General features: G+C 41.7%; 2 protein-coding genes across 3 annotated transcripts; one reads left to right on the top strand and one right to left on the bottom strand.

Annotated features, from left to right (window-relative positions):
- Window positions 1-29,872: 29,872 nt before the first annotated feature.
- Window positions 29,873-53,010, top strand: GUCA1B (guanylate cyclase activator 1B). Of its 2 annotated transcripts, XM_063444336.1 has the most exons (5): window positions 29,873-30,543; window positions 40,502-40,651; window positions 47,859-47,973; window positions 49,966-50,039; window positions 52,652-53,010. In XM_063444336.1, exons 1-5 carry the CDS (start codon window positions 30,343-30,345, stop codon window positions 52,724-52,726), a joined length of 615 nt encoding a protein of 204 aa, XP_063300406.1. In that variant the 5' UTR covers window positions 29,873-30,342; the 3' UTR covers window positions 52,727-53,010. The 2 variants fall into 2 exon arrangements, with proteins under 2 accessions (XP_063300406.1, XP_063300407.1); XM_063444337.1 differs by lacking the exon at window positions 52,652-53,010 and having other exon boundaries at window positions 49,966-50,559.
- A 17,601-nt stretch (window positions 53,011-70,611) lies between these two features.
- GUCA1A (guanylate cyclase activator 1A) lies at window positions 70,612-85,430 on the bottom strand. Its single transcript, XM_063450855.1, has 4 exons — window positions 84,845-85,430; window positions 80,277-80,426; window positions 79,419-79,509; window positions 70,612-72,873 (listed from the first exon to the last, which is right to left on the bottom strand). Exons 1-4 carry the CDS (start codon window positions 85,040-85,042, stop codon window positions 72,695-72,697), a joined length of 618 nt encoding a protein of 205 aa, XP_063306925.1. The 5' UTR covers window positions 85,043-85,430; the 3' UTR covers window positions 70,612-72,694.
- Between the last annotated feature and the right edge of the window lie 58,749 nt (window positions 85,431-144,179).

Raw genomic sequence — 144,179 nt, 5'->3', positions numbered from 1 at the left:
TGAGGAAGGGGGACAGGGGCTGATGCTCGTATGCAGGGGCTGAGTAAGAGCACTGGGCTGAGTAAGGTGGACAGGGGCTGAGGAGGGGGACAGGGACTGAGGGAGACAGGGACTGAGGAGGGAGACAGGGACTGAGGAGGGAGACAGGGACTGAGGAGGGAGACAGGGACTGAGGAGGGAGACAGGGACTGAGGAGGGAGACAGGGACTGAGGAGGGATACAGGGACTGAGGAGGGAGACAGGGACTGAGGAGGGGGACAGGGACTGAGGAGGGGGACAGGGACTGAGGAGGGGGACAGGGACTGAGGAAAGGGACAGGGACTGAGGAAAGGGACAGGGACTGAGGAAGGGGGACAGGGACTGAGGAAGGGGGACAGGGACTGAGGAAGGGGGACAGGGCCTGAGGAAGGGGGACAGGGACTGAGGAGGGGGACAGGGACTGAGGAGGGGGCAGGAACTGAGGAAAGGGAACAAGGCCTTAAATAGGGGGACAGGGACTCAGGAAAGGGACAGGCCTGAGGATGGGGGCAGGGACTGAGGAGGGGGACAGGGACTGAGTAAGGGGATAGGGCTTGAGGAGGGGGGCAGGGACTGGGGAAAGGGACTAAGGAGGGAGACAGGGACTGAGGAGGGAGACAGGGGCTGGGGAAAGGGACTAAGGAGGGGGGCAGGAACTGAGGAGGGGGACAGGGCCTTAAATAGGGGGACAGGGACTGAGGAGGGGGACAGGGACTGAGTAAGGGGATAGGGCTTGAGGAGGGGGGGCAGGGACTGGGGAAAGGGACTAAGGAGGGAGACAGGGACTGAGGAGGGGGGACAGGGCCTTAAATAGGGGGACAGGGACTGAGGAGGGGGGCAGAAACTGAGGAGGGGGGACAGGGACTGAGGAGGGGGACAGGGACAGGCCTGAGGAAGGGGGACAGGGCCTTAAATAGGGGGACAGGGACTCAGGAAAGGGACAGGCCTGAGGAGGGGGACAGGGACTGAGGAGGGATAGGGCTTGAGGAGGGGGACAGGGACTGGGGAAAGGGACTAAGGAGGGGGGCAGGAACTGAGGAGGGGGGACAGGGCCTTAAATAGGGGGACAGGGCCTTAAATAGGGGGGCAGGGCCTGAGGAAAGGGATAAAAAACAAACAAAAAAAAATCTAAAGTGCCTTCCCCCCTCCCTGAGGCTTACCTTGGGCCAGGAGGGGTGGGACAGGATCTGGAACCTGCAGCCTGCAGTCAGTGGAGTCGTCCGGCCTCTCCTGATGATGTCAGGAGGAGGGGGTGTGGCTTCCTCTGCTCCCCAGCGGTCCTGTGAGAAGAGCAGAGGAAGCCACGCCCCCTCCTACTGACATCATCAGGAGAGGCCGGACGACTCCACTGACTGCAGGGGGAGAGGTGAGTTTAAAAATCCGAGTCCCCAGTCAGAGGCAGGGGATTCGGATTTGTGCTCCCCCTGCTCTGGCAGCCGCTTGTGCCAGCCCTGGGTCCTGCAGGATTAGTAATGGGAACGGCGTTCCTGCTGTGGAAAAAGTGCAGGAACGCCGTTCCCACGCGTTCCTGCAGGACTCGAGCCCTGGTGTCCTTGCTATATCTTGCTATATTCCACACAGGGTCTGAAATTGAAGTATAAAGCAAAAATTGAAATTTTCTCCCATACAGTAGGTTTAGAAGGACAAAAATGGATACCTAAAATATGGTCATGTAGCCTGCTTGAAGGTATTTGTAAGGACTCTGAAGAATAGAAGTACAGCTTACTGAAAATGCATACTTCCCAACTGTTCCACTTTCAGCAAGATTTTAGGGTCCTGTCTCAATTTAGTTCTCTGATGTCCCACATCCAGGGCACCAGGGAACTGCTATTGGGCAGCACAGAGCGAACGATTCATTCAATCATTCGTATCATGCTCCTATTAATGGGGTAGCTAGCTGGCCCACTCCAGACAGGCCCACTCAGTATGGACATCACCAGTGACATTGTCAACGCATCCATGAAGGGCCTCCTATCTGTTCTGATTTAATACTTCCTGCGTTGGTAGGTGTGAAAATGGCAACAGAATGCAAAAAGAATGTCTATCTTTATCCATAATGCTCACATACAGTAAATACATGGCTTCAGGCAGAGAAATTAAAGTGAGACACTTTACCTGATCGAAAGGAATCATTGCACTCAATCTTCATGGTTTCTTTTTAATACAAACACACAAAACTTGACAAGACAAACAAGATAGAGTAAATCAGAAATAAAATAAAAAAGAACTAGAAAAAAAAGGTTAATCAGGATATAAGTAAGTGAATAAAACTCCTTTTAAGCTATCTGAGATCTCCAGTAACTCACTATGAAAAAACTCAACCTATGTATTGGTTTACTCACCTTTGACAGGTTGATTCCTGGTAACTACAGTAAAATGTGAAAGAATCAAGAAATTGGGTTAAGTTGGTTGGTTGGATACCTGGATGGACCCCCAACCCACTAGGGACAGGATCCACTCCAGCCCTCCTAGAAAAAGCTAAAGATGAATAAATATGTGTGTATGTGATTCTGATTATGTGTAGGAAATGCTAAATAAGATGACCATTGGAAATCTAGTAAGAATCTGCATCTCTATTTTGTCGCTATCACAATTCCGCAAGTCAGTGAAGTAACTACCAATCAATTTAGGTCAAAATAGATAAGCTTTACTAACTTGACTATTTTGCTTTGAGATTTGAAATTGAGATATTTTTTTTTTATTTAATTTTTTTTATTTGAGATGTATTTTTTTTTTTTTTTTAGCAAAAAAACTACAATCTTGTTTTCTATCTATTAAAGTCCCTTGAAAAGGGTAAAGAAATTTCTTCTTTAAGAAGGTAAGAAAGACATATAAAAAAAAAACAAAAAAAAACATATCCTGCAGGATATAAAATCCTGTAGGACACAATACAATACTGTAGGATATATTTTCTCTAACTCCCCCACATCCCTTCCTTAAAGGGGAAGTCTGATAATCGTAACTTAGTTAAAGTTTTCATTTAGGTGAGGCCTTTATTTCCATTATGCACTTACATGTCTAACAAACACTCCCCTGCCCCAGGTCACTAGTGATCATTGGAAAAACCTGTCCTTCCAGTCTGGGGCTTTTATATTGTGAAATAATAGCCAAAGGGAAATAACTTGCCCACTAATGGTCAAATGATTTACTGTCCTGCACAGATGCCATCAATTGATCCTTCACACTTATTACATGGATACAGACTTGACACTTGCAAATGGAGATTCTGCCAGCAATAGCAATTCCCACCCCTACATCTGTTATAGGCTCCTTTGATGTCACAGCATTTAACATAGCCTTTTACTTAGAGACGATAATAATAATGTTAGCCCAACGCTACCATGTCTGACATTTTTCAGTTTATTTTCTCTCAAACCTTTTATTTCTGCGTGCTTATAATGATATATAAATATAATGGATATGTACATACCTCACAACTCTTGCCCATGTCAAATCGCGCAGAGGTAGAGCTTGGCAGGACAGCGGTATTGCAAATCAAAATCGTCTTGTCCCGCACAAAGCGGGACTGTTGGGTTGCATGTAAGTGGTATTTCCTGGGTGGAGGTGAAAGGTAGGGGAGGGAGTTGGGGGAGAGGGGCCATGGATCAGTTTTCGCACCAGGTCCCCATGGATCGTATGTACACCACTGGAAAAAGGTCAATCAGATATTGAGCTATATGTAAATCAAAGCATGGTAACAGTAGTCGGGGCCAAGAAAGTTACATAGAGCCTCGGGTTGTGGCTGAAGCATATGCGTCTGAGAAGGCCCTCTGAGAAATGAATGGTGTGACCCTTGCCGGATCCAAGTTATGTGAGACTGCGGAGACACCTGTGGACTAGGCCTTGCCAATGAATCTTGCAGGAGGCCCAGCATATCCAAAAGGGTGACCACTTTGGTTAAATCACAAACTGAGTGAGTGGAACCCCCCGTATGACCTGGGCATCCGCAGACATCGCCATCTGTAGCAAATGTTGTAGGTTCTAAGTAGTGCGGTAAATGGACTTCCTCCATTGTAGGCTTTCACTTGAGAGATTGGCATAAAATGTGAGCACCATATTTTCAAACGAGTATGGTGATGTCCCCTTTAGCACGGCCTGCACTGCTGCCTACCTGCTGCTGTTAAGATTCCTGGATGCTGATTCCAGTGCACTCTGGGGCTTCAGGACTCTAAATATACCATCAAATGCAATGCATATAATCTGTCTAGGCCCCAGCAAGGTCTCTTTCAGTCTACGCAGTAGGTGCGGGAGCATTGCCATTGGAATCTCCACTAATACACCATGTATCTTGAGTTTCTTGCAGTGACAAATGTCTTCCAGTAGTGCAAAACGTTGCTTAAAAATTATCTGCTGCTTCTTGAGACTTTGCACTTAATTTTTAAGTGAGGTGATATTTTGAGTGTGGCCTCCTGAAGCTGCTCCCACCATACCTAAGCGACCTACAAGACTGGCTGTAAGGTCAGTGTGGAGTGATGCCACATCCGCCTGTATGGTTTTCTGGAGGTTGTTAAGTTGCTCCTTCATAGTGGCTGTAATCACAGGTATTGAGTCTGTGCTCCATGAAGAGTTGTTAAGACTGCAATTTTGCAACCCAAGACTGATACAATTAACCACTTCATATCAGCAATCGTGTATACATATTTGCTTATTATACATTATCCCCCCATAGCCACTAACCTGTGTTTATTATACATTATCCTCCCATAGCCAGTAACCTGTGTTTATTATACATTATCCCTCCCATAGCCAGTAACCTGTGTTTATTATACATTATCCTCCCATAGCCAGTAACCTGTGCTTATTATACATTATCCCTCCCATAGCCAGTAACCTGTGTTTATTATACATTATCCTCCCATAGCCAGTAACCTGTGCTTATTATACATTATCCCCCCATAGCCACTAACCTGTGTTTATTATACATTATCCTCCCATAGCCAGTAACCTGTGTTTATTATACATTATCCCTCCCATAGCCAGTAACCTGTGTTTATTATACATTATCCCCCCCATAGCCAGTAACTTGTGTTTATTATACATTATCCCCCATAGTCATTTATCGTTGGACCTAGGCAGCATGATGTCTTAGGCCGGCCCAGAGAGTGAATAATATAATATATATGTTCAGAAACATATTATTAATATATTTAAATCGGGTTCATGCAAAGAGGGTGAAAAGGTATTAAAGAAAAACACACTTATTTCATCAAATTTACAAAGCCAAACTTTTAAAAGCTTTCCTCATTTCTTTCTCGGGATGAGGAATATATCGGTTGTAGACTGAGGATTTCCATCTGCCCAATCTTTTAATAATATGCACTGGGGTGTCAGTGTTGAAGGAGACCGTAGCTGCCCCTATTCTGAATGAAAGACCCGAGACATGGATACAACCCAATCTTAGGAGTAGTGTTCTGATGTAGAATATGAATTTAGCCGTAGTCAGAGGGATTCAGTGAGAGTAGTGGTGAAATGTGTGTGGCATGACTGAGTGTGGGTAAGTAAGAGTCAAGTATTTTAACTGGGCACTAGTTCTAGGTGGGATGAAGTGGTATAGCGGATGGATGAGTAGTTTGGTTCGTTTTAGAGGTTTGTAGAGAAAGTATATAGTGATCATGATATTTAGCGATATCCAATTTTTTTAAGGTGGTCTCAAACAAACATAAAATGCTATATAAAATTTGTGGGAATATCGAATAGTCGTGTACAGTAAATCAGAGAGGGCTCAGAATATCGAACCATCGATCGGTAACCTGGATGAAGTAGGGGGTCTGTTTTATTAAATACGCGGTAATATGCTTTTAATGGGATAGGACGTTAGGAAAGGTGTGTGATTGGGATAAGTGGTTGTGGCTGTATTTACCTTATCCTGGGACCGACCTGGCTCCTAAGCTTGAGCCGCGCGTGGCTGGTTCACTCCTGCCTCCACACGAGCCGCATGCGACTTGATCTCCTCTTCTGACTTAGCCGCGCGCACTGACTGCAGTGATTGGTCAGGTGGCCCGCCTGGCACTAGGAGCACGGCTCGAGTCACGAGCTCGCTCTTAAAGGGGCAGTGGGAGCCAAAAGTTGATGCAGGCTCCCATTGGCCCACGTCATTCCAGCACCCCCACACACGAACGTTTTGGGGGCGTAGGCATGACGTGGGCCAATCACTGGTGTAACAGTAGTGTACATTAAAAAAAAAAACTAGAAATTTGACTGTGAAATAATAGCAGTCAGTTTCCTTCACACGTGTGCGTTTCAGGGCCTGCCAGGGCACAGTGTCACACCAGTGCAACTCATATATGGTGTAACAGTAGTGTACATTTAAAAAAAAAATACAGGGGGCTTGTTGTCACCTTTCGGGGACCCTTGGTGTTGTACGTGGCTGGGTGGAGGAAGAGACGTTCAATGACATCAGTGAGGACAAGGAACGGGACATGGCTAGCTTGGTATCCAACCTTGTGCAAATGGGGAGTTTGCGGTTGTGCAAATGGACTGTTTGCGGTTGTTTGCGGTGCGTTAAACGGGGAGTTTGGTCTGTCACTGTGAAGCGGGCGTAACCCTTACACTACCTTATCGATACAACATCATACCTGATGTTTTAAAGCACGTTATTCCAAACAATTTAGGAATGTTAGGTGATTTATGCCCTTTATGGATTAAAACCAGACTCTGCATCAACTATGTAATTTTCCATGGGAGTTTTGCCATGGATCCCCCTCCGGCATGCCACAGTCTAGGTGTTAGTCCCCTTGAAACAACTTTTCCATCACTATTGTGGCCAGAAAGAGTCCCTGTGGGTTTTAAAATTCGCCTGCCTATTGAAGTCTATGGCGGTTCGCCCGTTCGCGAACCCGTCCGCGAACAGAAAATTTTATGTTCGCGACATCACTAACCACAAGTTAATGATTAGTAAATTAAACCCTGAATATTAGTTTTATAATGTATTTAAAAATGGGTTATAAATGTGCCCAGTAGTCTGTCGCTCCTCTTTCTTTGCTAGTAGACTTTGCATAAGATAATTTCTAAATTTGGCCAATATACAATATTAAATAAAAATATTCTATCAAATATTTTGATGTTATATCCACATTAATCAAAGTATGTCCCACTGCTTATTATGTTCACCCCCCCATCACTTTCGCTGTATTATATACCTTGAATAAGAGCAAGTCATCTCACATTGTGCTGCACATTCTATGATCCATCACGTCCTTTTAAAACTACACCAATCCTCTTATAAGTTTAATCCTACCTAAGCATCTTGGACCATTTATATAAGCAGGTCATTATTTTGCCATATGTCTCAAGAAATATGTGGTACTATTATCCCTAAGAATATTGAGTCTTTTACATAATTTCTTACATAACATTTTTAAAGCCAATGCTAATACAGTAGAAACAGATGTCCTTTATATTTATTGGAGAATTTCATCATGGTAGGAATATATAATTCATTATGAACATTGCTATACTATACTATCACTGTACTATAACTATTAAAAGAAATTGGAGTGTCAAATAATATTGATAAGATTGTCATTACATAGATCTTGGTTAAAGGTATAAGGACTTGAAAATCGGTACTTTTTATTTCCATTTACCCATGCTATCAAACTAATATTGGTTCATGTAGTTTAATTGTCAAAGTTAAACATTTATAAGTGTAATATCCATAGTTTCTATTACTTTAGTTAAATTTGCCATAACTTCAAACAATATATTTGTTTTTGTGTGTTTTTGGCCAACTACTGTGCTGCCTGGTGATACCCCTTGTTCATGCACATCTTTGATCTTTTTGCTCTCTAAAGATAACTTAATCAGGAGTTCATATGTTCATAGATGCTAAACCAAGTTAGGAACACTCCGAACTACATACACACGCATTCAGTTGATGGTAGCATTGCCATGGTCTTCCAAAGGGCCCTGTCAGAAGTAATAAGCAGTAGCCAGTAATTACATTAATTACCTGACCGGTGTATAGTCGCCATATGGGCTGGCGGAACCTTGGACAAAAAAACCCCACATACCTAACCCAATAACACACTGACACCTGGTATATGGGAAAATTTGTCCACAGCTTTATTAAATAATTTATAATATATAACGATAATATTGCTTTAAATAAGTTAACATATAAACATGGGTCATTGCCCCCACCTTCCGCCCCTCTCATCCGTATCCTTCTTTTTAATAGAGGGCAATGACCCCCAACATAACAAATACAAATATGTAACGACATTTTCCAACCTCGCCAACTTGAACCGAACAAGTGCCAACCATAAGTAACCATGGCAGGGGTATACCCGGATACCCCTGCCCCACCAGGTTCTGAGCCACCTCCAGGACTCGAAACCACCATTGACCATAATTCCAATTTTTTCCATGTTCCTCACGTTCCTCATAGGGAGCCTATGTCCTCTCTCTCAGCTCCCTATCCCGCCACAAGCTCAGACCTTGACCCCTTAAGCTGTCTGAGCTCCGCCACCCCGAAGAAGGAACGCCCTCTGCATCCCTTCCTGCAGACCCAAGTTCAGCAGGTCGTAACCCACTGCCGAAAGGTGTACACCGTCCGAGCGGTAATACCCATCCAACCCCTCCTCCAGTTCCTGGTGCCTTACCACCACTCCCCCCAGTTTCCTGACAAAACTCGCCATCAGGCTGTTCACCTTACCCCTGCATCTATCAATGGCTACCGGGTCCCGGGCGTAACGCCACCGCCGCCTCGGAACAATCTCAGACCATACCAGCATCACCCCGGGAAGCAGATCAACCAACCGGTTAAGATCCTGCTTCATCCATTTTACCAGCCTCCGCTGCGGGGTGAGGCCCAGGTCATTACCGCCTGCATGTAAAACTAGCATATCCGGCCGCGCCCCGCCTGCGACCATACCAAATATTGCCCTGCAGACGTCCCCCCAGCAGAAGCCCCGATATCCCCACCAGCGCACTACAAGCTGGTCCTCCGGAAAGCCCAGCTGCTGGCCTTGAGCTCGAGCTGCAGCCCTCCGTCCAGCCCAGAAAATGAAGGAATGACCCACGATCCAAGCGACCCGGCCTGGGGAAGAAAGAAAACACAGGATAAAAACCACCCGTACCCCCCAGGCCGCCCCAATGCCCCTTAGTGTTCCAACAAACCCAAGCGTACATATGAGCGGAACCTAACAGATTCCCATCTCCCAATCCGCTTGACTACCTCATCCCCCAAACCTAGACGTGTGGCCTCCGTGGCCGCCCCAATACGAAAGGAGTGGGTACCGTATGAGCCGGCATCCAATCCCATCCGACCCAGACCCAGACTGAAAACTTTCTGAAATTGGAAGCGAGAGAGCGACGAGCCATCCGCGTGGACCAACAGGGACCCGCCAACCGCGGGCCTCTGATCCAAATACTCCGACACCGCAGCTACTGGGCACAGTGCCGAGCCCGGCAGGGCCCCCAGCGTAACGTCCCGGCCCTTACCTTCCACATCCGTCTTGGACCTAGCCAAGTGCACTACCAGCTTCCCATCCAGTATACGTACCCCGGACACCTGTAGGCCCCCCGTGGCCGCCCGGGTGTTGCTCACCAACTCCCCGACGCGGAACGCCCCAAAGAAAGCCAAAAGAAATGCCACACGGAATAGCGACACCTCAAATGCATTGAAACAAATGGTGGGCAGCGCCTGAACAAGCCCTTCCAGCACATGCACCGACACCGGGCGCCTAGCGTCGGGGGCCCTCCGAGCCCTCCGATACCCTTTGAGTGCTTGCCGGACAATAAACGCCTTGGTAAGGTCCGCTCCCCCATGGAGCTTGAACCAGAACGCCATTGCAGCCATGTTCCTGTCAATCACCGCCGGGGAGGCGCCCCCCGCCAGTAATTGAAAGGTAAACCACAAGAAGGCATCCAGAGGCGGCTCCCCTCGTACCCCTCGGCCCAGCCCGCCCCAGGAACGTTCCCATGAACTCCAGACCTTACTGTATGCGGCCCATGTGGCCGGTGCCAGCGAAGCCTTCACGAGTCCGCCAAGCAGGACGCTCCTAGCTGCCACATCTCGATCGGGCACGGCTGACCCCTGTCCTGGGCCTCCGGGGCCATCGTTCGAAACCGGGACCACTGAAAACGAGACAGAGCGTCAGCCACCTCGTTCAAGTACCCAGGCACGTGGCGCGCGCGAAAGACCACATTCAGGGACATGCACAACAAAACAAAGCGACGCAGCAGAGTCACCACCGGCCTCGATGCTGCAGACTGATTATTAACCGCGTGCACCACGGACATGTTGTCCGAGAAGAAAACTACCTTCCTGTCCCTCAACCGGTCCCCCCACAGCGCCAACGCCACCACCAGTGGGAACAGCTCCAGAAACGCCAGGTTACGCATGAGGGGGCTCTGCCCCCATGCCTCCGGCCACTTTTCTGCACACCAGCTCCCGCTGAAGTAGGCCCCAAAACCCACGCTACCCGACGCGTCGGTGTACAGCTCCAGCTCAGCTGACGACACGCCCCCTTGCCGAAAGAACACCGTCCCGTTAAAGTCCCTGAGGAAGGTATCCCACACCCCCAAGTCCGCCCGCATGGACGAAGATACCCGGATGAAATGGTGAGGGGACCTAATCCCCGCGGTAGCCGCCGATAAGCTGCGGCTAAACACCCTACCCATGGGTATCACCCTACAGGCGAAATTGAGCATACCGACCAGTGACTGCAGTCGGCGCAGGGTCACTTTCCGTGCCCGATGCACCTCTGCCACCACTCCGCGCAAACCTTCCAGCTTTGCCAGCGGCAGCCGACATTCCCCCCGCACTGAATCTATCTCCAGACCCAGGAAACTAAGGCACTCAGTCGGGCCCTCAGTTTTTTCCGCCGCCAGCGGCACCCCAAAGCAGCCCGCCACCCATTGAATAGTACCTAACAAGTGCTGGCACGCGGGAGATCCGGCCGGCCCCACACACAGGAAATCATCCAGATAGTGCACCACCGCTTTATCTCCCGCTTCCGTCCGCACCACCCACTCGAGAAATGAACTAAACTTCTCAAAGTAAGAGCACGAAATGGAACACCCCATGGGAAGGCACAAATCCACAAAGTAGCCCCCCTCAAAGAAGCACCCTAATAGGTGGTGACACGCCGGGTGCACCGGAAGCAACCTAAAAGCAGCCTCGATATCCACCTTGGCCATCAACGCACCACGCCCGGCTCTCTTCACCAGCTCGACCGCCTGGTCAAATGATGCGTAAGAGACCGAGCATAGGTCCCTGTCAATGTCGTCGTTCACCGACTCCCCTTTAGGATAGGAAAGATGGTGAATGAGCCGAAACTTCCCTGTTTCTTTCTTGGGGACCACTCCGAGGGGAGAGACCCGAAGGCCCTCCAGTGGCGGGGCCACAAAAGGCCCCGCCATCCTACCCAACCGCACCTCCTTGTCCAGCTTCTCCCGAACCACCTCTGGAAACTCCACCACGGACTTGAGATTATGAGGGCACGCAGTGCCACCCCTCTCCCGAAAAGGAATGACAAACCCTTGCCCAAACCCCGCTCTAAGCAGCTCCGCGTCTGCCCTGTTACCGTAGCGGTTTAGCCAGGGCTCCATCGCGTCTAGTTTCACTGGGGTTAGCCCCCGAGGTAGTGGGAGACCCTCCGCCGCCAACCGCGGCAGAGGCTCCCGTCCCCCCGGACTTTCCTTTCTTGAAACAACGTTGGAGCCCATGAGCCCCACCGCAGCCCGAGCACTCGTGCTTGAAGCGGCAGGCTGCGCCCCACTTGCACTGGCCCTCATTAAAGAGCCAGCATAAGCCCTTCTGCGAGGCGGCCGACGAGGAGGACTGACCCTTAGCGCCAGCCGCGTGCTGAAAGGGCTGCGCCTTCTGCGCCATCATGAGCTTCATCCAGAGAGGCAGGTCCATCTGGTCCCACCGCATGCCCGGATTCGCCGCCAGCCGCTGCCGGAACTGCTCATCATACCGCCACCATGCCAATCCGCCATAGGTGCGGTATGCCTCCCATATGCCGTCCAAGTAGCAAAACAGGGACGAGCAGGAGCCCGGCGATTTTTCCCCGATTACGCTGGCCAGGATACAGAATGCCCTTAGCCAGTTACCAAAAGACTTCGGTATCTTGCGATACCTCCGCCGTTTCTCCTCCTCCTCTTTCTTTTCGTCCTTCTTGTCCTCCTCCTTGAGGTCAAGAAAGTCCTCCAAGGGAAGAAGCGAGAAGATCTCGCAAAATTCCCCCTTCCAGATTTTATCTTTCACCTCCTGCTTGAGGTGCACCCCCAGCGGGCCCGCGAAGGACACATACGCATGTTGCCTCGCTGCTTCCGTCACCCCACCCGTCAACTCCGCCCGTTCGCTTCCCGCCTCACCCATGCTGGAAGCCGACACAGCTTCCCCGCCCGCAACTGCCGCCGGGGTCCCTAGACCGGGCCCGCCTCACCTCCCCCTTGCGTCCACACCTGCCCTACGCTACTTTGTGTGCCACCCCCCGCCCCCAGTGAGTGGAGTAGTGACTGCAGTGTTTGTACTAGTGCACTGGACTGTAGCGATTCAGTAGACTCACCGGCCAAGCCCCTGGAGCCGATGACACCCGGGGCTGCGCAGTCCGTCACTGCTCGTCCAGGATGAACGCCATCCGCCGATGTCCCGCCAACCAGGGATCCCACCCGGTGCCTGGAAAACTCAGATGAGGAGCGACTCCGGGACCTGGAAAGAGGAGAAGAAGTCCTGGGCAAGGCGTACTGTTCCCCCACCACCTTCCCGTCCCGAACCGGGGAGCGCCTGCTAACCGCCAAAGCCTCCCGCCGGGTATCATCCCGCCGTCGCGCCCCAAAGGCCCTGAGAGCCCTGCCACGTGGACTACGACTCCTACCGTCGCCTTTGGATGCCAACCCCCGTTGATGCAACCTGGGGGACCCGGACCCTGCCGAACTCCCTGACATTGCGCGCCTGCGCCGGGGCCTCCGTCTGCGTGTCCTGGGGGCCCTAACCGGCGAGGGGCTAGCACTACCCGACTCCGAACTAGACCCACCCTCCCCGCTTCCCGCCCCGCGCCCCAACCCCGCTGCAGCCCGACCTACCCCTGCACCTACGGAACCCGGACCAGGGACACCTCCCCCGGGGCCCTCCACGGACGCGGACGGTGACACCCCGCTCCCCGAGACAATTATCCCCGACCGACCGGACCTCGGAGCCTTACCTTTCCCCTTACCCTCTACCACCCTCCTAACATCCATCGAACCCGCAGGCACTACCTTCCGCCCCGCAAGCGAACTACCGAGGGACCCCCCACCCTCCCCCACGGAAGCCCGCCCAGTCTGCACTCCGCGAGACCCCTTCGCAGCATCCCGCACCCCCCCCAGGGGCCCTCCGCCCGACCCCTGCTCCCCTTGGGCCGCTCGCCTACCCGCCCCCCCGTCCGCCCGCTCCCTGGAATCGGGCCTCATTCCCCGCCTGCCCACCACGCCAAGGGGACCCCCGGAAGGGGCACCTGCACTTGCCTGCTGGACCGTCCCAGTCCGCGTGCTGCAGTCCACCGCCAAGACCGATGGGGGTGCCCTCCTGGGCCGCGACCCCGCCCCGCCAGGCCCCGCACCAGGCCGTCCGGCCGCCATTTTGGATCCTGCTCCGCGCACGGCCCCATCCGTGTTAGGGGGTGGTGCAGCGATGTCCAGGGCAGCCGCCCGTCTCGACTCACCACGCCGAAGCCCCGGCCGCACACTGGGAGGCAGAGCCTCAACCAGGCAGCTCCTGGGCCTGCTACGACTTCCACTGGCTGTCTCCTGCACTCCCGTGCCACCGACCTCCGGTTCTCCTCCCGGGCTCAAACGCCTCGGGGGCCTCCTGGCCCTCGCCGGGCGTGAGTCTCCAGCCTCCTGTCCTGCCGCCGCAGCAAGGACCGGGCCCAGCTGGGCCTGCACCCAATCCGCTCCTTGTTGCCGCGCCGCTGTCCTGATCCCCTCCAGAAGCTTCTCCACGATATCCATGGCCCTGCAGAGGTGACAAAAGAGAAACCCTACCCAGAAAGTATAGAGAGCACCGGGATGCACACAAACTAAACCGGGTAGGAAATTAGAAGTGAACCTCACAAAATGGCTCCTCCCTTAAGTAGCCAATCCCACATATCCCATAACCCACCTGTCCTGTCTGTTCCTCCTGGGCCCGCCTCCTAACCCCTGTCAAGGCCCTGTTCCGCTTAAGCTGTGCTTTGGCTACATGGGGCTACATTCTAGGGATATTCTCCAAAGTCATTGAATGAGTACAATAGACTTGGAATCATCAGAGTATTAATTCATTTCTTCTCACATCTCCCTTTGCCTAGTTTAATTAAATTAGTCAGAACCTGCTGAGTTTAAAGAGACACTCAAAACACCATAACTGCTACAGAGGTCTGTAATGGCTATGATGGTAAAAGTCCCAAGGCATCACCCAGGGTTAATTTATCATACCATTTATGAACTGGCCTTGCTGTGTTAGGTGTCCCAGTTCTTCAGGTCTGAGCTCGTATTAAAGGGACACTATAGTCACCAGAACAACTACAGCGTATTGAATTTGGTCTGGTGAGTAGAATCATTACCTTCAGGCTTTTTGCTATAAACACTGTCTTTTCAGAGAAAATGCAGTGTTTACATGACAGCCTAGTGATAACTTCGCTGGCCACTCCTCAGATAGCTGTTAGAGATCCTTCCTGGGTCATGGCTGCCTAAAATGCATCCAAACATTCAGTATCTCCTCCCTCTGCATGCAGACACTGAACTTTCCTCATAGAGATTTTTTGATTAATTTCATCTCTATGAGGAGATGCTGATTGGCCAGGGCTGTGTTTGAATTGTGCTGGCTCTGCCCCTGATCTGCCTCTTTGTCAGTCTCAGCCAATCCTATGGGGAAGCACTGTGATTGGATCAGGCCACCACTTCTAATGATGTCAGCAGACTGCTTGTTTTTCCGAGTCTAACAGCTTGCAGAGTTACAGCTTCAGGCCTGAATACAGTAAGATTTTTACTATATTTATGGAGGCCAGAGGGGCTAGATGGTGGTGTTAACACTATAGGGTCAGGAATACATGTTTGTGTTCCTGACCTTATAGTGATCCTTTAATGATTTTTCAGATCAAATGTGCTCAGAAGCAGTGTGTTTACTAAAGAGCAAGGAAAGTTTCAAGCTGTTCATAAATAAGTATTAAACTATTTGTTAACTATTTGATAGATTTCTGGCAGGTGGCACCTGGCAACCCCTGCAGCATAATTACAACACTATAAGCACTATATCATCATGTTTAGAGTGTCCCTTCCTTGGTAATAGGTATGTTTTGATGCTATCAAGTTGGAAAAATGAAACTAATTATGAATTACTCTATCTAGGATTGGTTTGAGGAATGGAACTTAGCTAGTAATAATGTTTACTCCATTACACTGCAAGAAACATACTATAAACTACTCCATAGATTGGTACTTAGTTCCCTCATGTATACCTTAGTACGACAGAAATGATCTAAACCAATGTTGGAGATGTAACCTAGAGATATGGACTTTTCTTCACATCTGGTGGGACTGCAGTGGATTGCAAGAGAGTAAAAGCGCCGTGGATGTGCTGTTAAAATCTATTTTTAAAACAGATATCTCCTTAAACCCGGGTATTTGGCTCTTTCATTTGGGTCTTCCGAAAAATAAAGTACCCATATCTTGGCAATTATTTTTACATTTTAACCTATTAAATTAAATATTGCAAGAGAATTGCAAGAGAATGGCGAAAACCTAAATTTTCATCTTGGGCAGAGCTTATTGAACAAATTTCATATTACTTCCTCGCACTCTTCTTGAAGCACATTTGCAGAAAAATGGTTCTCTTCTTCATCCATTGTCCTCTCCTACAAGGCAGTTCTGAGGATTTTGATGGGATGTTGATGAAAATATGGTAGCATGGTGTCCCTAATCTGTGAACTCTGCCTATGAGTACCTGTAGGCTGCCACAGAGTGCTTTGTACCAGCATAGCGTGGCACGGGACAGGTTCCTGATGTGCCATGAAGTTAGGCATTGCTATTAAGATTTATAAAAACCTTTTCATGTAAGATTTACCTTGGATTTTCTGGCCCCTTTTGAGTCAGCAAATTATCTCAATAATTGCAGCTAATGTGGCATAGCACACCAGTTATGCCACCAGCCAGGGGAGGGCTGGCAGCCTTAGGCCTGGGGGGCAAAACCAGTCAAGTGGCCCATTGCGCCACCAAATCAGTTCACCATCCATGCCCACCTTTTCCTGGTTTTATAACGGATATTGATGTTATGCTAATCAGTAGCTCTTTGCCATACCCACTCCTTCACGGCTCTGACTTTCAATGTTGTCAGAGCACAGGCTGAGGATCTCTGAGCCTGTGCTCTGACTCACTAACTGAGCGCTGGAACCACGAAGGAGAGGATATGATCTGACTGCACCTACTGCTGGTGCGCACCAGTGGACCAACAGCGAATCGTTTAAACTAAATATGCTGGTGTACCCAACTTGTGAGCTGTGTTGGCCGCCGGGTGCCTCTGTTGTCATGGCACCCTGCGTGACCGCACAGCTTGCCCACCCCAACGGCTGGCCCTGCTGACACACACTGACGTTACTACTTAGACATCCCTCAATATTAATACAGACATCAGAGTAAACACCAATAAACTGTGGAAACAGAGCTGATCCCCCCAAATTTATAAAGGTTTGCTTAGAGGATTTATTGTAAGATTAAATCATGCCTCCTCCTCTCTCTCTCCCCCATGCGCTGCTCTGTAGGCTGGGAGGAAGTGAAGAGTAATCACAGTCTCCCAGCGCAGCGCCACCTGTGGCTGCATGGGGAACAGCTGTTTAATGTAATGCTTGCAGGTCGGCCAGCTGCCGCAGAACCTCTTTGTTTCCGTCTCTGCAAAGGGCTCCAGGCACTGCTTGTTGTGAGTGTGAGCCACTGTAAATTAGGGGCAGAGGGCAGAGGGCACTTGCACTGCGGTCAAGACGGGTCTGGGCAGGAAGAGAGTGCAGTGCAATCAGTGAACTCCCCTCCTGTGGGTCACCAGTAGACTGGTGCACCTGCCCAGGATCAGAGCCGGTTCAAGGATTTTTGCTGCCCTAGACAAAATATAAATTTGCCGCCCCCCCATGTGACATCACAATGCCCCACCCATATGATCTGCCATATGAACTAACGCCAGTGCTGCACACAGTGTGTGTTTACATTAAAAAGCCTGCAGGGACCAGCTATAGACACCACAACCACTTCATTAAGCTATAGTGTCCCTTTAATGTGAGGTAAATTATAGATAAGTGTCACTAATAATATACTAGATTGCCTAATTACAATTAGAAGAGGATGATGATGAGCTGCAGTTTGGCTACACTGGTCTGGTGTAGAACAGGATCTCTGGAGGATCTCTTCTTACTCTCCACTCTCCCCTCTTCTTACTCCCCCCTCTTCTTATTCCCCCCTCCCCTCTTCTTATTCCCCCACCTCCCCTCTTCCTCCCCCTCCCCTCTTCTTCCTCCCCCTCCCCTCTTCTTACTCCCCACCTCCCTCTCCACCTCCCCTCTAACTCCCCCCCTCCCCTCTTACTCTCCCCCTCCGCTCTTCTTACTCCCCACCCCTTCTTCTTACTCCCCACTCCTTCTCCTCTTCTTACTCCCCCTCCCGCTCCCCCTCTTCTTACTCTCCCCCTCCCCTCCTCTTACTCCCCCCTCCCCTCTTACTCCCCCCTCACTCTCCCCTCTTCTTACTCTCCCCCCTCCCCTCTTCTTACTCCCCCTCTTCTTATTCCCCCCCTACCCTCTTCTTATTCCCCCACCTCCCCTCTTACTCCCCCCTCCCCTCTTCTTATTCCCCCCTCTCCTCTTCTTATTCCCCCCTCCCTCTTCTTATCCCCCCTCTTCTTATCCCCCCTCTTCTTATTCCCCCCACTTCCCCTCTTCTTATTCCCCCCTCCCCTCTTCTTATCTCCCCCCCTCCCCTCTTCTTATTCCCCCCCTCCCCTCTTCTTATTCCCCCCTCCCCTCTTCTTATTCCCCCCTCTCCCCTCTTCTTATTCCCCCCCTCTTCCCTCTTCTTATTCCCCCCTCTCCCCTCTTCTTATTCCCCCCCCTCTCCCCTCTTCTTATTCCCCCCCTCCCTTCTTCTTACCCCCCTCCCTTCTTTTTACCACCTCCCCTGTAGCGTGGCCGAGCTGCTTTCCGGTCCGCGGTGCCCGGCCGGAGTGATAGGCAGGTGTTTCTGTTTCCTGTAACCGGCCGGACTGACAGGAAGTGCACACTCAGTGTGCACCTTCCCATCACTCCGGCCGGGACCGCGGACCGGAGACCAGCTCGGCCACGCTACAGGGGAGGGAGGGAAAAGCTGCTGCAGCCGTCTGAGCGCTCTTTACAGAGCGCTCAGGCGGCTGCAGCATTTAAAGGGCCGGCCCGCCGCGGCCGGTCCTAAAAGAATTTCGGGCGGCCTGGGGGGCAATTGCCTCCCTGCCCCCCGGCCCAGCCCGCCCCTGCCACCAGCTATCTAACTATGTGAAATCTCTCCTTAAGTAGTTTGTCATTCAATAACTAAAGGATACATTCATTCATAGTTAGTTTGTAGAATTTAGTTCTAACTTCCTATAGGTGAGCAACCTGATTCTAAAATGGATTTGATTACATAGATTTGTGGTTTATACTATTTCATGCAACAAGAATTGAGAGACAGAGAAGATACTGGACTAAAGCATGACTGGATGTGAGCTGTGACCAGGAACCTTTGAGTGATGAAAATACATTTAACCAGAAACTAGACTGGTTGGAAACAATTCTTGACTGACAGTGTTAGATGTGATGGGTAACCAATCAAAGATGTATTGGTACTGTGCATGCGGATCCTATTAGATAAACATGGATAGGGCAGTAGCATGCTGTCGCCTGTCTCTCGCTGTATCTGATAGTTCTAGCATGTGAATAAGTTGCAGTATGCATTGTAAAGCTGTTTGTAAAATCCATTTTGTAGTCCACTACTACAGATGAAGAAATAAAAAAAAGGAAATACTTTTAGCTATACAATTGTACACAATTTTGGATATTATTATAATAATGTAGTATAAGATTTTTGAAATTTGATTATATTTAATTTATATCAACCACGCATCCAACATTATAGAAACTGATATTTTTAAACGATGCTGAGGATCGTAACAAGCTTTCGGTGGTCCGTAACACCCTTACTATTGTTGAATTTCCACTCACAATGCAAAATTTGTACTCACCCACGTATACATTTTACAACAACCATTATTAGAATAATCCATCACTTCCCTATATCCCCTGATTTTTTTTTTATATACCTGATATATATATATATATATATATATAATCCATGCTACATATCAATGAACTGTGTATTATGGAAATACAATGGGAGACATTATAATAAATCATGATTTGAAAGGTTGAGTGGATTATGAATGTCTCCCGAAACCCCGATATGGTTTTATATTCCCCTAATATTTGCTTTTCTGTTATGTGACATTTTTAGGATTAGTGTTAGTGTTACATTTGTACATTTTTTGGAAGTATCTATTAGCTTGATAGTTTAGGTGCCCTCAAAAGGCAGTCAGTGATTTAGCATTTTATGTTTGTAGATACTTAGATGCCATCGAAGGCATAGTGCTAAGATTGATAATATATATCTAGTAATCACCAATGATATCCCTGTGACGGATATTGATCTGTTACATTGTTACTCTTCTGTAAAACGGATTAACTTGGGCAATCTTAGTTATACATTATTTAGCTACACGCTGATATTTTTGTGTAGGATATACAGTAGTGTTTTGTATCTATAGAATTTAAAGGATATTATTTGAACAATTTCTAGCTGTCTATTTGGAATTCCTATTTTAATTGTGTTTTAACGTATCAGTGTAATGGTTTATATTTTAAATGACTAATAATTTCAGTTATGTTTTAGCACCACATGTAATATTATAGTTCTATGAAAAAAATCTTTCTTTTCTTTGTTAATAATGTTTGCTAGGAGTTATCCCCCTCCTTTTTTTCCTGCTTAGATCATTGGACTACTAGGTCTTACTATTTTGTTTGTTTTGTTAAGGTTACTTTAAGCGTTAAGGTGGTGTAGGCATTAATGGTTAATGTTAGGGTAATGTAAGGGATAAAGGACTACTCCATGCATCATAACCTCTACAGACTGCTGTAGTGGTTATGATGCTAAGAGAACCCTGGTGCTGTTTGCCAGTAAGGTGCTGAGTACCATCAGGTGCTGAGTTACCCTCAATGGCAACTGAAATGCATCTGGCTTCAGTAGAACCCTGATGCAAATCCTTCCATCCATTCACTGGCTGAGAGTGTCAGATGAGTTATCCCAGTCAATTAAGAAAATTACAGAAAATACACAGAAATAACAATTAAATTGATTGAGTCTTTCAATTTTGGATCTTTTCAGTTTTGCATATTTCGCAAAGATCAGTGAAATGGTCAGACCTGGTGTGTACCTGGTACTTACCTCCGGCTCGTCCCTTATAACTGCTGCCATGTTAAAGCACCTGGAGCTTTAGATGCCAGTAGCCTCTTCAGTGCTATGCTCTCACAAGCGTAAAATACTGACATTGCAGGATTCTCCATAGGTAGAGCCTGAATGCCACAGCCATTGCTGGGATTGGACAAAAGCTTTACCTTAAGACAAAGTTATCCCTACTTTATCCCTACTTTGTCTTAGGATAACTTTGGATTGATTTGGAATGTCAGCGAAATTACAACGCAGTCTTAATTGGTGTTCATCAAGATCATATCGTTATGAAATACTGAAAAGTGACATAATCGCTTTAACCAGAAATTAACTCTAGTTCTGGACTGGCTATTTATGCTGCTGGAGGTGGAGTTATACATCCATCAGCTAGTTAAGCTATCTCTGTATTGAAGGGTTTCTTGGAAAAATGCTGCACATAAAGGCATCTTGCACCATGGCTACTTCAAAACACCAGCGAGTGCCCTATGGATTGTAACACCCACCTATCTCAAGCAGACTGAGCTTAGGGCCCAGACGTGCACAGACGTGATATGTTCACTTTTACCCATTGGGGGAATATCCCAGTGCAGTCTCAAATATACAGACAGATACCCATACAGCAGTGTTTTACAGCTTATTATACTCTGGTTAAAATATATGCAATTTTCACATCTGCTTATTTTAGATATGCCTTTAAGAATGCTAGTGTAAGCTTGTTATGAAGTTAACAGTAATTAACCAATTAACAGTGGAGGAGATCCTGATAAACTGTGCAATCAGTTCCTCTTCCTTGGGATCCTAAGAATATTGTGAAGCTTAAATCTGGAAGACCTATCCTTGTAGCTCACTGCCTAGAGCAAGACAAAAGATAAGTTATATCGTTTTTCGTTTTCTCTTTTTCCAGATTAGATGTTGTTCTTTTTCCCAGATTAGATTTCAAGCACACATTTCTTATTAAAGGACCACTATAGGCACCCAGACCACTTAAGCTCAATGGAGTGGTCTGGGTGCCAGGTCCCCCTAGTTTTAACCCTGCAGTTGAACATTGCAGGGTTAATCCAGCCTCTAGTCTCCCTGCAAGCACGAGAGGCCGCTTTCACGATTCTCAGTGTGAAAATCGCATTGAAATCACGCAGCGTGAGTTCAGATCCCCATACGAAAGCATTGTGTAATGCTTTCCTATGGGCAATTTGAATGCACGCGCGGCTCTAGCCGCGCATGCGCATTGGATTCCACTCGGGAGCTGAAGTCGGAAAGGGAGGAGATGTCACCAGCCTCGAGGGAGCCCAGTGGATTAAGGTAAGTGGCTGAAGGGGTTTTATCCCCTTCAGCCCAGCGGGAGGGGGGTCACGAGGGAGGAGGGGACCTAATAACTCTATAGTGCCAGGAAAACAGGTTTGTTTTCCTGGCACTATAGTGCTCCTTTAACCCCTTAAGGACCAAACTTCTGGAATAAAAGGGAATCATGACATGTCACACACGTCATGTGTCCTTAAGGGGTTAAGGAAGCTGAATTTACATTAATACAAACATGAGCAGGTAACATGAAAATCCATAAATATGTTGTATAAAGCTTACTTGCATGACTGTGATGGAATTGAATTCATTCCTTGTCAAATATGGATTGTTCACAAGATGAGACTGAGAATGCGTTGATCATGATTCAAAGTGTTATGCAAAGGGTGAATTGAAAGGGATTCTAGAGTGTTAGGAATACAAATCTGTATTTGTATTCCCTCACCCCCACCCCCACCCCCTGTGCGTCTGACGCATTTCAGCTTCGAAGTCCCTCTGGCTTGGGTCCAAAGTCATTAGGGTTTTTACTGACGCTAATGCAAAGCGTGAGGACATTCAGCATAGTTTAAGGGACTCAGTGTCCCTTAGAATCCTGCAAGCAACTCTAGTGGCTGTCTGATAGCCACTGAAGGCTATTTCAGTGAGGCAAAGTAACCATTGCAGGTTCTCAAAAACTGCATTGATTTACATTGGAGGACCAAGTGGGACGTGGACACTGCACAATCAGATGCAGTGGTCTGGGTGACTATAGCGTCCCTTTAATGTGCCTTATTCCCCTTCACTGGGCAATGTTTCATGGCTTGAGAAAGTTTTGGTGTAGCCGAAACATTGCCCAGTAGTGGTAACTACTCTTGAATTCATCCTTTTAGTGCAGTGTCAAATTTGACTCCTTTGGAGGTGGTTCTCTAGACTTCAACGCACCAGGTGAGTATGTAAAGTGGCATTTTACACTCATAAAAGGAGTTGCTCCAATCCTAGTGTAAGGTTGCAGGGGAGGATTAGATGTGTAGAATGGCCATACAGGATTAGGTGTAGAACAGCCATTTACCACTGACCCCCCAGCTTTAGTTGCTAGGCCCTTTAAATGAAAGTGTTGTCAGAGGGCTAGAGTCATAGCACACAGTGAACTAACTCAGCTAATGAAATCAAACCACGGACAAAGTCCAGATTTATAGCTCAGTAGGGTGCTGGAGCTAAGCAGGTCACGGGATCTAACAGGAATATTCAGACACATGGTAAGGTTACATGGCATACCTTAATGTGAATTGAGAATAACCAGTAGACCAGTAGGGATACAGCCTTTCAGCTTCCCAACACATATACAAAAATAAATAATTCACAATTCATATATTTTCATTTTAATACAGAGTGGCTATGCTCTTGTAGTTGTCTCACATGCCTTGATTAGTAGTGGGTAAATGAAAGAAATTGTTAGTAGTGGGAGTGGGTAAATGAAAGAAATTGTCATTGCAGTTACAGTTAAGAGTATAGTTTTTTGCATTGTTTACAAATGCTCCTTTACTTCTATCCCCCATGAATGAGTGGTGTGTAGAGAATTCTTCCTAGTAAAAACTTTACACCTTGTATCCATTGGTGTTCCACTAACACAAAGGTGAAACACAACCTTAATATCTTTATTTACAAAGTATTTTACCAGGATTTCTCTAGTTTTCAAGTAAGTCCTGGGTCCTGGGTCCACAAACCTTGTTACAATAGGGTACAATATAATACAATATAACAAAAAAATACAATATATAAACACATATATAAATTTAACCCAGAACAGATAATAAATATATCCAACCATGATTACAGGTGAATTCTGTATGGAGGTATGTTGCCATAGATCTCTTGAAAGGATTTTAGATTTAATGAAGATTTAACTGTGCCTGTGAGGTTATTTCATAATTGTGGTGCTCTGTAGGAAAAAGAGAACTGAGCCACTTTATTTTTGTATAGCGGTACTGGATCGGAGGTTATAGGAGTTGGGAACAGCTGGGGAGAGCATTCTACTCAGATAGGGTGGGAGCTTCCCAGAAATGGTCATAAAGATAAGGTTGGAAAGATGAAGGGTGCGTCAGGATTCCAGCGATAGCCAGTTTAGATCTTTTATCATGTCGCAAAATGGTGGGTCATGTAATTAACAGATTCTAATATTTATTTCCTTCTTTTTAATATTTCCATGACAGATCAAATAAGACAGTTGGGTCCAGGGCACTAAACCCCTGATAGGACTTTCAGTCAGAGATTATTTCATTTCATCATCGTTGTACAGAGCACAACTAATTATGATACAGTAATCTGTCTTTAAAATTAATTCCCACTAGATTAAGTAAAGTACAATTTACTTATTAATATGCTTATTAAAATATGATGATAGAAATTATAGAAATCTGTAAGTTCCACTTTAATCCAAACATCTGCCGTTCACCAATTAATATCTTAACTGTGACGTCTAATTTGAAATTGTAGAGATCTTAGAAGGGTTTCTTTATCAGAAATGTAAGCGACATTACATTTGATTTAAAAAGATCAAATTTTGCTGGCATTTTAAAGTAAAACTATCACTTCTTTTTTTTTTATTATTATTTTTACTTATGCTTATATTTAACATTAATGGAGGTGTCCTGTGACTGGACACCTCCATTAATGTTACAAGATCTGTCCCAACACTTTATAAGTACTCCATGCCTCCATCTTTGTATCGGTAATACCTCATGTGGCAGAACCACTGCTTATTCGTATGGTTTCCCCTTGTATTGTGTTTTTTCCCCTGTTTTTCATGTGCTGTGCCTTGTTCCCTTGTTTGGGAGTGTCCATATGAACAGAACCCATTTGTCTCCCGAATGGGGACCACCCCAGAGCCCCATTAGAATGTTCACCCCAATTAATTAAAATGTTCACACCAGTAACAGAAGTGCGAAACTGCAAGGGAAGTAATTAATGATTGCTCCCCCTGGATGGCCGCCATTTCGTATAGACGAACGCCAACCAGGGGGAGCATTCGTATCCAGAAAGGAGACACTTCCCTTGCTTGGTGTTCGCACAGGAGCCTCACGAAGGAGACCAGCTGGGAAAATGTACTCGTTTGGAGGTTCCTAAGGTTGGGGGGGGGGGACTTATGGGTCACTGGCTAGTTTGGCGGGCTTTCTGTGCCTGGGAGACAAAGAGACCCGGACCCTTTTCCTCCACCTTGACTCCCAGGTTCAGAGGATCCTGGGATGGAAACCCTTTTTGTTTCATACATCCTCCATGCCTCCACCTGAGCTCAGTGGTATTTTAATATGGTGCTGCCCTAGGCATGACAGATTTCATACACCCCCTAATTTAAATGTACCTGCCCCTTCCTGTTAACTTACACACATTTTGACTCACTCACGGACCAGCACACACTCTCAGGTACACTGACATACACACATATACACTCACTGATTTGACACAATCTGACACACATACAATCATTTAGACACACACTGACAGACGCATAAACTAACTGACAAACGCATACAATCATTCAGATACACACATTCACTGGACACACACACACTCACTGACAGACACACACACTCAAACACATTCACTGAAACACACACACTCACACACATTCACTGAAACTGACACACACACACTCACTCAAATTCACTGACACACACACACTCACACTCACATTCACTGACACACAAACACACACACACATTTCCCCACACTCGCAATTATTATTATAATTTTGTAAAATTTAAATCCACCCAGCCTCCCTACGTTTGGGATAGCTGGGTGGATTATTATTATTTTTTTTTTTAAACAACGTACATAAATATTCAAATGGATTGAGCAGTGGCATGAGTGCATGCACATTTTTTATTTTTATTTTTAAATACAAACAATATAACAGATTTAACATTGATGAATAGTTACTGCAATGTAGTGTAGCATGTGAGTGAGTTAAGGTTGCTTAGCTGTATACTACAGCAGTATATTGAATGCTGGAACATACAAATCTGCATGAAAAACAAGACTGATGATTCAATCATAGGATACAGCAGACATGAGGATTTCTTATTAAATAGATTAGGTTGGTAGGCGAAAAATCTGGCCACACTGAATGGCTGAAGGGATCACCCCCACCGGCCCGGTGTCGCCCCTGGAAATTGCCACCCAAGGCAAATACCTTGCAAATACCTTGACACATCCCTGCCTGAGCTCCCTTGTCTACGATTGTTACAATCTTTGTCCTGTGCACCTGGCAGTCGACATAGAGAAAGCATACAGGAAAGAGGCTCAGAAATTTAAGAATGCTTGTATTTCTCTTAATATGCAATGTATGTCCCAACCTTGCTTAGTAGAAACTGGATCATGATGTTATTTTCAAAATCATATAAATTCAAAAGAAAACAGTTAAAAGTGGCTTTCAGTGTTGTATTTAATTGTGTGAGTGTCAGTTCCTTAAAGGAACACTATAGTCACCTAAATTACTTTAGCTAAATAAAGCAGTTTTAGTGTATAGATCATTCCCCTGCAATTTCACTGCTCAATTCACTGTCATTTAGGAGTTAAATCACTTTGTTTCTGTTTATGCAGCCCTAGCCACACCTCCCCTGGCTATGATTGACAGAGCCTGCATGAAAAAAAAAATGGTTTCACTTTCAAACAGATGTAATTTACCTTAAATAATTGTATCTCAATCTCTAAATTGAACTTTAATCACATACAGGAGGCTCTTGCAGGGTCTAGCAAGCTATTAACATAGTAGGGGATAAGAAAATCTTAATTAAACAGAACTTGCAATAAAGAAAGGCTAAATAGGGCTCTCTTTACAGGAAGTGTTTATGGAAGGCTGTGCAAGTCACATGCAGGGAGGTGTGACTAGGGTTCATAAACAAAGGGATTTAACTCCTAAATGGCAGAGGATTGAGCAGTGAGGCTGCAGGGGCATGTTCTATACACCACAACTGCTTCATTAAGCTAAAGTTGTTCAGGTGACTATAGTGTCCCTTTAATATATTATACAGTAAAGTATAGAAAAAATATATACATAAATACATCTATTTACACAATAGGGATGGTTGTTGGGATATTGTTAGGACACTCTCGAAAAAGAATATTTTACGTAGTGACTGGAAGGAAGATTTCAATGTTATATCAAAGTGATCAATATCTATAATCCCTGAGTGCCTACCAACAAATATACCCATAACAACCTATGAGTCTAACTCCCAACACTGAGAACTTATCCCACTGTGTGCCGGTTAGTAGTAAGGAATTCGTAGATACGAAAGGAGAAACACCAAATGATCACAGTGCCACTATGATATATAATCGCTTACTTCAGATAAATACATTATGGAATTACTACATTTATGTTTAACCTTGAATTATTTTAGTTTTGAATCTGGATTTTATATCCAACAAACAGGAACGTCCATGAGGGCACCCATGGCTCTGATGTACGCCGGATAAATACTGGTTACATTTGTAGCAGAACATACAGCAACTGTCCATAATTATTATCCACATTGTGTCAATAATATCCTGCATAGATCTGTTTTCTGTAAAAACAGAAACTTGAAAAGGTTTCCTTAATGGAATGAAAATTGAAAAACGGTCTGGTCACTATGGAACTATAGGATAGTTAAGTATCAAACTAGGGCAGGCAATGACTGTACTGCAGTTTTAGCATCACTTTTTATTTCTTCTTGGTAGAATCTTAAGTAGAATTTTCAAATTTGTAATTTCTATGATGTAAAAAAAAAAATACAATTCTGAATTTATTTTAAGGAAAATTACCTTCTAATATTTTCTCAAGATGGTTATATAGAATTGGTTGCATATCTGGAGTGTTTTTTTTTTTTTTTTTTTGCTACCGATTTCTTCCATATGCATTTAATAAAGAAAGCATGCTCAGTAACACATTTATCCAAAATATTCCTTCAAACATGATTCACATTACAGTGAACGGAAACTGGGACTATCAGGTTGGTTCACTAAACCTAGAGTTGGATACATTGACAAAAGCAATTGTAAAGTTTAGTCATAGCTATTTTTACAGCTCAGATAATTTCCTTCATTGATCAGTTCTCTGTAATTCGTGTTTAGTAATTAAAGTCGAAGCCCACCACCATGTTCACATATATTAAGGGGTATCTGGAATATTATATTATTGTGGCACTTATTTTATTTTGATTTAGTTGGCACTGTGCCAGTGTGACTGGTAATCCTCTGGAATATGGCTAGGGGTAGGGTATTGGCAAATAATTGAGGATTCATAGTCATATTCAAATGGCACATATCTTTAGATCTAAAAGTGAGTAGGCAATTGTACGTCCACCCACTCCATTAAATTTACTCACATAGAACTGCACATGGAGTGTGAATGAGAATAGGAGCCAGGGCATAGGAGGAGGGTATTCTTTGGCACGACTAACAGTTATCCTACTGTGCATGGGGAGAAGAAAAAAGGAGAGCATTCTTCTGTGTCCACCCTGGTTAAAAAGACACCCATTATGTCTTATTAACATATTACTTTAGGGGTTAACCTTTAGTGTGTTCACCCCTTTCAGTGCTTTGATAAGACTCCTAAGTGGTACCATGCCAGCTGTCAATCACACAACCAGGATGTTGCTCTTCCTGATTGCTTTGTGCCCTAGCAGAAATAAATGAGAAGCATTGCCGGTGCAGCAAGGTGATTGCCGCTGTGTGCTCCATGTGTCCCAATACTTCTCTTGAGAAGCAGTGGGTTGGCCATTAGATTATTAATACTGGTGATCTCCAAGAGGCAGAGAGAAGCTACAGTAAGGTGCCCTCCTCAAGGCTATCTTAACAGCATTATAGGCACCCGGGCAAAGCAGTGCACTGGGGCCCTGCCTATACAACCACTCATACAGATAAAAATGTAAATTATCGATAAAATGAAACTTATATTTATTGGTACCTCCAACAAAGGTAGTGTTTACATATTAAAAAACATGCTGTACAGCAGAGATTAACCAACACAAACATTTGAACAATATCAGATGAACCTTGAAGTTGAAAAACAAGAAATTCAACATAAATATGGTACTCAGTTGGTAAATCATACAGACGGAAATGGCACAGTACGAAATTACTATGAATTATTTAGTATTAATCAAGTGTACGACACAAACATTTGTGAAATTTATTTTGCAGATAATTACTTTATTTATTGGTTTAAAGTCAATGGTCTTCAGGATGTCAATGCTGAGCTGGTTAGCCCACCTAAACGTTTCAATAAATACCTCCATATAACTGTTCAATCCCATTCTCTGTTCTTCAGGCCTCACTCAACTCAGTGAAAGACTGCATTTTTTCTTCCCACTTCCCACCCACCCTCCCCTCCTCCCGCCCACCCTCCCCTCCTCCCGCCCACCCAGGCTCCCCCTAAATATATAGCATGCTCCTCCAGCTGTTTGAGATTATCACCCAATTACCTCTTCATTCCCCTAACATCTTACCAATAGCTGCTTCTCTGTTAACTCGCTCAGCCATCACCTCCAAACTTCCCCTGCTACCTCTTGTCTCAAATCCCCATGGTATCCTTTAGATTGTAAGCTCACGGGCCATCTAGCCAAGCACTTTGTATAAAAGAGCTCCAATGGCTAGATATCAGCTTACGGGCAGGGCTCTCTTACCTCTTGTATTTGTCTGTGTATATTGTACGTTTCTCCACTAATTGTACAGCGCTGCGGAATCTGTTGGCACTTTATAAATAGCAATAATAAATAAATAAATAAATAAAGAGGGTTTTAAGGTTCTGAATAAATCTCCCAGAATAACATACTGAAAAGTTGGCAAGCCAATGGGGCCCCTATGCTTGTGGGGCAAACTGGCAACTGCCCAGCATGCCCATGAGTTAAGATGACTTTGGCCTTGGATTAAAGGTAAGTTAACTCTTTCAGTGTCACTTTAATGAAACCGTTATCATGGTGATGTATTACTATATGTCCATTTTTATCACAAGCTGGCACACTTTACAGTGTGCCTTTAGAATAGGCGTGTCTTGAGAACTAATCCCACGTGAGAATCTTATAATGATCTCAGATTATCTTATCTGTGTCTGGTGAAACACATTGCATGAGTCTGACCCTGCTACCCACTGTGCTATGCTGGGCAGAGCGACCATGAGAGAATAGAAACCTGGAAAGGTGACAGGAGGCACAAATAATCGCTCCATCCTTGAGCTATAATTTTTAGATCAGTCCAAGTGCAAGATCAGTGATGGAACCAAATGATAAAAGGATCACTAGGAATGAAAATTGCAGGAGGAATTTATGTCATTGAAATGTACGATTTGCACTTCTCAATGGACTCTGGTTAAAAGTAATGGGAAAAAACATCCATAAATGAAGAGGAAATGAAACCAAGAACTGTAGCCCACAAACTGAGAATTTATTTACAAGCAGAGTTTGGGATGCAAATAATACTTTTTGGAAGTTTCACGTTAGAGCTGATTCATATCTGAGTGCAAACGAAAAAAGACTAAGGAAACAGAAGCAAAGGAGAGGACGAAAAAAAGAACGTCATAGTGCAGCCTCTCTGTCAGCTTTCCTAAACATGGGACAGCAATTAAGTGAGGATTCTAGCAAAGTAGAAATTGATGTGGCAGAGCTTCAGGAGTGGTATAAGAAGTTTGTGGTAGAATGCCCAAGTGGAACTCTTTTTATGCATGAGTTTAAGCGTTTTTTTGGCGTGGTGGACAATCAGGAAGCTGCTGATTATTTGGAACATATGTTTAGAGCGTTTGATAAAAATGGGGTGAGTGCTGCATAAAGTAACACATAAATAATTTAATACCTAGACATTGATGTCATTGTAGAATAATTACTACAAAAATAGGCTACAAATGGCTACAAAAAATTGGGCTCCTTTAAGATTTTTTGATATATGTAATGTTTGTATATGTGCAAAATGAAAAAGTAAGTCAGCTGAAGAACTAACTGTGTATTGCTAACTTAAATATTGAGACGTCTTTCCTGCTTCTATGAACTACATTTGCAGTGAACTAGCTGGCTGAGGATCATGGGATGTGTACCTAAACATCTGCAATGCCAAGGTTAGCGATCACTGACCTATTCGTATAAGGGACTGTTTGTCTTGCTTGCTACTGGATTTACTCACAGGGGAATTATTCTACTGTAATGAGATTTGCCAGCAGGTTATTTTTAGGAATAGCTGTGAGCTGACTTTTGTGACTATACATACAGCATGTAAATCAATAATACGTTACTCAGTACACCGTACACAGACATGTTTATTAACTGAAGTGGAGAACTAGAATTTAAAGGGATTTTCCAATTTTAAATGCATTATATATTTAATATTTAATATAAATGAGAAAATTGAATGTTTTTTAAAGGAACTTTACAGATGTTGTCTTCATGTTGGATGTATAAAGAGTTATTTGCAAGGTAGTTTAGAGATGGATGTACTTAAAACCTCCTTAAAGGAACACTATAGTCACCTAAATTACTTAAATAAATAAAGCAGTTTTAGTGTATAGATCATTTCCCTGCAATTTCACTGCTCAATTCACTGTCATTTAGGAGTTAAATCACTTTGTTTCTGTTTATGCAGCCCTAGCCACACCTCCACTGGCTATGATTGAGAGAGCCTGCATGAAAAGAAAAAAATAGTTTAACTTTCAAACAGATGTAATTTACCTTAAAAAAATTGTATCTCAATCTCTAAATTGAACTTTAATCACATACAGGAGGTTCTTGCGGGGTCTAGCAAGCTATTAACATAGAAGGGGATAAGAAAATCTTAATTAAACAGAACTTGCAATAAAGAAAGCCTAAATAGGGCTCTCTTTACAGGAAGTGTTTATGGAAGGCTGTGCAAGTCACATGCAGGGAGGTGTGACTAGGGTTCATAAACAAAGGGATTTAACTCCTTAATGGCAGAGGATTGAGCAGTGAGGCTGCAGAGGCATGTCCTATACACCAAAACTGCTTCATTAAGCTAAAGTTGTTCAGGTGACTATAGTGTCCCTTTAACTTTTGGTGAGTTTTATCAACCCTTTTAAAACTGATATAGCACCTAGTTTCTTCGTGTTTGTAGTTACTGTTATTGCAATGTATATTAGTCAAGCAAGAGTCTAAAGTCCCAGAAGCCTAATTAGAATCACACTGGATTCAAACAGCAGAACCCTCAGTGGTTGTTTGACCCCAACTCCCATATTTCATTTCCAGCCTTGGGTCATCAAAGAACCATGGCAGTTGTAGTCCAACTCTTGCTAAAAGGAGATGTTTGACACCTGTGATGTAGCAGCTGAGCAGGAGCATAGTACATTTTTTGTACATAATTGAGCTGATAACCCTCTTAGTTTTTCATGGGATTTATTACAAGTATACGTTTAATCAAAATTTTAAATCATCTTGAATTTGGACGGTTTATTAACTAAACTGTGAAGTCTAGAGAATTCACAGTAGAATTACAAATTGTAAAAAAAATGTAAAAAATGACTTGAATATTTCTCTTTTTAAATTAGCTATTGCATCCTAAATGTTACCCTCACCAGGTCCTCAAATCACTACTTTGCATGGCTTATTTAACCAGTGGCCATTATGGCCTTTAAGAAAAAAAGAGCCTTCAAAATCCCTGGTGGTTCTCCCAATTGCATCACACTCTCTCACTGACCGGCGAGGATGGAAAATAGAATTGGCACACACTAGGTGCACAGGTAACAGCAAATCCGAAAAACACCAGTGTGGGCAAAACAAAATTCAGTAAATGCTGGTGAATAAAAAGATATATAAAAAAAAAAGAGGGAAATGTAGGGAATAACTTGCATGAAACTAAAAAATGTGAATGTACCATGGCAATCAACATTAAAAGGGAACTCTAAGCTCCATAACCATGTCAGTGTGATGTAGTGGTTATGGTGTTATGAGGCCTGTAGCGCAGTTCCAGTCAAGTTGTTTTCAAATGGTTTGATACTTTCCTGGGTTTCCTTGGTGCATGCGGTCTCGCCCCTTTTCATGAGTTGAGATTCTTTGGATGGAACTCATGAGCTGAGAGCTTCTATCTTTATGGAAAGTTTCAATCTTTATAGAGGTGGACTGCATTAATATTGTTAAAGTGGAAAAATATCTTCATGTAAGTACCAAGCTGTTCAAAAACAGCTCAACTCTTAAAAATGGGACTACAGTATGGGGCATTTGTTATGGTGGTTTGAAAGGCCTGCTGTAAAGTATGAAACCAAATCCTCTCTGCTTCTCCCTATACAAGCAAAGTCCTACTACATCAAGGGTGAACAATGGGAATGATAAGATAGTCACGGGTCTGGTTGCTAGTTGGCTGCCATTCCCAAAACTGGACTGTTCCATGAATAAACCCCATAATCCACTTTACCAAGCATTGAACGTATAAAATTATTTTACTTTAAATAAATAACCATTTAATATGAGCATTTTGCACAACGAATCATGCTCAGTGTTATATTCTAATCCTATTTAAATAATGGAATATGATAAGGATTCATCCCCCCTTCTATAAAGTCAAACTGTCCTACTGAAAATGGTATGTGACAAGATCTGTTCTATAAAAATATTTATCTAAAATGTAATTTGTAAATTATTCTGGTGAAATTGCTAACAAATGCATAGAGTAAAAGATATATTTGCTTGAAGCATGCTGCTTCCTCTAAAATGGCCGCCACAACAGATTTTGTTTTGTGGAGGCATACGTATTGACCTGCCCACAAAGCTTAGTATGGCATAAAACAGTCCTTAGAGTCAATAGCGGCTCTAGACTTTGTGTAACTCAAACATGAGGCCCCACTAACTAACATTTACAGTGAAAAAAAGATAGGGGTGGCATTGAGTGTGTATAAGGAGCTGTAGTTATATAGAATGGGCGGGCTTGCACCGCAGGATACAGAAAGCTAATCTCTGTAGTCATTGTTGAAAGGCTAGCAGTGTTTTGGCTCCATGACAGTAGTTATGGCATAATTTGCAAACGAAATTAATTTGAATAAGCAAATTGAATTTGCAATTATGCTTATCACTATACACGATTGCGTAGCTTGGCAGTTGTGTATAAATAAGTGCTGGTGTGAAGGTGTTATTGGATACAAAAAGGAACATTTTGGTTGGGCAAAAAATAATTTCCCAAATAATAAAATTACAGATAAGAAAACAGTGTCCTAGATATTTCCCCACATATTCTATAATCCTTTCACATGTATATTATCCTATATGTTCTTTATATGTGTTGCCCTATGTATTGTATATGTATGTATATTATATATTATATATTTTGCTTACTTTACCTTTGCAAGCCTATACATTACCACCCTCACATTGCAGCCAATGATAGGCACACACAAACTAATACATGCACACATATACACACTGTTACACAAATATATATATACACACTAATACAAACACACTGATGCACAGTGACACTCATTGTCAAATACAGAAATGCAGTCGCAATATGTATCTGGTTGTGTGTATTTCTGAGTGTTTCTGGCATTGTCTACTTCTGTATGTGCTTGAGTGGGGGTGGTTGACAGTGAGTATTCTTGTGTGTGAATGTCTCAGTGAGCATGATGTGTATGTTTGTGTCTGAGACCGCACGTGTGTGGAGGTAGCTGATTGCAGTGTTTTGTGTTTAATAGGGGTTGACTCTTGCCTTTGAGCAATATATTAATAGTGAAGTTATGTTTCATGACGGTGTGTGTATGATAGTGTTAGGGGGTGACCTTGTGCGGGGTTGTGTGGGGGTGACATTGTTTGGGGGGATGACTGTGTGTATAGTGATAGTGTGGGGGTGACTGTGTGTATGGAGAGATGACAGTGTGTGTGCAAGCGGGCGACAGTGTGTGTGTGACAGTAAGTGGAAGGGTAACAGTGTGTGGGGAGACTCTTTTTTGTGACCAGTCTCTCCAGAGTGTGCGGGGGTATGACAGTGTGCAGGGGTATGACAGTGTGCAGGGGTATGACAGTGTGCGGGGGTTGTGAGTGTGTGTGGGGAATGACAGTGTGCGTGGGGAATGACAGTGTGTGTGTGTGGGGGGGGGGGGGGGGGGGTGACAGTAAGTGGAAGGGTAACAGTGTGTGGGGAGACTCTTTTTTAGTAACCAGTCTCTCCAAACTGAAATACCTTTTTTATTTAGTAATCTATTCTCTGGTGGTCCAGTGTTCTACCTCGTGGTCTTCCTCGCTGGGCTGGCTACCAATTCTACAGCTCTGCCTGATGTAGAGTTGACAACCATGTGTTAATGTTTCACGAGTTACGGCACTTGAAGTGTCAGAGCATTGCCTTGGCCACCCACGTATATGCTCGGAATGGCTGAAACTTGCTAACACCTACTTCATGATCTGCAACTCTGCACCCGCAGGACCTGCAGACTGGAGGGAATGGGCTCTCTCCCCCCCATGGACGGATTGAATGGAGAAATTCCTCTCCCAATGTTGGGCCCACAGTCACAGACTGATTTACAGGGCTATAATCTGAATTGAGAATTGAAAGTGATATCAAATATATGGCCAGAGTAGCCAAGCTGCAAGCCTAGCTGACTTGTTTTTCCTGTTTGCCCATTTTGTCCTTACTTTGAATCCTTGCTTTAGTGAATAACTCTGATAATCTATACACTTTTTAACAAATTAGTGACCACAAAGTATAGGTGACATTTTGTTACTTACATAGTGACGCCATCTTCATAATTTTAAACCCTTTTGTTTATATAACATTTCAACTTAATGTTGCAAATCAATAACATTGTTCATAGGCTTAAGACACATATGCAGTGGCACAATACTTCATTATTTTAATAATCTATACCAGGGATCAGCAACCTATGGCATGTGTGCCATGCATGGCACTTTGTAGAGCACACAAGGCTGCCCGTGGGACTTCAGATATATACTAATGCAACCCGAGCGATGATTGCAGGTGGTAAAAAACAATCCTCAATTTAAGCATTACGGCACTTGAGGAAGTAGTCTCAAAAAACTTCATCCCAGCACTTGTGAATGGGAATCCACACTGGAATAGAGCAACCTACAGCAGCTCCTGCCCTTGACCTGTACCTGCCGCCCGGTCCCAACTGGAACCCAGTGAAGCCACACATACTTCTAGATACAACTCCTGCCGTTGACCTGTATCAAGTCATCCTGGCCCCCACTGGACCCCAGTGAAGCCACACATACTCCTATATACAACAACTCCTGCCCTTGACCTGTACCAAGCCATCCTGGCCCCCACTGGACCCAAGTGAAGCCACACACACTTCTAGATTATTATTATGTTATTTATATAGCGCCATCAAATTCCGCAGCGCTTTACAATGGGTGGACGAACAGACATGTAGTTGTAACCAGACAAGTTGGACACACAGGAACAGAGGGTTTGAGGGCCCTGCTCAATTAGCTTACATGCTAGTGGGAGTGGGGTAAAATAACACAAAAAAGTAAGGATAGTATTAGACTAGTGACAGTTGCAGAAGAGGAATCAGTCAGGAGCTATTAACAGTTTAATTGATACTCTTTTATGAAGAAGTGGGTTTTTAACGATTTTTTTAAGGAGTGGAGACTGAGTGAGCATCTAACGGAGGAGGGAAGCGAGTTCCACAAGAACGGTGCAGCCCTCGAGAAATCCTGAAGGCGCGCATCAGAGGTGGGAGTACGGACAGAAGATAGACGTAAGTCTTCAGCAGATCGTAAGGGCCTAGACGGGACATACTTGTGTATAAGGGAGGATAGATAGGTGGGAGCATCATTATGTAGCGATTTGAAAGCAAGAACCAGAATTTTAAATTGAGCTCTATATTTTATAGGAAGCCAATGTAGGGACTGACAGAAGGGTGAGGCATGGGAGGTGCGGGCGGACAGGAAGATGAGCCTCGCTGCCGCATTCATTATGGACTGTAATGGCGCAAGTTGGGAGCACGTAAGACCACTGAGAAGCGGATTACAGTAGTCAAGGCAAGAAAGTTCAGTGGAATGGACCAAAACCTTAGTCGCATCTGGCGTTAAGAAGGGGCGGATGCGCGCAATGTTTTTGAGATGGAAATGACAGGATTTGGCGATAGATTGAACATGAGGCTTGAAGGAGAGGTCGGAGTCAAAGAGAACAACTAGGCAGCGAGCCTGCTTGGTGGAGCTGATGGTAGCACCGTTGACTTGGAGGGAGACAGACACAGGAGTAACAACACTTAAGGGAGGAAAGGCCAGAATTTCAGTTTTGGTCAAGTTTAGTTTAAGGAAGTGGGCAGCCATCCAGTTAGAAATAGCAGAGAGGCAGTCAGACACTAGTCAAGAGGGACGGGGAGAGATCAGGACATATACATATAAATGATATTGGAAGCCAAAGGAGATAATGAGTTTACCAAGGGAGGCAGTATAGATGGAGAACAGTAGAGGACCAAGGACTGAACCTTGGGGGACACCAACAGAGAGGAGTTGGGGAGAAGAAGCAGAGCCAGAGAAATAAACACTGAAAGAGCGCTGGGAGAGGTAGGAGAAGCACCAGGAGAGAGCAATATCTTGTAGACCGATATTGCGGAGGATGAGAAGAAGCTGTTGATGATCAACAGTGTCAAAAGCCGCAGACAGGTCAAGGAGAATTAGGATAGAGTAGTGACCACAAGATTTTGCAGCGAGTAGACCATTGGATACTTTGGTCAGTGCCGTTTCCACAGAGTGCTTAGCGCAGAAACCAGACTGAAGAGGGTCTAGCAGAGAGTTGGACTCGAGGAAGTATGTAATTCTCGCATACACAATTCTTTCAAGGTTTTTGGATGCAAAAGGCAGTAGCGAGATAGGACGATAGTTGGATGGGGAGTTAGGGTCAAGATTGGGCTTCTTTAGAATTGGGGTTACAGTTGCATGTTTGAAGGGCGATGGAAATATACCAGAGGAGAGAGAGAGATTGAGAATTTTTCTATACTTCAACACATGGAACAAATGTATACAAAAATAAAAATTTTGCAAAAAGTCCTAAGTTGATATAATTAGCAATAAAACAGAACAGCTTACTGCCATAAAGTCTTCAGGACAGTCCCTGATTTAAGCTGTGAGGTTTATTCAGTAAACTAGGAATTGTAGAAAATTTATGCAGAGATGCAGCCCAAAAGATAAAAAAAAAATACACTATGCCCCAATGCTGCTAGTTTTCCAGTTAATCAATTTTGGATAAACACATCCTGTCCCTTTGTTAACACTATAGAATGAAACGATTAGGGAATTAACCCTTATATGACTCCATGCTGTAAAATGACAGCCTGGTCAAGCAAGTAAATGTATAATTATTATAAATATAATTATAAATTATTATATAGATTATTATGAATATTATTTATTTATTTTGTCTTTTTTATAACACTTAAAAAAACACCTGCAGAAATAATGACATATAAAAGCTTTTAATGGCATAAAACAGGTCAAATGTGTGGCAAAACAATTCCTATAGCTAACTATAATTATATAGCACATGTACCAGTTAAATTGCCTCCAGTTAGTTGTTCAGCACCTCCGATTCTTCCTCTATTTGTCACAAATACTGCTTTACTGATCATCCTCCAATCTTTGCAAATTACTATCATTATTATTATTATTGAAATATGCCACAGCTCTAGGGTGGACAAGACATTCAAGTAATTGTAAGTTAGGTTTGACATACAAAAAACAGAAACAGAGAGGTTCCATGCAAGATTTTAATCAATGTGATCCCCAAAGTTAAACCTTTTATCTTCATATCCAAACATCTACATATACACACACAGACAGATATTAACAGATAAACAGGTACACAGCTACACATAATCAAAGGCATTTGACAGACAGAAACACACACACAGATAAACAGATTTAGATACAATATCACTTCATGAATTCTATACTCCCTTGTGTCTTATCTTGGTTTCTGATAATGTACTACAATGTATTCTCCTGGATTGTGCTGTTGACCTTGGCAGGATCCTCTGCAGAGTCTCTGACACTAATAAGTAACTTGGAACTTGCTATAGAGATTATTAGCTAAACGCCTTTGTCCCCTTTGATTTCCACAGGGGATCATCTAAGGGCAATACAGGAAAGACTTTTTTATGATACTTGGAAAATTTAAAACCAAGTTCTATTTGTAACAATTTGCATCACTCTATGTGTGGAATGGGCCGTGAATGCATAGAATGAGGTAGGAGAAGGCCAAAGACATAGCTGTAAGAGCTGCCATGACTGGAGATCAGTATTGTAAATGCTCTGAATTTTGGGGCTCATTGCTCTTTATTCTGCTTCCTGGACGTCAATGTAGGAGGATCAGTTCCCACCATCCCTCACCCTTATTGTCGTTAGCTTTTCCACCTTTTTAGTTTTTATATTATACTATATTTATCAGGGATGTCCCAGGTTGCAGGATTTCTTTCCTGACCAGCGCCTGAATCATGTGAAGCTCAAGAATTAGCCTGGAGGGGGGAAGGGTGGGCATGTGGGGTAAAGGGGACTCCTGTTTGGTTTACACTCCGAGCACTGAGTCTTGTGGATCTGCCTGGATCTGACAGAGGGCAGTTAATTATTGCTTATGAAAGTTTTTGGTCAACGTTTATGTGGAATGAATTGTAATTGATGAAACCATTGGCCAAGCTCTACACCACTATATCAGTTTCTGTGTTTACTTACCGGGTTGGGTAGTCTCGCTGGGCCTTGGGAATTTCCTTGGTGTGTGGGCAATTATGACACCTGTCAAGATCAGTATCTCAAACTTGATATCTACTGAATAAACCTCTTTATTACATTGTCTCCATCGAAATTATGACACAACTGGAGATCTTGCTGTTTATAGGTAAATCAATAAAGTCATAAAAATATGCAAGTACATTAACATATACCAAGCATGGACCTCGATTTTCAAATGATGTAGACCTCACATACATGTATAGGGGATTAAGATGTTTGTTAAATAATGAATAAGGGAAAGAGGAGCATAATAGTCACATCCCACAACCCTCGGTAAGCTCTATTGAACGATGGGGTACAGTGATAGTAGTGAATAAACGCACTAGTCGTGTTCATTCACAAACAATCCAATAGATTAGAAATAATTGGTCTATTTAAATTATTGCTGTAGATGAGGATAATAATTTTTTAACTTGTTATTAAATGATGATGGAATGTGTCTTCAGAGGAGTAGGCTTACTCTGACCCTACTCTCCCATGTAACATCTCACTTATTGAGCATTAAAGGAACACTCCAGGCACCAAATTGTTTTCCTATAATGCAACTTTCAGTGTTTTCCTATAATACACCTTTTGTATTCTGAAGATATGACTTACATTCACAGTATAAATATATAAGGAATCAAGTAATTAATCAATCATAAATTCAGCAGCATATAAATTCTAAATACTGCTTGGAAGCAATTTCCATGTTCTGCTTATGGCAACACTAAGGATTTTAGGTAGTTGTTGTAGTGGTTATGATGCAAAGATACCTTGAGTGCAGTAATTAAGTTTTCAAGCAGTTTATTGAAATACAGAGCATGAAGCATCATTTGAGCAAGTTTCATCTTCCTCAGTAGACATCCAAATTTGTTTTGCTTGTCAGAGGGATTCAGCTGAGCCAAATTCCCATTAACGTCTTTAGTGATGCCTAATTAGCACAGGCTCAATGGAATGCACAGGCTCCATGGGATGCATGGCTCCACGGGATGGCTATTTATCGAACTGTCTTGAACAAAGATAAAAATGTTTTGTGCTTTATTTTATAGGACAATACAATAGATTTCCTGGAATATGTGGCAGCTCTGAACCTTGTGTTAAGGGGGAAATTGGAGCACAAGTTAAAATGGACATTCAAAGTTTATGACAGAGATGGAAATGGTTGCATTGATAAGACAGAGCTCCTGGAGATTGTGGAGGTGAGTAGACGTTTCTTTTTTAAAAATATTTGTATTTATGCATTTCCAAAAATTATGCATAGCAGAAATAAAAAAATAAAAAAACGTACGCAAAACAAAAGCTTGCAATCACAGTTAGGCAATCTGAGTAGCATCTACCGAACTGTCAAACATGCCCATGCCGGTGAAGGCCTGTGAATGTCTGTGCAGCCATGAGCACTTAAAAGTCATGACAACAAATTTTCATTTTTAAAGTTTTATTGCATTTATATGAAACTTAATGATTTTAAATTATTATTGATTTTTGTTTTGAGAAATATTAACTTTTTTTAATCTGACTGAACAGACATGTTGAGTCATATTCTAGTACTGTTACATACCTCCTAACTCTGATGTCCTAAGAATGTCCTAAGAATGGGGACGCCGGTGGGAGCAAGGCAAAGGATGCGGGTCAGTGATGTGATTGTGTCACTAGCTCTCCCCAAAGAGGAAGACCTGCCCTGAAGAGGGCAGTTCCTCCCAGGTTTATGGCAGGTCAGCTTGGCGTGAAAGCATGCAAGGCTGCCTGTGCGTCGTGCAAGACGGCTCACTGAGGGCAGGACATGCAGGAGCCCTAAACATAGCACAATCACATCTTATGCTATGAATGGTGGGGATAGTTCCCTGGTGTCCCCAAAAGTTGGACAGAAAAGAAATACGGCAGAATCGGGACAGCTGAGAGGCACCTCCACTGGCTATGATTTACATTTAATCACATACAGGAGGCTCTTGTAGGGTCTAGCAAGCTATTAACATAGCAGGGGATAAGAAAATCTTTATTAAACAGAACTTGCTATAAAGAAAGCCTAAATAGGGCTCTCTTTACAGGAAGTGTTTATGGAAGGCTGTGCAAGTCACATGCAGGGAGGTGTGACTAGGGTTCATAAACAAAGGGGTTTAACTCCTAAATGGCAGAGGATTGAGCAGTGAGGCTGCAGGGGCATGTTCTATACACCAAAACTGCTTCATTAAGCTAAAGTTGTTCAGGTGACTATAGTGTCCCTTTAACTTGTTTCAAACAGAGCAAACAGAGACATTGCCATAGCAGGTTAGTTAGCTTGAATGGCAGGGGCGGTGATAAAGGACATGTGTAGCAGCATTCTGTGAATGAAAAAAAATAATCTTAAAAAAAAAAAAAAAAAGAAAATTTAAACGTAGAAGGTAAAGCTGAATAAAAATAGGTGGAGAAGTAGAAAAGAGAAAAAAAGGAGATACATAGTAATCCAAATTAAAATCAGGAAATTAAATACCTTATTAGTCCAGTTTAGTCCTACGTCACACCACCCTGGAAGAGATCATCAGCGACGATGATCTCAGCAAATCCAATGTTTTCCCATAGGGAAGTAATGGGGGGCTCCTGTGTTTGTCTGGAGGTCGCTGCTCCAATCTGCATCTCCTTATAAAGATGCAATAGCTCAATGCATCTCTATGGGGAGCGTTTGGCATCCTAGTGCTCAAAAGATTGCAGATCATAATAAGAAGCTCCTCTAGTAGCTGTCTGAGTGACAGCCCCTGGAGGTGTCCTTACAGCTCAACGTACATATTACCCTTTCTCAGAAACAATTGTGTTTACAACTGAGATACTGCAATTGGACTCTTTGCACCAAAACCACTATGCTGTCGTAGTTCTGGTGCTTAGAGTATTTCTTTAACTACCTAAACTTAGGAGCCGAAACACAAAGTTATAGACTCTCCATAGTTATGTTTTACAGAAAAGGTTCTGGTAGAGGGACATTATTTATTTAAACTTGACTATCAGCCCTTTTATAACCCTTCCCACACTCACCTATGAATGTTACTTACTTACTGACAGACAGACATGACTTTTTAATTGCCTCCCAGACAGCATAAATAAAATATATTATATAGCATACAATAAAAACCAAAGTAGAACATCGGTTACAAGATGCTTAGATAAAAGTTCTCTTTCATACAATACACATGTCCATTCCCGATGAGCTTGCATGGGTTCCTTGTCCTTTGCTAGGACACTCAGTATCACTCAGATCAGCTGTTATTATAGACTGAGGGTTGTATTTAGGGTGAATTATTATTATTTACACATTTTTATTCAGTATGTGTTTAAGCTGTTTATTGTCTGTGAGAAGGGCACATGTGATGCTCACATAAGTTTACGACTTCATGTATTATTTAAAGCACATCTGTCACTTTCACAAGCTGATATTTTGCAGACACCCTTGAAGGTGACACGTCCTGTGAGGGTCTCGTTACCGTGGGGTGCAGTGGAAAGTAGATTTAGGTCCTCTACACCAGTGCTCCCCAACCTTTTTATCGCCGCGGACCGGTAAACATTTGATAATTTTTCCGTGGCCCGCTTGTTTTGATTTAATAAGACAAAAAAAAACCAAAGTCACATATATTAAAAAAAACACGCAGACACATACATAGTCAGAAAATCACAAACACAGTCACATAAAGACATAGACTCAAAATTGTGTGTATGTGTGTGTGAGCGGTGCAGTGTGTATGTGAGGGTGGCAGTGTGTGTGAGAGTTGCAGTGTGTGTGTGGGGGGCAGTGTTTGTGGGGCAGTGTGTGTAGTGTGTGTATGGGGGAAATGTTTGTGGGGCAGTGTGTGCAGTGTGTGTATGGGGGCAGTGTTTGTGGGGCAGTGTGTGTAGTGTGTGTATGGGGCAGTGTGTGTAGTGTGTGTATGGGGCAGTGTGTGTATGGGGCAGTGTGTGTATGGGGCAATGTGTGTAGTGTGTTTATGGGGCAGTGTTTGTGGGGCAGTGTGTGTAGTGTGTGTATGGGGGAAATGTTTGTGGGGCAGTGTGTGTATGGGGGCAGTGTTTGTGGGGCAGTGTGTGTAGTGTGTGTATGGGGCAGTGTGTGTAGTGTGTGTATGGGGCAGTGTGTGTATGGGGCAGTGTGTGTATGGGGCAGTGTGTGTAGTGTGTTTATGGGGCAGTGTTTGTGGGGCAGTGTGTGCAGTCTGTGTATGGGGCAGTGTTTGTAGTGTGTGTATGGGGCAATGTGTGTAGTGTGTGTATGGGGCAGTGTTTGTGGGGCAGTGTGTGTATGGGGACAGTGTTTGTGGGGCAGTGTATGTAGTGTGTGTATGGGGCAATGTGTGTAGTGTGTGTATGGGGCAGTGTTTGTGGGGCAGTGTGTGTAGTGTGTGCATGGGGGCAGTGTTTGTGGGGCAATGTGTGTAGTGTGTATGGGGCAGTGTTTGTGGGGCAGTGTGTGTAGTGTGTGCATGGGGGCAGTGTTTGTGGGGCAATGTGTGTAGTGTGTATGGGGCAGTGTTTGTGGGGCAATGTGTGTAGTGTGTATGGGGCAGTGTTTGTGGGGCAATGTGTGTAGTGTGTGTATGGGGCAGTGTGTGTAGTGTGTGCATGGGGGCAGTGTTTGTGGGGCAATGTGTGTAGTGTGTGCATGGGGCAGTGTTTGTAGTGTGTATGGGGCAGTGTTTGTGGGGCAGTGTGTGTAGTGTGTGTGTGTGGGCAGTGTGTGTATGGGGCGTAAGGAGGCTTTTTTTAAATTTATTTAATTAAAATTAATATATTCATGTCCCCCCTCCCTTCTTACCTTTACTGGGAGGAGGGGGGACATTTCTTAGTCCCTGGTGGTCCGGTGGGGATTCCCTGGTGGTCCGGTGGTGGTGAGGTGAACTCTAGCCCAGTTACAGGGCTAGAGTTCACTCTCGCGAGATTTGGAGCGTTGCCGTGGTTACCGCGGCAACGCTCCAAATCTCGCGAGAGGAGGACCCGGAGGAGCTGCAGGTAAGAGCTTCCGGGTCCTCTCTCACTCCCCTGCCGGCTGCCAGCAATGTGCCTGCAGACCGGGGAGGGAGATCTCTGATCTCCCCTCCGGTCCGCAGGCACATTGCAGGGCTGGCACTTGGGCAATGCCAGCCCTGCATTAGCCGGCAGGCTCGCACACCCCACACCCCTGGGCGGCCCGGTACCGTTTGATCCACGGACCGGTACCGGTCCGCGGCCCGGGGGTTGGGGAACACTGCTCTACACCAGGGGTGTAAAACTAATTTGTTCTAGAGGGCCAAACTGTCCACTAAAATGGGTATGGATTGCCAGCAAACAAGAAAAAGAGGAGACACATAGAACAACTTTACATAATGTCCTAAAAAAATGTAATTGTTTACTTTTTTACAACAACAAAATAAAGGTGTATACGTGTGTGTTGGCGTTTGAATGCAGTTGTGTGTTTGTATGTACTGTTGCCAATTGAATGCTGGGATGTGTTTGGGTGAAGTGTGTGCGTTTGAATGGTGTTTTTTTTTTTTTTAAAGTAATGGCATTTGAATTCAGGACTGTGTTTGGGTGCTTGACTGCAGGGTTGCATTTGTGTGCCTTGTGGGTGTTTCAATGCAGGGGAATGTTTGTATACATTTTTTATGTTTGAATGCTGGGGTATATTTGTATGCAGTGTTGCCGTTTGAGTGCTGGTATGTGTGTATTGCCACACACTCAGCTACACACACTGACATAGATATGCACAAACACAGGTACACATACAAACTGACACACACAGACACACAGGTACACATACACACATATAACTAACAATTAACAATGTTTTAGCCATAGTTTATAGCTTCCCTCCTGTGTGTGTGCCTGCTCCTACCTCTCTGCATGGCTCCCAGCAGGCTGTGTGTGTGTGGGGTAACAAAAGTCTGGTCCTATTAAAGGGTGACTGGGACACTGATCTAAAAGCCCTCCCGAGACTCAAAATGATCCAATGGGCCTCCACCACTGCCCTCTTGGCTGGACCGCCCTCAGCAAATTGTACACATGTGCAAATATACATATATACACACGTGCATATATACATATATACACACAGTGCTATAGATATACACATACTATTACACTTATATACACACACTGTTACACATGTACACCCACTGTAACACATATACACACACTGTTATACATACAGACAGTTACTTACACACTATTGCACACTTACAATTTTTGTGGCTTGCTCCTCCTGGTACAGTATGTTTGGCAATGTGAGAGAGCAGATCACAGTCTCTGCTCACTCACAATCTAAATCCTGCACCAGTCCCTCTTTTGAGTTCCCAGACAGAGCATCACACCCCACCTCTCCCTCTCCTACTGACCTGTCTTGTCAGCCGCCCATGCTGCCTCATCCCTTGCTCCCCTGTGCTACTGTCTGGGAGCCAGAAGGAAGTGGAGTTTAATCACTTCCTCCCAGCACAGTGAGTGCTCAAGGGAACAGCCACTGGCTAAATCGGTGGCTGTATGTTTGACAGCCCTGCTCTAGGCCTTCTTGTACTGCTGGTGCTTCATGGAGCTACGTCAGCACTACTAGGAGCCATGTCAGGGCTGTATTCTCACAAATGTGCGTACAACATTGAGATCTATGGAGGGTCCATAGATCAGGTCTCACAATGAGCGAGACAATGCCAGAATCCCACAGCCATTACTTGTGACCATCAATACTTCCTAAAGTACTGAGAGGTGAAAGAGCTGTTTTAAATTCTTTAGCAATAAGTGTGGTGATAAAAGGTCAATTTACGCTTTCAATCTATGCACTGGAAAAATCATCAGCAAATATGTAGATTGAAAAGATATACTTATCTCAAACGTGCTGTGGCTAGCTCCAGGTGATGACTTGCACCCGCCATGAAACTATGATTATAGGAGGAAACATGCATTCCTTGGTATAGAGATTTTACCTACATGTATGTGACAAAGGCAAAGGCTAAAGACAAAATTTTGTGGTTTTATTTACTTTGTACATTTTCTAGCAATAAAGCTAGTATGAAATTATAGTCCCTAAAAGTGATACATCGTCATTTTACTATTTCAGGTACACTTTAACACAAGAACATATTGTCAAACCATTATAACATTAATCCTTTAACTTTTCTGTATTGTAGTTTATGTGCCTCACATATTGCATACTGTTTATTTAGCATTAGATGAGCTCAACTTATGCTGTTGATAAATGTACGCAGATTCATCATTTAAAAGAACTCTATAACATTAGAAATATAAACATATATTTCTAAAGTTGAGGAGATCTAGGGATGATTTAGATTATTGGGCTTCCCCACAGCCGCAGCTTTTCCCCTGGCTAAAATCATCAATTCAAAATGTCTTGACAGGTATACCGCAACATGCAGACCTAAGACACAGGATGTCCTATACTAGCTAGAGAACACATATTACTGGTCCTTAGAGTGGCCGGTTTTAAAGTGTCAAAGTATAGAAAATAGCCTAGAAATTAAACAACAGCATAAACAGAGACAGGCCAATGTTATGGAGTACAGAGATTCAGATGAACAAGGAACAGAGTTAGAGAGGAACAACGCTGGTAAGGAGTGGAACAGGTCCATCCACCAGAGTTGTGCTGGTTGAAAGATACACTGGGGCCTAACCCCTAGAGATATATAGAGAGAAAAGGACTAATGGGTGGCAGATGTAAGACAAACTGCCTCCCAAAAAGACCCTGTATCCTTATATAAAAGGCTACTCTGCATAAACAGAGAGCCAAAAACAAAAACTCTTTTAATGGTCCCTCTTGGGGAGAAAATACTGAACAAACAAACAATTAAAATTAGGACCTAATGGAAAACAATAATGACTAAACCATAGAGTGGTGTTATAAACCAAAAAAAGTAGCTGTAAATATATATCTGGCAAAGTTGCCAATAAGAGTAACAGGTTACTTATAGAGGGAGAAAGAGATACAATAAATGTAGCAAATTGCAAACCTTTGAGTACAGAGTAAATAGATTACGGATACCAATAAATGTATCCAGTGCATAGAAATCTAACAGAATTGATTTGCAACAAAACCGGGAGAATCCTGTACTCCAAACATACAGCAATGTTGATATAAAAGCAGAGATGCCAAACCAACTATAGGAGATTTGGGGGAGAGGAGGTCCCTGATCAACTTGCTAATAGTAATAAAGTATCTAGTCCCACCAGAGAACTGGAGTAAGGTAAGTCAGAGAGCCAAGAGGATCCTAAATTAAAAACATCCGCTTAAATCTGTGCCCAACGCGCGTTTCGGCGAAGTAAATCGCCTTTATCAAGAGCAGGTTGATACGCTAAATAGATTCAAATCTTGGTGTACTATGCCAGGGTGACTTATTGTTCTGCTCTCCTTCAGATATTAAAATATTATGATCTACTGTGCATACCCGAATTCTTCTACTTTTATTTCAGTCTATTTATAACTTGAAGAAGGTGTGCCGTCAGGGACAGGATGATCGAATTCCTTTACTCTCACCTGAAGAAGTAGTGGATAGGATATTCCAGTTGGTAGATGAGAATGGAGATGGTAAGTAATCTTAGGGTTAACAACCAATGCTAGAATGTGTCTAATGTACCTGCCATTTTACACTGTGGATAAAGGCCAGTATAAATGCAGATACCTTCTTCCATCTGATACACAATGTCTGAGTGGCGAGTATATAAACAACCATCACTGTGCACATGTGTGTTCTTAAAATGTGTCTATTGTGTGAACTGAAAAGCTGACATGTACACATTCCATAAATGTATCTACTTATATATTAAAAGGCAATTAATTCAAAGGAATACATACATAGCAAAACACAACATAACATAACAAATCATACATCCATGTTTAAGTAATCAATAAACAACAGTTAAGTTTATGAAATGCCCATTTTCATTCAAATATTTTTTTTTACCAACAGAGTAAACAAGAGTCAGAAAATCAGAGCATGATAACATTTTTTTTTCCAAAACGTAGTTTTGGCAAGATTTCCGACACACTGACATAATGACATAAACAATGTATTCAAGTATACTTATAGTAAAGCAACAACCTGGTTACCTTCAGCATGTTGCGGAAAGGCCAGTGTGAAGGTAAACCCGAAGATAAAATATAAAACAGTGACCCTCATACAAACACCATTCTCCCTAGGCAACTTCAGACAACAAACAACAACATGTAAATAAGTTATCAATGACGAGTGGCAGCTAGTAAGCAAGTATACAGTAATTTGATATGTGCACAAAGAGAAATTAATACTAAGGGCAGTGAGAATGTAATGTGGCAGCCCACTGGGCAGCTTCCAAATTAAACAAAATACGTTAAAAGAATGTGACAAGTTAGATCAGTAGGTGCATGATATGAGATTTAGGCACAGTATTAAAGTAAAAAGACACATGCAAATTAACCAAGGTAAAAAATACTATAGTACAATATGGAAGTCAGTAAATGCCATGCACGCCAAACTGTCAGGGATAGGATTTAAATCTGTGGCCAGGAACATTCCTGGGTGCGAGTCAAGCTTAAAATCAAAAAGAAAGACATTCCCGCAGAGGCAAGTCTGAACATGTCAAATATATCCAAAAAGATAAAATGGAGTGGTCCAAGAGACAATAAGAGTAGAAGAAGGAATGTCACTGAGCAGCTAATTTGGCGATTTAGTATGCTACTATGAGGAGAGAAAGTCCTTCAATTGATTGCTGTTCGGGGGTGGCATAGGTCCTTAATGGCATGTATGTCTGTGTGGTGTAAAGTGCAGGCACAGCCCACCCCCACCCTGGAAGAGAGTACATTTTGGGAATGTTGATTAGAGGAATCCAGTGACCCAGAAGGTTGTATAACTAATGAAGCAGTGGGCTGACAGGTGGACACAATCCATTAATTTTCTGCAGTCATAAAACCCTTGAACAAGGCTTTGCAAGTCAACTTTAATATATGTACACTATTCTATGTAATCATCAGTTCTCTGCTCTCTGTCACTATATGTGTTTCAACAGTTTAGACTGAGCAGGAAGCAGGGCCCTATGTTAAGTTAATAAATGCCATCCTTGGATGGCAAGCGGGGGTGGGAGTAAGGGACTAGAGAGCCCATGGGAGAAAGGGTAATTAATGCTTATGGAAGACTGGCCACCTCTCCCACCAAAATAACTGTAAATTCAGAGGTTTGTGTATTTGGGCACCAGAAATGGCTTCCAACATTCGTAATCTGCAGATTAAGAAAATATAAAACAGACATCTGTTTTTATATCTGTATTGTTATATATCTGTTTCAGAATAATAATAGTATGCAAAAAGGTAAAATACAAAACAAAAAGTCCTTCATTCCCCCCCCGTTTCTTTTTTAACCGTTCACTGTTTCAGCCATTTTATCTGCCATCGCTTCCCTCCCAGCCTGGTTCCTTGCCTGTCCTTTTCTAATATTATACACGGTAACTACATCCATAATAGTATTGTTTGTGCAGGTTTTCGAGCGTCGTGATTATCATATCTTCCAAACAATGAATGTCTTACATTGGTGTTTTTCTTTTGCAGGCCAACTATCATTGGATGAATTTATTGATGGTGCTCGTAAGGACAAGTGGGTGATGAAAATGCTGCAGATGGATGTGAGTCCTGGGAGTTGGATAACAGAGCAAAGAAGGAAGAGTGCTCTATTTTAAACCAGTCTGGCTCCTTAGCTCCTGCTGCTTGTCGAGGATGTGAATATCATAACAGGAAGTTGTTGTAGGTGGTGGAGGAACATAGCACCTGCTGCGTTTGCTTGGATTTTAAGTATCGAAGCTTGGTTATACACAGTTTGAATTACTCATTACTGTCCTGAGATATTTATTTTGTGATCCACAGTTGTTACTTTGATCTGGATTAATGCACAACGCACCAAGTCATCAATACTAAACTTTATGGAAACCTACAGTGGTCCAAACTCTTCACTTTCAGTCTTGGGGAATGCAGATAAGCAGGTGCTAGTGTACAAAATTCATGCCTATCATCACTTTATGATTTTTTTTAGACCATAAGCTCAATTTTTAGTAGAACACTTATTGCCTCTTGTTCCTACATGTCTACACATATTTGTATTTTACCCAGTGTACAGCACCAAGGAATACATAGGCATTTTATATATATATAAAAAATAAAATAATAATAATAATAATTAATTATTTAAAATTCTAAAATATACAACTCCTGCCAGCAAGGAGGGGTTGCTGGAAGAGAGACACAGACCATGGTCCTGGTAATGGGCAATTGGTACCCCTAAATGAAGCGCTTGTATGGAAATCCAGTGATAGCAAAAATGTTTACTAATGCTTTGCCTTGTAGAAGGCTTTCACAGGTCAAAGTAAGCCAGTAAGTAGTCATTGCTACTGAACGTGTGCTTGGCTCTTCACTCCAGGCATCAGCTGCTAAATTAGGAGAAAGATGATTGACTAAGGTTCATAGAGTGGGCTGAGTTGTGTAGTAGAGGCAGAAAGGGACACAATAGACTAGCAGAAATTGATAGGGGGTTAAGATTGCTTTCAAGCGTTTGAGAATTACCAGACGTGATAACCGGTGTTGGTTAGAGGTGGCAGGGGAAGAAGATTGAGGAACTGAGAAGGACAACATAATGTGATGGAGATTGGTTTGATTAGGCTGAGAAGAAAAGGTAATGAGACTAATAATAGGTGACTCGGGCAAAAGTGCTGGGGCTGAGATAAATGGTGTTTGAGAGGGATGTGGGGGGCTGAAGAGGACAGGGGAGATGAAGAATACAGTGGGTATGGGGTAGACAGGTTCTGAGAAGTTTATCAAACTGAAAATAAGTAGAGAGACTGCTAGGGGAGACCTTTTAAATAAATACACAGTTCCAATATCTCCCACCCACAATACAGGACCACAATATTTCTCATCAGTAAGATCCATGCTGCAATTTATGGAAATAAAAATATAAAAAAAATAGTTCTTTAATTTGTGTACAGTGTACAATGGTGACATGATGGCAGGTGCCCACAAATGTAACATATGTAACATATTTTGTTTTCTCTTAATCTATGCATTGTTTTCAGTGCATCTGCATTCACACTGTAATCTCAGTTTCACTGAGGATGTTTACGCATGAGCTCTTGTGATATTTAAACTAGGTATATCTATATGTATGTGTCACTATGAAATCATGCATGTGTATGGATGTGAGGAATGAGCAATCCTAGGGGAAGGGACAAATCAGGCAGCAGAATAGGCATTGGTGTAAGGATATCAGTAGTATAGGCACAAAATTAACATGTGATGTATGTTGACTGTATACCAGGACTGCCCTCTAGTGGAACCAAGTGAATTTAACATCGTTGCTGCTAATCTGATCACGACTGTTAGTCTCCTTGGAGTGGATAATATGGAGAAAGATAAAGCAAAACATTGTGATTAAACATATAGCAAATTATTATATAATATAATGGGTCTTCATTAGGTTGTACATTTCTGTATTATTGTGTATTGTACCTAGTCAAATGGAACTGATATTCTGCTTCTGTGTGTAATATGTCTGAACAGTGTTCGGATTAGATGTATACTGAGCTTCTGTTCTGCAATTTGATAATATTGTACAGAAATAAAGCCCCATTTTTTGTACTATTTTGGTCAAATGGGCCTAGTGAAGACACAGAACCCTCTGGCAGGGAATTAGCTTGTATATATGACTATGGCAAGCACAATGCAGGTAGGATTACATCCTTACTATTTGCATGACGATGGGCAAGATAATTATGAAGACCCACCCCCTGGTGTGTTTAATATGCATAAATAAATGCATAATAATACACAATTAGGCAATAGGCATACATTGATTGACATGGTAAACCGGCACACTCTGACATGCATGCACAGAGACACATGCACAACATAGGGTGGATCTAAGGGCGGCATTGGACATTGCAAGTCCTTTTGAACAATAGCATGGTTCTTAGCAGTACAGAGATTGCCTGTCCTTGGTAGGAACAGATCAGTATAGTGTAGTGGAAACTAGATATAGTGTGAACATTCATTCTCTTCAGACACTCCTTATTGATCCCAATCCACATTACCACAGCCATAATTACAATCTATATAGCGCCAACGGAATCTGTTGGCGCTATATAAATGGCAATAATAAATAAATCTATAATTTATGCTGCTTCCAGGCTTCTCTTCCTTTCCTACCTCCCCCCTTTGCCGATCTTTAAATTGTCTTTCTGTCTTTCAGTATCTACGCCTACAGGACTTCTCAAAGGCAACACCATTCCCATGGAGTGTACTATCTCATCAGACTTTTACCTAATCTACAGCCCTTCAAGAAATCCATTAAAACTCATCATTAGGAAAGCTTGATATCTAACCCTATTCACACCCCTCTTGTACATCATGTGACTAGACCATGCACAGTCCATTTTACTTGGTCACCGTCCACCTTAATTGGATACTCTTGTATCATATCTGGTGATTTCTCCTTTGATACATTGTTCTTCTTCCTATTTATAATCTCCAGTTTCCTCAGTCTAGATTGTTAGAACAAGGATTTCCTAACCTCTTGTTTCTGTCCACATGAACTTGATTCTCTCTCTCTCTCACACACACACAAACTTATTGCTTATATAATAATAATAACAATAATAATAGTATGGATCTTTACTCAGGGCATTGCTCTCTTGTTCATGGATGGAATACTGCAAATTCTGCAATACGGAATAAATAAAAGTTGCTTTTTAACAATACAAAAAGTTTGTGCAGAACCAGTGGTGTATTCTGGTTTTGTGCTGCACAAAACTTGGGCAACCCCCTTCCAAAATTTCTCATCCTTACAGACACACGCCCTCACTGATGCATGCACTGACATACACTGACTTACAGTTACACTGTAACTGTACAATGTAACTGTAACTGTCATTGTCACACACACTGTTTAACCAACACACACTTTCACTGAAACATACACATTCACAGACATATGCACTCACTCATTCACAGTTACACTCATTCACATTCACTGACAAACACGCATTCACTGACAGACACATACACACTCACTGACAAGACACACATGCACACTCACTGACAGAAATGCATACACACTCACTCAATGTCAGACACACACTGGTACACACATATATTCACTGACAGATACACACACTGACAAACACACATATACAACACTCACTGACAGACATATATACACTCAGTTGCAAACAAATCGACCAGGGATTCAGCTTGTATCACTAGAACATAAGCATACAACGCAACATAGTGTAATACAGTTAGATTAAAATATTCATTTTATCTTTCAAGGTTGCACTCACAAGATGATGGATTTTTTCAAGCCCTCAGGTTGCCTCCCCTGTAGTTTGGGGGGTTCCTTCTTTTGTCTGGTTGCCACGCCAACTCCAAATTTAGGAAGTCCACACACTCCCAATGGTTGGTAAAAAAAAGGAAATTTATTGGCTTTAAAAGTATAAAAATCAAATCATAAAATGATACTACTGGTCCTACGCGTTTCGTCTCCCTTGGGAAACTTCCTCAGGGACCCAGTATCAAATTTCAATTAAAACATACAATTTACATACACTGTCAAAACATCAAGTGTACAAATAAGCCTATTTTCCCCCTTCCCCTCTCAAACCCTTAAATATGTTCAAGCTGGGAGTTCATTGGTGGTGTGGTGGGCGTTGGTGCAGAATCCTCTTCCTATTGGGCTTCCTATTTGTAGTATGGAGGGTGTCTCAGCTGTTTCCATGTACTTCAATCTTTTTTCGCGGTCAAAATCTCCTGTCCGTCTTCACTTCCGGTTCGGCGCACTTCCGTGCGTTCCATTGTGACTTTGTTAAGATGGCCGTGCGTTCCATTGGATTCAGTGGCTCAAATTTGAATCGTTGCCCTCTGGTGGTCGCCAGAGGTAATATCATGGATATGCATGATGTTAACGTCAATTTGGAAGAAAAAATAAATGGAAGGAGACAACATGTTGATTTGCATTCTTTTTCCTTCAACTACTACATATTTTCAGCATATTTTTCAACCATTTTTCTTCATTTCATTCATCAGTTTGCACTTGTCCTTCCTTGAACCTCTATAAAACTTTAATTATATTTTTAATATTGGATCTTGATGTTAATTGTTAGTCTCCCATTATGAAAGGGTTTTCACTAAATATATCCCTATTTTGCCATATTTTCACTATATGCGTATATATATATATATCTATTTCGTTATATATAGTCAGGACATTGCATACTGATGAATATCTTTAATGAACACAGTTAACAACCATAATCTATTTTTCAATAACCCTCTTATCTCCTATTTATATATAAATTTTTCTCAATATTTTCATTTTTATTATTATTGATATACAATTACTATTATTAATGTCTTCATTTCTGAACAAATGTTTCCAAATATTAATTTACTTTTGTGTATGCATTATGCCTCTCTCCTTTGAGTACTTATTTTAATCAATTGTTGTATTATTGTCTGTTAGAAATCCTAAACATTAGAATGGAACAAAGAATATAAATATACATATGTGTATGTTGTTTACGTGTATGTCTTGCATACCTCCTTCAAAACCTTTTTTCATTTCTTTATTTTTATTTGTTTTTTTATTTTATTTTTTTATTATTTTTTATTTTTTTATTTTTTTATATTTCATTATTTTTCATTCTTCTTGTCTATTTGATGTCTATTCTCTAATTTCTATAGAAATACCTTTCCAATCAGGTGAATACCTCATAACTGTTAATTCAGGAAGCACACTAAGTCCACATCGACATTCAATCCCTTAGGATTAAGTGTCTGTAATTTGTGGATCCAGTATGTCTCCCTCTGAGCCAGCTTTTGATCTCTATTACCTCCCCTCCAATGTGGGGAAATTTTTTCTATAGCTGTACATCTTAGTTTCTTTAAATTGAACAAGGGGCAGGAATTGCAGTGGGTCGGTACTGAATGGGTTTTTAAATCTTTTTTGATGTTATTAATGTGTTCCATTGCTCTGATTTTAAAAGCCCTTTTTGTGCGGCCTATATATTGCTTACCGCACGGACACTGTAGTAAATATACCACATAGTCTGTGAGGCAGCCAATATTGTTTTTTATCGGGAAATTTTCTCCTGTGATATTGCTTTTAAAGTGTGTATTGGTTCCCAAATTAGCAGTCGAGCATGCTTTACATTTTTTACATCCTTTAAACCCATTTGTTTCCTTTTTTAAAAGATCTTTTTTTTGTTTTATGGCATAACTTGGAGCCAAAAGATTTTTCAGATTTTTATTTTTTCTATATATTAATGTTGGTTTTTTCGGCAATATCTCTCCCAAGAGGGGGTCTTCCAGCAGGATTGGCCAAAATTTTTTCAAACTTTTTTTGATTTTAAAATGATCGGTATTGTATTGAGTTATGAAAGCTGTACGGAATTTCTCTCCATCCTGCTTAACTTTTATATTATTTTGTAATAATTCCTCCCTTCCTTTTCCTGACATAATTCTAATTTCCTTGTCTATTGAATTTTTATTATAACCCTTTTTAACCAACTTTTTCTTTATATGATCTGCCTGTTGTATGAAGTCATCAGGATGGGAACAGTTGCGTCTCACCCTCGTCAGTTGTCCTTTTGCAATTCCCCTCAACCATGGTTGGTGATGGCAGCTTTTTTTGTGGACGTAACTGTTCCCATCCGTCGGCTTGAAATAACATTTGGTTTTTATCTCCCTTCCTTCTCCAAATAAAGTCAAATCCAAAAAGTGTATTTCATTTTTATTCCAAATTGGTGAAAAACGTAAGTTATAGTCGTTATCATTTAGATAACCTACAAAAGATACAAACGACGTGTGTGTGCCCTTCCAAATAATTAGCACATCATCAATAAACCTCCGCCATAGCACCAGATCCGCCACCCAGTCATGCCCTCGCCACACAGAAAGATCCTCCCATCTTCTCATGTATGTGTTGGCATAACTGGGGGCGAACCTGGTGCCCATGGCGGTCCCCGTGGTTTGTAAATAAAAACACCCATCAAAGTAAAAATAATTGTGTTTCAAAATAAATTCTACTGCTTTCCAAATAAATTCTTTTGTATGATTAGACAAATCTTTGTCTTTACTCATAAAGTGGTTGATTGCTTCCAACCCCAAAGTGTGACTTATCACCGTGTAGAGAGATGCCACGTCCAACGTGGCCCAACTATAGTTATCCTGCCATTCTAAATTTTCTATTTCTTGTAAAAAAGATTTAGTGTCTTTCGTATAAGATAAGGCCTCTTGGGCATATGGTTGAAGGTATGAGTCCACGAAGGCAGATAGATTGGCCGTTATGGAATCTATCCCACTAATAATGGGTCTTCCCGGCGGAGTATGTAGATTTTTGTGAATTTTGGGGATAAAATAAAATATTGGGATGGTGGGGTATTTATTAAACAAAAATTCAAAGTTTTTTTGTGAGATGACTCCATCATTTTTACCCATCACCAATAATTCATTTAATTTAGAATTGAATATTGAAGTGGGATCACTGTCCAATTTCCTGTATGTTTTTATATCTTGTAAGATGTTGTTACTTTCCCTCATATAGTATTCTGTGGACATTACCACTATCCCCCCCCCCTTATCCGCTTCCTTGATGATAATATCGTCTCTTTCTTTAAGGATTTTGAGGCCCTCTCTATCTGCCTTCGTTAGATTATCATTCTTCTGATATTCCGAATTTTTATGTGACTTTATGGATTTTCGCAATTCCTTTTCCACCATGTGCTCAAAGGTTTCCAGATGTGAACCTTTACTATACACAGGATAGAAATGAGATTTTGGTTTAAAATTCAATCTACTTGAATCCCTAGGTTCCCCCTGCTGGTAATGTATTGGATATTTCAAAAAATGTCTTTTAACTGTTAAATTCCGAACGTATTTTTTCAAATCAATATACAAATTGAAATCATTAGCTTTTTGATTTGGGGCAAATTTCATGCCCTTTTCTAACAAATTAATCTCTTGTTTGGATAATGGCTTTCCTGAGATGTTAAAAATACCTTTCTCTATCTCTTGTAAGGGGAGATGTGTTCCCTTCTCGAAGGATTTGTGTACTCCTCCATTCTCTTCCGTTTCGATGGTGTTTCCACCGAGAGGGGTGCAAACCGATTCGGGTGTGTTATCACCTCCTCCCTTGGTTTGAAGTAGTTGGTGATAGATCTCTCTTTTGGAACTCTTGTTCTCCCCATAAAATTTCTCTCATTTCCCTCATTGGATGAATTCCTCTTGCTGTACTCCGCACCTTTACTAGCTACTTGGGCATAAGTTAAACTCCTCCTTCTATCATTTGATGGACTCCCTTCTCTGTGTCTGTATCTAGGGCTCCTAATTGGGGTATAATTTGCTCCCCTTGTTGGTTCTGGTTTCCTATTATCCTTAAATTCTTTTCGATTATCTCCTATTTTATTCCTCGCTCTCTTGTCCGGGGTTCTATAAGGTTTATAGTTATTAAACATATTTTTTGTTGATTTCCTCTTATTTACAATTTTTAACCTAGTCGAAAAGGTATTTCTTATTTTATCATCCCTATCTCTCTTGTATTTTTTGTTTTTAGTGTCTGCAATTTTTTCATCTAAAGTTTTTAACCTTTTTTGCATCATTTCCTCTTTGATTTTGAAATCCTCGTTATCTATATTCAATGTATGATTAGTTTCTAGTTCCTCTAATTCTTGTTCTAATCTCTCTTTCGATTCTTTAGAATGTTTAACAATCAACTCCATTAATTGGAAAGAGCATTTATACAGAATCTCATCCCATTTATTTAGGAACTCTTCATTGTCTTGACCAAATGCTGGTATTTTATCTATCCTGAGACCTCTAGGGATTAAGCCTTCTTTCAAATAATTATCTAGAAAGGCAATTTCCCACCACTTTTTTGTTTCCAGACTTAAAATCCTCTCTTTTTGTTTAAAGTATTCATCAAACTTTTTAAGTGGTTGTGGTTGTTCCCCTTCTTTAAATAGGGTCTCAAATTTATGTGTTCTTGCTTTTTGAATCCTTTGCAGATAACTCATACTTTCTGCCATATTACTTAAGATACAATATACAACAAAAATACAACAAAAAGTTGGGATACAATACAGTGTATAGCTTCCACCTATTCACCCGTGGAAAAATATCAGTAAAAACTTAGCTTTTTTCAGATACTTGCTTCCCTCTAGTCACCTCCCAACTTGGTGACCATATACAACTATTGCAAACAAATCGACCAGGGATTCAGCTTGTATCACTAGAACATAAGCATACAACGCAACATAGTGTAATACAGTTAGATTAAAATATTCATTTTATCTTTCAAGGTTGCACTCACAAGATGATGGATTTTTTCAAGCCCTCAGGTTGCCTCCCCTGTAGTTTGGGGGGTTCCTTCTTTTGTCTGGTTGCCACGCCAACTCCAAATTTAGGAAGTCCACACACTCCCAATGGTTGGTAAAAAAAAGGAAATTTATTGGCTTTAAAAGTATAAAAATCAAATCATAAAATGATACTACTGGTCCTACGCGTTTCGTCTCCCTTGGGAAACTTCCTCAGGGACCCAGTATCAAATTTCAATTAAAACATACAATTTACATACACTGTCAAAACATCAAGTGTACAAATAAGCCTATTTTCCCCCCTCCCCTCTCAAACCCTTAAATATGTTCAAGCTGGGAGTTCATTGGTGGTGTGGTGGGCGTTGGTGCAGAATCCTCTTCCTATTGGGCTTCCTATTTGTAGTATGGAGGGTGTCTCAGCTGTTTCCATGTACTTCAATCTTTTTTCGCGGTCAAAATCTCCTGTCCGTCTTCACTTCCGGTTCGGCGCACTTCCGTGCGTTCCATTGTGACTTTGTTAAGATGGCCGTGCGTTCCATTGGATTCAGTGGCTCAAATTTGAATCGTTGCCCTCTGGTGGTCGCCAGAGGTAATATCATGGATATGCATGATGTTAACGTCAATTTGGAAGAAAAAATAAATGGAAGGAGACAACATGTTGATTTGCATTCTTTTTCCTTCAACTACTACATATTTTCAGCATATTTTTCAACCATTTTTCTTCATTTCATTCATCAGTTTGCACTTGTCCTTCCTTGAACCTCTATAAAACTTTAATTATATTTTTAATATTGGATCTTGATGTTAATTGTTAGTCTCCCATTATGAAAGGGTTTTCACTAAATATATCCCTATTTTGCCATATTTTCACTATATGCGTATATATATATATATCTATTTCGTTATATATAGTCAGGACATTGCATACTGATGAATATCTTTAATGAACACAGTTAACAACCATAATCTATTTTTCAATAACCCTCTTATCTCCTATTTATATATAAATTTTTCTCAATATTTTCATTTTTATTATTATTGATATACAATTACTATTATTAATGTCTTCATTTCTGAACAAATGTTTCCAAATATTAATTTACTTTTGTGTATGCATTATGCCTCTCTCCTTTGAGTACTTATTTTAATCAATTGTTGTATTATTGTCTGTTAGAAATCCTAAACATTAGAATGGAACAAAGAATATAAATATACATATGTGTATGTTGTTTACGTGTATGTCTTGCATACCTCCTTCAAAACCTTTTTTCATTTCTTTATTTTTATTTGTTTTTTTATTTTATTTTTTTATTATTTTTTATTTTTTTATTTTTTTATATTTCATTATTTTTCATTCTTCTTGTCTATTTGATGTCTATTCTCTAATTTCTATAGAAATACCTTTCCAATCAGGTGAATACCTCATAACTGTTAATTCAGGAAGCACACTAAGTCCACATCGACATTCAATCCCTTAGGATTAAGTGTCTGTAATTTGTGGATCCAGTATGTCTCCCTCTGAGCCAGCTTTTGATCTCTATTACCTCCCCTCCAATGTGGGGAAATTTTTTCTATAGCTGTACATCTTAGTTTCTTTAAATTGAACAAGGGGCAGGAATTGCAGTGGGTCGGTACTGAATGGGTTTTTAAATCTTTTTTGATGTTATTAATGTGTTCCATTGCTCTGATTTTAAAAGCCCTTTTTGTGCGGCCTATATATTGCTTACCGCACGGACACTGTAGTAAATATACCACATAGTCTGTGAGGCAGCCAATATTGTTTTTTATCGGGAAATTTTCTCCTGTGATATTGCTTTTAAAGTGTGTATTGGTTCCCAAATTAGCAGTCGAGCATGCTTTACATTTTTTACATCCTTTAAACCCATTTGTTTCCTTTTTTAAAAGATCTTTTTTTTGTTTTATGGCATAACTTGGAGCCAAAAGATTTTTCAGATTTTTATTTTTTCTATATATTAATGTTGGTTTTTTCGGCAATATCTCTCCCAAGAGGGGGTCTTCCAGCAGGATTGGCCAAAATTTTTTCAAACTTTTTTTGATTTTAAAATGATCGGTATTGTATTGAGTTATGAAAGCTGTACGGAATTTCTCTCCATCCTGCTTAACTTTTATATTATTTTGTAATAATTCCTCCCTTCCTTTTCCTGACATAATTCTAATTTCCTTGTCTATTGAATTTTTATTATAACCCTTTTTAACCAACTTTTTCTTTATATGATCTGCCTGTTGTATGAAGTCATCAGGATGGGAACAGTTGCGTCTCACCCTCGTCAGTTGTCCTTTTGCAATTCCCCTCAACCATGGTTGGTGATGGCAGCTTTTTTTGTGGACGTAACTGTTCCCATCCGTCGGCTTGAAATAACATTTGGTTTTTATCTCCCTTCCTTCTCCAAATAAAGTCAAATCCAAAAAGTGTATTTCATTTTTATTCCAAATTGGTGAAAAACGTAAGTTATAGTCGTTATCATTTAGATAACCTACAAAAGATACAAACGACGTGTGTGTGCCCTTCCAAATAATTAGCACATCATCAATAAACCTCCGCCATAGCACCAGATCCGCCACCCAGTCATGCCCTCGCCACACAGAAAGATCCTCCCATCTTCTCATGTATGTGTTGGCATAACTGGGGGCGAACCTGGTGCCCATGGCGGTCCCCGTGGTTTGTAAATAAAAACACCCATCAAAGTAAAAATAATTGTGTTTCAAAATAAATTCTACTGCTTTCCAAATAAATTCTTTTGTATGATTAGACAAATCTTTGTCTTTACTCATAAAGTGGTTGATTGCTTCCAACCCCAAAGTGTGACTTATCACCGTGTAGAGAGATGCCACGTCCAACGTGGCCCAACTATAGTTATCCTGCCATTCTAAATTTTCTATTTCTTGTAAAAAAGATTTAGTGTCTTTCGTATAAGATAAGGCCTCTTGGGCATATGGTTGAAGGTATGAGTCCACGAAGGCAGATAGATTGGCCGTTATGGAATCTATCCCACTAATAATGGGTCTTCCCGGCGGAGTATGTAGATTTTTGTGAATTTTGGGGATAAAATAAAATATTGGGATGGTGGGGTATTTATTAAACAAAAATTCAAAGTTTTTTTGTGAGATGACTCCATCATTTTTACCCATCACCAATAATTCATTTAATTTAGAATTGAATATTGAAGTGGGATCACTGTCCAATTTCCTGTATGTTTTTATATCTTGTAAGATGTTGTTACTTTCCCTCATATAGTATTCTGTGGACATTACCACTATCCCCCCCCCCCTTATCCGCTTCCTTGATGATAATATCGTCTCTTTCTTTAAGGATTTTGAGGCCCTCTCTATCTGCCTTCGTTAGATTATCATTCTTCTGATATTCCGAATTTTTATGTGACTTTATGGATTTTCGCAATTCCTTTTCCACCATGTGCTCAAAGGTTTCCAGATGTGAACCTTTACTATACACAGGATAGAAATGAGATTTTGGTTTAAAATTCAATCTACTTGAATCCCTAGGTTCCCCCTGCTGGTAATGTATTGGATATTTCAAAAAATGTCTTTTAACTGTTAAATTCCGAACGTATTTTTTCAAATCAATATACAAATTGAAATCATTAGCTTTTTGATTTGGGGCAAATTTCATGCCCTTTTCTAACAAATTAATCTCTTGTTTGGATAATGGCTTTCCTGAGATGTTAAAAATACCTTTCTCTATCTCTTGTAAGGGGAGATGTGTTCCCTTCTCGAAGGATTTGTGTACTCCTCCATTCTCTTCCGTTTCGATGGTGTTTCCACCGAGAGGGGTGCAAACCGATTCGGGTGTGTTATCACCTCCTCCCTTGGTTTGAAGTAGTTGGTGATAGATCTCTCTTTTGGAACTCTTGTTCTCCCCATAAAATTTCTCTCATTTCCCTCATTGGATGAATTCCTCTTGCTGTACTCCGCACCTTTACTAGCTACTTGGGCATAAGTTAAACTCCTCCTTCTATCATTTGATGGACTCCCTTCTCTGTGTCTGTATCTAGGGCTCCTAATTGGGGTATAATTTGCTCCCCTTGTTGGTTCTGGTTTCCTATTATCCTTAAATTCTTTTCGATTATCTCCTATTTTATTCCTCGCTCTCTTGTCCGGGGTTCTATAAGGTTTATAGTTATTAAACATATTTTTTGTTGATTTCCTCTTATTTACAATTTTTAACCTAGTCGAAAAGGTATTTCTTATTTTATCATCCCTATCTCTCTTGTATTTTTTGTTTTTAGTGTCTGCAATTTTTTCATCTAAAGTTTTTAACCTTTTTTGCATCATTTCCTCTTTGATTTTGAAATCCTCGTTATCTATATTCAATGTATGATTAGTTTCTAGTTCCTCTAATTCTTGTTCTAATCTCTCTTTCGATTCTTTAGAATGTTTAACAATCAACTCCATTAATTGGAAAGAGCATTTATACAGAATCTCATCCCATTTATTTAGGAACTCTTCATTGTCTTGACCAAATGCTGGTATTTTATCTATCCTGAGACCTCTAGGGATTAAGCCTTCTTTCAAATAATTATCTAGAAAGGCAATTTCCCACCACTTTTTTGTTTCCAGACTTAAAATCCTCTCTTTTTGTTTAAAGTATTCATCAAACTTTTTAAGTGGTTGTGGTTGTTCCCCTTCTTTAAATAGGGTCTCAAATTTATGTGTTCTTGCTTTTTGAATCCTTTGCAGATAACTCATACTTTCTGCCATATTACTTAAGATACAATATACAACAAAAATACAACAAAAAGTTGGGATACAATACAGTGTATAGCTTCCACCTATTCACCCGTGGAAAAATATCAGTAAAAACTTAGCTTTTTTCAGATACTTGCTTCCCTCTAGTCACCTCCCAACTTGGTGACCATATACAACTATTGCAAACAAATCGACCAGGGATTCAGCTTGTATCACTAGAACATAAGCATACAACGCAACATAGTGTAATACAGTTAGATTAAAATATTCATTTTATCTTTCAAGGTTGCACTCACAAGATGATACCAGCATTTGGTCAAGACAATGAAGAGTTCCTAAATAAATGGGATGAGATTCTGTATAAATGCTCTTTCCAATTAATGGAGTTGATTGTTAAACATTCTAAAGAATCGAAAGAGAGATTAGAACAAGAATTAGAGGAACTAGAAACTAATCATACATTGAATATAGATAACGAGGATTTCAAAATCAAAGAGGAAATGATGCAAAAAAGGTTAAAAACTTTAGATGAAAAAATTGCAGACACTAAAAACAAAAAATACAAGAGAGATAGGGATGATAAAATAAGAAATACCTTTTCGACTAGGTTAAAAATTGTAAATAAGAGGAAATCAACAAAAAATATGTTTAATAACTATAAACCTTATAGAACCCCGGACAAGAGAGCGAGGAATAAAATAGGAGATAATCGAAAAGAATTTAAGGATAATAGGAAACCAGAACCAACAAGGGGAGCAAATTATACCCCAATTAGGAGCCCTAGATACAGACACAGAGAAGGGAGTCCATCAAATGATAGAAGGAGGAGTTTAACTTATGCCCAAGTAGCTAGTAAAGGTGCGGAGTACAGCAAGAGGAATTCATCCAATGAGGGAAATGAGAGAAATTTTATGGGGAGAACAAGAGTTCCAAAAGAGAGATCTATCACCAACTACTTCAAACCAAGGGAGGAGGTGATAACACACCCGAATCGGTTTGCACCCCTCTCGGTGGAAACACCATCGAAACGGAAGAGAATGGAGGAGTACACAAATCCTTCGAGAAGGGAACACATCTCCCCTTACAAGAGATAGAGAAAGGTATTTTTAACATCTCAGGAAAGCCATTATCCAAACAAGAGATTAATTTGTTAGAAAAGGGCATGAAATTTGCCCCAAATCAAAAAGCTAATGATTTCAATTTGTATATTGATTTGAAAAAATACGTTCGGAATTTAACAGTTAAAAGACATTTTTTGAAATATCCAATACATTACCAGCAGGGGGAACCTAGGGATTCAAGTAGATTGAATTTTAAACCAAAATCTCATTTCTATCCTGTGTATAGTAAAGGTTCACATCTGGAAACCTTTGAGCACATGGTGGAAAAGGAATTGCGAAAATCCATAAAGTCACATAAAAATTCGGAATATCAGAAGAATGATAATCTAACGAAGGCAGATAGAGAGGGCCTCAAAATCCTTAAAGAAAGAGACGATATTATCATCAAGGAAGCGGATAAGGGGGGGGGGATAGTGGTAATGTCCACAGAATACTATATGAGGGAAAGTAACAACATCTTACAAGATATAAAAACATACAGGAAATTGGACAGTGATCCCACTTCAATATTCAATTCTAAATTAAATGAATTATTGGTGATGGGTAAAAATGATGGAGTCATCTCACAAAAAAACTTTGAATTTTTGTTTAATAAATACCCCACCATCCCAATATTTTATTTTATCCCCAAAATTCACAAAAATCTACATACTCCGCCGGGAAGACCCATTATTAGTGGGATAGATTCCATAACGGCCAATCTATCTGCCTTCGTGGACTCATACCTTCAACCATATGCCCAAGAGGCCTTATCTTATACGAAAGACACTAAATCTTTTTTACAAGAAATAGAAAATTTAGAATGGCAGGATAACTATAGTTGGGCCACGTTGGACGTGGCATCTCTCTACACGGTGATAAGTCACACTTTGGGGTTGGAAGCAATCAACCACTTTATGAGTAAAGACAAAGATTTGTCTAATCATACAAAAGAATTTATTTGGAAAGCAGTAGAATTTATTTTGAAACACAATTATTTTTACTTTGATGGGTGTTTTTATTTACAAACCACGGGGACCGCCATGGGCACCAGGTTCGCCCCCAGTTATGCCAACACATACATGAGAAGATGGGAGGATCTTTCTGTGTGGCGAGGGCATGACTGGGTGGCGGATCTGGTGCTATGGCGGAGGTTTATTGATGATGTGCTAATTATTTGGAAGGGCACACACACGTCGTTTGTATCTTTTGTAGGTTATCTAAATGATAACGACTATAACTTACGTTTTTCACCAATTTGGAATAAAAATGAAATACACTTTTTGGATTTGACTTTATTTGGAGAAGGAAGGGAGATAAAAACCAAATGTTATTTCAAGCCGACGGATGGGAACAGTTACGTCCACAAAAAAAGCTGCCATCACCAACCATGGTTGAGGGGAATTGCAAAAGGACAACTGACGAGGGTGAGACGCAACTGTTCCCATCCTGATGACTTCATACAACAGGCAGATCATATAAAGAAAAAGTTGGTTAAAAAGGGTTATAATAAAAATTCAATAGACAAGGAAATTAGAATTATGTCAGGAAAAGGAAGGGAGGAATTATTACAAAATAATATAAAAGTTAAGCAGGATGGAGAGAAATTCCGTACAGCTTTCATAACTCAATACAATACCGATCATTTTAAAATCAAAAAAAGTTTGAAAAAATTTTGGCCAATCCTGCTGGAAGACCCCCTCTTGGGAGAGATATTGCCGAAAAAACCAACATTAATATATAGAAAAAATAAAAATCTGAAAAATCTTTTGGCTCCAAGTTATGCCATAAAACAAAAAAAAGATCTTTTAAAAAAGGAAACAAATGGGTTTAAAGGATGTAAAAAATGTAAAGCATGCTCGACTGCTAATTTGGGAACCAATACACACTTTAAAAGCAATATCACAGGAGAAAATTTCCCGATAAAAAACAATATTGGCTGCCTCACAGACTATGTGGTATATTTACTACAGTGTCCGTGCGGTAAGCAATATATAGGCCGCACAAAAAGGGCTTTTAAAATCAGAGCAATGGAACACATTAATAACATCAAAAAAGATTTAAAAACCCATTCAGTACCGACCCACTGCAATTCCTGCCCCTTGTTCAATTTAAAGAAACTAAGATGTACAGCTATAGAAAAAATTTCCCCACATTGGAGGGGAGGTAATAGAGATCAAAAGCTGGCTCAGAGGGAGACATACTGGATCCACAAATTACAGACACTTAATCCTAAGGGATTGAATGTCGATGTGGACTTAGTGTGCTTCCTGAATTAACAGTTATGAGGTATTCACCTGATTGGAAAGGTATTTCTATAGAAATTAGAGAATAGACATCAAATAGACAAGAAGAATGAAAAATAATGAAATATAAAAAAATAAAAAAATAAAAAATAATAAAAAAATAAAATAAAAAAACAAATAAAAATAAAGAAATGAAAAAAGGTTTTGAAGGAGGTATGCAAGACATACACGTAAACAACATACACATATGTATATTTATATTCTTTGTTCCATTCTAATGTTTAGGATTTCTAACAGACAATAATACAACAATTGATTAAAATAAGTACTCAAAGGAGAGAGGCATAATGCATACACAAAAGTAAATTAATATTTGGAAACATTTGTTCAGAAATGAAGACATTAATAATAGTAATTGTATATCAATAATAATAAAAATGAAAATATTGAGAAAAATTTATATATAAATAGGAGATAAGAGGGTTATTGAAAAATAGATTATGGTTGTTAACTGTGTTCATTAAAGATATTCATCAGTATGCAATGTCCTGACTATATATAACGAAATAGATATATATATATATACGCATATAGTGAAAATATGGCAAAATAGGGATATATTTAGTGAAAACCCTTTCATAATGGGAGACTAACAATTAACATCAAGATCCAATATTAAAAATATAATTAAAGTTTTATAGAGGTTCAAGGAAGGACAAGTGCAAACTGATGAATGAAATGAAGAAAAATGGTTGAAAAATATGCTGAAAATATGTAGTAGTTGAAGGAAAAAGAATGCAAATCAACATGTTGTCTCCTTCCATTTATTTTTTCTTCCAAATTGACGTTAACATCATGCATATCCATGATATTACCTCTGGCGACCACCAGAGGGCAACGATTCAAATTTGAGCCACTGAATCCAATGGAACGCACGGCCATCTTAACAAAGTCACAATGGAACGCACGGAAGTGCGCCGAACCGGAAGTGAAGACGGACAGGAGATTTTGACCGCGAAAAAAGATTGAAGTACATGGAAACAGCTGAGACACCCTCCATACTACAAATAGGAAGCCCAATAGGAAGAGGATTCTGCACCAACGCCCACCACACCACCAATGAACTCCCAGCTTGAACATATTTAAGGGTTTGAGAGGGGAGGGGGGAAAATAGGCTTATTTGTACACTTGATGTTTTGACAGTGTATGTAAATTGTATGTTTTAATTGAAATTTGATACTGGGTCCCTGAGGAAGTTTCCCAAGGGAGACGAAACGCGTAGGACCAGTAGTATCATTTTATGATTTGATTTTTATACTTTTAAAGCCAATAAATTTCCTTTTTTTTACCAACCATTGGGAGTGTGTGGACTTCCTAAATTTGGAGTTGGCGTGGCAACCAGACAAAAGAAGGAACCCCCCAAACTACAGGGGAGGCAACCTGAGGGCTTGAAAAAATCCATCATCTTGTGAGTGCAACCTTGAAAGATAAAATGAATATTTTAATCTAACTGTATTACACTATGTTGCGTTGTATGCTTATGTTCTAGTGATACAAGCTGAATCCCTGGTCGATTTGTTTGCAATAGTTGTATATGGTCACCAAGTTGGGAGGTGACTAGAGGGAAGCAAGTATCTGAAAAAAGCTAAGTTTTTACTGATATTTTTCCACGGGTGAATAGGTGGAAGCTATACACTATATATACACTCAGTGTCAGACACACATATTGACTGACAGACACACATTCACTGACAGACACATACTCTCAGTGACAGACACCCATACATACACTGACAGACACGGATACACATGCTGAAATACACATACACACCTACTCACGCATACACACACTGACAGACACACACTCAGTGACAGATACACACACTGACAAACACACATACACACTCACTGACCAAAACATATACACTCTGTGACAGACACACACTCACTAACACACACACACTCACTAACAGACACACACTAACACACTCACTAACAGACACAAACACTAACAGACACATACTAACACTCACTAACAGACAAACACTAACACACTCACTTACAGATACACTAACACACTCACTAACACGCTAAAACTCACTAACAAAACACACTCTAACACACTCACTAACAGACACATTAACACTCTCACTAACAGACACACACTAACACTCTCACTAACAGACACACAATCTAAATTCTTTTTATTTTTTATTTTTTTATTTTTTTATTCAATCCACCCAGCCTCCATACCTTTTGGGAGTGCTGGAGTGGATTCTTCCCTGGGGTCCAGTTGGGTTGCTGCTGGCTGGACTAGCAGGCACATGGGTGGTCAGGCAGGCAGGCTAGCTCATGGTGGAGGTGGCGAGGGAGCTCTGATCTCCCTGTTCAGCTCCCTCGCACACCTCTTAGTGATGCCGGAGCTGGAGTAACTTAAGTGTAGAAAAAATAATCAAGGCACTCCAAGATGTTCCAAAGAAAATAGGAAATGTTCTGTTCTGCACTTTGATAATATTGTACAGAAATAAAGCCCCATTCTTTGTACTCTTTTGGTCAAATGGGCCTAGTGAAGACACAGAACCCTCTGGCAGGGAATTAGCTTGTATATATCACTATGGCAAGCACAATGCAGGTAGGATAATGTGATACATATCACCACAACATCCTTACTATTTGCATGACCGTGCCATTGCTGCCATGGGATTGGGTGGAGGATTTTAAAGAGAAAAAATAATGGGGGGTGGACAGATCACTGTGATTAGGTAAAAGAAACAGACATTTGCGGGAGGTGGGGGAGGGGTCAACAACAAAGAGACACAGAGGGGCTGTGTGGAGAAAAAGACAAAATCCTGGGGGAAGAGACACATAGATGCTGGGGGGGATAAGGAGACATCGAGCGGATGGCGAAGGGGAGAAATAAATACACAAAAGGGGGTTAAGGGATTAAGTGACCGAGGGAGTGGGTAAGGGGAGAAAAATGCACAAAAGGGGCTGTGGAAAGGGGCTCACAGAGGTGATGGGGAAGGGACGAAATACACAAATGGGCTGGAGGAGGGAAAGAGACACACAGAAATGCTGAGGAAGGTGAGAAAGAGACACAAAGGGGCTGGAATAGAAAGACACACAAAGGGGCTGGAGAGAAGTAAGAGACACAAAGGGAAAAATGGGGGGATAAGATATTTAAAAGAGAGGATAAGAAACACAAAAGGGGGTAAAAAATTCAACAGTGGGATTAGGGGAAACACAGAAGCTTTTTTGGAGGATTAATAGGGGGTGGGGGGTGGGGTGGAGGGGGAGAAGGGGCAAAATGCATATTACCTGTGTAGCCAAAAAAGTAAATCTAACTTTGCAACACAAGGGCTCTGTGCAGAATAAAGTGGAAAAAGCGTTTATAAAATCTTACCAATGCTTTGAATTATAATTAGAGTGCTCCTATTAGTTGGCTTGTAATTCTCATCAGAATTATCATTATAGCGCTCTGACATGCAAGATCACTGTCCACCTCCTGCCCCCAATGGGGTGTGGCTTTTCTAGTGCCTGGGGAAGAAGTGGCAGATGGGGGCATAGCAAGGTTTAAAACCTTCATTATTTTCTTATAATAGCCCCATAGGCATATTTAATATATCTTATAATAACCCCATATGCTTATTTAACTTATCTTATAATAGCCCCATAGGCTTATTTAATATATTTTATAATACCATTAAAACCTGGCGCTCAGATCTTCTGTGAATAAATGCTAGATAATACATATGTGAATATTATTTATTTATTTTATTTCTTTTAGACTTCATTACAATAGAAACAAATCAAATACATGACATTACATTAAACAAACAATAGAAGAACTACTTGTATGGCAGTGAAGCCAATATTTGTATAGATGCGTTTGTGCAATTGTTGCAGTAACATTTGTATCTTAAATTACAAAAATATAGAACAAAATATAAATGAAGCCACATAGTTTTATATTTACAAATAAATGTAGACGTGACAAGTAGAAAGACTAGAATTTGGCTGGGGCTGCCATACCTGAGTATTTTGTTCAGTGGATTTATACACCAATTCTTTCAGAATTATTGCTCTTCCATTTAAATACATGATAATATTTAATGTCCATTATTGTTTGTCAAAGATGTATTTGAAAGATTTCCGCAAGAGGCTCCACCGAAATAATTATATATTTTATAAAGACAGACAGACAAAAAGATATAGACAGAAAAGTTGATTTTAAAAAATAGTCAGTCATTTTGGGGGTTATTCACTAAGCTCTCAATGTGCCTCAAAATTTCAAAATTCTGGAATAATATGTGAATGTGTCAAACATTTTCAAACTGGCTATTTACTAGAGGCAATTTAAAATTTACCCTAACGTGTTCAAAATGACTCTGGACTTTATTTATTGAATTTGCAAACAATTTTACCTTTTGGAAGCCACTCAGTGTTTATTTACCAAATTAAGAGTTGTTGGCAATGCAAAGTGAACTCAAAATGAATTTCAAATCTCAGGCAAAAAATGCTGGAAAGAAATTCTCCAATTCCCCTATTTGGGTCTAAAATTTTAAATTCACTTTAGATTCTCAACAATTCTCTCCTTAGTAAATAACCCTGAAAGAGAACAGTTGGGCACTCACTTGGCACTCTACTAATGATAGTTTTAGGGGAATGGCACATTTTGGGGGAAGGAGTATGTGGGCATATTTATTACTCAATTATCGTATCTCACCCTGCTGCCTTTTGAATGAGGAACTAGGAGGTAGCTAGAGCTAGGACCTTCTTCATGGAAAATTGAGTGTCCTGGACACTATTAAATGGTCTTATATTTTTAAGTTGGGACACATTCAGGAATTGCTCAGCACTTCAGTTTTGAGCTATTTAAAGCTAGTCTGTAGCTAAAACAGTATTGCATCAACTGAAGGCTACATCAGGTGAATGCGGAGAGTAAATTTTATTCTAATTTCAAAATCTGAATTGCTCAGACTTGTTTTGGAAAATTTTCTTTACACTAAATGTAAATGCTGTAAATTACTAGATAGCTAGTGGATTAGTAATTTAATTTTGTTCAGTTGGTATCCATGGATATTAGTGACTTATATCTGCCCATTTGGACATTAATATATCAATGTACTCAATTTATTGCTAGCATTCATCCTTCTTTTTCACCTTGCAGTACTCACATACTGTCTCCATGACATGTGACGTTTCCCAATCCCCAATTACATTTTGAGATACCTGATGCTGCATGCGTCGCCTCCAGTGTCTACCCAACCCAACTACAGCACAACCCTTTACTAGTACTGAGCTATCAAACCAATCAATAGTTCAATGCACTAGACACAACTTTGTCCCTGAGTCCTCCGACCAGGAAACAACATTGATATATATTCCAGGGCAAAGTGGAGGGATATGAATTTGGTCCTCTACTTAGGATGACATCATCTTTAATAAAATTAGTATTACAAGAAGATTTTTCTACAGAAAAATAATTACCATGATATTTATCATCAAAGTTTATCTTGTGTCATAATGTTGTAAGATGTGATTTGCCTGTTGGTTGATAGAATCAAATGTCTGCCATCTAGAGCATCACCAACCCTCAAAAAGCTAAAATGAATTAGGTAGCATTTATTCCACTCGGATAGTTGAAAACAGTGTAGGCATCAGATGCATTTGATGGCTGTAACCCAACTTTAAAATGTCAGTCCTTTCATAGGTTTTGAGGAATAAATTAATTTGGTTGCCACCCATTACCTCCATTTGTCCATGATGTATACACTGTTTAAGTGTGTCTCACATGCAAAATCAAGGGAGGAGGGAAAAAACCCCAAACAACACAGAGACCAGTTCAATATGCTCAGTCATGTTCATTCTCATTAATGATTTCCTGTCTGGGGCAATCTAGTCGGTCCATCCTTTTACCATCATTTTGGATCATGTAGACAATATGTTTGAGATCCAAGCTGCGGGTTAAAATCTCAAGTAGAAGCTCGTCTTTTTGCACACCTTCCATAAATTCTTCCAGAGACAGTTCACCTAAAAGAAGAAGACATTAAAATAGTTTTACAATGACAGTAACAATGGATCGTCAGTGAATGCTCACCATTTCACCTTGCTATATATTTCTATCACATCAATGCAGAAGATGAGACCATATCACACCAGATATTTGAGATCTATAGTTGAGTGGCGTATGAAACACTTGAGTACTGGGATATGAGGTCTTAGTGTTAAAATAACAAGCATTATTTATATGTACTGTTATTGTGTGGAAATCCATTTCAAATTGTATTTAGATTTATACACATATGTGTTGAAATCCACTATTTCTTTGTGTGTGTATAACACTAATTTTGCAATTAATAAATTTGTGTAGGGGGGCGTGGCCAGCAGAGCAGCACACCAGACGTGTTTACTTGGAGCTCCTGCTTCACGAAGACAAAACTGATCCAAAAGCCACAAAAAAGCCGAACTAAATCCCACAAAAGCAGACAGCAATAAACCCCAAACCCCCGACATAGGGATGGGGAAAAAAAATAAGAAAACCGTCCGCCAAGAGAGCTCCTACCAGCCCGACATTAGGCGCTCCTTTGAAAGGCCGCAACCAGCTATGCAAGCCAAAATGGCGCCGAGTAGGCCCCGCAGCGAAAGTGACTCTGACTCCTCGATGGAGAGAGAGGAAACCCAGACCGCAACCCCGACTCCCGCGTTATACGGGTCGGAGACCTCGGACTCTGATGATTCACCCTCCACAAAAGGTGACATCAAGAAGCTCCTCATCGATCTCCGGGAGATGTGGAAATCCGACTTGGCCGGAGTGATGACGGAGGTCACTGGACTGAAGGGGCACCTAGACGCAATAGAAACCCGAGAGGGTAACAGAGATGACTCCCTGACAGACACCAGAAGGCAGGTGGAGGCGCTGACACTCCAGCTGCAGGGGCTCACGCGCACAGTCACGATGATAGACACACGCCACCGTAAACTGAATGTCCGCATACGCGGAGCCCCTGAGGACATAGACTCAGAGGCCCTACTAGATTACTCAAACCAAGTGGCAGCGGCAATGGGAGCACAACCAGATGGAGACACAAGGCCGATAACGGCCGCGTTCCGAATCCGGAAATCCCCGACCGCCCCAGCGGATGCCTCAAGAGACATAATAGCAGTTACCCGAAACGTCGCAGTTAAAGCGACGCTGATGGCCCACTCCAGGAAAACCCCCACCGTCACCGTGAACAACCACCAAGTAAGAGTATTCGCAGACATTCCATTCACAACTCTGCTTGAGCGGAGGAAACACTCGCCAATCACCCAACAACTGCGAGACAAGGGAATCCGGTACAGGTGGGGCGCAACAGGCACATTGGTGGTCCAACAAAAAGACTTGATACTCACGCTGTCCGCAGACGAAGACCCTTCAGGGTTTATCCAAACCCTCCAGCTACAGCAGCAGACACCCATGATGGGAGAAACGGAGATCCAGGAGGCCAAGAACCGGGGAAGCGTCAGCAAGGCAGAGAGGAAAAGGAGCAGACAGCACCCATACAACCTCCCACAGACCTGAACGAACAGGTGACTTCTGACTCTTACCGCAAACCAGCTGCACGGCTGCAAACGACATATGAGGACTTTACGGCAATACCTCCAGATAAAGACTCTAAGCCGGGACTTTATAGTTCTACGTTTTTTATTTAACAATTCATTATGTTTCCTTTATTATGTTTCCTTTATTTGCATTTTATCTTACTATTATATGTACATGATGCATACAGCTAAGAGAGGGGAGTCTTGGTACGAGAGGCATAGGCGATCCTTTCCCGGGCGCTAGAGACAACCAATCTGACCCAATAGGCCATCACCAGCGGATACACGCACCCATTAGGTTATTATCCCTCGTTAAGCTACACTAATATGAGTGAGCCATATGGCACTACTTGACCAACTAAATACTGTTCCTTGTATCTCATTTTGTTTAGAGTACCCCACTGCAGGACTGCCCGACATCAGCAGCATTATATTGGCAGTTAGTCGAGTGTCACTAATTCAGGGGTAACCCATAACTTATGTCTCCCACTATGGCATTGACGCCGCATAGATACCAGACATACTAACAAGCAGACGAAGTTGCTCGTTTTGTGACCCCAATAGTCGCTCGACTTGCAAACAGATAGGCCTTTAACTTAGCTTTTCCCCTTGTCATACTGGCTACCAAGCTTTTTAATTACTAATGTAGCGGGCCGGCAGTACCAGGCTGGGGACTCACCATCCAAGCCTAACCTATCAGAATTAAATGACCCAGTACCCACATAACATAACACCCGCTACCTCTCCGATTATGTATCTGTGGTTGGGCAGACAGTTAAAATGTACCACGCCTTGATGTTTATGCCTTGCCTGATATACCTAAATGAGCCATAATGGATGTGCAGCATCCGAACAAGCTTGCCCCCTTAAAGACTCTACCCTTTATTAATGCTAACCATGCGTAACTAAGAATGTATCATAACCTTTTTTTTAATTATAAATCTTTGTGTCTAGATAGACTCGCTTTCATGCCAACTTAATATTCATTAATCGCTTTAGCAGTATGATGTATACCTGTCTTTCGTACAAAATGTGCAGTTTCTTTTTTCGACATGTAAATACTGGATACTACTGTCACTAAGCAATGTCATGACTACGGATATCTTGTGTATTACATTGAAACCCAACAAAAATAAAGAATTACAAAAAAAAAAAAAATAAATTTGTGTAAACACTATATGATATTGGTTTGTATAATTCGACCTGAGGCTTTCACATTATCTATATGTTTGGAGATTTGGCAATGTTTTCAATACACCTTTAGTGACTGTCATCCTGACAGCCACTAGAGGGTGATTCCACATCCATAACTGAACCAGATGCGGTTTTGTGATATTGACGTCAATGCTTCTCACAGAGAAGTATTTGACTGGAGGAGTGATGCACATGTGCTTCTCATCCCTAATGCTTCTTTGTGAGAAGATTTGGGATTGGGTGATAAGTCAAAGCAGAGTCACTCGACATTATAGCATTGGGAATACATGTTTGTATTCCAAACGCTATAGGGTTCCTTTAAATATGTGCGTAGAATGTGTCCGTGGTCATCATATAACATGCAACGAGTGACCAATGGTAACAGGTTCCCCCCTGCTGTGCTGCCTTAGGATATCCATCCCCTGCAGCGAGGAGGGGAAATGTCATCAGGCTGCAGGGGGAACTTGGCCTCGGTTTAGGATTGCAGGTGAGGCTATTCTATATTTTTTTCCTTTTTTGAGGAAAGGGGTCAGTGCCAGCAAGCAAACAAAAAGCACAGTTTTTTGTTGTTGGAGTACCGGGTAATCCTTTAATTGAAATCCTGAACGTATGAGAATTTTTAACAGTTAGAATAGTTAATTCATGTTGTTCTATGCAGAAATATACATATGTGACCAATTAATACAATTTGTAATATGTATGTTTATGTAAGCATTACATTATAGTGGAGCAAACACAAAGAAAAAAACGCCAAAAATGCTTTAGTCACAAACACATGGGATTTTGGAAAAGGCTCAGTCATAAAGGTGATAAGACGGAAAATAATTCTGCAAGGTCACAAATGCATTCTATTTTTGTTTATCTCTTTATTCATGTAATGTTCACTCTGGTGACCTTTTCATCTCCAGTGGAATATTACTGATTACACAAGGTTATCCACCAAGATTAGAGGAAAGGAGATTTTACGTACAACAAGAGGTATAATCTGTGAATTTCACTGGCTTTAAAACATTGATTAAGGCATCAATTTAATAAGATTTCTAAAGGTTCAATACTGTAAGAAAATGTTTCCAAATGATTTATCTACAGAGTTCACCATTAAGATTTTTTTAACCGTATTAAATCATTTGAAAAAGCTTTGAATTAGTATTTTTGTCCTTCTGAGATCAATAAGATGAGTAGCATTAAGTTGGACAATAAAAACATCTTAACCCAAGGATGTATTTGGAATTTTGTGTCCTGGTCAAATATTACGATATCACTATTATTCAAAAGTTTACAGATAAAAAAAGAGGAAACTGAATACAAAATTAATTTGCTAATTCAATACTTTGATATCAGCTATCAGTACACTAGATTAAATTGCTTTAGGTATCAGGTATTACTTTGTCTGTTTTATCTGAAATTACCAGGGTTTTTCACTGAAGTGAGAATTCAAAGTGAATTTTAGATATGAAAGCCAAAATAGTTGAACTGTTAAACATTATCTAAGTCATCTATGCTTTAAGTACCACTACTCTGGCCTTAAGTCTGAAATTCACTTTGAGTTCACTTTGAATTTTCACTATTTTGAATATACATTTTTGTAAAACAACAGACATTCAGATTCTTTTCTGTATTTTGTGCTTTCCTCTCTTTGCCTCTAGAGGGCACACTTAATTATAATATAAAAATTACTTACCAGGTTATTATTATTCCTTGACAGTGACTATGCTTGGAGTAATACTCTTCTCAATGCAGTTAATAGTCAAATCACCTACTTACAATGTAATGTATATTTATGTGTGTGTCTACGTGTTGACTATACGTTGATGAATAGCATTCTTGAAGTGTGGTACAGCTAATCCCCAAAATATGAAGCCTAAAGTAACGTATGTAATGTAATTATCAATGTATAACTATAACAAGGATATAATTTTAAAGCTGTGCTCATAACATCCTCACCTGGAGGCACATATTCAAATACTATGGAAATATTAAGTAATGCAAGTTGCCTTCTGTGGACTAAAAAAACTGATGAGGAACATTATGTTATTTCTGGCAAAGAGATATGATAACATTAAACTTGGATGTCTGGCTAGATTGCTGAACTCTGTTTTCTTTTCTTAAAATATTGAACAGATATTAACTGACTCATTTACAGGAACCATTTGTTGTCTGCTCCAGCCATCAACAGAACAAGCCCGGAACAGTAACTTGATTCCTTTCGATTCATAGAATTTAAAAACAGTGGATGCTGTAATCCTTACATTTACATGGTTTTCACTAAAGTGAGAAATGGTGGGAATTTAAATACATTTGAAAGCAAATTTAAGAATTAAGGTCCATACAATGGAACTGGAAAAATTCTCCAGATCACTTAAGTGAATAACTCTGACAATGTCAATAACTGGGTTACTCTAAAATCCGCGTTACTATTTGAAATGTTCAGATTTCAGAATGTATTCGCTACCTATGAGAATACTAATGAATTACAAGTGATTTGGGAGATTTATTTTTCCAGATCAGCTATTGTAGCCTACATTTTATTGTTCAGATTTAAATTCTTTACTATTTGGAGCTCTAATCTAAAATAACCAAACTGCACACATCACCTTGGGAGATTATTTTCCAATATGGTTATCATACCCAAAAAATAGAAATTCACTTTGATTTCCTGACAACTTCCTTTTTAGTGAATAACCCTGTCGTTGTTTACTAAGGACCAAATTTGGGCAGGATAGACAATAGTTGGTTAAAATGACTTAATTGAAAGCAAATTTGTAATTCTCATATCTACTTATTACACAACTGTTGAAATTGGGTTAAGTGCATCTCATTTAATACCATCAGCAAGGATATTTAGTGGGATAGTCCAGTTTTGGGGTTCAGTCCCTGCTAACCCAGATCCTGTCTTGATTTACCCACTCAGTACAGAGTAAGTGTATAACAAGCAATGAACATTTAAAAAGTGTTCAGAAGATGGTCTGCCCTGAATGGGGCCAGTGAGACAGACAGGTTGTCAAAGCGCAAATAATTTTTTGACATCCTGCCCTCTTGTTGCCAACCCCTTGTGTTCCACTCATCCTGCCCACTTGTAACATCCCCTTGAGGCCCACTCACCCCGCCCACATGTTGCCAACCCCTTGTGGCACACTCATGCTGCTCACTTGTTGCCACCCCTGTGTGGCCCACTCATCCATACCTCCTATCATTGGAAGGTACACACCCAGTGTCTGCTTCAAAACCAGCAACGCTCACCTCTGAATCCTTTAGAAACTATAGGATTTGCATTATTATCAAACTGAATTTCAGCCAGACTCACTCTGAAAAATCTAGTAGCAGATAAATTTGCAAAATAAATTAAATTACTTCTTGTAGACGCAAATAAAGAAATATACTATCTTTCACTCTTGGCAGCTCAAGCAGCCAACAAGCAGAGTTATAGTATATTAAAATACTTATGAATTTAATAAACTATATAAATAAATGAATAATATTTTAATAATGTAATAAATATGTTTTGATATTTTGGATATAGCGGACCTATGGGGATAACACAGATGGAGTTAGCTATTATAAAAGTACTAATTGCTGTAGTTTTGCAATTGCAATTACAGTTTGCATTAGCATTGGCTACTAGTGATGTCCCGAACAGTTCGCTGGGAACCGTTCGCCGGCGAACATAGCGCGATGTTCGGTCCGCCCCCTATTCGTCATGGAGGTGGGAGGGTCTGCTGCTGATTGGCTGGAATGTGTCTGCTGACTGTGAGGTACAGGGTCAAAGTTGTGTGTAATAACAAGCAGATAAAATCACTTACCATCTCCATTGATGTCAATTTTGTCAAAAACCATATTGGTGAATTCCTCTGCAGTCATCTCATCATTACATCTGTTTATGGCCCTGATAGCCTGAAATAGAATATAATCAAGGAATCAGCGGTTACATTTTAGAAACAGTGAAATGGCTGTCAAAGGGTGAATTTAAAATAGTGAGCACCATGAAAGCAACTCAGTAATGTTTCTGTATTTATTAGAACGTAGAGCCATGAAAGTGTCAATCACTCTGATCCCACACAGAACACATTCTGAGTGCAGGTTTTCTCACTAACAAGCGACAAATGCTAAATGTGGACAAAATCAATCCCAGCCTAATGCTTTTACACCTTAATACATATCATTATAAAGTCTTACCCGGCTGCATTTAAAAAAAAAAAAAAAAAAAAGGAATCATACTCTTATTAATGGGGCTGCAAAGGGGCTGCACTCTTAAGAATGTCCTATTACAATGGTGCCACCTGTATGGCTTTCTAACATTTACATTTATACAATTTAACTATCCCCCCAAACACTTATATTTTTGTGGTTCAGCCACCATTATATGAATGGATTAGGGACAGTAGTATGAGTTTTTTGTTTTTGTTTTATTGTACTATCATTGTCATTAAGTAGTTAGTCATCTCTTACATCTCTTACATCTTTCAGCCCCCTACAACAGTATTAGCTGAACCCCCATCCAACAGCCAATCCCAGACAGTTTTCCTAAAAGCAACCCACTAGCCTGATTGCCCTGCTTGACAAGGCTCCTACTAAAAGTAAGGTCTTTATTATGGTGGTGTCTTTGATTGTCATATTTCACCTAATTGTCACCCACAAATGCTCGAAGTTCCCATGCTCACCTTGATAATATTGAGAAGTTCTCCTCTATCGATGCAGCCATTCCCATCAACATCATAAAGCTTAAAGTACCACCTCAGCTTCTGCTCCACCTTCCCCTTCAGCACTAAACTCAAGGCTGCCACATACTCCATGAAGTCCATATATCCATCCTGTAGAGCACAAACCCAATGAAACCACAATGAAGAGAACAGTTACATTTCCCAAATGAACATATAGTGGCAACAATTTACATTGATTCCTTTGACCCCAAAGAAATGAAAAAACGAACAGGTCAGCAAGGGCCGTATTAATTTGCAGACATTAAGCTAACAGCTAAAATTTTGTTTAATAAGTAGTACACATAATGAAGTAGCTCGATTGTGTGAAGAGTCCAGGTTTGACCCAACGTTATTGTGTAAATTTGCTATTGGTAACGTAACCTGAATATTCATACGTGAGAAACCAGTTGCACGTGTGCACCCATCTAGACCCTAAACCCTACAAATAAAACTGAACTTCTTAGATAAGTGCATCCTACTATTGTACAACAGTTGTAATAGATAACCTTCCTCATTATCTCTTTAAAATATGTCAGGCGTAACCAAATGTATGAATATTATGGGACCTGCTTAAGGGGAATCTCCTGTCTTTCTCTACATGTTGTGCATATACACACTTTTATATAGAATACATTTATTCATATCAAATTCTGATGTTCTCACTTCCTGCATTTTTTAGAAACTTTGGAATTTATTTTTTTCATGTTGCTGATTGTACTCTCCTCAAGCCAGAATATTCTAGAACCATTAGATTGTATATATAGTTTACTATAAAGAAAGCATTAATGTGATTGCAATGAACTGACAATTAATTTGCAAAGCACAGAACCATATAACAGAGTTAAATAGTTTCAAATAAATCTGAGTTGAAGAATCTTTATTGGGTGTACTAATTATGAAATAGTCAGGGATCACTGTTTAGTGAATAGCACCTAATGTTTAAGAAAATGGCTTTAGTCCATGTTAGCTATCCCAGCTACATATACAATAGCACTTAAGAACTGTGTTACCATGGCATCACCTAGAAAGCAGCACTAGTATAATATATAATTGGTGTGGGAGTGATGTACAGCTTCATTCAAACAAAGAAAAGGTAGTTAGATTTCCTGGGGATTTAGAAGGTAGATAGAGGGGGCGAGTTTGGAGCTGAACTCGTCTCTTCTCCTCTCTCTCTCCCCCTCATAGCATTGAGAAAATGTTCAACGAGTATAGATAATTAAGATTGAAAAGGTTTGGAAGAGAGTAAATGTGACTGACTGCACTACATAATATTATTGGAGAATTTTCACCTAAGACTTTTCAAATCTTAGGTTAAATAGCACAAACGTTTCTTAAACACTTACTCAAAGCACCATGACGACTGCGATTATTTTAGGTTGTCATGGTGCCAGCAGTCTGCATGTGCACCTCAAAAATGCTGCACATACTGAGTTCATCACTTGGGGCATTATTAGGAAGCCAAGAATAAGAGGCTGGCTGTCAATTCAAGGCATCTTTTGTCAGCTCACATAACATGCTGACAGCAGAACGGCAATAGTGGCCTTCCTACTCTGCGCTGCCCATGTCTTTCCATCAGACTCCCCTACCTGATATTCGTCCCCCTCAAGCAAAGTAGACTAATGGCAGCAGAGAAGAACTGGACTGAGGAGAAACTTAGCCTTGGCACCCGAATAGATATAAATTTCAGCTATTTTCTCTTTTTTTTTTGGTGTGGGGATAGAAGTATAGGAAGGGTTATTCTAACCAAAATCAGTGTTTTCCTAAAGCAATGTTTTTTTGGTTGGAGTAACTCTTTACATCAAATTATATTTAAAAATATCCCAGTATGAATAACATTGAGACGAAGAATATGCTTAACATGTCAGAGGTTCCAATTGAATTTCACATTTAAAGGCTAATATATCCAAACTCGAAACAATTCAGAAATGTTTTTTGGCCTTAAATTGGAAATTCACTTTGAATTCTGGACAATTTTCACTTTAGTTTGGATAGTCCTGTTTAAGAATATCACTTTTTTTTAATTCTTTATTTTTGCAGTGCAAGCTTTAGTGTACAAGCTGGTAGAGACATAAAATAGACAATACAGAGCAACAATAAAACTTATCAAACTATGTCACTCAATTTAACTGCACTTAGTTTTGTTTTAGAAGAACATGAAGAAACATTAATGAGTATTGACTAAGCCTTCTACTCCCAGAGGGAGAAACGTGTGCTAGTGTAAGGCTGCCCAGGGGAAGTATAGGCTATGTGCCTCTCAATACGGCAGAGAGATGATATGCATAATATGCTTCACAATATTACTTTTTTATTCTTGTAAGAACTGTTGATTTTATTACACTGGAACTAAGCAAATCTCAATAAATCTGTATGATCTATTATTGTAAATACATTGTTAAAAATAGATCTGCACACAGCAGTCAAGCCATAAGACTTGCTTTCCCACAGAAATCTCACATTTGCATTGATGTTACTACTGCAAGGGATTCTGGGTGGGCATTTGCAAATAAGTTCAACAAAGAACCACTTTTTTGCCTAATGTATCTCACGTTACACATGGATTCCTTGGAGTATATGTCTGCTGTATTCAACAGCTTTGAAACACAACGCAGGAAGTGAAGCAAAGCAGGATTACCTACTTATGGACGGCCATTTTGTTGTTGTTGCAACTCATCAGCATTAGGTTGGTTACTGGCTTGCTATTGAGGCTTTGGAAAAAAGTGACCGAAAACCCCTTCCATCTGAAGTCAGTGCATGGCAAATAGTTTGTTAAACAAAGCTCTTGACACACCACCATAATTCTGTTGATATGTGCTCCACAAGTAATACCAAGCCTCAATAGCAAGCCACTGACCTCAGGTGGAAGGGTTTTTCAATATTTTTTTTCCAGCCATAACTCTATTTTTATAATCCATGTAAGTACTGAAGAAACATTGTTATTGGCAGCAAACTTTTGACCACATTTTTAAGTACTCCTAGAAATACTTTAATAGATTTTAAAGTCTTAATGTCTGGAATCCCAATCTCCTCTTAACCACCAAATATAGTAGATGACAAGGTCCATCCTACCCTATAGTAATATCATAAATAAACCACTGGATAAGCTTATTATAAGCTCATACACCAGCTGTTATTGGCAGATTTTATTACTGTGTGTGACTGGCCTACAGTATATTAAAACCAGTCCATCGACAGCCATTTTGTGGAACGTGTTGGTAAAGTATCTATTTCGCCCAGATATAAAATTACTTTTCTCAATAAAAACTGGGGGACAGCAATAATTTAACTCTCTCTGTAATTTGTGTCAGGCATGTGTTTCTGCAGTGACGTTTTTCAAAAGCCAAGTTAATAATATATTTTTTTCTATAGATGCACATGGAAAGGCTTGTTGGCTGAAACTTATCTCAAAAACTTGACTTGTTAGCACTGGTTTCCTTTAACTTCGAGTCTAGCTCTTTAAAAACATTTTTTACAGCAGGCAGATATCATGGATAAAAGGGAAGGACAAGTAGGGAAGTCACTGACTAAGGTGGGACAGTATACTTCCAAATATTATAAAAACTATTTGATTTTTCTATACACAATATATAGCTACTCTGGTATTCTACGCTGGTGTTCTCATAGCTCCCCAGATTCTGGAACACAGTAGCCTATATTTGGCTTACATAGCTTTTACAATGGTTCATATTTAGTAAAATGTTTTGGCTTTTTACCTTCATGCCTGTCCTTAGTATATGCAATGAGTTTCAAATTAATTGAGCTATATCAAACATAAGCAGCAATTCATTTGAACTGTTTATGGAGGGAAAGTAGTAATGGAACATTGGAAAGAAGTACAGTGATTCACGATAAACAGAAGGCTTTCTGGTCAATTGCTTACATGCAACGCATACTAACTATGGAAACTTGTAGTTAGGTTAGTTAGGATAGGTAGGTATTATCGACATCAATCACCACTAACAAATGGTGCTAAATGGAGTTACAGCCGGAATAAGAAGAGTAAGAGGAAAAAAAATGGAAAACATGTAGAACAAATAGTTTTAATTGTCAACTAATTATTATTATGAGTCAGCACATTAGAATATTATAAACAGCAGTGGAGGAGAATAATATTTGAAGAACAAGCTAGCACGCAATGAGAAACATCACTGCAGTTTAGATCCAACAGATATCCAGATAAGAAGAATCATACTGGTAGAGTATAGATTCTTGAAAAGATGGACTCGCTTAGAGTGTGCACTCTCAATCAAATGGTACCAAACGTTAGAGTCATTGTCCCCTTTTGTTGTGTGGATAGTTTAAAAACTAGCATTTATTTTTCTAAAATATTTACAAATTATACATGTCTTCAATTTATTAAATATATATATATACGGTATATATATTAACTTAACTTCAACTTAAAAATTGAACTAATTACTAAAAAGTAAAAAAAAGTTAAACTAACTGAATAACTGAAACTATCCCAGAGCTCTAGAACATTTCAGGGAGTATCATAGCATTTAAAACACTAATGACATCTATTCATTTACCTTGTTAAAGTCAAAGGTGTCAAACATCTGTTCGATGTATTGATTTGATGCTGGACTGAGATTTTTGAGGCCAAAAAACTGCTTGAACTCATGCTGTGTTAGCTGACCAGAGGGGCACTCTGTCATGAACTTCTTATACCATCTGTGAATTTCAGTGGCACTCAATTCTTCTACTGTCTTTCCGTCCATATTACCCATTTTAGCACAAAATCTCTTTTACTTCTTTCTTTGAAGGTTGTTGAAGTTGGTCTCTAATAAGTGATTGGTTTAAATATCTATAGTTCACACCTAAAAATCTTGGTCGTCTTGAGTTTGATTCTAATTCTTGATATTCAATCAGAAAAAAAGAACAATTAAGCAAGATTTTGTTGTCCAAAAAAAAAAAAAAAAAGAACAATTCAACTGATAGGGCTAAAGTCCCAGAGCTCCAAATGTTTCCTTGTGTCTTGTCCAAGGTTAAGATGTCAAAGGCACGCAGAAGTGGCAGAAGATGCTTTTCATTAAGTATAGAGTTTCACAAGTAGCCAATCACAGAGTTTTCTTTTCTAGGAAACCGCTCGTGTTCATACAGGTGGTATCCCAGAGACAGAAGAGAGAAAAAAAAAAAACACGAAAGAACAACGAAGGAAGCTAACTGTTGTCATTAAAGAGAAATGGGATTAACAAGGGAGAAAAGGGTGCTACTAAAAAGATTAGTAATCTTCTAATCTGGGATCTGGCTCTCACATTGCTAGTGACCTAGGAAAACACGAGCTTTAACTTAAGGTAATGCCAATGCTACGTCCCTCTATATGCTGTCCATAATGCAATCCCCAACACAGGTTAGAATACCAATCCCATCAGCTATTTTGTGCCATGAACTTTTCCCATGGAAAAGTACGGTAGGCACAACACAAATGGATTTGGTTGACAGGGACATGAAGTAAAGGCCGTCAATACAGAAATATTTGGCAGGCAGTTGTTGGAAATATCCTTTTGTACAAATGAAATTAGCACCAAAATCACAAAAAAAAAGTTTTAAAGACAAAGATTTAAAGTTCAATTTGAGCCTGTGAAAGCTTTGTAGAATGTGTATACATAACTGTATATTTGTCACGGGAAATATGCCTCAAATAAAGTCAGCTAGCTAGTTAGCTGGATAAAGATCCTTACTGTTTGAGTCCCTTACGGAGGCCTTGATTTAATAAGCTTCCATAGCGATTCAGTAATGTTAGAAGAACTTTCCAAATGATTTCGCTTCAAAAACTCACATAGACCTTGATGGTGACTTCTGTCGACCAATCATTGGGAAAGTTTTGCTCACAATATTGAATTATTTGGAAAGCTTATTAAATTGAGGATTGAATGTGCTTTAATACCTGTCCTCATATAGTAGGCACCAGCAATTACTCTTATCACCTGGCTGGTATATACACAATGTGTAATACTAATGTCTGACCTAATATAAAGTTGGTTTTTAACGTTTAACAAAATTGACAATGGCATCCCTTACACCCTTTCCTGTTCCAAACACCTTTATCACTACATCTGAATTTCAAGCCCTGCAGGTACCAGTAGTTTAGTTTGCCTTTTTTAGAATGTTTAGCACTACATAAATGTCCACGGTGGTCCACAACCTAGCCCTTACTTGAGGTATGGCTAAGGAGGAGATTATACGCTAACTTAGCTATATAAATGTTTATCAGCAATGACTAGCTCTAACAGGCTGAGAGAAATCAGGTGACACTCTCAGACTATCAATGGTGCCCATCAATGTTCAGGCCAATGCCTCAACAAAAGAAAGGCTGGGCTGCAGGCTCTTGTGTACCACATTCTGTATTAAATTGTTTGAAAATGATTTCACACTGGCACCAGGGGACTCTATGTCCAATAATCACTTCCATGAATTGTTCATCTCCATAACTATTCTGGACCCCCAACTATCCAGCATTCAATCTCAATCTCCAGCATTCAAGATGGCCAGACGTGTAGTCTGAGTGCTTCTGCACAGATTGTCACATTGCCTGAATCCTCACCCAAGCTTTGGATTGCCATATACCAAATGGGAATCACGGGAGACATGATTTAATACTGCCTGCATATGTGGCCTAGTGACTGGAGGAGGCAGCCACCCACGGAGTTTTCTCTGCATGATGACCATCCTAGAGCCCCGCGACCACCTCCATGGACCACTGGAGGCACTCACTGCTTCCCTGCAACAGAATCTCCGGACAAACTGAACACCACATGGCGCACCCAAGATGGCTGTCGCACTTCTAAGATGCTCACATACAGGAGGCCTCATCATTCCAGACTTGGAGAGAGCACTTCGACGCCCACTTTGAACAGCTTTGGAGGCAAATCCAGAGCCGAAGTTCTGAAGCTACCTTGCCTGTGGAGTCTGTGACACAAACTACCACGCCTGGGTACTACCATGTGAAGGTACTTCCTACCAATTGCCCGATCATACGATGGGTTCTCCATACACCGAAGTTCTCTCGGGCCCTCAAATCTGCCGCAGGAAGACCCTTGGAGAAGCATATAAGGCTCCTTTTATTTTTGTATTTTTTTTTTCTTTACATTCTTTATTTTTCTTGTGCATGAAAAGACAGTGAACATTTTCTTGCAATGCCACAACAGCAATAGCAAGCAGGGTAGTAGCAATGCATTTGGTATGGCTTACAATTAAACAGCACATTTTTATATTAAAGACAGGCAAAAACTAAAAGTTATGTCAAGAGAAGAGATATGATTTTATGCTAAAGTTTCTAATAATTCAAACATATGCATATGTAAGGTAAGTCTAAACGTTTGCATCCATTTAGCTTAGTGTCGCTTGCCCCAAAGGTGTTTCCTGCAGCGCTTAACGATTACAGTGAGGTACACGGTGGGATACAGATATGGTATTTATGAATCTGTGCTAATGCAGGTGGGGTGGTTGCATAACATAAAGGATGCCATTAGGTTCTTTAATGAGGGTCGCTAGGGAGGCGGACCACAACGGTCCCATATATTTATGGTCTTGGGCCAATTAAGGAGACCGAGGTAACCCATTAAGTGTGGTGGGTAGGGATACTTAGAACAGGCTCTTGTGTATATCCCCGTTGGGCCGTTTCTATGGGTGATCGTGCCCATGTGTGAGTCATGCGAGCAGTGCATAAAACAAGCAATGAGAGTTAAACTAAACGTGGGTCACAGTGATCATGTACCAACTAATACACTATAACATTGGCAAAAGTCTCCCCTTGCCAGATACAAGAGAGTTCAGTGATGCATGGGTTACCAACCCGACAAGGTATGAGGGTATTCCGGCAGCGGCTGGGATAGCTGAGGAGTGTGCCCACACGGATCAGTTCAAGATCTGTCAGCTGTGGGGCAGGGTGAAAAGCATTTCAGCCGATGCCCAGTGTGGGAATGTCTCGATTGCAGGCACGGCTGGCCCCGGCAGACAAGATCCTGGGCCCGATTCCAGCTCTTGCAGTTGTCAGCGAGGTTGTCTCTTGTGCAGCCTCTTGGTGCGCAGCGTGATCCTGGAGCTGGTGCTTCGTGCCGCACTGGTCAGGCGGTCTTAGGTTTGGTGAGTTGCGAGCAGGCAGGTTCTGCTTGGTGTACTTGTGGGTCGATGCCCTCTCCCCCATGGGCCGCGGAGGGGCGCTCCGCCCGTGTCTCTTGCCAGCATCCAGCCTCCCTGCCTCCCGATCTGCGGTGCTGCCGGTATTGTGATTGTCCAAACGAGGGGTTGGGACCTGCCGGGTGATGGCAGTTGGGGCCACTGAGGTGCCGGCGGGTCGGGCATATTTGCAGGATCCCCTCCGAGGCGTAGGAGCACCAATGCTGGTGCCCAGGATACCTGGCGTTGTTTCCCTCTGTGCTGGTCTCCGGCTCTGCTGGTGGGCCGCTCTGGGGATACGAGGGGGATTCCCGCCTAAGTGGCGCCGGATTGCCGGGCGGATCCACTTCTCTGATCGCCATCATGTAGGGCCGTCTCTGAGCCTGGAGCTGTATCCAAAGGCTGGCGCAGATCTGGTCGTAGAACTCCCGTGAGTGCTTGGGAGGCTTGATTAGAGTGCGATTAGTGGTAGGCTGTGTCAGAGTCGCCATCTTGTGTGGGCCTGGATATGCCCGTGTTGCTTTGGGTTTAGTCGCTTGGTCAGACGTTGGTGTGGGGGTGATCGTCCCCAGCGAGGACCGGGATATCCCCCGCCGGTCCAGAGGGGGGGTAGCAGGGTTGTGCTGAGTTCACGTATGTGAGCGGGTCCCGTGCCGGGAGATCGGCCGTCTCCCCCAGACCTCAGGCTCCGCTCCATTGTAGGCCGCATGGTCGGTATAGGTTGTTCCACCACGCATCGGTGCCGGACCGGTACCGTTCTGTCACTCATGATATCGTGAGTGGATCCCTGGGCACCGTGAGTTGCTAGCGTTAAAGGGTCGATCTGTGGTAGCTTGTTTGTGTTCTGTATTGCAGGAGCTCTTAGAGTGTGCGACCGGCCATTTTGGCTGCCAGGCCCCGCCCCCCATAAGGCTCCTTTTAAAGCACGGACTTTCAGAAAAGCAGAACTTGGAATTGCAAAAGAGTATGATTTTATGCCATGTGATATTCTGGTGCTGTGTATTTCTGTTATGCTACCTTTTTTCATCTTCTGTATCATATATATCACTTGCCTCATTAAAAGAAAGAATCTATTATCTATCATAACAGAAATTAAAATACGAATGTGACTGATTCCTCCTACATCTGGCCACAAACCGGACTATACATATTCTTATTATTAATTTTCTAATTACTTGATTCAGATCAGTGATTTAAATAGTTACATAACCACACTGAATATGCACAGGATCAAAGTAACTAGAACTCCCAGAAATTGTTTCGGAATAAAGCCAGCAGATAAATTATGCTAAACTCAACCCAGACCCGAGACAGTGTGCAGTTTGAGTGACCAAAAACCCTTCATGTCATCCATCCCTCCAAAGTCCAAGACCACTTACAAAGGCCCTCTGGAAAAGTGAGCCCAGCTGCTCGGGTGACGTCACTGGCCTTCATCTTACTAGAATTACAAGAAAGCATTGGCCAGGGGATTAGCCACCCACAAAAGCAATGCTGTGACACCATCATAGAAGAAACAACAAAAGCAGCATTGTTTAAATACTTACATTTTTAGGGTCTGCAATCCCCTTGTTAATAATCTTAAATATTTATTTAGCAAGTTTTCATCTAGTGCAACTCAAAATGCACTCTGAATATTTAATCAAACTAGCACATGATAGACAGATGTTGGTACTATCCTACTTTACCATTATTAGCAATAATCCCCATTTTTAGCCCTGTAGAATATTGCCCAAATACCCTGTTCGTCCTCACTTAGTGTTGTTTGTTTCTAGGTGTTCCCACCCTGTACATTTGGATTCGGTACGTTTTTAATTATTGGGCTGCTCGGAAAGCTGAGGGACAAAGTTATGGTCGTAATCTTGGTTTTCCTTATGAGATGATTTAGATACATTGAAGGGGGTTAGAGTGTTAAGGTAGGAGTAGCTGTACCTTGAATGTGTTGCTTTGAGCAGATATGCATCAGGCTCTGTCCAAGGATTTTACTCTCATTTGGTCTGAAGCGGTGCCTTACCCGGTGTGGTTTTCGCATGGAGTGGCGTAGGCATTAGTTAAACATGGGTCTATCACGTTTAATTAGGTGTATTACCCAGGACATACTTGAAAAAGAAATATCAATGTATCACCCTGGTGTAATATTTCATAAATAAATAATTAGGGGATTGTAATTAGGCATAGGGATTTTGAGAGAGAGATTTAGATTTGACTGGATTGGACATTTTAACCTAGGTTTCCAATCTATCAATGAGTTTGCACTGGCTTCAAGGGGTGCAATGAATGCTCCAAGTAATTGGAGCCATCATCGTGATGGAGGTGCTCCTTGTCACCTAAACAGGCTTGGGGAGTTGTGGCCTTCTGATGGCTGAATGCAGGCTGTAGACTCTAGTTTTCAAGGTGGACACTAAAACCCTGTCCATCTTCATTTCAAGAGAAAGAATATTAGAATATTAGAGTAAAGGCCAATAAAATTAGTGATGCATGGCTACCATGGAAATATGTAATCCACAAATGTAAGTGTGTGTATGATTTAAGCAACTAATTTCATGGTAGCACCCATCAGCTTTGATATGATATGTAAGGCTTCTGGTGTCATGTACCAATAGTGTCACACCGATATAGCATGGGAGGATATGTCCTATTATTGACACTTTATTTAGCGGGGAGCAAGGTGGGCACCAATTCAATTTCATAAATCAATAAACCAAGCTGCACACCACAACTATCATAAAAATATTCAATACAACATAAAATAAATAACAAACACTATAAACAAGAATACAACAAAAAGGCAAAATAAAATTAGGCTGGAAACTAAACCAAAGCAATGCAGTATTCCTCACCAGCCTCTCAAGCCAAGACAGAGGCCTCTGCCCCCCCCCCCCCCCCCCCCCAATGTTTTGGCACCCCACTGGATGTCTTTCTCAAGGGAATCGGACAATCTACCAATAGTGTGAAATCAACTTCTCAGTTTCTATGTGATTCTATGGAGCTAGTTGACTGTGTGACAAGAATATGAAACGTGAAAAAGCTCTACCCTTTCATCAACTCGTTATGTCTAGCTTCTGGAGGTTTTTTTACAAACCTAAATACTCAATTCTGATGTGATCTCTTACATTTGTCTCTAACTAAATTTACTTTCTGTCATTTAAGTTTACCCCAAAGCCTCCATATTAAATTCTAAAAACTCCATGTCCCCAAAATTAGTAGTAAGAAGAAAGGCCTTATTTCCAGGGTTCACATAACCACAGGGCTCAAACATGTCTCAGATTGTAGTACTAGTAAATATTTCCTTTAGTGTCACATGTAGAAATGTTTCTTGAAATGTGTGGCTCTATGCAAAAGCATCACACAGTGGGTCCCAGGCCTATAATGGCATCTGATGAAAAGATTACACGAAAGAGGATTAATCTCCTTAGCGGTGTTCTCCAAGGGTCAGCATACTATTCACCGGATTGGAAAGCCTTCTAATCCTACTGAACTTTGATTCCTTTAACTGAGCAACTAAACCTTAAGTGGCATTTTCTTCTATATATATTCGGACTAATACAAATTAGTAGCACATTACTATATAAGAACAGCATAGATGTTGGGTGAATAATTTAGAAAATAACTAAATACTTAAAAATACAATAAGATAAAAAATGAATGAAATAAAAACACCAGACATCTGAAGCACTTCAGCAGGCTGCCCCCCTTATCCCCATTCATAGAGGTAATAATTTCAAGATGACTGCCAGGAGGGCTCCCTGGTCATACAAGTAGGGATGAAAGATTCTACAGAAAACCATTAGTCTAATGGTTCAATGTGAGAAACATTCTATTGGTAGATCATTGCATTTCCTTTACACATTTCAGCAATGGCTGCGTATTTGCCAATTTTATTCGGACAGGAAGTGAAGCCTGTCATCAGTGACAGTCTTGCCAGGGCAGAGTGAAGCTGCTGCATGAGGGGACACAATGCTGGATAAAAGATAAGTAATCTTTATTGTTTTGTTGTATGAGGTATGGGGGGGGGGGGGGGGGGGGGACTGGTACCTAGACAGTGAAAGGAACACTCCAAATGGTAAAATTGTAAACCTTGATGATGCAAGTAATGCATGGAACAAGCATCTGATTGCCAAGCAGGGCTGGCCTGTCATATATATATGTGATTATTACCTCTAAGGTATTGGAAGCCCAGAACTGCTTCCAATATAAATGCAGTTGGAAGCCAGGAACTCCTTCCATTATGTATGGAATATATATGCAGGCTTCCATTACCTATCATGTGAAAAGGTGGCCCAGAAGTCTAATCTTCTCCACCTTCAGCTTTATGTTGTTTCCTCATGCGGCTCGCAAAATGAGAGGACATAAAGCTGAAGGATGGGAAGATTAGACTTCTGGGTCACCTTTTTACAGGACAAGAATGCTGTTCCACTGGACCACCAGGTAACCTAGTGTCCCCCTCCCTGGCCACAGAATTTTAGTATGTGAGTTAAAAACATTTTATGACAGTTGGCTTCTGAAATGAACATTTGAATTCTCACTAGACCTTTCCCTAGAAGTCAAGTGGAAATCTTAAAAATGAGACCCTAGTATTTAAAAATAAATATTTAGGGGATAGTTAATACATTGCTAAACACATATACACACATCAGTCAAGTCTTGTTTTTCTCATATAAATCTCCCTTTAACAATGCTTTCACTACTGCAAGGGATTCTGGGTAGGCATATGCAAATTAGCTCAATAAAGAACCACATTTTTTTGTAAACACCTGTCCACAAGTGGTTCACTGACTTTCATGGTTCTCACAGTGACATCCAGACAGTCAAATGAGGATGCACAGAAGTGGCCAACAGTAGATTTGAACTGTGGCCCTCATGTGTCCTAATCCTGCTGTCTTGCCTCTGAACCACTCTTCAGCTCATGTTTCAACTTTGCCTTGCCTTGTTTCCAGCACTAGGAGGCTGGACTTCACCAGTGTCTTTCAAAGTCCACCTGAGGCTGATTGATAATTACTCCAGGTATAAATCACTGCCTCTCACTGAGTGCAGTGTCAGTTCATTGTATCCTGCTTCTTGTGTCCTGTTTCCTAAGATTGATTTGGCTTGTGACCCTTTCTTCTTGGATTATCTGTTAGTGCCTGTTCGCTGTCTGCCATGACTTTTTGAACTGTGTTTGACTACTCTTCTGGATTTGCCCTTACCTGCAGTGGCGTACATACCAGGGTCGCAGGAGCCGGCCACCTCTGGGCCCCCCGAGGCTGGCCCTGCTTAACCCGGCGGGCAGTCAGGCTGGCCGGTGCGCGAGGGAGCACTCTCCCCTGAGTGCTTCCTCTTCAGCTCCCTCGCGCACCGCACTGATACCGGAGCCGGAAGATGACGTCATCTTCCGGCGCCGGTATCAGTACGCGGCGCGCGAGAGAGCTGAAGAGTGTCAGGGTACCTGAAGTCTCTACCTCTGAGAGGGGTAGAGACTTAGAAGTTTATCCGTCCAGAAGGGTTGTTTCCTCCGTCCCTCGCGGTCCTTCCGGTCATTTACACGCCGGCCGCGAGGGATCCACTTCCTTTTGTAACACGACGCCCAGCAGTCGACGTCATGACGCCAACCCGGACCGACCTGTCACTCAATTGTCTGGAGACTAATCAGGACTCGTCGGAGGCGTGTCTACTCTCCTGAGCCAGGGTATTTAACAGTGCTTCTTCCATTTGCTCATTGCCCTGTCATGGTTCTAGCCTGTCTAGTCACTCAGCGCTCTTGTATTCCAGTTATCCTTTTGGTTCCGACCCGGCTTGTTTGTATTACTCTGCTTATCTCTCTTACCCTTTGACTCGGCTTGTTCCTCGCTTACCTGTCTTCTCGTTCCCTCGACCTCGGCTTGCCTTTGACCATTCTCTCTATCTCCGTACGTTAGTCCGGCCATTCTAAGGTCCGGTATACGTACCTTTCTACTGTCTGTACTCTGCGTGTTGGATCCCTGTCCCGATCCTGACATTACGACAGGGCCAATGGATCCTGCAAGTACAAACAGTCAGCTTGGTCCTTCCGATCCTAGGTTTGAAGCCATGGAACACAGAATGGATCAGATGGCCCTAGCACTACAGGCGTTATTATCTCGTGCTAATAACCCACCAGAGGAGACGCGTACTACTTCTATTTCCCCTGTGAGTTCAGGCCTAGAGGTAGCCACTGTAGGTGCCTCTTCCCGTATTACCCCACCAGTACGTTATGGTGGTTCACCTGAGAAGTGTCGTGGTTTTTTAAACCAGATCAGTATCCACTTTGAATTACAACCTCGCTCCTATCCTACAGATAGGGCGAAGGTTGGATTTATTATCACCTTACTCATTGAGAGAGCTCTGAGATGGGCCAACCCATTATGGGAGAATGATAACCTGTTAGTATATAATTATAATGCCTTTGTAGCTGCCTTTAGAAGAACTTTTGACCCTCCTGGTAGAAAGGTCAATGCAGCTAGATTACTTTTGCGCCTGAGACAAGAGAACCGAACACTTGTGGATTATGCACTAGAGTTCAGGTCTTTGGCGGCAGAAGTTAAGTGGAATGAGCAGGCTTATATAGATGTATTTTTGAACGGGCTATCAGATGTAATCCTTGACGAGGTTGCTACTAGAGAGCTCCCTGAAAATTTGGAGGATTTAATTTCGTTCATTTCTCGTATTGATGAGCGTTTAAGAGAGAGACAGAACACTCGAGAGAGGAACTTTAGACCTTCCTTTAAATTAGCTCCCGCATTTCAAAGTCCTGATTCCACTACCTCACTGTTTCCTGAACCTATGCAGATAGGCAATACTCGCCTCTCAGAAGAGGAGAGACAGTACAGGAGAAGGGAGGGATTGTGTATGTATTGTGGAGTCAGAGGTCACTTACGCCTGAATTGTCCTAATCGCTCGGGAAACGCCCGCACCTAAGTTTCTCTAGAGGACAGGCCTTGGGTGTTTCTATTTTGTCCTCTACTCATAATTATAAAGATCACAGGCTTCTGCTACCAGTTTCTTTAACTTGGGAGAAGGGAGTACTAAAGACCATGGCTTTGATAGATTCCGGAGCTGCTGAGAATTTTATCGACCAGGCCTTTGCTACTAAACACACTATCCCATCCCAGTTAAGTGATACACCCTTGGCCGTTGAGGCCATAGATGGTAGACCTTTACTTGAGCCTGTTATCTTTCGTGAAACCATACCCGTTAACTTAACTGTTGGTATCTTACACGAGGAAAACTTATCGCTTATGCTTATTTCGTCCCCTTCTGTTCCCATAGTCCTGGGTTACCCATGGTTAAAGAGACATAACCCTATTATTGATTGGGAGTTAGGGGAGATACTCTCATGGGGCCAGGGTTGCCAGGAGAGGTGTTTACGGAGGGTTTCTCCATTGGGTGTAATTAACACACCAGGTAGTTCTACCCAGTCTACAGATATACAGATACCGCCTCTGTACCTGGATTTAAAAGCAGTATTCGACAAAAGGAATGCTGATACTCTACCTCCACACAGGACTTTTGATTGTAAAATTAATCTACTACCTGGTACCATGCCTCCGAGGGGCAATGTATATCCTCTATCCACCAAAGAGAATTCAGTTCTAGAGGAATAAATTCGGGAGAATCTAGACAAAGGATTCATTAGGAGATCTTCTTCTCCTGCCAGGGCTGGTTTTTTTTTTGTTAAAAAGAAGGATGGTTCCCTAAGACCTTGCATTGATTACCGAGGTTTGAATAAAATAACCATCAGAAATGCCTATCCGATCCCCTTGATTACCGAGCTGTTTGATCGCCTAAAGGGCTCTAAAATTTTCACCAAGTTGGATCTCAGAGGGGCATATAACTTGGTGAGAATCCAGCAAGGACACGAGTGGATGACAGCGTTCAATACCCGTTATGGGCATTATGAATACACGGTCATGCCTTTTGGTCTTTGCAACGCACCGGCAGTATTTCAGGATTTGATTAATGAAGTTCTTAGGGAATTTCAACATGATTGTGTTATTGTGTACCTGGACGACATACTTATACACTCTAGAGAGAATGAGACCCACCACAGACAAGTCAGAAAGGTATTACACAAACTTCTTCAACATGGGTTATACTGCAAATTGGAGAAATGTAGTTTTGACCAGTCTCAGATAGACTTTCTTGGTTACGTGATTTCTGGGGAAGGCTTTAAGATGGATCCCGACAAACTCCAGTCTATTTTAGATTGGCCATTGCCTAAGGGACTCAAGGCTATTCAGAGGTTTATTGGTTTCTCCAATTATTATAGGCGCTTCATTAAGGGATACTCTTCTATTATTGCGCCTATTACCAATATGACCAGACAGGGGGCTGACACTAAGACTTGGTCTACTGAAGCTCTCGTTGCTTTCAAGACTCTCAAGGAACTTTTTGCTTCTGCTCCAATTTTAGTCCATCCTGATACGACTCTGCCGTTCCTACTCGAGGTCGATGCCTCTGAGACAGGCGTAGGTGCTATTCTGTCACAAAGGTTAGGGGTGGACAAACCACTACACCCTTGTGGTTTTTTTTCCAAGAAACTGTCTGGCCCTGAGAGCAGATATGACATCGGTGACAAGGAATTATTAGCGGTCATTATGGCTTTAAAGGAGTGGAGACATTTATTGGAGGGGACCTTACATCCTGTTACCATTTTAACGGATCACAAGAACTTGTCCTATATTGGGGAGGCTAAGCGACTGTCCGCCAGACAAGCTCGTTGGTCCTTATTCCTGACCCACTTCAATTATGTGCTTACTTATAGACCTGGTTCCAAGAACTCTAAAGCCGATGCTTTGTCTCGCCAATATGAACCTTCTACTATATCTGAACCTGTTCTTTCCTCTATAGTTCCGAAATGCAATATTATCGCTAACACGAATCTCAGGATTCACTCTCCGTTACTTGCCGAGATCTTAAAGCTGCAACATCTAGCCCCTAAACAGACTCCCGGGGGTCGACATTTCGTTCCTCCTGCTCTTCAACTGGAACTGTTACAATGTTTCCACAACAGCAAGGTGGCTGGACATCCTGGCATTCGCAAGACGTGCGCTTTGATCTCTAAAGACTTCTGGTGGCCTGCTTTACGTAGGGATATTAAAGATTTCATCGGTGCGTGTGAGGTTTGTACTAAGACCAAGCAACCTCATATGCTTCCATGTGGATTTCTGCATCCCTTAGAGGTCCCAGAAAAGCCATGGTCCTGTTTGGCTATGGACTTTATTGTCGATTTACCTATATCTAAAAAACAGACTGTTATCCTCACCGTGGTTGACAGATTCACCAAGATGGCTCACTTCATTCCTCTGCCTAAACTTCCGTCTTCTCCCGAGTTGGCAGAGATATTCGCAAGGGTGATTTTTCGTTTACATGGGATACCCTCCCAAATTGTATCTGACAGAGGTTCCCAATTTGTTTCTCGTTTTTGGAGATCCTTCTGCTCTCAACTGGGTATCAAATTGAATTTCTCTTCCGCCTATCACCCTCAGTCTAACGGAGCTGCTGAACGCACCAACCAAAAGATTGAACAATATTTACGTTGTTTTGTTTCCGAACACCAGGACGATTGGGTCGGTTTGATTCCTTGGGCGGAGTTCGCGCACAACAATCTCGTTTGTGATTCTACTCATTCAAGCCCCTTCTTCATGAATTATGGCTTTCATCCATCCATTCTTCCCTCGGTTTCTCCTTCCCAAGGGGTACCGTCGGTTGATGTTCATGTTGCCAATTTGAGGAAGTTGTGGGATCAGACTCGACAAATTCTTCTGCACAATTCTATGCTGGTTAAGAAACACGCTGATAAACGTAGAAGGCCGGCTCCGGTTTTTGTTCCAGGCGATAGAGTATGGTTGAGTACTAGAAACATTCGTTTAAAAGTGCCTTCCATGAAGTTCGCTCCTCGTTATATTGGACCTTACAGGGTTCTGACTCGAATTAACCCAGTTGCGTATCGTCTAGCTCTCTCATCTGCCTTACGCATCCCTAACTCCTTTCATGTTTCATTGCTGAAACCGCTAGTCTGCAACAGATTTTCCTCCACGGTATCCTCTCCTCGCTCTGTTCAGGTGGAGGGTCAGGAGGAGTATGAGGTCAACTCTATCATCGATTCTCGAATCTCCCGGGGGAGATTACAATATCTGGTCGACTGGAAAGGATATGGTCCTGAAGAGAGGAGTTGGGTACCTCAAGAGGATGTTCATGCTCCTCGCCTCCGCAGGGCGTTTCACTCCCGCTTCCCATCTCGTCCCGGTTCCTTCCGCCCGGTGGGCGTATCTGAGAGGGGGGGTACTGTCAGGGTACCTGAAGTCTCTACCTCTGAGAGAGGTAGAGACTTAGAAGTTTATCCGTCCAGAAGGGTTGTTTCCTCCGTCCCTCGCGGTCCTTCCGGTCATTTACACGCCGGCCGCGAGGGATCCACTTCCTTTTGTAACACGACGCCCAGCAGTCGACGTCATGACGCCAACCCGGACCGACCTGTCACTCAATTGTCTGGAGACTAATCAGGACTCGTCGGAGGCGTGTCTACTCTCCTGAGCCAGGGTATTTAACAGTGCTTCTTCCATTTGCTCATTGCCCTGTCGTGGTTCTAGCCTGTCTAGTCACTCAGCACTCTTGTATTCCAGTTATCCTTTTGGTTCCGACCCGGCTTGTTTGTATTACTCTGCTTATCTCTCTTACCCTTTGACTCGGCTTGTTCCTCGCTTACCTGTCTTCTCGTTCCCTCGACCTCGGCTTGCCTTTGACCATTCTCTCTATCTCCGTACGTTAGTCCGGCCATTCTAAGGTCCGGTATACGTATCTTTCTACTGTCTGTACTCTGCGTGTTGGATCCCTGTCCCGATCCTGACAAAGAGGAAGCACTCAGGGGAGAGTGCTCCCTCGCGCGCCCGCCAGCCTGACTGCCCGCCGGGTGACCGGCCCCCCAGGAGCCCAGCAGCACCACTGGACCCCAGGAAATCCCCTCAGCACTCCAAAAGGTAAGGAGGCTGGGGTGATTAAATTTTAAAAAAATGTGTTAGTGTGTGTGTGTGTGTGTGTGTGTGTTAGTGTTACTGTGAGTGTTAGTGTGCGTGTTACTGTGAGTATTATTGTGTGTGTTAGTGTTACTGTGAGTGTTAGTGTGTGTTAGTGTTACTGTGTGTGTTACTGTTACTGTGAGTGTTAGTGTGTGTGTTACTGTGTGTGTTAGTGTTACTGTGGGTGTTTGTGTTAGTGAGTCTGTTTGATGTCTGTTAGTGAGTGTGTGTTTGTCAGTGAGAGTGTATGTTTTGTAAGTGAGTGTGTATTTATGTCTGTCGCTGAGTGTGTCTCTGTCAGTAAATGTGTGTGTCTGTTAGCTAGTGTGTATGCCTCTGTTCATGAGAGTGTGTGTGTGTGTGTCTTCAGCACTTACCTTTCTCCAGCGCCGGACTCCCTTGGCGCTGGGGATCCCTCCGCCTCTCAGCTCCGAATGCGCATGCATGGCAAGAGCCGTGCGCACATTCAAACCGCCCATAGGAAAGCATTACTCAATGCTTTCCTATGAATGTTCAGTGTCTTAGAATCGCGAAAGCTCCTCTAGCGGCTGTCAGTGAGACAGCCACTAGAGGCCGGATTAACCCTCAGTGAAACATAGCAGTTTCTCTGAAACTGCTATGCTTTCAGCTGCAGGGTTAAAACTAGAGGGACCTGACACCCAGAGCACTTCATTGAGCTGATGTGATCTGGGTGTCTGTAGTGGTCCTTTAAGTGTGTGTGCATCTGCATGCACTGGTGTACATACCGCGGTCGCAGCCCTGCAACCCCTGCGACCAGGTGCCCACCGCCATGTGTTGCGGCCCCAGCCTGCGCAGAGTAAGCGTGCGGGGGGGGCCACGGATCAATTTTCGAACCGGGGCCCCATAGGTCATGTGTTCGCCACTGCTTACCTGTACCGCGTATTGGAAACACCTTTCATGCCCCATTGCACAGCCCCATTGCACAGATCCACAGTCCTGATGGTTTCTAACCTTATCACCTTAGACTGTGTATATCTGCAAGGGTGAGCACAAATCTCTGCCTACCTGACTCCCAACTAAGGTAAGCCATGACACTGACGTTGCTCCTCTTCCTGAGTTGTGTTTCAAAGCTGTTGTATACAGCAGACACAAAACTACAAGGAATCTGTGTATAAAGTGGATTTGAGGAAAAAATGTGGTTCTTTGTTGAGCTCATTTGCATACGCCTACCCAGAATCCCTTGCAGTAGTGAGAGCACTGTTAAAGTGAGATTTCTGTGGGAAAAGCAAGTCTTATGGCTAGACTGGTGTGTATTTGTGTTTAGCAATATTAACTACCCACTTACTTCAGGTGGAAGGGGTTTTCATCCACACTTTTGTTTCCCCGCCACAACTCTTTTAGTGTGTGTGTATTTGTAGTCGGAACTTAATTCGGATATGAAAATAGAGAAAAGGGGGGAAAGTTGGTAGTGGTGTGCCGATACCAACATACGGGTAGGCCTGTAATAAAGAGGGCAAAGGATATTGCAGAAAACACACTTTATCCAAAATTAATTACAATGCTAGACATTTAGGTTTTCCTGAGTTCTTCTCAGGAGGTGAAGTAACGTGCTGTAAACTGAGGATTCTATGTGCCCTGTCTTTGAAGTTTAGGTGGGAGACAGAAGTAGTGGATAGAATTAAGTCAAGTATATTTAACCGGGGCACCAGAGGTTTTCTGTAGAAACAGAGGAATTGTAGCTGGGTAGTTGTATGGTTGGTTTGGATGAGTCGAGACATAACATAGTGGTTAATTACCGTGTATAGAAACATAGAATGTGACGGCAGATAAGAACCATTCGGCCCATCTAGTCTGCCCAATTTTCTAAATACTTTCATTAGTCTCTGGCCTTATCTTATAGTTAGGATAGCCTTATGCCTATCCCACACATGCTTAAACTCCTTTACTGTGTTTACCTCTACCACTTCAGCTGGAAGGCTATTCCATGCATCCACTACCCTCTCAGTAAAGTAATACTTCCTGATATTATTTTTAAACCTTTGTCCCTCTAATTTAAGACTATGTCCTCTTGTTGTGGTAGTTTTTCTTCTTTTAAATATAGTCTCCTCCTTTACTGTGTTGATTCCCTCTATGGTTCTGACCGATAGTTTTAAACAGGAGCTGATATCCATATATGGACCACAGTGAACTCTCGGGGTCTGAGGAAGCCGTAAAGTGCGATGTAAATGGCTGCTAGATGGCCGAGTGATATGTGCTAATTTTAAGTGTAGGTGGCCAAAAAGAAGAGGCAAAAGCCACCATGGTCTTGAAGGAGTTATTGTCATAAACTTGAAATTCCCTGACCAATACGTGTAACTCAGTTACAGCCCTGTTGTAGGCTGTTTTGGTGTTGAGAGACAGAGTGTATCATGAGAGAAACCGTGCGTGGGTCAATAATCTAGTTAATCCATAATTGACTCTGGAAAAGTAGGTATTCTGGTTGGCGAAGGGGTGCACCTTGTAGAAAGCCTGAAAGTTTTATCGGGACAACGAGTCAGCTGTCATTTTATGGATGCCTGGGATGTGTTCACAAACTAGATAAAAAATTTTTTAAGTGCGTCGGTTATTATGGCTTTTTATAGGCCCTTTTTGGGGCTGAAAAAATAAGATTTTAGAAGAAAGAAAACATCAAATGGTAAGTTTTCTTTTTTAACAGGTTTAGCTAATGGTCCCCCCTCACTATTTTTACGGTGAGGGGGGTAGGTATGGGTTAATGTTTTGGGGGAGGTGCTCAGGGGTGAGGCCAGGGGGGAGGTCATTAGGTTCCCCCCCCTAATTAGTATTTAGGGCCCCCACCCACCGCTTAGCGGTGGGGGGCGAGGGGGGAGGACATTAGGTCCCCCCCCATTCTAATTTAGGGCCCCCACCCACCGCTCAGGGGTGGGTGCCAGGGAGGAGGACATTAGGGCCCCCCCCCACCGCTCAGGGGTGGGGGCCATAGGGGAGGATATTAGGTCCCCCCCTAATTGGGATTTAGGGCCCCCATCCACCGCTCAGGGTGGGGGACAGGGGGGAGGACATCAGGTCCTCTCCCTCATTCTAATTTAGGGCCCCCCACCCACCGCTCAGGGGTCGGGGCCATAGGGGAGGATATTAGGTCCCCCCAATTGGTATTTAGGGCCCCCACCCGCTGCTCAGGGGTGGGGGCCAGGGGGGAGGACAATAGGTCCCCCACCCACCGCTCATGGGTGGGGGCCGGGGGGAGGACAATAGGCCCCCCCCTTATCTTACTTTAGGGCCCCTACCCGCCATTCAGGGGTGGGGGCCGGGGCAATAGGTCCCCCCTTCAGGTTAGAAGCCCCCACTCGCGCGGCACGGGTTGGGGCTTGGGAGGGGGGGAAGTGTTTTTTTTTTCTTGTTTTTTTTTTACAGTGAGCAGCCACAGGTTGCTCACTGTTTAATAGACATGCCCCTACTCACGGTATAGTGAGTAGGGGCATAATTTACTAATACTAAGTAATCTTTACTTAGTATTAGTAAATTTAGCTGAAAGACCAATTTAGGTCTTTCAGCATTTTAGTAGATAACTCCCTAATACCATAGGAATTAGGGAGTTATCTATTTATTTATTCCTGTCATTCCATTGACAGGCCAAGTAACTTACAATTTATATGAATGTGTGTTACTTGATTGTTGTAAGTGTTGCAAATGCTTACAGCTGAATCCTGGCTATGTTTGTATAATTTTTATTTAAAATTGTATACAGTGTAACATTCTTCTTCTTCCACTGGGTAAGTATATTAGTACTTAGGCAATACTGTGCTTCGGCACTTCGACACTTCGGAAATTCGGTAATTTCGGTACCTCCGCAATTCGGCTATTACCCGAATGTCCGAATTGCCCGAAATTCGTCTGAATTCATATTCGGACCGAAACGAATTGCACATGTCTAATACATATTAATTTATTTTTTTGTGTGTATAAATTCTATGTGTCTAAAGTTTGTCAATGGTATTGCTAGCCTAGGTTGGAAACGGATAGCGCAACAGCAGATTAGTAAGATCGTGTATAGAAGTTCCTGAACGTAGGATTATTAAGACAAGCCTCTTAACTGAGCATTAATGTGTAAACGTACAAGGCAATACAAGACCTTGATGTACCGGTTATGATAGAATATGAGCGTAAGAAAATGAGCGTATGGAAATACCTGAAACACAATTGGCCGGAAGAAAAAATTATGTCCCAGTTTAATCAGGAAACTTGCTAATCCTAGAAATAGGCACCTAAGATACACATTTGATATGAGGACAATATGAGTACCGTGCAAAGGAACTCCGTATATACAGATTAGTATGTAATTACGGAGGGGCTATCTAACTGATGTTAGATATAGTGGCAGACGTATTAGAAATAGTATCCCGTGAGTTAAAACCCCAGACCAAAAACCAATAACAGTGGTAGTCTTTGTGTGTGTGTGTGTGTATGTATATATGTGTGTGTGTATATATATATATATATATATATATATATATATATATATATATTAGGTTTTTAATGGGCATATGGTATAGCTAACGTATGAATGATATAGTGCAACCGTGCGGGCTAATAACCGAATGCACTGAGTGTATGAGACAGAGGAAACGGTGGTTTAAATGAAATATATAATGAACAGTATTAAATGAAATGCATTTAAACGAAAGTGATTACATGAATGATTTTAAACGAAGAGTTTTAGACGAATGCTTTAACAAAATTATATAAACTAAATTATTCATACGAATGGATTTAAACGACTGCATTTAAACGAAAGTGATTACATGAATGCAAAGTAAACGAAAGTGCTGGTTGTTGTGGCCAGGGCCGGCCTTAGAGGTGTGCGGCCGCACAGGGCGCCATGGAGCAGGGGGCGCCGTGCGGCCGACACAGCTTACACTTGGCCGGCCGGGATTTAAAATAAAAAAATCAAAAAAATTGTAGTGGGGCTTACAGTGGGGCAATGTTTACCGTGCGGCAGGGGCCGAGCTAAAAGTGCTGTGTAATACTGCAGGGGAAGCAGGAAGGAGTCCCTGCTTCCCCCAACAACCAGGAGCTGCACTGCCTGTCTGCCTCCACAAGGAACAGAGGTAACTATGTGTGATTGTCTGACTGACTGTCTGTGTCTGACAGGGCCGGACTGGCCCACCGGGATACCGGGAAATTTCCCGGTGGGCCGTCGGCACCTGGGGCCGGGGAGACATTTCGGTGACCTGTCCTAGAAAGAGACCGGGGCCTGGAATATGATGTCATATTCCGGCCCCGGTCTCATTAAGCTGCGCGCAAGGGAGGGGGAGCAGAGACAGAACAGCCTTCTCCCCCAGCGGCCGCCAGAAGAGCTTCCCCTGCGGCCGCCATTCAAGTTCTCCCTGCGGCCGCCACACACATATCTGTCTGCCCACCCACACAGGTAGCAACAGGTATGTATGTCAGTGGGAGTGTGTGTGTGTCTGTGTCATGCTGTGTGTGTGTCTGTGTCATGCTGTGTGTGTGTGTCTGTGTCATGCTGTGTCTGTGTCATGCTGTGTGTGTGTGTGTGTCTGTCTGTCATGGTGTGTGTGTGTGTGTCTGTGTCATGGTGTGTGTCTGTCTGTCATGGTGTGTGTGTCTGTGTCACGGTGTGTCAGTGTCACGGTGTGTGTGTGTGTCTGTCTGTGTCATGGTGTGTGTGTCTGTCTGTGTCATGGTCTGTGTGTGTGTGTGTCTCTCATGGGGTGTGTGTGTGTCTGTGTCATGGTGTGTGTGTCTGTCTGTGTCATGGTCTGTGTGTGTGTGTCTGTCATGGGGTGTGTGTGTCTGTCTGTCATGGAGTGTGTGTGTCTGTCTGTCATGGGGTGTGTGTGTCTGTCTGTCATGGGGTGTGTGTGTGTGTGTCTGTCTGTGTCATGGTGTGTGTGTGTGTGTCACGGTGTGTCTGTAGCATGGTGTGTGTGTGTGTGTGTCTGTCATGGTGTGTGTGTGTGTCTGTCTGTGTCATGGTCTGTGTCATGGTGTGTGTGTGTGTGTGTGTGTGTGTGTGTGTGTGTCAGTCATGGTGTCTGTGTGTGTTTTTAAAAATAGTGTTTTACTCACCACTTTTTTTTTTTAACGTCGTGCTGGTCTCTGCCTCTATGACTGAGATCATCAAGCTTGATGATCTCAGCCAATCCGCACTGACACAGGAAGCGCCTCTAGTGACCGTCTGAGTGTCTGTCACTAGAGGTGTCACTAGGAAGCAATGTAAACACTGCCTTTTCTCAGAAAAGTCAGTGTTTACATTCAAAAGCCTGCAGGAATAGGCTATAGACACCAGAACCACTACATTAAGCTGTGAGTGAGCTTGCTTGCATGTGTGTGTGCCTGCTAGTGAGTGAGCTTGTGTTTTTATGTCAATGAGCTTATGTATATTAGTGAAATTGTTTGTCTATGAGGCTGTGTATCAGTGAGCTTGTGTGTGTCAGTGAGATTGTCTGTGTCTGCATGTGAGTATGCTTACTGTATAATGAAATGTTTTACTCTGAAAGGACCAATATTTTATATTAGAAAAAGCAATATATAGCAGAGACAGAACAGCCTTCTCCCCCATCGGCCGCCAGAAGAGCTTCCCCTGTGGCCGCCATTCAAGTTCTCCCTGTGGCCGCCAGCACTCATATCTGTCTGCCCACCCACACAGGTAGCAACAGGTATGTATGTCAGTGGGAGTGTGTGTGTGTCTGTGTCATGCTGTGTGTGTGTCTGTGTCATGCTGTGTGTGTGTCTGTGTCATGCTGTGTGTGTGTGTGTGTGTGTCTGTGTCAATATATATATATATATATTACTCAATCATCTGGGGTGGCAAGACATAGCCTTACATATTATAGCGACAATATATGGCACAATGACTTATGGGGCTGGCATAGATATTTTTTTCCAGGGCTGCTTTGTATCCCCAGTCCGGCCCTGGTGTCTGACTTTCAGTGTTTGACTGTCTGCCTGTGTGTGTGTTTCTTTGTCTGTCTGTGTGTGTGTGGCTGTGTGTGACTGCCTGCGTGTGTGTGTGTGTGTGTGTGAGACAGGGTGTGTGGGAAGGGGGGAAGGGGAAAGGAGGGGGTTGGAATGGGGATAGGGGGGGCGGGAAGGGGGGGAGGGGGCGCTTTGAAGATTTTTTTGCACAGGGCGCCCAAAGGCCTAAGGCCGGCCCTGGTCGTGGCAACAGTCACTCTTACAGGAACCAGCATAGGTAAGCAGGGGGTAGAGCTTTTGTAGGGAAAACTCCTCCCACAAATTCATATATATATATATATATATAAGCTGCGCGCAAGGGAGGGGGAGCAGAGACAGAACAGCCTTCTCCCCCAGCGGCCGCCAGAAGAGCTTCCCCTGCGGCCGCCATTCAAGTTCTCCCTGCGGCCGCCAGCACACATATCTGTCTGCCCACCCACACAGGTAGCAACAGGTATGTATGTCAGTGGGAGTGTGTGTGTGTCTGTGTCATGCTGTGTGTGTGTCTGTGTCATGCTGTGTGTGTGTGTCTGTGTCATGCTGTGTGTGTGTGTCTGTGTCATGCTGTGTCTGTGTCATGCTGTGTGTGTGTGTGTCTGTCTGTCATGGTGTGTGTGTGTGTCTGTGTCATGGTGTGTGTCTGTCTGTCATGGTGTGTGTGTCTGTGTCACGGTGTGTCAGTGTCACGGTGTGTGTGTGTGTCTGTCTGTGTCATGGTGTGTGTGTGTGTCTGTCTGTGTCATGGTCTGTGTGTGTGTGTCTGTCATGGGTGTTTGTGTGTCTGTGTCTATGGTGTGTGTGTCTGTCTGTGTCATGGTCTGTGTGTGTGTGTCTGTCATGGGGTGTGTGTGTCTGTCATGGGGTGTGTGTGTCTGTCATGGGGTGTGTGTGTCTGTCTGTCATGGGGTGTGTGTGTGTCTGTCTGTCATGGTGTGTGTGTGTGTGTGTGTGTGTCTGTCTGTGTCATGGTGTGTGTGTGTGTCATGGTGTGTCTGTAGCATGGTGTGTGTGTGTGTGTGTGTCTGTCATGGTGTGTGTGTGTGTCTGTCTGTGTCATGGTCTGTGTCATGTATGTCAGTGGGAGTGTGTGTGTGTCTGTGTCATGCTGTGTGTGTGTCTGTGTCATGCTGTGTGTGTGTGTGTGTCTGTGTCAATATATATATATATATATATATATATATATATATTACTCAATCATCTGGGGTGGCAAGACATAGCATTACATATTATAGCGACAATATATGGCGCAATGACTTATGGGGCTGGCATAGATATTTTTTTCCAGGGCTGCTTTGTATCCCCAGTCCGGCCCTGGTGTCTGACTTTCAGTGTTTGACTGTCTGCCTGTGTGTGTGTTTCTATGTCTGTCTGTGTGTGTGTGTGGCTGTTTGTGTGTGGCTGTGTGTGACTGCCTGCGTGTGTGTGTGTGTGTGAGACAGGGTGTGTGGGAAGGGGGGAAAGGGGAAAGGAGGGGGTTGGAATGGGGATGGGGGGGGGCGCTGTGAAGATTTTTCGCACAGGGCGCCCAAAGGCCTAAGGCCGGCCCTGGTCGTGGCAACAGTCACTCTTACAGGAACCAGCATAGGTAAGCAGGGGTAGAGCTTTTGTAGGGAAAACTCCTCCCACAAATTCATATATATCAAAGTTACTAACGACCTAATCACAGCTAAATACAAAGGCCACTACTCCATACTAATTCTTCTTGACCTCTCAGCGGCCTTTGACACCGTTGATCATGCTCTCCTTCTTCAAACTCTTCTATCGCTTGGTCTCTGTGACTCTGTCCTCTCATGGTTTTCCTCTTATCTCTCCCAACGCTCATTCAGTGTCTCCTTTTCTAATGATACCTCCTCCCCTTGCCCTGTCTCGGTTGGAGTTCCCCAAGGCTCCGTCCTTGGTCCCCTTCTATTTTCTCTTTATACTGCCTCTCTTGGCAAACTTATCACCTCTTTTGGATTTCACTACCACCTGTACGCTGATGACACCCAGCTATATCTCTCCTCCCCGGACCTCTCCCCTGCCGTCCTGCAACGTGTCACTGCTTGCCTTTCTTCCATCTCTGACTGGATGTCATCCCGCTTTCTGAAACTCAATCTCTCAAAAACTGAGCTCCTTGTCTTTCCTCCTCCTAATACTGATCCTCCTCTTTCGCTCTCCCTCCAAGTTTGTGGTACCAACATCAGTCCATCCTTGCAAGCGCGCTGTCTTGGCGTCATACTTGACTCTGGTCTCACCTTTGAGCCTCACATCCAGCATGTTGCCAAATCCTGTAGATTCCATCTTAAAAACATAGCCCGCATCCGCCCCTTTCTTGCACCAGATACTACCAAGGAGCTTGTCCATGCTCTAGTAATTTCCCGCATGGATTATTGTAACCCTCTCCTGATTGGTCTTCCCAATAGCCGTACTGCACCTTTACAGTCCGTAATGAATGCTGCTGCTAGATTGATTTTCCTCTCTAGTCGTTTCTCTCACATCTCACCCCTCTGCCAGTCCTTACATTGGCTTCCTGTATGCTATAGGAGTCAATTCAAGGTACTAACTCACACCTATAAAGCACTGAACAACTCTAGCCCCTCTTATATCTCCTCACAGATCCATAGGTATGTCCCTTCTCGGTCTCTCCGTTCTGCCCGTGACCACCTCCTGTCCGTTGTCCGCACTCGTACGGCCAACTCGCGCTTGCAGGACTTCTCACGGGCGGCTCCCTTCCTATGGAATAGCCTGCCTACCGCCATCAGACTCTCCCCTAGTCTTGCATCTTTTAAGAAGTGCCTTAAAACCCATCTCTTTAGGAAAGCTTATGGCCTCCAAGACTAACCCTTACCTCACATACCTGTCTCTTGCCCTCTCCTAAAGGGCAGCCCACCTTATTTGATTGTAAATTCCTGTCCTAATGTGTTTTACACCCCACCTCCTATAGAATGTAAGCTCGTTTGAGCAGGGTCCTCTTCAACCTATTGTTCCTGTAAGTTTATTTGTAAGTGTCCTATTTATAGTTAAATCCCCCTCTCATAATATTGTAAAGCGCTACGGAATCTGTTGGCGCTATATAAATGGCAATAATAAATAAATAAATAAAATAAATATATATATATATATATATATATATATATATACATATATATAGACTACTTTGTCTTATGTATTTATCCTACGCTTGACCTTCTTTGACCAAAGGTGGAGCTTAAGTCAGCTCCATTTTCTGTGGTCAAAGACATTTTTCAAAAATACTTACCTCTTCTCCATGTTCTCTCTTTGTTTCACTCACCATTGGAACATTCTCTCATTTAGACAGGGCACCGGCGAATTTACTAAATTTCGCCTTAACAGAATGTTTAAAGTTTATCCATTTGTGTTAGAACGAAATTTGTGCATTTTGTTCGCTCTAAATTTCATTTGAATTAATGAAATTTCGATCCGATTCTTGCTGCATCTTGCAGCCGCTTAGTAGATAACTCCCTAATTCCAACAGTATTAGAGAACGATCTACTAAAAGGCTGAAAGACCAGAATTAACACTTAGTAAAATTACTTGGCATTAGTAAATAAGGAAAATTGGAATCTCTCTCCTACTCTCTTTCTGGAGCTTTTCCACCCAACCAGTCTACAGCTCTCCTTCTGGCAGGTTTTGTCCCCTCTGCCTACTCCACTGCAGCCTTTCTTCCAGGCAGGTATCGTCTCCTATGCAGCCAGCCAACAGGTCCGAAGACTCTTTCACTATGATCCCTAAAAAATCGACAGTTTACACAGATCCAAATGGAACTAACATACAAAGCTTTATTTTATCTCGGATATAGTTTATAGGCTCATTACATGTAACTTATGATGACAACTTGATAAAAATACAAACAATCAAATCACATCAGAAAAAAAAAACCAGGAACTCATAATAACAAAAAAAAAAAACATATTATTTATAAAGGGGTGGGGAAGACTATATAATACACACACAACATCTCTTCTGCCTGCAGAATTTGCAATATGCAAATCTACCTTATTATGCAAATTAGCAATGCTTGCTATTCAGATGGTGCATACCTTGCAACCAACAGGTGGCGCTGTACAGGCTCCACAACCAAATTCACCTAGTTCATTGCAAACACTGGCAAAACAGGAGAACACACTAACCAATTTCATTACATACACCGTGCAACCACAAAGGCCACAGGGTGACTCAAACATATGTCATTCAGGGATCTAATTGAAGTGTCCATCTTATACTCCTAGTGATGGTGATTCGAACCAACTTCAATGTTATTACATACAGCGAATGCTTAATGTACAGAGATTTTTTAAATAGCTATGAAACATTACATCTTTTAAATGAGCTCCATTTGGACCTGTCATTTTGAAAATAAAATTCAACTATTTTTACTCGTTCCTTCGTGAAATTACCCATGATGAATCTACCACGTTTTAATGTGTACCTGCAACAACAACAAAATGAACTACTAACAAATAAGTTATTTGACTATCAAATCCCATTCTGAATTTTGGCCAAACCTGTATTGCAGATTAAATAACATTTTTGGAGTGACATCAGAAAGATTTATACCTCTTTCACCTTAATCAACTTACATGGCCTGGAATGAGGCAGGAGTTTAATTTGCATAAAATAAACTGATCATATGTCCATAAAGAAAAACAATCTTTGACATCTGATAATCAATAAACTAGAATAGTGTCTTGTATACCAACCCACACAATAATTAGGCAAATAACACAAATGTGACACAATTAACAATGATTAAGTTGTACTAAAGTGCTTACTTTTCCACTTCTTTTTCTCCAGATAGTGCTGCCGTCAGGAGAACAAAGTGATACGTGACTTCAGGAAACTGTAAAAACATCCCATGGGACATGCACAAACGTGTGTGTCCATTAAAAAAAAAAGTAAGGCCTAAAGTCTGCAAGAAAATTGATGCATCTGAAGCAGATGTATGCTTAGAAAGAGGTCACTTTGTCTACTATAATGGACCCCAGCAGCTGGAAATGTTAGCATTACGCAGAGATTATTTGAAGGGATTGCCTCCATTTTACCTTTGGTACGCCACTAAAGGTAAGTATTTGTGTGTAGTGTTGGCATTTGAATTGTTGTATTGTTGCTATTTGAAAGCAGTGGTTCACTTGTGTGTAGTGTTTGAATATCCTAGTATGTAGAGTTTGCATTTGATTGTTGAGATATATGCACATACTGAAACATACACAAACACAGAAAGATTCACACTAGTACATACACAGGTATACACACAAAGTTCACAATTTACATATGTTTTGCCACAGGTGGCTTCCGCTATGTCTATACTGTCTGAGTCTGATGGGAGTCTGGTCCAGGCTATCCCTGTTCTCTGGTCCTCTTTTTTTTCCGTGTAGCTCGTTGGTAAGCTGGAAGGAAGTGACTTGCGCTCACTTCCTCATAGCACTGCAGCTTCACATCTACAAGGGGTTGCGCTGTTCAAGCAGCCCATTTGTGCTTGAAGGAATATGAAATAGTTAACTTTTCTTGTTCATATGTATTTTATGCTTTTATAAGGTTTATAATCATTATTGCTGACTGAAAGGATATGAAACAGTTAAACTCAATGTACGACATAAATCTGCTAACTGTGGCAAAGACTTAAACAATAACATTCTTCCTTCTATAGGATGTGCGACTTTGCCAATTATGCTGACTGTGGCAGACTTATACAATTTAAGGTATTCTTTCTATAGGATGTGCGACATTGCTAAATCTCAGGATGTCTTGCCCATTCCGATTTCAGGATATTTTTCCCCAGACTTTATTCAAATGCTTATCTTTATGTACCAAAAGGAAGCAATAAATCTTACTATCTGTATGGCATATAGCATGGCTCATGTAAACAAACTCTGTATAAAAGCTAGCTCTGGAATATACTCATTCGAGAGTCTTGTCAAAGCATTTTGTCCGTGTCTTATTGCTGACAGTGATTCTCCATCAACGTTGATTATGGTGACCGAGGGATCGAGAACCGAGGGGATTTGAGTCCATTACAGCATTAACCCTTTCAGCTTGGTGTCTAGAAGTGGGATGACAGCAAAACCATTGGGTAAGTAGCCTTTTTGTGTCTTATTGACGCTGATTGTCTATGACCCCCCTTTGGTTCAGTAAGCCTGTATCCAGTAGATAGGAAAGGTGTAAGGACTCTAGTTATATTGAGACCAGTAGAGGTCTCCGGTTTATATTGAGACTATACGAGGTCTCCGGTTTATTAGACATTTGGCCTAAATATATAGGGTTTTGGTAACCCAGGTTAGTATCTAAGATAGATACAGGGTATCTCAGGTAGATACAGGTTTTTGAGACCCTAAGAGATCTCCGGTTTATTAAGACTATAGGTGTTCTGAGGAGCACAGTTTATAGATCTATAAGTATAACCCAAACTTCTCTTTCTCCCGGTCACCTTTGTTTGTCTTAAGTGTTCTTTGTGGGTGATTGTCTATATTGGGGACACACTTTGGTAAGTTAGTAGTGTCCCCACTCTGAGTCAACAGTATGGGAAATGTGAGTTCAGGTCCTGAGTGACCAATATGTGGACATGTATGTATATGTATGTATGTATGTATGTATATATGTGTGTGTATATGTATATATAAGATAGCAGTACTTTTAAACAAATGGAGGTTTTAAAAATACATAGGGATTAAGGAGAGAACGCAGGTAACTTGTTTTTCTTTGTTTTTTACTATATATTGGGGCTGATGTGTATTGTAGTCCTTGCTGCCGCCCATTGGTGATGGGAGTGAGCGCAGGACTTATCTTTCTGCGAGATAGCAGTACTGTATATTAGAAAAGAACTGACTCACAGGTTGTACCTGATAGACCTACTTAAATCTTTTTGCTTTATTCTTTCTGTCACATAGAAGTATAAGTGTATTACTCTATTTTATTGTAAGTTATTTCACATGGGATCTGTGTGCCTGGTATGATTGTTGCTTTAAAAATACCATAAGCCCACTACACTTTCTATGAGAGTGGGATAAGTGTAAATGAGTAAATGATGAGCTCAGTAGTTTTATACTGAGACAAAAAAGAGGCACTTCATTAGTATTTGAAAGTTAATTCCCCATATGGGATTAATTGTATAGAACACCAATTAGCACATCTTCCCTGCCCTGTGTGTTTGTTGCAAAGGATACATACTAAATATGATTTTTGTTTGAAAATAAGAGAGCAACATTTACATTTTCAGCGGTCCAACACATGCTTCATTTTGTGCTGTAAGCTAACCTTTTTATTGCTACAGATGCCTTAAATGATCCAGTGTAATAACTACTGCATATGTTTTGTGTCTTCTATGTCTCACATTATGTGTTATTTTAAATGGTGGTATATAGCCTGAATCAGAGATCATGTACAAAGGTTTCTACCTGTTTTACTAAGGCTCTTGGAGACTGACCGGTCTAAGGTTTGCCATGCCTTTTAAACATGGTATAGAATAATTTTTTTTAAGTCTCTGAGAGTTCTGAAAGATTCTCGTGAAACCATGTCTGTGTAATCTGGTCCAGATGTTTGTTCAATTTCTATAAGATTTAAGTTGATGCAGCATCATCTCAGATTAGTTAATGGAAGTTTTATATAAATAGTTGAGTTATAAGCGCGCTATATAAATGGATCCTTTCTTTATATACAATACTATAGTAGATTAAAGTAATGAGGTTAATTAAGAAAATGTATACATAAGAATCCCTAAAATAAATCTAAATTAAAATTGGTATACCTTCCAATAATATGTTATGAATACAGCTGTTAACTGTTTATTCTGTGTAAATGGTGATTGTGATAATGTGTGAAGTATGCAGCTTAACTGGAAAGTGGTTTAATTTATATGTTGCTGTATTGTTTTAAATTATATGTGAATCAGTTTGTCTCAGTCTAGTGATACTGATAAGAATAACAGCCAAATAACCTAGCAAATAACTGTTTTATTAGCTGTTGAATACTAGCGTTTTGGCCAAGATTAGTTGGAGTTGGAGTAGTTCTATCAGCTCAGAGAGGCTCTGTGTTGTGGTCTGATATAGCTATATGGGAATGGAGATTTGGAGGTGTTAGTTTAAGACTGCTTTCATATTGTGTCTATCCGTGTTTCCTAGGAGGGAGACAGAGTGTGTAGTTGCGTGCCCATAAATGTGATTTCTGTATTGGCATATCTGCTGGGTACCCATTATGTGTTTCTACAAAGATACTGTTTTGTGAGATGACGTGTAATATTACATTGGATGCTGAGTATGAGTTATATGGTTTAAAATGAATTGTTGTTTATGAGCTTAGTACTTCAGTAAGATGTGCTAAAATGTGGAATGTGGAATGAGGTGGAAGTTGAAATGTTGAGATTATGGAAGAATAAGCAGTCTATATTCACTGCTTTGGCATATAAACAAGATGCAAAGGAAGAGATTGGTAATATGATTTTTGTAAAGAGATTTTACAAGTGTTGGAAGGATGAGGCAGGTTTGATGTCTGGAGATGATATGGATCTCCTTAAAATACAGTCATGCCTTGGTAATATGTTGCCACAGTATTCTTTGCTTGTGAAACAATTGATTTCAGACTAGTCCAATTTGGATGCTTCAGATTTTCTTACCAAGGTTATAGAAAAGGAAAATGCAGGTTGTTTTGACTTAAGAAAAGATTTAGGAAGTAAGGTTGCTTATTATGCTCAGGGGTTGCAACACTGTCCACCTACACAAGACGAGAGAGAGGATGGGATGGAGCACATAGAGCCTGTGGAAGGGGTGGTCAAAGAGGGGCAAGGGGATGGAGACAGGGAAATCAGGATTATAGGGGCAGGGGTAACCAAGGAGGAATATACAGGAACACTTGTTTCAACTCTGGCCAGCATGGCCACTGGAGGAATGAGTGTCCACACCCCAGGAAACCCCAGCCACCCCAACAACACCACAATTCTCAAAATATGCCCGGTAGGCAAGAACAACACCAGACCCACTCCCAACACCACTGGCCAGCATATCGCTTAGTTCAGGACTTTAGAGCCCTGAATAGTTTAATTGCACCCATTGTCCCTGATGTGACATCCCTCATTACAGCCATTCCACATGATGCCACTTGCTTCACTGTCATTGATTTAAGTAATGCATTTCTTTTTTTTGTCTATACCTATTGATCAAGAGACACAGCTACTTATGTTTTTTTATTTTTTGAAGGCTGTCAGTTTACCTGGACACGCTTACCCAAGACTATGTGGATTCCCCAGCTGTTTATTCGTTGGTACTCCAACATACTCTAAAAAACATGGACCCCCGGTCATGGTTCCATCCTTTTGCAAAATGTTGATGATTTGTTGTTATGTAGCCCCAGCTATGAGGCAAGCACTGTGGATACTGTCAGCAACTGTGGGTCACAAGGTTGTTAAACACAAAATGCAATTGTGTAAATCAAAGGTTGATTACTTAGGTTTTGTTCTGGCTTCAGGCACCAGACAATTAAGTCCAACACGTATTGAGGTAATTCAGAGGATTCCTACACCCACTACTCGGAAGGAGTTGCTCACCTGCCTTGGCATGATTAATTACTGCCGCCAGTGGATCCCTGAATGCTCCCATTATGACTCAATCCTAAGGGAGGCTGTACGTTCTGACAGCCCTGAAAATGTCTGCTGGTCACCAGACATGCTAGCTGCATATATTGCCCTCAAAGTTGCTATTGTGTAAGCCCCGGCTTTAGGACTACCTGTGTATTGTAAACCATTTCATTTGTATGCTCGGGACAACTGTAAAACCATGGCCGCGGTCTGTGCACAAGAGCACGGAGGCGGTATGTGTCCCATTGCATTCTTTTCCAAAGTAGTTCCAGCTCCGGTACAGGGTATGCTGGCGTGTCTCAGAGCATTGACAACATGTGCAATGGCTGTTGAAACTGCTACTACTATCACACTACGGCATCCTACAATACTTCATGCCAGTCACCAGGTCACTCAGCTTATAAAAAATCTCACCACACAACACATGACAGCCCAGCGTTTAAGTGGTTATGAGATTCTTCTTCTTAATACCCAGAATCTGTCTATTGTCTATAGTCCTGTTAATTCTGGTCCAGTTTGTTTTGCATGCTATTCTCATTTCTGCATCTGACTCTGTGTCTATACCATCTAAGCCTCATAATTAGTGATGGCATTTCCAGAGGAAATGCATTGGCTGACAAAGTGGCAAAAGGAAGTTGCAGCCATAATGTTTACTATGAAATGTTTCCTGCTATGCTCACACCTCCCACATGCCCTACTGACAGTTTGCTTTTGCAGCTTCAAGCCTTTGCAACACAATCTGACTTTGATTTTTGGATTAAACAAGGTTTAGAGAAAGATCAGAATGATCTGTTCTCTAAAGAGGGGAGAATAGGCATACTTGAAGCCAGCTGCTTTATTTTCATCAGTCAGGCACAAAGCAAGCACCATCCAATTCCTCATGAATTCATTTTATACTAGGAATCTCAGGCAGCATGTACAGTCTTTTGTAAGATAGTGTGAACCATGTATGAGAACACATCCTAATATTCCACACAAATCACAGCACGAACATTTGCCCCCTCCAGCTGCCCTTTTTACATACTTACAGATTGATTTTATTCAAGTATCCAAAATTGGTAAGAAACAGCAATACTTACTGGTCATAGTTGATCAGTTTAGTAGATGGCATGAGGCCTTTGTGACATCTAGGGAAGATGCTAGGACTGTAGTGAAGATTATTGTTACTGAAATTATTCCCAGGTAGGGCTGCCCTCTGCAGATTGGCTCTGATAATGGCACGTTTTTTTTTGCCAGTGGGGTTGCCAAGGAACTTGCTAAATTCTTGCAAGTTACCTGGAAGTTTCATATACCTTATCATCCACAGCGTACAGGGGTAGTTGAAAGGATGAATAGGACTATTAAGGAAAAGCCCAGAATTTACCCAGGAACATGGGTAAATAGGACTAGATATCTACCAGCTATTTTAGCTGAGATAAGAATGAATCCCCACAAGGTGACTAAATTATCTCGGTTTGAGATTTTGATGGGATGACCTTTTCCCACACCCTGGGCCAGGGAACCGCTTGTTATAATGTCTGGGGATTTACAGCTAATACAAGAACAATATGTACAGGAATTGTTGATAAAACTGAATGGTATGTATGACAATGTTTCTTCGCAGTTTTCCCTTACCTTCACAGGAACCTACTCATCCATACCAGCCTGGTGACAAGGTGTATATCCGTCAGCTGAACAGGACCAAGAAAGGAGGATACCCTTTTGGACCACCTGCTACTGTGATTGCTGTACCCAGAACCGCTGTCCTCACAGATTTCCACGACATCTGGATTCACGCATCCCGAGTGAAGCTGTGTCCAAAGAGAGGAGCCAAGGAAGATAACACCACTCCTCGCTCGGAAACAGAAGAAGTTCCCCTTAGCGAAGCATCATGGTTTTCACACCATATCGTAGATTGAGAGGATCATACGTACCTGAGACCAAGATTATGTTTTGCGCTATGCTTTCTGGAGTTGTTATACTCCCTCTGATATTGTTCCTTGAATGCCATTATGAGTACAAGTCAATGGCAAGTTTGAAACCTGTTTGTTTCTGGAGAAAAGACTCTGACATGATGAACTCTTGAATTGAATGAATTCTTCAATACCCCCAGCCCAATTAGGCCTTAGCCCCTCATCTAGCATTCGTCACACAAGCTCCCTCAAGAACCTTTCTCCACCACCTTTCTATCAGCATGTAATATGCAATCACTCATTGACTGGATGAATTGGACAAATAATAACCCTTATAAGTTTTAGTTACCCATATGGAATGTGTCCACAGCTAATGAAACCGATGCATTATGCTTGTTTGACTGTTCACGGAAAATTGTTAGATCTTATAACGCAGAAATGTGCACAGTTAAGGTTGCTAATTACACTGATATCTGTGTCACATTATTTAATATAAGTTCTGATGGTAAGAAAAAAAACACCTAAACAGATTTGGGATATATATATATATATATATATAATAAGAAAATTAGTAAGATTGCATATCAATATAAACAGGCCTTATTACTTTTAATAATGATTATATAACTGGTACCATTAATTGGAAAAGGGGACAAATGTTAGTCATTATGAACTACACTGTAATTGAGAACTATACACTACCTTATATTTTTACACCTTATTACTGTCCTTTATCCTCTACCATAGAACCAAAAGTCAACAACGACACACACACCTATACCATCCACATATATTAATACAACTGCTTTTTTACAAGCTGTACATGTGTCATTAAAAATTACTACTCCTGTTGTAACATTATGTAACACAGCAAACAAAAGGCAGAAAAGGGAATGGTATGACACACTGTTAGGAGGTGCTAGAACCACTATGGGTATACTAAATAGTTATAGATATGGAGACCCTCAAGAATAAGTTAAACACGGCCAGCATGCATATATGGACTGGTTTCCATGCTACTGCAAACTGGGCTCCAACTGTTGTTAAATCACAGGTTACAGGATTGGATTTAGATAAATCGATGTATAACTGTTTAGGTAATTTAACTGTTGCAACTATGAAATTCACAACAGGTCTAAGTAACTGGAGTACTTGTGCCATCAGGTATTTATGGATGCAACAACAAGGATTGGCATTAGAAGACACACTAATGATTCCTAAACTAGAGAAGATTAGAGGGATGCTTAAAGGAACACTATAGTTACCTAAATTACTTTAGCTAAATAAAGCAGTTTTAGTGTATAGATCATTCACCTGCAATTTCACTGCTCAATTCACTGTCATTTAGGAGTTAAATCACTTTGTTTCTGTTTATACAGCCCTAGCCACACCTCCCCTGGCTATGATTGACAGAGCCTGCATGAAAAAATACCTGGTTTCACTTTCAAACAGATGTAATTTACCTTAAATAATTGTATCTCAATCTCTAAATTGAACTTTAATCACATACAGGAGGCTCTTGCAGGGTCTAGCAAGCTATTAACATAGCAGGGGATAAGAAAATCTTAAATAAACAGAACTTGCAATAAAGAAAGCCTAAATAGGGCTCTCTTTACAGGAAGTGTTTATGGAAGGCTGTGCAAGTGACATGCAGGAAGGTGTGACTAGGGTTCATAAACAAAGGGATTTAACTCCTAAATGGCAGGGGCATGTTCTATACACCAAAACTGCTTCATTAAGCTAACGTTGTTCAGGTGACTATAGTGTCCCTTTAACCTCACAGATAATGAATGGTTACTTCTAAAACCCCAATTCACTAAATGCAATGAATGGTTAACTGGTAATGTTTCACATTTTTATCCTCATGCTATTTTACACTATATCATACATCATCAAAGGATGTTAAATTAGCTTGTCAATTTAACACATTACCAGTACCAGTTTATGATCTCTTTGCCAGAAATTTAACATGGTGGGCACCCACATACACAGGGGACTATATTGTTCCCAAAGATAACACACACAGGTAGCCACACATATCCTAAAAGGAGAACTCCTTAAGGTGAGTTCACAAATTCAGAATGATTTAGCCCATCACCATTACTGGTTGGTCCCCTACTGGATCCCAGATAATGAAATCATTCTTCTATTCTCTTGTTATTATAGTCCTAATTTTATTGTGTATGATTTTATATAACTGCCACCTTACTTGTATATTGAGGAAGAGAATACAGAAATGAATCCATAATGCAGAACAGAAACAATTGGAAATTCTCCACTCTGCCACTGGAGGGTATCAACCCATCTTTAAAACTGGGCCTTAGGAATTATCACATGGGAATCGAGGTGAAGAAATTAAAGAAAGTCCCGCAGGGAGTGACTAGCACCCCTGAAAATACCATGTGGAAGTTTCTCTGTCCTGGTAAGATTTTATTGATAAGATGAGCAAATTAATTGCTCAAAGAGGGGGTTCAAGGAATATGAAATAGTTAACTTTTCTTGTTCATATGTATTTTATGCTTTTATAAGGTTTATAATCATTATTGCTGACTGAAAGGATATGAAACAGTTAAACTCAATGTACGACATAAATCTGCTAACTGTGGCAAAGACTTAAACAATAACATTCTTCCTTCTATAGGATGTGCGACATTGCTAATTATGCTGACTGTGGCAGACTTATACAATTTAAGGTATTCTTTCTATAGGATGTGCGACATTGCTAAATCTCAGGATGTCTTGCCCATTCCGATTTCAGGATATTTTTCCCCAGACTTTATTCAAATGCTTATCTTTATGTACCAAAAGGAAGCAATAAATCTTACTATCTGTATGGCATATAGCATGGCTCATGTAAACAAACTCTGTATAAAAGCTAGCTCTGGAATATACTCATTCGAGAGTCTTGTCAAAGCATTTTGTCCGCGTCTTATTGCTGACAATGATTCTCCATCAACGTTGATTATGGTGACCGAGGGATCGAGAACCGAGGGGATTTGAGTCCATTACAGCATTAACCCTTTCAGTGCTCAGTGCAAAGAACAAGGCATCAGTTGTTGTAATAAAAGATCTCTGATAACTCTTGATTTCACTTGTGGTTGCACATTAGATTTCTTAATTCTCTTTCTCTTACAGTGAGCCGCGTCTATAACACATGTGCGTAGGTAGAGGGTAACTGTGTATAGGCATACATATTGACTGCAAATTCCTGTCCTAATGTGTTTTACACCCCACCTCCTATAGAATGTAAGCTGGTTTGAGCAGGGTCCTCTTCAACCTATTGTTCCTGTAGGTTTTCTTGTAATTGTCCTATTTATAGTTAAATCCCCTCTTATAATATTGTGAAGCGCTACGGAATCTGTTGGCGCTATATAAATGGCAATAATAATAATAATAATAAAAAACCTGACCCTTGATAAATCCAAATCTTTGCTTCCAATGAAAACATACCAGACTTGCTTTGGATTAAAATAAAAAAAACTTTAACTTTATAACATAAAACACTATATATATAAATACTTAGTAATTATATACATCACTGAGTACCACGTTGCCAACCATCTATAACTTATGGGCAGCTGTCCCCTCCCCCCTCATTCAAACCAGCACAAGGCTTTTTCTTGGGCCTACCATTGCGTAATGCTAACCACTAGCCGGTTAGTTGGCTCAGTGGGCATGTCTGTTATCCATTACTGTACCTGAGGTTAGGGGAGGGACAGCCCTACTTATCCAATTTTCCCCGGATCGCTGGCCCAACTCCCGGTTCACAAGGTCCATATACTGCCACATGCCCGCTGGGTGCACACAAACCAGCTGGGCTCCCCCCCAACCCCGCTGGGCACACACATGCCCGCTGGGCAAACAAACTGTGACAAACAAAACAAAACACACAGACTAACATGAAACAAATGGAGGGAGGGCAGGAAGCTGTTCCCAACTGATAATTAAGATGACTGCAGTACTGTAAGATGGCAACCTATGTATACTACACAATTCATCCAACCCAAACAACTCTCCCAAATCCCCAAATCCCTTTACCACATTCCTCTGTATACACTCCCCTCACACTCACCTGTTCCTGCCTAGGCCCTGCCTGAGTCCTCAGGGTCTTGTGCGTAGGTAGAGGGTAACTGTGTATGGGCATAAACTTGACCCTTGATAAATCCCAACCTTTGCTTCCAAAGAAAACACACCAGACTTGCATTGGATTACAATAGGCCACAGGTTTATTAAAATATAAATATATAAATCTTTAAACTTTAACGTTATAACATAAAAGACTATATACATAATTACATAGTAAATATATCAGTCACTGAGTATAACCTTGCCAACCTACCTTAAGGGCAGCTGTCCCCTCCCCCCTCGTTCCAACCAAAAGAAGGCCTTTTCTTGGGCCTACCATTGCGTAATGCTAACCACTAGCCGGTTAGTTGGTTCAGTGGGCATGGCCGTTATCCATCACCTGAGACGACAGGCCTATTTGTAGTCCCCTGCGGCAAACTTGAGCCTGCAGCTGTGCCCAATGGATGTATGAATGGCCGATGACCCATACTCGCTTTCTGGCACTTATAACGACAAAAGGGGAAACAAAATCAATCCAGCTGGATGAACAGACGATTGGAACCTCACATATTCCCATCTCCCAATCCTTTGGATAACCTCCTCAGCCAAACCTAGGCATGATGCCTCAGTAGCAGCCCCTATCCGAAAAGAGTGACCCCCAAACTCTGCACTAGGCTGCCCCAAAACCATGCGGAAAACCCTGCTAAATTGAAACCGTTAAAAGGAAACTGGCATATCCATGACCCAACAAAGGACCCTCGCCCGCTGGGCGATTCTCACAAAAAGCATGAAGACATGCCACAGAACAAACCATAGAGCCAGGGATGCTCCGAAACATGACCCAAGTACCCCTACCCAGAACATCCGTCTTGTACCTGCGAATCAGAAACCTGACAGCATCTGCTTCGCCAAAGACATTCTCCAATAACAAATCCCCAGGGACCAATTTGGATGGGCTCACCAGCTCGCACATCTGCATGGCCCCAAAAAAGGCAAAGGAGAATTCCAACCGAAACAATGCCACTTCAAATTGGGAGGAACAAACCTACGGCAGATCCAAGAATATGACCACCATAAGAGCGCCCAAAACCTTCCTCCGAGAATTAGAATGCTTTGGCCTTGTAACAGATGCCCTGTTCAATGGATTTATAATTTTGTTGCTATCCTGAACTTTTTGTTACAATACTATTTACCTAAACCGGTATGCGAATTGAAACGAACAAACTGTACCCAGTTAGTTCGCATACCGAACATTTTACCGAACGTTTCGAATACCCAAGACAATAGTGTGACGTCAATTGACTTATTTGACACTATGCCAAACTGCAATTACAACGTTCTAAGTGGTTTACTGGGTGGCCGTTGATTTTCGTATGCACAAACACGTGGCGGCGGTCATCTTGTTTTGACGAACGCGTCCATCGGGGTTTGGTCATCGAGTGTCTGGAACTATTTTCGGACACTCAATGGCCCGAACACTGCTGAGACTTCAAGGACCACTTAGATTCGTCTTAATTCATCCTAAGGAGGCGACATTCGGTAAATACAACATACGAATGAAACGGCACATGACCATCACATTATTTGAACTATTGTTCGCCATTTTACACTACATGAAAGAGACCGGCCACACCAGCTGAATTCATGGAACTATTCTGGGCAGGAGCCTCGTGTGCGGCCGGGCAGAAATGAGACTTCCACCTATCTTCTGAAGTGATTTGGAGGATTTTGAAATATGTTGCTCCCCCAAATTAGGGCTATCAGGAGATGTATGTTTTATGGGGTTCTGATATGATTTTGGGGTGTTTCTAGAAATGCTTAAAATTGTCCTTCTTTTTCATTTGGAGATAATTGAGTTGATACAGTAATTAACCCAATTATCTCCCATCAGAGGGGAGGGAATGTGTATAATGTATGGGAGTGTCTCACTGTCTGACTCTATGTTTATTGGTTGTTCACTGTATGTCACTGTGCCCAAAAAGATCCACCTGGTACTCTGGGTGACTGTTACAGGCCATTTCCTCCTGCCCCTCATAGCCAACGAAACTAGGACATCCTCAGTAATGTCCGACACCATGCTGAGTTTAAACCAAAAGCTCAGGCCAGATAACTTCCCAGACATAGCCGTAATAAACCCTGCACTCGCTCACCATCCGACCAAAAACCATCAAGTTCCCTTTCAAACACTAGCCACCCGCTCTATGCCTTACCATAATGCTGCCAAGTAGACTCCGAGACTGAACTCACGAAATTACCTGGTCAACCCAAGGCCCCAAGGATCCGCTGGAGATGGGAAACCCATCTCGTCCGCCTCGGGCGCCGCCACCCTGAATTCCCACCAGTGAAAACGAGAGAGCATCTGCTGTAATATAATCAATCCCGGGCACATGCACAGCCCTACAATATACATTCAGAAGCAAACAGCGCAGCACCAGGCGCCGCAGAAGACAAACCACAGGAGGGGATTACTCAGACAAATTGTTGATAGCCTGCACAACCCCCATATTATCACAGTGGAAGACCACCCTACGATCTCAAATGCAGCAGCGAGTTACACGCAGCCTCTTCCTGCACTACCCACTCCAGGAATGTACTGAAATATTCGAAATAGAAGCAGGAAATCGAACAACCCATGGGCAAACACAGGTCAATGTAGTAATCGCCCTGGAAAAAACAACCCAACAGGTGATGATGTGTGGACAGGGAGCAGCCGAAAGGCCGCCTCAATATCAGCTTTCGCCAACAGAACCCCATGGCCCGTAATCCGAACCGCAGCATCAAAGCGTACGACACCCTACATAGCTTCTCATTAATGTCACTATTCACCTAACCTCCAAACGGGTAGGACAAATAGTGATTCAGCTGAAACTTACCCAGCTCCTTCTTAGGCACCATCCCCAACAGGGAGACCCATAAGTGAGGGATTGGCAGGGCCATAAATGGGCCCGCCATCCGCCCAAGCAACAGTTCCTTATTGAGCTTGTCAGTTACCACCTCAGGGTGATCTGAGACCGACTTGAGATTATGACACACCCAAGGAGAATCCCTCACCCAATGCAGAATCCAAAACCCATCAAAGAAATCCCTCAAGGAATAGCTCAGGTGCACTGCGATTCCTATAACAGCTTAGCCACGGGAGCATCGTGCCACCGGCGTCCTCCCCTTTCGAGACCACGGTATCCCTGCGCTCCCCAGCTTTAAACAGCGGGAGGCTGAGTGAGAACCCCCACACATGGAGCATTCGTGCTTAAACTTACAACTGGTTTTCGGTGTATTGCCAACAGCAACCAGAGTGCTTGGGTAAGGCCGACCACTGCATAATAGTCGCACCCTGGTTTTTAATTTAAAAAATTGGTTAAAATTCAATTCATCACGTAATAGTTGCATAATTGACCATTGCTGCTTTTGTTGTTGTTCTTGAAAACTGATGGCCATTATCCTACTGATCTTATACTGAAGAGAGGGTTTATTACCTATCAGTATTTATGTATTATGGTGCATTTTATCTATGTAATGCATTAAGAAATAACAGGAGGACAGGGAATAGGATCAGAGTTTATGTAATGCATTAGAAAATATGTTATATTATGTTATTAGCAACTAAGATATTATCAGCAACTGTTACAAAACTGTTAAAAAAACCAACAACAAAGCTTTGCATATATAATATCGCAAAAAATAAAGCTTCACATAATAGTCGCACACCACATAATGGTCGCACCCCCATTTTTAAGGAAAAGAATTAGGCATAAAATCTGCGACCATTATGTGGTGAAATACAGTACTTGTCATGGTACTTTGTAGTTAACGTAATCAAATTCCCTTCCTTCAAATTATATTTACATTGTGCTAGCAAAATCACACATCTTGTAGTGCAGAAACAAATGTAAGATTGTCCATCAGACGATGTAGCGGAACCCCTTTTTGGCTGTCCCATCTGTAACAGATGCCCCTGTTTGGCATTTGATCTGCATCAGCCACTTACCATGTTACCTGAGAACCTCTACCCTTTGTTTTATTGCCATCATCCACCGTGCCTTGCACTTAAAGACAAAAACTGTTTCTGGCCCTTTTAATTGTGTGGTGCAAACAATGGGTACGTTTGATATGGCACTTTGGATGCAGACGAAGTGCCGAAGTAGTCGAAGTGGCCGCCATTAGACAATCGATCACGTGGCGGCGGCCATTTTAATGCAGTCGAACGCGGTTGACCTGTACCTTCCCTTACCCTTCGACACCGCGGCTGGAGACTAAGTCCCGTTTGAAGATTCGAACACCCGTTCGAAGATTCGAACACCCGTTCGAATGGGACTTTGTCATCTTTTTCATGGGAAATAGATTGCCACTCGACTAACGAACACCGCAGCAGTTTAACCCCGTTCTACTTCGACACTTCGACAGAAGTCGAAGTGCGTTCGACTATTCGAACGCCGCCTTCGGATGGGACTTTGTCAATTTTCAAGGCAGAAATAGACCGACCACACAGCCTGAATCTGTGGAACTGTTTTGGGCATGCAAACAGGCGTGCGGTCGGTCCAAAGAGACTTTTTCAATATCTCGGGAACCACTGAACCGATTTGTACACATTTTTAATATGTTTTTCCCCAAGTTGTGTGGTTCATAAAAAATATATAAGTTTTATTCCTGTGTGATACAAAATCATAAAGTTATAAACTTGTATAAAAATGTATAAGTTTCAGCTTGGAGATAATTGAGGAGATACAGTAAGAAACTCAATTATCTCCCAAGCAGAAGGGAGGGAATATGTGGGATGTAACCGTTATATGATTGGTTAATGCCTAATTGCCTGTGGGCGTCTCCCTTGCAGGGGAGCAATGCATAAAAGCAGAGTCCCTGTCATTAAACATCAGTTCTGCTCCTGATGCTGTGTGTCGTCCAGTCATTGGGATCTGTACGGGGATATTCGTGGATTACTTTATTTGCTGGAATTACTGCTTCATGGTGTTTTTACTGCTTGTTCCTGAGCCTCACTGGGATCTATAGTGGAGTTAACCTGTGGAATATCAGGCCTCTGCTACAGACGATATTTACAATTGGGCAAATATAAAGTTTATTAAAGTATACTAAAAACAAGGATACAATACACAAAAGTACTCTGGTGCCCCTTCCTTCCATGACGCGTTTCTCCTCTCTCAATAGCTTTTTCAATCAATGTAATCTGCTTCTCAGTCCAAAGACTTTTAACCGTCATGTCTCAATCCTATTGGTTGATGCGCTCGAGATTCGACCAATCGCGAGCACCATATGTGTGGGCAGTTTCTTCCATGGCTGTTCTCAATCGGCAAATCTTCGTGGACCCAAAGCAATGTGTCAAAATCCCTGCCGCATCATCTCCTGGCTCCACCTGTAAACGATCGACAAATATTTTGGCATAATCGCTAGGGTCCGCAAACTGAAGTAATGCAACAGGTTGATAGGTCTATGACAACAGGACTATAGATACATGGGTAAATCTTCTGGAAATATCCATGAATCGGAAGTGACACAATGGGATCAGGGATCAGATATCTTGCTTCAGTTATTTTCAATGTGGGCAGCATCCATGGCAACTGGTTGCGGTCATGTGAGTGGCACTAGGAGGAGTCTTCACTCACCACATATCTTAAAATGTAAACATTGTACATACATAATGAATACTGTATTATAAACACATATTAAACCAGGGGAATCTAATTACTAGAGAGATACATATACAGTTAAGCAATAACATTCCTCTGATTTAATGTACTTATAATACAGTGTTCATTTGACATATTAATCTGTTTGACTGTTTATTAGATGTGTTATAATGTTTGAGAATTGAATATTGATACCTCCCTCCCCCCTTTCTGTATATGTTTCAATGTGGTGGGTGACGCATGAAGACTCCCCCTAGCACCACCCACATGACTGCATCCAGTTGCCATGGATGATGCCCACATTGGAAATGACTCAAATATGCTTTTGACGGACCCCAGCAAAACTTCAGCGTCTGGGGCTGAAGTGTTCCATTGTCCCTGGAAGCGGATTTCCGCCCTATCTTTATACCTCCTAGTGTTGGCAGATATGAACTATCTTAATTAAGAGAAGGGAATGTATACAATTGAGTAACTCAATCTTATTTGTTGGCTAGATCAGTGGTTCCCAAACCTTTTAGGTTCAAGGCACCCTTACTATTTCAATATTTTTCCAAGGCACCCCAAGTCAAAACAATTTTCTAGGTTATATATGTACAGCTCTGCGGCATATACTGGGCCCCTAATCTTAGGAGTGGCACTGGTAGATTATTTAAAGAAGCAATCCAGGCACAATAACAACTACATTATGTTGTAGTGGTTATGGTGCCAGTAGTGCCCTCCAAGGGTAATTAGTCAAACTGTTTAAGAACAGTTTGACAACTTACCTGGGGTCTGCTGGGATAGGAGCTGCAGTGTGTGTGTGTGTGGTGTGAGGGGCAGTTTGTGCATGAGCGGTACACTGAGTTTGTGTGAGGGGTATTGTCTGTGTATGGGGGGGGGGTGTAATTGTGTGTATGGGGGAGCTATTGTGGGGGTAGGAGGGCAAATTAATAAACATACTTTTTTTTTTAATTAAAAATTATGTCCCCCTGCTTACCTTTGCCTGGTAATCCCTGGTGGTCCTGGTGGGGAAGCCCTGGTGGTGACATTGAACTCTAGTAGCCTCAGGAACTGCTAGAGTTCACTCTTGCGAGATTCTGAGCGTTGCCGTGGTAACTGCGGCGATGCTCGCAAGAGGAGAACCCGGCGGACCTTCAGGTTAGAGCTCCCTCCCTTCCTTCCTTCCTTCCTTCCTTCCTCATCATTCATCATAGCACCAGGAAATAACTTGCGGCTCCCCTGTGTGCCCAGCACACAGTTTGGGAACCGCTGGGCTAGATCATATTTGATTAATTCAGTCTGGCTGTGCATGAATCTTCAGTCTCTATCACACAAGTGTTCTCACCTGTCCATCTCTTTAACCCTTCAAAGGTGGAGAATCTTTTTTATTTTATTGCTATATTTTTTGAAATGTATTACAAAGAGTTTATCAACTCTAGTTTCCTTAATGAAAATGATACATATCAACACACAATAAGTACAACATGATTCCTTCACCAAATTTCCAAACACTATACATGAAATATTTAAACAGCACTCCCTCAGAAAAAAATCAATATCCGTTTCCTTAATGAAATGAATGCCATTAATATGAGAGATGTGGGTGTTTATGTATGGTGACTCTTGTAAAGTATGCATCAATATGTGTAGTCGGCCCACATTTACAAGCATTGTATATGTAATCAGCAGAGCCTTTCCAAAATCAATAAGAATGTTCCCAGAACTTATCTACAAATCTGCTACTCTACATTCCAATAACTAAAGTCAACAAATGCAATATTGTGTCATTGGTTCTGACTTTTTTTTTTAATTCCTAGCCAAGAATATGTTATTGTATTGAATAGAAAGTGTATTGACAATATCTTTGGGGGGATACTTTATTTATTTTGGAGGACTGTGACACACTATTTTTGGCACACACACACACACACAAAAGAAAATTTTACAAAACTAATTCAATATCGCCTATCTTAGCAAACAAACATGTGGATTCAGTTAAACCATTTTGCCATATGGTGTAACTGAATGCCCATTAGACATGTGCAATTCGTTTCGGTCCGAATATGAATTCGGACGATTTTCGGGCAATTCGGACATTCGGGTACTTCCGAATGTCCGAATTGCCGAGGTCCCGAATTTCCGAATTTCCGAAGTGTCGAAGCACAGTATTGCCTAAGTACTAATATACTTACCAAGTGAAAGAAGAAGAATGTTACATTGTAAACAATTTTAAATAAAAAGTATACAAACATAGCCAGGATTCAGCTGTAAGCATTTGCAACACTTACAACAATCAAGTAACATACATTCATATAAAATGTAAGTTACTTGGCCAGTCAATGTAATGACAGGAATGAATAAGTAGATAACTCCCTAATTCCCACGGTATTAGGGAGATATCTACTAAAAGGCTGAAAGACCTAAATTGGTCTTTCAGCTAAATTTACTAATACTAAGTAAAGATTACTTAGTATTAGTAAATTATGCCCCTACTCGCTATACCGCAAATAGGGGTATGTCTATTAAACAGTGAGCAGCCTGTGGCCCTAATGTAAAATAATGGGGGGGCTTATTGTCCTCCTTCTTCACCCGGCGAGGGCTCCGCGCAGACTGAGCTCTGCAGGGCGGGGAAGGCTTATAAAGCAAGGTTTATAAAGGCTTATAAAGCAATCCACGTCTGGATTACCCTTTAAACTTGTGGAGAGCAAAAAAAATAGGGTGCAGAGGGAACTTGCTGGCATTTCGGATCTGGAATGCCCGTATGGGTGGGACCAGTCTGATATGTTTCAGAGATGTTCTTTCTGTAATGGCACAAGATGAGCTAAAACCAGCTTGAGATCTGAGCAGGGACCTACCGAAGGGCAGGCTATTTCAGCTGCTGCCCTTTCTCAGTATTATCTTGCACCCTATGTAACAAATAAAGGAGTAGGGATGCAAAACCAGAGATACACTTCTAAGGTGCAGATATAAAAAATATATATATACAACCTTTCAATAACGAAGTAGGCGATATCTATAAAAATAAATCGCACATAGTGTATTACAGAATAAACATAGAGGACACGCAGGATGATAATGTGGAACTCACAAGATTGCAGTGATAATCAAGCCCATCATCCTCCTCAGTCAGAAAATATCTTCAGAATATATGAAACACAATCTTCTATTTTTCCTTGTAAGGTAAAAGAGACCAAATAATAGTGCAGATGTAAATAAAATTATGGTGATTGACATGTATACTTTATGGAGAGCAAAAAACAGGGTGCAAGAGAATACTGAGAACGGGCAGCAGCTGAAATAGCCTGTCCTTCGGTGGATCCCCGCTCAGATCTCAAGCTGATTTTAGCTCAACTTGTGCCATTACAGAGAGAACATCTCTGAAGCATATCAGACTGATCCCACCCATCCGGGCAGTCCAGATCTGAAATGCCATCAAGTTCTCTCTGCACGAGAGATACAGCAACCCCAGACGATCGTTTCAACCTTGTAAGACATCATCAGTGAGGCATAGCTGATATCTCTCTAGGCACCGTGAGCAAGGGGTCCACGTCTGGATTACCCTTTACACTTATGGAGAGAAATAAACAGGGTGCAAGATAAGGCAATAGAGATACCCCAACCACTAAAAAACAAAGACAGCAAACCTACCAAAAAGTGTGCCCTCTTACAACACCAAAAACAATAATGTAACAAATAAAGGAGTAGGGATGCAAAACCAGAGATACACTTCTAAGGTGCAGATATAAAAAATATATATATACAACCTTTCAATAACGAAGTAGGCGATATCTATAAAAATAAATCGCACATAGTGTATTACAGAATAAACATAGAGGACACGCAGGATGATAATGTGGAACTCACAAGATTGCAGTGATAATCAAGCCCATCATCCTCAGTCAGAAAATATCTTCAGAATATATGAAACACAATCTTCTATTTTTCCTTGTAAGGTAAAAGAGACCAAATAATAGTGCAGATGTAAATAAAATTAACAGAATTTATTGTTCAATGCACTTACAACAGGGTCCAAATAAAAACGCATAAAATCCACTCCGCAAGGTGGTAGTGTCAGCATACAAAGTAAGTCCCCCAAATAGTATAATCCGACGCGTTTCGTCTAGATGACTTCCTCAGGGATTCTATTTCTCTGTTCTCAGGTCGCCGTTTAAATATGCCGCCAGAATGCCGGAATGTGCTTCACCTGTGTGGATTCTCCGTCGTGTGCGTTTCAGTTTGGAACGCACTACATCCGTCCGGCGTCACTTCCGGTTCCGGTTTGGCGATGTAACACTTCCGTGCGTTCCATGTTGGAACGCATAGGCGAAAAAACGGAACATAAAAGAAAAACCTATTTACATAGTTACAGTAAGATGTCCCATAATGAAAAGATATCCGGCTATTATTAGTATAAAGAGACTGGTATGGAAAATGTCTAACTGAAAAAATGAATAGCTCAAAAATGAATGGATAAAAATGAATGAATAAAATAAATTAAATAAAAAATAAAAATGTTATATATCTAATAATCATGGGACACCTTTTGACATCCATGTGTATCACAATACTGTTTTACCAAAGAACATACATATCTATTATAAATATAAACCCAATATGAATAACACCAAAAACAATAATGTAACAAATAAAGGAGTAGGGATGCAAAACCAGAGATACACTTCTAAGGTGCAGATATAAAAAATATATATATACAACCTTTCAATAACGAAGTAGGCGATATCTATAAAAATAAATCGCACATAGTGTATTACAGAATAAACATAGAGGACACGCAGGATGATAATGTGGAACTCACAAGATTGCAGTGATAATCAAGCCCATCATCCTCAGTCAGAAAATATCTTCAGAATATATGAAACACAATCTTCTATTTTTCCTTGTAAGGTAAAAGAGACCAAATAATAGTGCAGATGTAAATAAAATTAACAGAATTTATTGTTCAATGCACTTACAACAGGGTCCAAATAAAAACGCATAAAATCCACTCCGCAAGGTGGTAGTGACAGCATACAAAGTAAGTCCCCCAAATAGTATAATCCGACGCGTTTCGTCTAGATGACTTCCTCAGGGATTCTATTTCTCTGTTCTCAGGTCGCCGTTTAAATATGCCGCCAGAATGCCGGAATGTGCTTCACCTGTGTGGATTCTCCGTCGTGTGCGTTTCAGTTTGGAACGCACTACATCCGTCCGGCGTCACTTCCGGTTCCGGTTTGGCGATGTAACACTTCCGTGCGTTCCATGTTGGAACGCATAGGCGAAAAAACGGAACATAAAAGAAAAACCTATATAGTTACAGTAAGATGTCCCATAATGAAAAGATATCCGGCTATTATTAGTATAAAGAGATATATGGAAAATGTCTAACTGAAAAAATGAATAGCTCAAAAATGAATGGATAAAAATGAATGAATAAAATAAATTAAATAAAAAATAAAAATGTTACCTTTTACAATGCGGTTGTGGTGCACAATATGTAGGACGAACAACACGCAAACTACATACTAGACTGGCGGAACATTTTTATAATATCCGTACCAATAAAACGGAACATAGTGTTCCCAAACACTGCAACACTTGCCCGTCTTTTTCATGGGAGAATTTTTTGGCCTTTGGGATTGATAAAGCGGAAAAAAATTGGAGAGGAGGTAACAGATCGATATTACTGAATAAAAAGGAAGCACAGTGGATCTATAATTTAGGCACCCTTAAACAAGGCCTAAATATGGATATAGATCTTACAGGATTAATTTAAACTCTTTCCTACTTTCTTTCTGTCTTTTTCACCTTTTCTCTCTTTAGATACAAGATACTATTCTGTTTATAATTATGAATTTTACAATTATGTATTTTTGGTTCTGGTTCTAATTTTTGTCTTTTAAGTTTCAGAAATATCTTTTGGAGCAACAATTTTATATTTATTCATTTTTTCATTCATTTTATTTCTACTGGAGTATCAATATCAATTAATATTTGTATTGGAGTGCCCATATGTATATTCATATTGGGTTTATATTTATAATAGATATGTATGTTCTTTGGTAAAACAGTATTGTGATACACATGGATGTCAAAAGGTGTCCCATGATTATTAGATATATAACATTTTTATTTTTTATTTAATTTATTTTATTCATTCATTTTTATCCATTCATTTTTGAGCTATTCATTTTTTCAGTTAGACATTTTCCATACCAGTCTCTTTATACTAATAATAGCCGGATATCTTTTCATTATGGGACATCTTACTGTAACTATGTAAATAGGTTTTTCTTTTATGTTCCGTTTTTTCGCCTATGCGTTCCAACATGGAACGCACGGAAGTGTTACATCGCCAAACCGGAACCGGAAGTGACGCCGGACGGATGTAGTGCGTTCCAAACTGAAACGCACACGACGGAGAATCCACACAGGTGAAGCACATTCCGGCATTCTGGCGGCATATTTAAACGGCGACCTGAGAACAGAGAAATAGAATCCCTGAGGAAGTCATCTAGACGAAACGCGTCGGATTATACTATTTGGGGGACTTACTTTGTATGCTGTCACTACCACCTTGCGGAGTGGATTTTATGCGTTTTTATTTGGACCCTGTTGTAAGTGCATTGAACAATAAATTCTGTTAATTTTATTTACATCTGCACTATTATTTGGTCTCTTTTACCTTACAAGGAAAAATAGAAGATTGTGTTTCATATATTCTGAAGATATTTTCTGACTGAGGATGATGGGCTTGATTATCACTGCAATCTTGTGAGTTCCACATTATCATCCTGCGTGTCCTCTATGTTTATTCTGTAATACACTATGTGCGATTTATTTTTATAGATATCGCCTACTTCGTTATTGAAAGGTTGTATATATATATTTTTTATATCTGCACCTTAGAAGTGTATCTCTGGTTTTGCATCCCTACTCCTTTATTTGTTACATTATTGTTTTTGGTGTTGTAAGAGGGCACACTTTTTGGTAGGTTTGCTGTCTTTGTTTTTTAGTGGTTGGGGTATCTCTATTGCCTTATCTTGCACCCTGTTTATTTCTCTCCATAAGTGTAAAGGGTAATCCAGACGTGGACCCCTTGCTCACGGTGCCTAGAGAGATATCAGCTATGCCTCACTGATGATGTCTTACAAGGTTGAAACGATCGTCTGGGGTTGCTGTATCTCTCGTGCAGAGAGAACTTGATGGCATTTCAGATCTGGACTGCCCGGATGGGTGGGATCAGTCTGATATGCTTCAGAGATGTTCTCTCTGTAATGGCACAAGTTGAGCTAAAATCAGCTTGAGATCTGAGCGGGGATCCACCGAAGGACAGGCTATTTCAGCTGCTGCCCGTTCTCAGTATTCTCTTGCACCCTGTTTTTTGCTCTCCATAAAGTATACATGTCAATCACCATTGCAGAAACTAGATTTTTTTTTTATTTTTTTTTTCCTCCTACATTTTCTGCATTTTTTTTGTACTTTAGTCACATCACCTCCTCATTGTAAACTACTCCTTCCTCCATATAGATTGATCAGCCTTGTTTCCTCAAACACCTAACTTCTCTTTAAACTACAAGTAGACCATCCCCATGTGATTGCATATTTTCCAGAGCATTGACCAGACAGGGATTAGATACGGTTGAGTTGTATGTAGAATAACAACATAGTCACACAGATAATTCTGAGAAATTGTAGCATTTTCTGTACTTGGATCTACCACTACTATTAAAGTTAATATGCGTGTTTCAGTAGCTGTGTTTCTTTGTGTTGATGTTGTCAAACTACTTTTAATCTGCTAGGCTGAGAGATTGCACCTGCACCAATATTCGTAGGAGTGGTGGAAATTATCTAATTTTCTTCTTCTTATGTTTTACATAACAAGTGTGTCAGTCACTCTATTTTGCAGGATACTTAACACTTTCAAACTGAGACGCACAGACAGTTGTGTATACACATCTGCATTACAACAAACAAAAAACTAATGAGGTATGATTTATATAACTTCTGTCTGTAGAATAGTAAAATTGGGGCACTTACCACAGAAACAAATAGAATCAGCAGGAATATTCAAATGAGTATCAGCTAGTTTTACACTGTGCTGACTGCACTGAATATACATATACTTTTTGCCGTACTTACCTTCCCCATGCGCCCAGGCCATCCTGGAGGTTCAGGGGTCTTGGGAGATCGCGGCTCTGTTCCCAAGCTCCTTCTGTTCCCCCTTAGGAGCTTCTCATTGTTGAGTGGCGATGAGTTCTGCTTGGGTGCCTTCTTTGTGGCAGGCTTGGGGAGACGCCGGCACAATTGGGGAGTCGGGGAAGGTCAGGACAGACAGAGGGGATGAGCTGGGGAATTACCAATATGGTGCCCAGTCTACTACTTCTCCTTTATAACCATTGGGGCTCAGCATGCACGTGGATGGCAGCCGATCATGTGCACTTGGTCAGTGCTTGGTTGTTCTGGTGCGTGCTACTAGTCTCCCTACACTCTTGGTTACTGACACCACTTCCTAGCGGTTCTTTCCTGGCTTCTCCACTTCCTCTGTTAATAAAGGCATCTGTGCCCTCATAGATCTCCCAAGTTCCTGTATCACTCTCAGACACCTGTGAAGGTCGTGTTTGCAAGGGGTTGCCATTCCACTGAAACTGAGTTCCTCAGCAGCAAACTAGCCGGTAAGTTGTCACACCTTTCAAACATGACAAGTAAAGAATGGCTGTGAATTTATTTAGATAACATGCAATCATTAAAAGCTTTATACAGTGTTTCTCACTTGTTTTTTTCCCACAGTTTAGCTTACTTCTTCATATAGAAAACATACAATTTAAACGCACTGAAGACAAGAGCTGTTTATTATGATGCTGAAAGTGCACAGCTGGTCCATGGGGGTTGGTATACCACCAGTTGTCCCTCGCCACATATCTATCTGGACCGTTCTTGTGTCCTCTGTTTTTTACTTACCTTACTTGTTCCCTGCACATATTTAACCGGTGCAGGTACCAAGACAGTTGGTAGTCAATATCCACTGCAGTTCTACAGCTCTGTGCATTCAACCTGCACTATGAGTGGGAGAGAGCAGTATATGATGTTAAGTTCCCATCGTCACCAATCACAGTGCTGGCTTAATGCTCCAAACTGAGAGACTGGGCAGAGGAGATTGAAGGAGCTCTAACTCAGTGCCACTCGGCTGTAGTACAGCATATGGCAATACAAGGCTGTGCGCAAACCCTCCAGGTGTCACTCAGGGTGGAACTCACCATTATTATACTACTACTGCGTGCATCCTGCAAGGCATAAAATGATGACCTCGGCACTAGAAAATTTGCTGTGGTGTGTTTAGAAAGAAAATTAGCAGATTTTTAAAAAAATACTTTAACGTGGGGCAAACGGGGCAGCTGCCCTGGGCCCAGTTACTCCTGGGGGGCCCAAGGCAGCTAATTTCACTTTTATTAATCAGACATTACAAACACACATCTGTTACATATAGGGGATAACTATATGTTAAAAAGCCTATAAAGTTAGAGTATTATTAAATATAAATAAAAAAAATAATTTTTCTGAATTTCAAAAATATTTATTTTAACTTATATTATTGCAGAAAGTATTGTCAAGGGTTGTACACTATTTCCTAATGTCACTTTTGGCAAATTTTCTACCAGGGTAAGGACAGAGATGAGACATTATATTGGCCAAGGTTTCTGGGAGTTGCTGTCCAGGAGATGCTAGAGGGCAGAGATTAAAATATGTCAATTGCTATTTATATGTGTGTGTGAAATGTGTGTATCTGGCTGTGTGTGCACCTGTGTCTGTGATGTGTACCTGCGTGTGTGTGTTTCTGCGTGTGTGTGTGTCTATTTTTCAATGTGTAAGTGTGCATATGTGCGTGTGTGGCAATGCATACACCATAGCATTCAAATGCCAATACTTCACACAAATACAGTCCTACATTCCAACGCTAGCACTGTACAGAAATACACCCCTCAGTGTGTGTACATATATGTGTCAGTGTGTATCTGTGTGAAAGTGTGTGTGTTTATATGCCAGTATGTGTGCATGTGTTCAGATGTGAGCAGGTGTCAGTGTTTTTATGTGTGTATCTGAATGTTAATGTGTATGTATATATGTATGTTAGTATGGATGTGCATACATCATCAAAGATAGCATGCAAACACACCCCTGCAAGCACAAACATTGCATACAAACACACTCCTTTACTCAAACACCAATATTACACACAAATGTACCGTATATACTCGAGTATAAGCCGACCCGAATATAAGCCGAGGCCCCTAATTTTATCCCAAAAAACTGGGAAAACTTATTGACTCGAGTATAAGACTAGGGTGGGAAATGCAGCAGCTACTGGTAAATTTCTAAATAAAATTAGATCCTAAAAAAAATATATTAATTGAATATTTATTTACAGTGTGTGTATAATGAAGGCAGTGTGTGCGTATGTGTGTGTGTATGAGTGCAGCGTGTGTGTATGAGTGCAGCGTGTGTGTATGAGTGCAGCGTGTGTATGAGTGCAGTGTGTGTGTGCATGAATGCAGTGTGTGTGTGCATGAATGCAGTGTGTGTGTGCATGAATGCAGTGTGTGTGTGTATGAATGCAGTGTGTGAATGCAGTGTGTGCAGGGCCGGTGCAAGGATATTTGCCGCCGTAGGCAAAAAAATTTTTGCCGCCCCTCCTCCCCCATATGTCCTGACTTCCCCTCCTCCTCCCTCAGTGGTCCTTACCTCCCCACCCCCGTGTTCCTTCACCCCCCCCCCCAGTGGTCCTGACTCACCCCTCCCCTAGTGGTCCTTACCCTCCCCTCCCCTAGTGGTCCTTATCCCACCCCCTCCCTCTCATAGTGGTCCTTATCCCCCTTCTCCCTCCCATAGTGTTCCTTATCCCCCCCATCCCTCCCATAGTGGTCCATATACCCCCCCCCTCCCTCCCATAGTGGTCCTTATACTCCCCCGCCCTCCCATAGTGTTCCTTATCCCACCCCCTCCCATAGTGGTCCTTATCCCCCCCCTCCCTCCCATAGTGGTCCTTATCCCCCCCTCCCTCCCATAGTGGTCCTTATCCCCCCCCTCCCTCCCATAGTGGTCCTTATCCGCCCCCTCCCTCCCATAGTGGTCCTTATCCCCCCTCCCTCCCATAGTGGTCCTTATACCCCCCCCCTCCCTCCCATAGCGGTCCTTATACCCCCCTCCCTCCCATAGTGGTCCTTAACCCACCCCCTCCCTCCCATAGTGGTCCTTATACCCCCCCCCTCCCATAGTGGTCCTTATACCCCTTTTTTGTTATTATTAATTTTTTTTTAATTATTATTATTTTTTTATTATTATTTCTTATTTTATTTATATATTTTTTTTTTCGTCCCCCCTCCCTGCTTGATATATGGCAGGGAGGGGGGCTCTCCTTCCCTGGTGGTCCAGTGGGGGGGGGAGGGGGGCTGGCAGAGCTGTAACTTACCTGTCCTGCAGCTCCTGTCAGCTCTCTCCTCCTCTGCGCCGTCCGTTCTGCTCTTCTGTCAGCTTACACTGTAAGTCTCGCGAGAGCCGCGGCTCTCGCGAGATTTACACTGGGAGCTGACCGAGGTGCTGACAGAGGAGGAGAGAGCTGACAGGAGCTGCAGAACAGGTAAGTTACAGCTCTGCCAGCCCCCCTCTCCCCCCAGTCTGTATTATGGCAATGCAAATTGCCATAATACAGACCTTGACTCGAGTATAAGCCGAGTTGGGTTTTTTCAGCCCAAAAAATGGGCTGAAAAACTCGGCTTATACTCGAGTATATACGGTATATATGCATTTAAAAGACAACACTAAATCCAAACACACCCTGCATGCAAATATAAACATTACATACAAACACAGCCCTGTATTAAAATGCTAAAATTATATACAAATACCAACTCTACAAACAAAAGTACACCTGCATTTAAAATCCAACACAACATTCAAACACACCCCCCTGCATTTAATTGCATGCACTACACACAAGTACACCACTGCATTCCAATGGTAACAATACATACAAATACAATACACTCTACATGCACATACATATGTAACAGATACCCGTTTTGCGTTGGATCTGCAATACAGTTGCAAGAAAAAGTATGTGAACCCTTTGGAATGATTTGGATTTCTGCACAAATTGGTCATAAAATGTGATCTGATCATCATCTAAGTCATAACAATAGACAATCACAGTCTGCTTAAACTAATAACACACAAAGAATGAAATGTTGCCATGTTTTTATTGAACACACCATGTAAACATTCACAGTGCAGGTGGAAAAAGTATGTGAACCCTTGGATTTAATAACTGGTTGAACCTTTTTTGGCAGCAATAACTTTAACCAAACGTTTCCTGTAGTTGCAGATCAGACGTGCACAACGTTCAGGAGTAATTCTTGACCATTCCTCTTTACAGAACTGTTTCAGTTCAGCAATATTCTTGGGATGTCTGGTGTGAATCACTTTCTTGACGTCATGCCACAGCATCTAAATCGGGTTGAGGTCAGTACTCTGACTGGGCCACTTCAGAAGACGTATTTTCTTCTTTTTAAGCCATTCTGTTGTTGATTTACTTCTATGCTTTGGGTCATTGTCCTGTTGCAACACCCATCTTCTGTTGAGCTTCAGCTGGTAGACAGATGGCCTTAAATTCTCCTGCAAAATGTCTTGATAAACCTGGGAATTAATTTTTCCTTCAATGATAGCAATCCGGCCAGGCCCTGATGCAGTAAAGCAGCCCCAAACCATGATGCCCCCACCACCACACTTCACAGTTGGGATGAGGTTTTGATGTTGGTGTGCTGTGCATCTTTTTCGCCACACATAGTGTTGTGTGTTTCTTCCAAACAACTCAACTTAACTTTAAATTTATGGCCAAAGTAGCCAAACCTAAAGCATAGCTGACTTATGGAATTTTTCTAGTTCAGTTATTCTGATAATTTTGTATTCTGAGCCATTGGTTAGGATTCACTGATGTCACTTGGATTGATTTACACTTGATAATAAAGTGTAGTTTCCACATTGTGAGTGCGACTGAAAGTGGACCCCAAAATAATTTGACCAAAACAAGGGACAGCGCATAGCACCATCACCACTAGAATGAGCTGTATTGGTTACAGTGCTTAGAGTTACTAATCTAACATCGATAGTATGACTTCCCATGGAAAAACCCTCGTTAATTTGAAGATCTTCTTTACCTTTGAGGACATTACCTAATTTACCCTTAGCTGACATCTCATTTCTCCAGTTCGCTCAACCGCTGTCTGTATCCAGACTAAATATATTCTACCATTTTGCCCCTTGGTTTAGAATGTCCATCACCTAAACTTTCCCCATGTCCAAACTTTCATAAATAAAATAAAACGTTATTTTGTAATGGAGTTAACAGGTAAAGTTCCCCATGCTATCAATTCTGGTCAGGTTGTAAACTCTCTGGGAAAGGGACATTCCTCTCTAATGTATACATAAGGGACCCCTAGCATAAAATATATGTATTTACTGTTCTTACTGTGCATCTGTTTTGGTGCAAAAAAAGAGATGAAAAAGTGCTACAAATAACACATATTTTACCAATAAGTATACACATTGGAGAATAGAAGTGTTTACAAGGGAAATGTGGATGTTATCTATTGCTCACTAGCATCTATGGAGATACTGCTACAGGTTATCTTAGAGAGAGACACGCACACACTCTCTCTCACTCTCTCTGTCAATCAATTATAATACCAATTATAGCAACATTAAACTAATTTTAATGGTGCTGTTTTAGTGTTTCATGTGTCAGGGAGTGGCTTTGGTGCATGGAGCATGCCCCTGAAGTCTCACTGCTCAATTATCTGCTATTTAGGAGTTACATCACTGTGTTTATACAGCCCTAGCCACACCTCCTCTGGCTATGATTTACACAACCTCCCTATATACTTTTTTTTAAGAGATCCCCTGGACTGCAAGGAAGGGGAGGCATGACTGCTGCCCTGCAGTAAGGGGTGGGATGTATAGGGATACATAGTTGCTAAGATGGGGGATATTAGAAGGGGTGCAGAGGGGAGGGTACTCACCAGTGCAGAAGGAGCAGTCTGGAACAGTTTCCCCTTTCCCTATGCTTATGTGATGGTTTTGGCTTGTGGTGTTGTTTGTTTTCTGTTCTTGTTTTGTCACAGCTATGGCGGTGTTCCTGGCCAGCGCATTTAATGCACGATAAAAGGATTTGGGTAGTCGCAGCCTGCTAGGGCTGATGGCAGAAGGCAGGCTGTACAAACTCTGGGTAAAGACTCAGAGTATTCCCAATATCTGACAGGTGGAAAATGCTGGCTGTGTTAACCCCTTAAGGACACATGACGTGTGTGACACGTCATGATTCCCTTTTATTCCAGAAGTTTGGTCCTTAAGGGGTTAAAGTTTAAATAAAGCTGTGGCCGTTGCCCTTATCCAACACTCAGGTGTCATGTTGTGGGAGGGGTAACGGGTTTTTTGGTTATTGGGTCAGCAGTCATGCTTCAACTTCCTTTACTGAACATTGTGTTTCATTTAGAATGCCTTAACTCTTCTCTGTTAATTGCCTGTTAAAGCCTGCAGGAGCCTTATGTGTGTGATTAAAGTTCAATTAACAGAAAAGGAATTTAAAACTTTTAAAATAAACAAATTGTGCTGTAAGGTCTGGTTGAAAACAAAACATTGTTTTTTTTTCATGTTGACTGTGTGAGTCACAGCCAGGGGAGGTGTGGCAGGGCTGCATAAACAGAATAAAAGTTATCTAACCCCTAGATGGCAGTGGATTGAGCTGTGCGACTGCAGGGGCATGATCTATACACCAAAACAGCTTCATTACGCTAAGGATGTTTAGAGTATTCCTTTAAAGAAGGGATCACTGGGCTAGTAAACATTTAGTCTCTACAATAGTACTGGGGGAAAAAAACAGATATATAAGAAGTCACTGAATTATGTGTGTTAAACAATAAGAAAAAAGAAAAACCTGCCAACATAAATAAATTATCAACAATAATGCATATATCATAATTAATGCTCATATATCAATATGTCGAATACCAAGTGTACCCTCTAATGTCTGAGGTAGTGCAAATGGTCAGACAAGGCGGCTACCTGGAGCCAAAGCCAGAAAACTTTTGGGGAAATGCCGAAACAGACCAAGCAAAACGTCTGCCTGCATTATGAAACAATTTACAGCAAACTGAGAGGACATCTACAAATACTGTACATATTTGTGTTCAAATATGCCAGATAGTAACACCTTTCGCAAGCAAGACTTATGTCAACAGTCTAACATAGCATTTCTTTCTGGAAACCTAAGTTACATGAGAACTGAATTTTTTCGAGATACAACAATAGTTATTACGTGAAGTAAATCATGAGGTTCTTAAATCATTTACTTTAAAAAGATTATCTCGTTATGTATTTCTAGTGCACAGTTCCAAGGACAGTACACACATAAACCTCACACTAAAAGCAATGCTCCAACAAATCTGTGTACTAACTCTGAACTTAAAAGAAATGCCCATGATTATTATTTGTTTTTTTCTGTTGCATGAAAGTCAGAGCATCAGAGGTTGGTGGGTGTAATGAAACAAAACTTATTTCTGACATATTTGTTTTTGGAGTTATGCATTGGCATAATGTCCATGATGTACTCTTGGACAAAATTGAATTGTTGAATATGCAACTTGCACAATGTCTCACGTGAGTGGGAGGTGTCAGTAGGACATGCCTAATCTCACGTAAGTAGGAAGTGTCACAGACAAGCACCTTTAATTGGACTGTACTATTCAAATCTTATATGTATGACTGGTAGGGATGCACCGAAATGAAAATTCTGGCCTGAATCCGAAAATTCAGGATGCCTTTGGCCGAATAACGAAACCGAAAATGACTTTTTTTTTTCCCTAAATGATTTTTAAAAAATGTTTTGCCTATAATTTTATTAATATTATACTTTTAAATGAATTTAATCTAATAGGAAAAACTTCCTTTCTCCATTCTCTTTTAGTGTTCGCCCTGCTTAACGTTCCTGTCTCCCCCCTCTAGTGTTCCTCTCCCTCCTTTTTAGTGTTCTTTCCCCCCTCCTCCCCACTCCCATAGTGTGTGTGTCCCGTCCCATATTGTTCTTTTCTCCCCCCGTTCTATAGTGTTCTTTCCTCCCCATCCCCTGTCCCATAGCGTTCTTCCCCACCTCCCCTATCCCATAGTGTTCTTTCCCCCCTCCCCATCCCATAGTGTTCTCCTCCCCACCCCCGTCCCAAGTGCAGTATTATTGATTTTTCATGTTATCATTACTATCTTTCATTGTGATATATAATCATCTGAATTGTTAATGCAAGCATGTTTTTTAATTTTGGCAAATTTTCGGCCGAACTTTTAGGTAGCTGAAATTTTGGTGCATCCCTAATGGCTGGTTATGTAATATACACCAATAGAGGTAGTGTTGCTTGTAGCAATTAACATTTAGAAAATTTTATATTATTGTCCCTGCTGTGTTCTCTTTCTAGATATGGGAATATGGCAAAACACATAGAGTTATTCACTAAACTAATTACTGAATCAAATTCAATTCACAAAATGTAGGTACGCTCAGCTCTAACAATTTTAGCCTAAATTTTACATTTCACATTTAATTCACTAACATGTTGAATTTAATGACAAAC

This window comes from Pelobates fuscus, chromosome 1 (assembly GCF_036172605.1).
Source record: "Pelobates fuscus isolate aPelFus1 chromosome 1, aPelFus1.pri, whole genome shotgun sequence".
NCBI lineage: Eukaryota > Metazoa > Chordata > Amphibia > Anura > Pelobatidae > Pelobates > Pelobates fuscus.
Note: the sequence above shows the minus strand (reverse complement) of the source record. Positions and strands in the feature narration are given on the sequence as shown.

Coding starts and splice junctions, on each gene's coding strand:
- GUCA1B (XM_063444336.1), top strand. CDS start 30,343: ATGGGACAGCAATTAAGTGAGGATTCTAGCAAAGTAGAAATTGATGTG. Junction 40,652..47,858: donor AGCTCCTGGAGATTGTGGAG/GTGAGTAGACGT, acceptor CTTTTATTTCAG/TCTATTTATAACTTGAAGAA. Junction 47,974..49,965: donor GGTAGATGAGAATGGAGATG/GTAAGTAATCTT, acceptor TTTCTTTTGCAG/GCCAACTATCATTGGATGAA.
- GUCA1A (XM_063450855.1), bottom strand. CDS start 85,042: ATGGGTAATATGGACGGAAAGACAGTAGAAGAATTGAGTGCCACTGAA. Junction 80,427..84,844: donor ACACCTTTGACTTTAACAAG/GTAAATGAATAG, acceptor TGTGCTCTACAG/GATGGATATATGGACTTCAT. Junction 72,874..79,418: donor AATTGACATCAATGGAGATG/GTAAGTGATTTT, acceptor TTCTTCTTTTAG/GTGAACTGTCTCTGGAAGAA.